At 44.7% G+C, this 120724-nt stretch overlaps 5 protein-coding genes, 1 long non-coding RNA gene, 1 other non-coding gene and 1 pseudogene across 12 annotated transcripts; 5 read left to right on the top strand and 3 right to left on the bottom strand.

Moving 5' to 3' along the window:
- Positions 1-5266: 5266 nt before the first annotated feature.
- Positions 5267-17173, top strand: ZSCAN2 (zinc finger and SCAN domain containing 2). Its single transcript, XM_055417874.2, has 2 exons — positions 5267-5669; positions 13385-17173. Exons 1-2 carry the CDS (start codon positions 5267-5269, stop codon positions 14824-14826), a joined length of 1845 nt encoding a protein of 614 aa, XP_055273849.2. The 3' UTR covers positions 14827-17173.
- A 3356-nt stretch (positions 17174-20529) lies between these two features.
- On the top strand, positions 20530-28872 carry LOC148774555 (uncharacterized). Its single transcript, XM_088829717.1, has 4 exons — positions 20530-20778; positions 22242-22343; positions 23555-23638; positions 28260-28872. The coding sequence occupies exons 1-3, from the start codon at positions 20530-20532 to the stop codon at positions 23594-23596; spliced, it is 393 nt and encodes a 130-aa protein (XP_088685843.1). The 3' UTR covers positions 23597-23638; positions 28260-28872.
- Positions 27065-39323, bottom strand: WDR73 (WD repeat domain 73). Its single transcript, XM_055417875.2, has 8 exons — positions 39203-39323; positions 38411-38478; positions 38016-38104; positions 36232-36320; positions 35555-35619; positions 29556-29720; positions 28867-29226; positions 27065-27740 (listed from the first exon to the last, which is right to left on the bottom strand). The coding sequence occupies exons 1-8, from the start codon at positions 39241-39243 to the stop codon at positions 27505-27507; spliced, it is 1113 nt and encodes a 370-aa protein (XP_055273850.1). The 5' UTR covers positions 39244-39323; the 3' UTR covers positions 27065-27504.
- Positions 39324-40272: 949 nt separating this feature from the next.
- On the bottom strand, positions 40273-43662 carry NMB (neuromedin B). Of its 6 annotated transcripts, none has more exons than XR_008684765.2 (4): positions 43426-43660; positions 42624-42796; positions 40668-40749; positions 40273-40539 (listed from the first exon to the last, which is right to left on the bottom strand). XR_008684765.2 is itself a non-coding variant. In XM_055417544.2 (4 exons), the coding sequence occupies exons 1-3, from the start codon at positions 43580-43582 to the stop codon at positions 40695-40697; spliced, it is 417 nt and encodes a 138-aa protein (XP_055273519.1). In that variant the 5' UTR covers positions 43583-43662; the 3' UTR covers positions 40273-40539; positions 40668-40694. The 6 variants fall into 6 exon arrangements, 4 of the variants coding, with proteins under 4 accessions (XP_055273519.1, XP_055273521.1, XP_055273522.1 ...); XR_008684766.2 differs by having other exon boundaries at positions 40273-40534; XM_055417544.2 differs by having other exon boundaries at positions 40668-40781; positions 43426-43662.
- Positions 43663-53528: 9866 nt separating this feature from the next.
- On the bottom strand, positions 53529-90318 carry SEC11A (SEC11 homolog A, signal peptidase complex subunit). The gene is made up of 6 exons (XM_055417876.2): positions 90152-90318; positions 72416-72525; positions 67136-67285; positions 60747-60866; positions 54227-54284; positions 53529-54048 (listed from the first exon to the last, which is right to left on the bottom strand). The coding sequence occupies exons 1-6, from the start codon at positions 90200-90202 to the stop codon at positions 53998-54000; spliced, it is 540 nt and encodes a 179-aa protein (XP_055273851.1). The 5' UTR covers positions 90203-90318; the 3' UTR covers positions 53529-53997.
- On the top strand, positions 62885-62991 carry LOC129550832 (U6 spliceosomal RNA). Its single transcript, XR_008684955.1, has one exon. It is a non-coding gene; the product is annotated as a U6 spliceosomal RNA (small nuclear RNA).
- Positions 70376-70847, top strand: LOC129550318 (NADH dehydrogenase [ubiquinone] 1 beta subcomplex subunit 2, mitochondrial pseudogene; annotated as a pseudogene).
- Positions 90319-90368: 50 nt separating the features above from the next.
- On the top strand, positions 90369-103684 carry LOC148774554 (uncharacterized). The gene is made up of 3 exons (XR_016035654.1): positions 90369-90701; positions 92147-92255; positions 101878-103684. It is a non-coding gene; the product is annotated as an uncharacterized LOC148774554 (long non-coding RNA).
- The last annotated feature ends 17040 nt before the right edge of the window (positions 103685-120724 follow it).

Here is a 120724-nt window from a genome sequence, read left to right as displayed (position 1 = left end):
GGGTTGTTTTTGCTAAGAGATGGTTGCTGTAGTCTGGGGGACTTGACTCCCTTTTCTTGGATCCTGACTATTTTCAAGCCTGATACTTCAGTTCCCATTTACTCTGTAAGTTCCCTTATATTCTTTCAATAAGTCCCTTTTAAGTTAGCCAGAGTCACCCTTTGAAGCTTCTAACCAAGAGTACTCACTAGTAGAACTGAGCCTCTGTCATCCCTGTGGTTTGGAGGATGGAGAAAAGGAGTCACTAGGAGAAGCAACCCTGCTCACTGTACTGGACTTGTTCTTGGTTTGCTTCTCTGTCCAGGCTGGTCTTAGGACACTGGCGTGGGTACCAGGACCATTATGCCCCAGATGCCCCAGATTGGACTTAAGTGTGACTTGCTCTCTATCTAAATGTGAGTTAAGTTGACACCGGCCAGGACCTGCTTCTCAGAGAATCAGGCATGGCACAGAGATGGCTAGGTCCTACATTCTCCTGTGACAAGACAGGGCCAGTTTCTTGACCTCATGGGTTGTCTTAGGAGAAAAGCAGAGGGAAATGAACCCTTAGTCTACTGGGAAGTTTCAGCTGTATCCCACCTCCCCAAACCCCTGCCCCAACCAAACAAATATCTTGCCTTTTGTGTAAATTTCCACTCCTCGTGGAGATGTGAAAGTGGAGATACAAGCTTTGTTAATACAATATCAAGTCCAGAATGATCATCTTCAGTCATTTTGAAGATCTTGCTTTTTAAGAATTCTGACCACTGCAGAGGTGGTGACTGGGGATTACGCCTGCAGGCACTTAGCGTAGATTTCTCAGGCCAGCCCGGAGTGGTGCTGTTCGCATGTGGTCACTGTGGACTAATAACTTAAGATGCTGCCCTACCAGGGACAGAGCATTCAATAACTGAACCTCTCTTTGCATCTTTCTACTTAAAGAGGTTAATTAGTGAAAAATGGGTGAAATTCAAATAATCTTTGGAGTGGTGCAGAGAACTTTCCAAGAGTGACATAAAACTCAGAAGCTATAAAAAGACAAAACTGACAAACTTGACAGCATAAACATGTCAAAGTTCTAAATAAAAAAACAAAACAGCAAAAATCGAACAGCATAATGAGAAAAACAGCAGAGACTTCTGTGATAAACAAAGGAATCATTTTCTTAATAAGCTAAGAGCTTTTTCCATCCAGGGATCAGAGTCTCTTATCTCTCCTGCATTGAAAGGCGGGTTCTTTAACACTAAATCCACTTGGGAAGCCCAAAGAGCTTTTACAAGTAAATTCAACTTTAAAAAATGGGAAGAAGATATGAAAAATCAGTTCATAGAAAATGAGATTAAAATCACTAATAATCAAGAAACATTTCTCAAACACTCATGAAATGAAAATTAAATTTTCATGAAAATGAAATTTAAATAAAAATTAAAACAAATGTGGTCATTTGATTGTGCATGCTCCCAGTAATTACCTTGTACAAAAATATACCATTGTTCTATCACAGACCATTAATTATTGACCAGATGTATTAATACCACTTTTGTTACCCAAACGTTATTGATCAGAGACGGTTCAATATTCACTAACATAACAAATCAGTGTTAGTTTCTGCAAAAATTACCTTCAGTTCAGTTCAGTTCAGTTCAGTCGCTCAGTCGTGTCCGACTCTTTGCGACCCCATGAATCACAGCACGCCAGGCCTCCCTGTCCATCACCAACTCCCAGAGTTCACTCAAACTCATGTCCATCGAGTCGGTGATGCCATCCAGCCATCTCATTCTCCGTCGTCCCCGTCTCCTCCTGCCCCCAATCCCTCCCAGCATCAGACTCTTTTCCAGTGAGTCGACTCGTCACATGAGGTGGCCAAAGTATTGGAGTTTCAGCTTCAGCCTCAGTCCTTCCAATGAACACCCAGGATTGATCTCCTTTAGAATGGACTGGTCGGATCTCCAGTCGATAAAATAATGTTAGGAGTGTCTTTCTCTCTGGCCTTGTATTTCCCCCTTGAATTTCCAGGCAGTTATCCACCTACTGTCATACACTGATACGACAAGCATTTCTTTAAGAGCACTGTGAAATGAAATATTTCTTGCCATATCGCTGGGCAAGAAGTGTCATAGCTATCTGCGATTTTCTCTCTCCAGATGTGAATTTCTGAGCTGTGCCAATAAGCAGCACCTCTCCCTACGTGAGGAACTTAAGGAAGTCACAGTCATCAGTGACTGCGCTGTGCTTAGTCGCTCTGTCGTGTCCAACTCTTGATCCCATGGACTGCAGCCAGCCCTCCAATGTCAGCTGGTGAGCCCTAAGGGACAATGCAGGATGCTGGCCCCAGATAGCTGAGATGTATATGAAAGACATGACTTCAATAATCCCAAACTCTTGCACCTTCCCATACACAGAAGAGCACTAAATTCCTTAACTCGATATCTGGTTTTTCTTACTGAACAATAATCTTTGATGTGCAGACTGCCTGCTCCCTTCCTTTCAAACTTGTATATAGCCTGACTCCCTCTCCCGCCTCCTGGGAGCTATTTCTTAGGGCTGAGATATTGTCTCCCGGACTTGGGGTCCTGAACATTCCCAACTGAACAAAACATTCTCTACTTTCAGGTTGCGATTAATTTTTTAGTGGACAGTGCCAGCCACTGAAACCCCACAAGAGAGGCCAATCTGTCACTCTCAGCCCCCCAGCGCCGAGACTGACAATAAGAAAGGCTGGGATAACTATTAATAACAAGGAGACGTGGAGCAGGTGTGCTGGGGGCGGTGACTCTGCCTAGGGCGGAACGATGAGGCAGGTTCCATGTAAGAGGAAACGGAGGAAAGAATGGGAGGTCCGCGGCAGAAGAGGCGGGACAAAGCTCTCCTCCTGACCTAGGAACAGCACGTGCGTAAACAAAGGGGTGTCCAGAAGCCAGGTGCGAGCCGGGGGGCAGGCTGTGGGAGGGGCGCCGGGCTGGGCGGGAAGGGACTTCTCCGTGAGGATTCTTTTCCTATTCAGGGGTCGCTTTCGGCTGTCGAAGGGCCTAACAAAATTATCTGCCACACAGTTTACAGATGAAAGGGAGCTTCCATCCAACTTTCCCTTTTTATAGACCACTATTTGGAGGACATAAAGAAGTGGAATGATCTGTCCCAGGTCACAGGTCTGGGGCCCTGACTGCCAGTTGGTGGATTTTCCCGCCTCGGTTCCTCCCGCACTGCGCAGGTTATCAAATCCCCAAACTCTCTCCCTGGCCCGAGGTCGCAGTCGGCTCGTGGGGACTACATCTCCCACAATGCCTTCGGCCCAGCCTCCCTCCCGCCGCCAGGCTGGGTCCGTATTCGCCAATGGGAAAGCAGAGTTTCCAGGGACCGTTCTTGGTGGCCAATGAGCGCGGCGGGGGGGCGGGCCTCTCCCGTCCATTGTTCTCGGTGCCCCTCGGGCTTGAGCCGCTGAGACTCCGGAGGGGCTGGACCGTGCCCGGGGGCGCTTTAGCGCGTGGAGCGACCGAGGAAGCGGCATCCGGTCTCTGGAGAGGTGAGCCCGGAGACACAAAGCTGGAGCCGCGCTGGCCGGGGGAGCAGCCCGAGGCCAGGAAATAACGGGCCTGGAGCCAGTGCGGGCAGCCCTGCTGGGGGAGGGGCGTCGGGGGCCGTGTCCGAGTCCTGCGGGCCCCCGGCTGTCCGAGAGTAGGCGCCCGGTCTGGCTCAGGGAGCCGACCTGAACTCTTCTCCCTAGCGGCGAGCTCCTTGTACATCCAGCCAGGGGCACAGGCTTTACACTGAAAGGCACAGTGGACCACATCCCGCGCAGCTCATTTTAAAGGTGGGGAAACTGAGCTTCAGAGGGGGCGTGTCTGGCCCCAATTGGGACAACGCTTAAATTATCTGGGAACGGTTTTCCTGCCCCCCACCCCCAAGTTAAGAATTGTGTTATAACTGTTTCTTCTAGCCATTTGGTGAATACAGTTTGAGAGCTTTAGTGTTTCCAATGGCTTTTCTTTTTTCTTCTTTTTAAAAAGTTTTCCCGGGAGTTTTTGAGTCTTTATGCTGTAGTGATGATTTTTAAAAATAACTTCATTGCCTTTTAGTCTTTGTTTTAAATAACTGCTGTCAACATTTTGTAGAATTTCTATCCAGTTTTTTTTTTCCTTGTGTATGTGTTCATTTTTAAAAGGAATTGGGGTCATACTGTGTCTGTGGTTTTTCTATCTTGCTGGTTTTGTTTTTATTCATTAGTTTTCATATTATGAGGATTATCTTAAATCATTAATGATTAATAATTATGTCAGCATAATTTTTTAAATATTTAAAAATACATACATCAGAACACACAAATCTTAAATTTCATATGTTGCTCTTATGCAACCATAGCCAAATCAAGACATAAAACATTTCCAGCTCCTTTGAGCCCCTTCTCAGTAACATCCCCCTACCCCACCCACACCCCCCCCCCAAACGTAGCCATTATTACATCATCAGAGTAGTTTTTAGTACATTTTACTGTATGGATGTGCCATAATTAACCATTCTCCTGCTGCTGGATTTTAAGGTGTCAGTTTTCTTTGCAGTTAGAAACGGTTTTGTGTCATTGCAAATATTTAGTAAATTTAGCAAAGAGGGTTATTTTAAAAAATAAATTCCTGAGGGGCCACGGCTGGATCTAAGAATATGAACATTTTAAAACGTCGTGTTTTAAAATATAATAATGCAGTTGAGATAGTTCCTTCCTTTCACTGAGGCTCAGAGTGCTTTGACATCTGATCCTTTGTAAATTCTTAAGACGTTCCTTTCAGGTTAGTAGGATGGGTGTTCTTATCTGTTTATTAGGTAGTCCATGAGGTTATGTGACTGAGTTGTATGTTAGGTCAAGGTCACTGACTCTGCAGCAAATCTGAACTGACTTAGAGCAGGATAGCTCTGTCCTGGATTCTTGCGAGGGCTTTGAATTTCTCACACTCATGGTTTGGTCTTTTGGGAAGAAAAACACTGTATTTTGTGCTTGTGATTCTTCTTCTCTTGCCGTAGAGATACTTTCAGAAATAAGCCATTTTTCCTTTAAGAGGGACAGGAAACTTCTCCTGATTTGTGGATGTAAGAATCACTTGGTGGCCTGACCTGGGCTGTTGTGAGTTAGATTGTTTTAGGACCTTTTACTTATTGATCCTAGTTCTCTCTCTCATCCTTAGCCAGACCACTTGTTGAAACTGGCGAAGGGTGCTGTCTTCTCAGGGAGCCTGCCTGGAGAAGACCGAAGGTCAAGATCAGAAGCCTGAGTGATTCCAACCTAAGGACGTGGATGATGGCTTCAGAGGGGCCGAGAGTAACCACTCCGCGGAGCCCTGTAGTCCACCTCCCTCGTGAGGAAGACGACCAGGAGGAGGAGGTGGCCACCGTGATCCTGGAGGACGACTCCTGGGTACAGGAAGCTGTGCTGCAGGAAGATGGCCCTGAGTCCGAGCCCTTTCCCCAGGGTGCTGGCAAGGGCAGCTCCCACGAGGACGTGGCTGGAGGGCCTCAGGGGGCACTCGGCCGCCTTCGAGAGCTCTGCCGGCGCTGGCTGAGGCCAGAGATGCACACCAAGGAGCAAATGCTGACTGTGCTGCCCCGAGAAATTCAGGCCTGGCTGCAGGAGCATCGGCCCGAGAGTGGCGAGGAGGCGGTGGCTCTGGTGGAGGACTTGACCCAGACCCTTCGGGACAGTGGTGAGATGGAGAGCCTCACAGGGAGAGGGTGGGAGCTCCCCCGCCACCCCAAGATGGAGGGGTGTGGTGTTTGCAGAGGAGGAAAAGGCAGCATCCAGGACTGAGTCCCAGTCAGCCCATCCCTCCAGCCTGTGTGCAGGTGATCAGCATGCTGTCACCCCAAAAGGCCTGGTTGTGTGCAGTGACAGTTCCAGAATTTCAGCATAAGAAATTACTCTTTTAAGTAATGAGTGATTTTTAGGGCTTAGAGGACTATTTTTTTTTTTTTTTCTATTTGGCTGTGCTGGGTCTTCGTTGTTGCTCAGGCTTTTCTGTAGTTGCGGTGAGTGGGGCTACTCTCTAGTTGTGGTGCATGGGCTTCTCATTGCGGTGGCTTCTCTTGTTGCAGAGCACCGGCTCTAGGGCACAAGAGCTTTGGTAGTTGTGGCACATGGGCTTAGTTGCTCCGTAGCATGTGGAATGTTCCCGATTGGGGATCAAATCCATATCCCCTGCATTGGCAGGTGGATTCTTTACCACTGAGCCACCGGGGAAGCACAGGACTACCGTTGGAGCTAGTTACATAGTTAGCACAGTTGTTGTTTGTGTTGTAGTTGGAATGGTTGGGAAGCTGATGGAAGTAATGAGGAGAGGGACTCAGTTCAGTTCAGTTCAGTTCAGTCGCTCAGTCGTGTCCGACTCTCCGCGACCCCTGAGACCCCATAAACCACCTCTTGGCACTTTCACCTGGTTGTGCAGTAAACATCCAGATGTTTTAATTTCTAGCAATTAAATAAACCAAATCCTATTTTTTTAAGTGATTATTTTTTGTGAAATCATGATAAATGATGAGTAAGCCAGCTAATAACTAGGAACTTAGTCTCTGGTATAAAGTCATCTTGGGCTCTTAAAAGAGTAATTCCAAACTGGAGCTTTTTGCAACTTAATATATTCGTCTCTAGTTTTATTATTACACTGTGGGACCCATGCATGCCATTCAGCTACCCTGCCTCCTTTCTGGTCTTCAGCTGTAAACTGGGCTGCCTTGATTACCAAATGTTTACTGCAGATCTGCCTGTGCCCCTGGGCTTCCTGGGTGCTCAGTGGTAAAAAATCTGCCTGCCAATGCAGGAGACGTGATCCCTGGGTCGGGAAGATCTCCTGAAGAAGGAAGTGGCAACCCACTCCAGTATTCTTGCCTAGGAAATCCCATGGTCAGAGGAGCCTGGTGGGCTACAGTCCATGGGGTTGCAAGAGTCAGACGTGACTTAGAAACTGAACAACAGCCACCACCTGTGCCCCTGGGACTGTTTCAGGACCCGTGGGAAACGGTGGCTACCTTTGTGCTGATGAGAACTGCAGAGGTTCAGAGAAAAGGATTGGAGGGGAAAGGAGAGGCAAGGTCAGTGAAGGCTTTGTGAATGACGTGACCCTTGAGCAGGGGTTGAGCTGGTGGGGGGTTTGGAAAGGTGTGGGAGGAGGGGGAGGGTGTGGCATCCCAGGAGCTGTGCTAAGCAGAGGCCTGGAAGAGTGGACCCCGTGGGATCGTTCAGGTGACCATTCGGGTGACCAACTGTAAGGAAGACTGTGGATTGGAGTGGAAAGTGTGTTTTTAGGAAGTGGTGGGAAGTAGTGTTAGGGGGAAGGGTGGGTGAAGCTTTGGCCTCAGCAGGTTGTAACCAGGGCCCTAGGGGCAGGGGAGGAAGCTGAGCTCAACGACAGGGTGCAGGTTTTATGCTGGAGGTGGGAGAGCAGTTGGGAAGCCGCCTGGATGCTAGGTGTGCAGTGATGGGGTGGGGACAGCAAGGGAAGGGGAGGAGATGGGACATGTGAGAAAGAACTCATGGTAACACCAGCCAGCACTGATGGATCCTTTTTGTGGGCCAAGCAGTGTGCCTAGCATCTTATATGCAGAACTCACATAGATGTCACCACCTTGAGAGATCGGTAGGATTATCATCACCGGGGAAGATAAGTGACTCCATTAAGATCATGCCCCCAGTGTGAGGCTGAACAAGAATGCCAGCTCAGGGGTCTGAGGACGTGGCTTATGTTCTTAATCATTTTATCACAAATGAGATGCAAAGTCCTAGTTCTTGGTAGGGTATTGGACAGAGGGGCTACAGATAAGGACTGTAAGTGACTCATCTGTAGGGTCACTAGGCGACTAGGGACTTGCCTGGTGGTCCGTTGGTTGAGTCTCTTCGCCTTAAATGCAGGGGCCACAGGTTCAATCCTTGGTCAGGGAACTAGATCTTACATGCCACGAATGAGTGAAAGTCGCTCAGTTGTGTCCGACTCTTTGCAACCCCATGGACTGGAGCCCACCAGGCTCTTCTGTCCATGGAATTCTCCAGGCAAGAATAATGGAGTGAGTTGCCATTTCCTTCTCCTACATGCTATGAGACATGACCAAAAAAATATTTTTTTAAGACAAAGGTGACTAATTCAGAGGCATCTAGTGTAGAGGATTCAGAAGACTGGGAAGGGAAGATGGTTTAGGGGCGGAGTTGTAACAATGCCCAGAGACTTGGGAGGTGTGAATAAAGCTGTACTTTGGAGAAGAGGGTGGTCATGGAGGTTCCACTGTGAGCCCAGTCCTGCACTGAGCACCTTACACCTCCATCTCACTGATAATTCCGTGAAGTGTGTGGGACCATCATTTAACAGATGAGGATGTGGACATTCAGCAGAGTCAAGCTCTTCTTTGAGAGCTGGTTCGTGGTGGAACCAGGATTCAAACTCCAATCTGTTTGCTTCCACATGTGTTTGGGGGGATCTTAGGGTTTTTTTTTTAATATTTATTTTTATTTATTCATTTATTTGGCTGCACTGGCTCTTAGATGTGGCTTGCAGACTCTTACTTGGGGTGTGCGAGATCTAGTTCCCTGACCAGGGACAGAACCTGAGCCCCTTTCATTGGGAAGCCATGGAGTCTTAGCCAGTGGACCACCAGGGAAGTCCCTACCCCAGGTTTTATTTGAAGCAAAGTCCCAGATGGTCTTTGACCCTGAAAAATAACTTTTAATTTTACTCTTACTGCTTAAAAAAATCAAAAGCCGCTCATCCTTTTTAAAAACCTTGTTTACTTTTCTGATGGATGTAACAAGTCTGTGATGAATGTGAGCCTCTTGAGTCAGACACTAAAGAGAGGCCAGAGGGCTGAAGGGCTGAGGAGAAACCTCTGGGTTATTGTGCAGTTGGAGTCATAGAGCCGGCGGTCACGTCTCACCATGCATCTCTGACTCAATGACTGGCCCCCACAGTGACCACCTTCCCCACCTGGCTTTGTTTCATCTTTCACGGGACGTTCTAGATGGAGAATGTCCAGACTGAGCAGCTTGTCAGTGCTCTGATTTCTGCCTCTGAGGTCATCTTGATTGGTTTTCATTTCTTCATCATGTGTTCCTGACCTGCCTGGTGATTGCTCAGAGGAACCTCTGCAGTGATCTCCATCTCTTGTCAAGCACGTCCTCAGGATAAGACCACTTGACCTCTAGTCTGTTTGTCCAGCCCGGGACCTTTGGTCACGTGTTTTACCCAGCACGTTTTTAAGACCTGGTTAGACCATGTTGTTTAATATTTGACTAGCAGGCACCTCTGGGTGTTCCCAGGTCAAATATCTTGTCGTTTCAGTTGAGATTGGACCTGTATTAATAGTATTGAAATTTATTTGCCACAGTTCTGGAGGCTCTTAAGTCCAAGATCCAAGTGCCATCAGATCTGGTGAGAACCTGCTACCTGGCTCACAAACAAATGTTTTCTTTTTTTTAACTGATTAATTTGGCTGCATTGGGTCTTAGTAGCACCACACGGGATCTTCCTTGCGGTGCACAGACTTTCTAGCTGTGGCACGCTCCAGAGCACTCGGGCTCAGTAGTCACGACTCTCTGGCTTGGTTGCCCCCCTGCATGTGGGATCCTAGGTCCCCAACCAGGGCTTGAATCTGAGTCCCTTGTGTTGCAAGGCAGATTCTTAACTACTGGGCCACCAGGGAAGTCCCTTATGTTAATAGTTTATGAGGTAAAGTTCATCTCTCTTTGTGTTTCCCAAGGACATTTTTGATCCCCATGCATGCATGTTCAGTTGCTCAGTTGTGTCCGACTCTGCGACCCCATGGACTGTAGCCCTCCAGACACCTATGTCCTTGGAATTCTCCAGGCAAGAATACTAGTGGGTTGCCGTGAACTCCATTCCACGCCCTCATTCAGGCTCTTGCTATTTCACCAGACTGGCAGGAGCCTCCAGAGGGAACATGCCTTCAGCCTCTTCCACCTGCATGGCAGCTGCTGCGTCCTACCTGAGCGATGGGACACTTCTGCTTACATGTCCTCTCTAGTCCCCAGTGTCTCCAGATCAAGCACGACCTCTTTGTTCTGCTCGCACTCGTGGCCCTGTGTGGCCTGGCCCAGGTGGCCCCTGGCTGGCCCTCCCCTGATCCCCTCACCACAGCCCTCGCTCTGTTCAGATCATGCTGTTCCTTGAAGATAGCCTGTGCTTGCTAGCTTTCACCTGTGCTGCTGAATCGTGACTTGGAATGGCCTTGTTCCATCCCTGTGTCATGGTCATCCTCTGAGTACAAACCTTTGGACACCTACCTGCTCCATAAAGCCGTCCTTAAAGTCTTTATGGAACTTGTTACAATATTATTTCTGTTGCATGTTTTGAATTTTTGGCCGCAAGGCACATGGGATCTTAGTTCCTTGACCAGGGATGGAACCCACACCCCCTGCATTGGAGGGTGAAGTCTTAACCACTGAACCATCAGGGAAGTTTCTTGTTTTCTGTTTGTATTGGTCCTTATCTTATTTCTTCTGGGAGCCTATAAAATCCCCAACGTCAAGGAACCTGTCTTCTTTTCCTTTTTTAAAAAACGGTATGCAGTACAGTACCCTACACATAGTGGAGACTCATTGTCGGAGTGAGAAAAATGAATCTTTCCTGTGTGGAGAAACAACTGCTGGGTCAATGAAGGAGGCAGATGGATAGCTTCATCATTCCAGGCTTATCTGCCTTTCCCTCGAGAAAGCCAAGCTAAACTTGTGTTTTAAAACATAATGGGGTCAAGGCCAAAGTTAGCAGAACATAGCCCAGGATATTCCAAAACCTCAAAGGGAGACTGGGTAAGACCTGGGAGAACTCTCAGGCCAGGAGGCAAGTTAGGCCAGGCAGCTTAGTACAGCAAGAGCGAACCTACGCCTTTTTTTTTTTTTTAATATTTAGGTAATTTATTTGACTGTACCTAGTTTTGGTTGCAGCACATGGGATCTTTAGTTGCATGAAAACTCTTAGTTGTGGCATGTGGGATCTAGTACCCTGACCAGGGATCGAACCCGGGCCCCCTGCATTGGGAGCGCGGAGTCTTAGCCACTGGGCCACCAGGGAAGCCCTGAGAGCATCTCCTCTTAGGTTTTCACTCTTGGAAGCTCTGTATTAATTCTTTGTTTATATTTAGCAAACTCAATGGGTATTATCATCTTTTACACTGTTAACAAATACATTTTTATAATTTTATTTATTTATTTAGGGCTGGCTGTGCTGGGTCCCTGATGCTGTGCGGGCTTCCTCTAGTTGCGGTTTGAGGGCTTCTCATTGCAGTGGCTTCTCTTGTTGCAGAGCCCAGGCTCTAGGCATGTGGGCTCAGTAGTTGTGGCTCCCGGGCTCTAGAGCATGGGCTCAGTAGTTGTGGTACACAAGCTTAGTTGCCCCGCAGCACATGGAATTTTCCCCGGCCAGGAATCAAACCCATGTCCCCTGCATTGGTTGGTGGACTTTTTACCACTGAGCCAGCAGGGAGCCCATACACTCTCTTGTCAATAAGAGGAGTAGAGAGCAGTGTAGGGTAATAAAGGTATATGTCTTCTTAAAGCCACGATTCTCAGGTTCAGAACAACATCACTTTTAATTCACTTAAATATTTGAAATGTATACCACACAGAACTCTTGAGATGTAACGTTATTACTAAACTATTTTGCGGTCATTCATTTAAACTGATAGCAGCTCCTTCCTGTTTTTACTAGCACTTCATCTTTCAAGCAGTCAGAGTTTAGGGGGAACAATGGTCCAAGCCACTTAGGTGCTATCGGGTTCCCACCAGGCTTGCCAAGGCAGCACCCTGATGGAGAGACTCCCTCTGGGCCATCAGCTGTATGAGAATTAGAGACCCACTTCTGCATTTCAGACCAGTGGCTCTGACCGTGGTATTGAGACCCAGCGGTATGTCACAGTCAGGTGGGAGGGACCTTACAAGAACTGTGAGCCTAACACACACTAAAGCACTGATGTCTGTGACCAGTGATGTCACTGTTCACTTGCACGCTTATCCCCATATTGACAGCAGATTGCTCCACACTTATTCTATTCTGATATGCTTTCTAGTATGGGAGAGAAAGCAGAGACCTCTGGCTGGGCAGGGGGACACATGTGGCCCTCTGAATTCTATGTGAGCCTAGAGCCTGGGTCAGGGTAGGAAAATGCAAGAACCATTGGTTTAGGATGCATTGTAATTGTCTACTAACCAATAAGGGTCCTTTGACAATTCAATAGTATTTGGACAGTGGTCCGACCCTTTTGAAAAAACTAAAAGTGGATCTCTGTTTTGTAACTTACACAGAAATAGAGCCCTGCTTCACAAATTACACAGAAATAAATTCAGATGAGTTACAGATCTATACAGTAAACCATCTGAAATCACCTATAGGAGAGTATTTTTGGAATCTTGTAGTGGGGTAGGACTTCTTAATCTTAAAACAAGTCATCAAAGCTAGATTGGACTCATGGAAACAAACAAAAGTCCTTTATATTAAAAAGATACTGCGAAGAAAGTTCAAAGCCAGTGCAGAGACTGGGAGGAAATATTTGCAACAAAGCCTGCAGTGTAGCAGATAAGAGTTGAAATCTTGCTCTGTAAGAGCATCTACAATTCATAAAAAAGTCAACCCAGTGGAATACAAGGTAAAAGATATGACCTGACAATTTAGAAATGAATAGAAACGAATTATATCCATAAGACAAGATGTTCAGCTTTACAGATTACCAGGGAAATACCCATTAAATCGAGATGCTATTCTGTAGCCTGTGAGACCATCAGACATTGAATAGTGGGACTTCCCTGGTGGCCCAGTGGTTAGGACTTCGCCTTCCAATGAGTGTAGTGTGGGTTTGCTCCCTGGTCTGGGAACTGAGGTATTCCACATGCCTCAAGGGCAAAAGGCCAAAATATACAACAGAAGCAATATTGTAACACATTCAATAAAGACTTAAAAAATAGTCCCATGTCAAAAAAAAAAACTTAAAAAATTGAATCGTGTTTAAGAAGAATTCTCTGCCTTTTTGAGCATTGACTTCCTTTAAAACTGATTCCAGAATTCTTCTAGTAAGTAATGTGTTTATTTTTGGCTGTGCTGGGTCTTCATTGCTGTGCAGGGTTTTTCTCTAGTTGCCGCGAGTGGGGGCTACTCTCTGGTTGTGGTACATGGGCTTCTCACTGAAGTGGCTTCTCGTTGCAGAGCACAGGCTCTAGAACTCGAGAGCTTCAGCAGTTGCAGCCCTCGGGGCTCTGGAGCACAGGCTCAATGGTTGTAGCATCTTCCTGGATCCGGGATTGAACCCGTGTCTCACATTGGCAGGAGATTTCTTCACCGCTGAGCCACTAGGGAAGCCTCCCCTTTGGTTTTCTTTTCTCATCATTACAGGAAATTGAGTACAAATTACACATTTTTCCTTATTGTTTCAGATTTTGAGATCCAGAGTGAAAATGGGGAGAGCTCTAACCAAGACATATTCGAGGATGTCGAGTCTCAGGAGATGTTCTCAGACGTGCCGGAAGGGGAAGGCATCCCGCAGTCCGACTGGGAAAGCGATGCGGAGAGAGACTGCAACCCCCAGGGGCCCCGGCGGAACACCCCCAGGAAGGACCGCAGGGCGGTGCCCGCCCCTGCCAGGGAAGCTGGCCAGCTCATCGGCCTCCAGGGCACCTACCTGGGCGAGAAGCCCTATGAGTGTCCCCAGTGCGGGAAAACCTTCAGCCGAAAGTCCCACCTCATCACGCACGAGCGGACCCACACGGGCGAGAAATACTACAAATGCGACGAGTGCGGCAAGAGCTTCAGCGACGGCTCCAACTTCAGCAGGCACCAGACCACGCACACCGGCGAGAAGCCCTACAAGTGCCGGGACTGCGGCAAGAGCTTCAGCCGGAGCGCCAACCTCGTCACCCACCAGCGCATCCATACGGGCGAGAAGCCCTTCCGGTGCGCCGAGTGCGGCAAGAGCTTCAGCCGGAGCCCCAACCTCATCGCGCACCAGCGGACCCACACGGGCGAGAAGCCCTACTCGTGCCCCGAGTGTGGCAAGAGCTTCGGCAACCGGTCCAGCCTGAACACGCACCAGGGAATCCACACAGGCGAGAAGCCCTACGAGTGCAAGGAGTGCGGCGAGAGCTTCAGCTACAACTCCAACCTCATCAGGCACCAGCGGATCCACACGGGCGAGAAGCCCTACAAGTGTCCCGACTGCGGCCAGAGGTTCAGCCAGAGCTCGGCCCTCATCACCCACCGGAGGACGCACACGGGCGAGAAGCCCTACCAGTGCGGCGAGTGCGGCAAGAGCTTCAGCCGCAGCTCCAACCTGGCCACGCACCGCCGGACCCACCTGGTGGAGAAGCCCTACAAGTGTGGGGAGTGCGGCAAAAGCTTCAGCCAGAGCTCCAGCCTCATCGCCCACCAGGGCACGCACACGGGCGAGAAGCCCTACGAGTGCCGGACGTGCGGGGAGAGCTTCAGCTGGAGCTCCAACCTCCTGAAGCACCAGCGGATCCACACGGGCGAGAAGCCCTACAAGTGCGGGGAGTGCGGGAAGGGCTTCAGCCAGCGCTCCCAGCTGGTGGTGCACCAGCGGACCCACACGGGCGAGAAGCCCTACAAGTGCCTCATGTGCGGCAAGAGCTTCAGCCGGGGCTCCATCCTGGTCATGCACCAGAGAGCCCACCTGGGGGACAAGCCCTACCGCTGTCCCGAGTGCGGCAAGGGCTTCAGCTGGAATTCGGTGCTTATCATCCACCAGCGGATCCACACGGGTGAGAAGCCCTACAAGTGCCCCGAGTGCGGCAAGGGCTTCAGCAACAGTTCCAATTTCATCACCCATCAGCGAACTCACCTGAAGGAGAAGCTGTACTGAAAGGGCAGAGAGGAGGGAGCCTGAGGGACAGGGGGCCCTGCAGAGGGACCAGCCCCCCTGCGCCCACGCAGGGATGTGTCTTTAGAGGAGCCGTTCCTCCTGAAGGCTTGTTGCCGGGATCTTAACCCCAGCTCACCCTCAGTCCTAGGATCCCATCACATTAGTGGTCAGAGTCAGACCCTGACAACCAAGCATAGGAATGGAAGCTTGGAAAGTTCGGTCCTTTTGTGACACTTCTCGACTCTGTTGGCTCTGTCTCTCCTGATCCTCTGTGCCTCAGTTTCCCCTTTGATAGAACAGGGGGGGATTGTTGTCCGTGTGCAACGGAAGCCAGCGCGGCCCTCATTTCAGAGAGAGACCCCAGACCTGGTCCTTCTGCTGCCACTGTTGGGCTGAGGTCCCTTCACCCGAGCTGTGAGCATCCCAGGCCCCCTGCCTTGGCAGAACCGGCTCTTCCTGCCTCTGGGTCCTGGGTTTGGATTTCGGGTCAAGGCAGGGGGTTTCTCCTGTTCTGAGTCATCCACACGAAGGTAGTCCTTTCCTAGTTCTAGAAAGTATCAGGAACACGAGGGAGTCTAGCCTGAAACCTTTCCATTGATAGGAGGTTGCCCAGGGCCTGCCAGGGAAGGCATAAATGGAGAAGTGATGTGTTTACTTTTGTCTTTGCTCACTGTCCTGGGGTAAGTCGGCTGTAGGGGTCGGGGACACACTTACTCTTGCAGGGTTTCAGTTTTTGAGTGTGAGGTGTCATCAGAGCCCCCAGCTGCCTCCCCCTGGTGGATGGTATTTCTGTCTCATTCAGGGTGATCGTCCTGCACTCTGCAGGGTGGCCTTGCATCTTTACCTACCAGATCTGTGGCCCCGTAATCGTCACCCTGTGCACTTGTTTCTGTGTTGCGTACGCAGATCTAGAATTCCATCTGGTAGAGTTTGTGTACAGAGAGCATTCTTTTTAAGGCGGTGTTGATTTTGAGGCCACACCATCTGTCGCCTGGAGAGATCTGAGCTTGAATCAAGATACGGTGTCTCCCTTAATCCTGAGACGCTCCCAGGGCTTTGTTTTCGGCCGTGAAACAGTCAAGACAGGATGATAGCAGGTGAAGGGGTTTGTTAGGAGGGAAGAGGATGGTAAAAACAAGTTTTTCTCTCCTACGCATGGGGTCTGCACTCAGAACGCACCTTGGTTTTTACAGGGTGGCTGCTCCAAATCGCTTAATAAAGTCGAGTCCCATTCTTCTCCCAAGTCTGTCTTTTCACATGTGTTAAAAACCCAAGCTTGAGTGTTAGAAAACCCATGTCTCACTTCCCACCCCACCCACCTGCTCACCTCCTGCCTCAGACCAGAAGGGGTCCAAGACCTTTAGAGGGAAAAAGGTCACTTGCTTCAGAGCACAGCTTTAAGGCAAACCTGGTCCCATGTGTTCGACCAGTTCACACACCTCTCCACTTGCCCTTTGCCAACGCTGCATCTAGCCTGTCAACCAATGCCTGGAGCCCCAGCTTTGGCTCCTGTGGCAGATGGCCTCCCCAGGAGGTATCATCTCCATCCAGAATCAACTAAGTTAGACACAGGAAGCTTTAGGCAGCAGCAGCTGTTACACCAAACCACGAGTCTGTGAGATCCCCATCACTGCCTCCATTCCTTCACTTACTGAGAAAACACGTACTGAGGGCGTGTGCACCATCGCCGTGGTGGGTGCTGGGGAGAGGCCGTGAACAAGAAGTTCTGCTGCGCACTGTCACGCCGCTTTCCTGGGGGAAAGATTCCCATCTGTCTGGGAAGAGACAAGATCTGCCCTGCTTGTAAGGGAACGGGACCAGGAGGGTTTCCTTGGTGATGCCCTGGAATTTGGTTTGTAGAAGATGGTGACTCTTTTTAAGTCTTACCTCGAGAAAACAATTGATACTCAGCTTTTTAAACTTTTCTAAGTAAATTTCCTTCTTTATGCCTCCCTACCTGGTAGAGACACAAGATATCCTGGGAATAAAAAGCAAACAAGATTAGCTAGAATTGTAGAATCAATCAGGCAGGAACCAGGTTGGGAAAATGACAGATGGTGGTTTTCTAGAAAGGTTGATAGCCCCCGACTTCCTGTCCTGCTTGCAGCTAGAGCGGGTCTGCAGAGGCAGAGAGGGGTCTTATGGCAGGTGTGTTGGATGGAAGGACACAGCTTGTTTCCCTAAAAAACATCGAGAAGCCCCCACCCTCTGGGCAGATCTACCTCTGCCAGACGTGTCTCTGTAACAGACCGTCTCCCCTTCAAGGTATGTATGTTTAGGGGCCAAGTTTTTGTTACCAGTTGTTTCTAAGTTCATGAGAACAGCCATGGGACAATTAAAAACCTACAATAAATGGTTTATTTGCTTTGCCCTCAGCGTGGCCCCACAACGACCACCCTGTACCCTCTGGCCCATGCCAGCCCCCAGGCCTCTGCTCACCTCTGAGAGCCTTGAGCCTGCCTGGTGTGGCCTCCCTCAGCGTCCCGCCCCCAAACCAGCAAACTTCTCTGAACTTCGCCACTTCCTCACCTCAGGGCCCAGCCTGGAGATGCACTTTCGGTTTAATAGTGCTCTCTGTCCACCTGCTGCTCGCCTCCGTTTCCCTGCAGAGCCCAGGACCTTGCTCTTCTGCAGTTTTCTCCCTCGATTTCTAGTTTGTCCCTCTCTACTGGCTTCTTCTTGCAACTTACCTCTAGTGTTCCTAGAGCCCCAGACTCACGAGTCCAGAACTCATGCCCCCACCTGCCTCCCTTGATCTGTGACCAGCGTGTTGGTGACAGGTGAATTTCCTTTTCATGAGTAGCACCACCATCCACTAGGTCTCGCCCAACCCAGAAACCTGGGAGTCACCCAAGACTTCCTCCTTCCAATCCCTTAGAGCCATTTGGGAACCAGGCCCTACAAAGTTCTTAGCCATTTGGGTTACAAGTGCCCATGGAGTGTGGAGAGCTGGACTGACCCGGCTCTGGGCACACTTGTGCCACTAACCACACCCTCACTCTTATTAGTAGAAATTTTACAATTTGAGGCAGGTAATCATGAGACTTCCTCTTGTTTTCCATGGACTTCTACTTCCCTCTGAGTTGCATTTCTGGTTTGCAGTAACCCGTAATAGCTGAGAGTTGCACAGTCTATGGCAAGGTTACTGTCACAGGCAGCATGCTAATCAGCTCTCCATGAAGGTCTGAATCCTGACAACCACCCTGTGAGGTAGTAAGTTATCCCCACTTTACAGATGAGGACCTGGAGACCCAGAGGAGAGGTTCAGTTTGTAACTTGCCCAGCTGCTACTGCTGCTAAGTCACTTCAGGCGTGTCCGACTCTGTGCAACCCCATAGACGGCAGCCCACCAGGCTCCCCCGTCCCCGGGATTCTCCAGGCAAGAACACTGAAGTGCGTTGCCATTTCCTTCTCCAGTGCGTGAAAGTGAAAAGTGAAAGTGAAGTCGCTCAGTCATGTCCAACTCTTGGTGACCCCATGGACTGCAGTCTAACGGGCTTCTCCGTCCATGGGATTTTCCAGGCAAGAGCACTGGAGTGGGGTGCCATTGCCTTCCTCGAACTTGCCCAGCACCTGTCGCTTAACCACTCTACTCCTGAAGTCAAGTAACCCCACAGCATTAAAAAAAAAAAAAGTTTTTTTTTGCCATGCCACATGGCAGGTGGGATCTTAGTTCCCCAACCAGGGATTGAACCAGAGCCCCTGCCATGTAAGCACAGAGTCTTAACCACTGGATCACCAGAGAAGTCCTCCCACTGCATTATTAAAGCCAAAAGAAATCCCAAAGGAACAAATGGAAAGAACAAGGAAACATTAAAATCGGCATATTGGCTACTCATTCCAGTCTTCTACTCTAGTGTCAAGGTGATCCACTGCTGTAACTGACCCTTTCTTGCCCATCCCTGGGGGTCACCCTCCTCAATCCCTGATGGGAGGTCTGTCTCATAACCAGAGAGTTGGGCAGGGGCCCCGTGTGCTGGGCTTGCCCCTCCCACAGTCTCTCAAAGACAGACTTGGAGCTTTTTTCAAATGTCGGGCCATTATAACCTCCCTGTTGCCTGACCCTGTGAAGCTGTTTCAAATCTCTGGATAGATATTAAAGTCTTTGCTTTCTCTCACCCTCTTGATAACACAGCACATGGCCATAGAGGAAGTGGAAGTAGAATGGCATGGATGATGCTCAGATTTTGAGACAGAAGATTTCAGAGCCTAGTGGGGAGCAGGGAGCCACAGCCTTTGGGCAATTAAGCCCACAAGCCACAGCTAGAGGCCTGCACATGCAGCTACCGAAACGAGAAGCCCTTGTGCAGCAACTAGAGAAATACCAAGTGCCACCACGAAGACCCAGCACAGCCAAAATTAAATTAATTTTTAAGGTTATTAAAAAAAAAAAGAACAGGTAAAAGCAGAGATGCTCTGAAGACTGGATGGTGGGAACCAAAGCTCTCTCCTGGGCTGGGTCTTTGCCCCTCTTTGCTGGTCCCTGAGGTAGCTCTGTGGAACTTCTAGGCTGGGCTGGTTGGACAGCTAGGTGTGTGTGCACCCTGAAAGCGCTGGGCTGAGTTTTCCACTAGCCCTCTTTGAACTCTTGTTCCTAAGATCCAAGAGGCTGGAAGAAATCTCCATGATCCATACTTGCTGCTGGATATAGGACTCTACAGATAGAGCCCCTCTTGGCCTATACCCCACCACCGGCTGCCCCTCCTGGGGGGCAATCATATCTTCACCCACCTTCCATTGAATTTAAGACCCTTTATGTGTTAAATAGGGAGTGAGACCTACTACACAAAATTTGTTGTCAGAACCAAATCAGATAAAATATGCTGAGAGGGACTTCCCTGGTGGCTCAGTGGTTAAGACTCTATGTTCGATTCCTGGTCAGGGAACTAAGATCCCACATGCCATGTGGAGCAGCCATAAACAGCAAAAGTATGTAGTTTCCCCACCCTCTTCCCTGAGGGTGCACCTTCTTTCCTCCTGGGCTCTCCCAGCTGCTCTCTAGTACTTCCTTCCAGTCATTTACTTTGAAAGCTCCTCCATTTAGCACTTAATCTTACTGCTTTGGCGTTCCCTGGGTTGTTCACCATTCCACTTTAGAAAGTGCACCCTCTGCCAGTTTGCACTCAAGAGAAGGAAGTGTTTTTCTTGGCCCAGTGTGTTCTACGGTGGGCTGTTAAATGAATAAGCGTCAATGATAGTCATCTTGAATCACCCAGGACTGCACTGGGGAAATGAGGACCGTGGGGAGAGGGGGGCAAAGGGGAGGATATGGTGAAGCATTACTACAGTGGGCAGCCAGAAAAGCACTTTGTTTAAATGGCAAAACATCTGAATTGGGGTCTCGGCGCCACCCTGAGACCAAGGTTTGAGTCCAAGCTGCCAGGGTTTATTCCCCTGTATAATAGGATTAAATAGGGATTAACAGGGATAAACACCCGCTTTCAGCTGTAAGGGAAATGCTTTGCCAAGGTCCCTCTGTTTCAGTGACCGCCCCCCCTCCCCAGGCGGAGTAAGGCGAGAAGCCGCCACCTCCCCCAATTCCCACGGGGGCGGGAGAAGCGAGGCAGGACTGCAACTTCCCGCCTTGCGTGGACTGCAGCTCTGGCTCAGCAACCCCGAATCTCCGCGTAGGAAAGTCCCACCCGTCATCGATGATTCGCGTCGATAAACGGCGCCCAAGCCACTCCGAAAGGTTATTGGTTAATGCTGCTGTCAGTCGGCCGACGCTGGCGGAGGCCTATAGGGACTCTAGTTCAGCCAGCCCGAGTCCTGCGGCCGCTTGCACTTCCGCTTCCGGCGTTTAGTCGCTGTGCGAGCGTGGTGTCTTGCGGTCCTTTCTCGGGGCGGGAGTGTCGCGTAGGGACTGTGTGCGGCCACAGGGAAGGTGCCGCGGAGTCAAGCCCCCGGTGGTGGTCGCAGGGCCTCGGCGGAAGGGAGCGTTTCTCACCTCAGGTCTGGGCCCTCCACACGGGCTGGGCGTGCCCGGGCGAAGACCCGGGGTCCGCCCGCTTCGGTCCGGACCCGGGGGGAGGATGCGCCCCTCACGCTGGCTGCGCCCTCCTCGCTGTCCCCCAGGCCCTGCGGCGACGACTCTAGTTCCGTCGCCGACGAGGCAGCTCCGTCCGCAGGGCCTGCGTTTACCCCACAGAGCTTCCAGAGAAGGTCGCCCGCGGAGCAAAGTAGCCGCGGAGAAAGTCACGTTCTTGCGGGTCGGACACCCCGTCCGCCGTCACCGGACTGCCCATCTCCGGCCAACTCTGTGTCCTCCGGCACGGTCTCGGGGGTCTCTGAGCCACGACTGCTTCAGCTTTGAGGGCGTGGAAGCCTCTCAACTTTCCTTCCAACTGTAACATCCTTTGAGCCTGTGATCACATTATCCTTGCTCTCACGTCTTGTAACCTTACTAACCAGGGTAATTCTCCTTGTTTGGGAGCGTTATGATGCCGGGACTGAGGGATCCCCAGAGGGCCCTCCCCCGCACCCCCAATCTGAGCACCCGGCCGGTGGGAAGGACAGCTGAGGGTTGGAACCATCGAACCTCCGAAACTTAGAGCCGGCTTCAGTCAAGCGCTGCTCTCCAAGGTGCTGCCACCTTGGGTGCCCGTCTGGCTCTCGGACCGCACGTACTTGGCAACACTTTGAAGACCAGTGGCTTGGGAGAGTGGGCAGTTTTTCGTTCCTATTTTCTCCATCCGCCCATCTCATTCTTCAGTGTGGATAACTGGCATTTTCTTGTTGTAAATTGCTATGCAAAAACAGCTTCACGCTCCCCTTCTTTCCAACCAGATCACCAGCCCTTGACCCCTCCTGTCAAACTTCTGGAGCTGCATCCCCAGAGGGGAAGTCAGTGACAGAGGGCCAGACTCTATGGGGCATCAGGACATGGCACAGGCAGGGGTGGGGATGTGGGGAGGAACAGGAAGACTATTTTCATCACCTCAGTCTTACTGGGCTAACCTTGTGGTTTTCACCAGAGTTCACTCTGTAATGTATGTCTCTGGCTCTAGAATTTCAAGCTCTACTTCAGTGCCTATCTGAAGGTGGCTTCTCAGGGAAGTGAAGGAAGAGGTTTGAAGTTCAGAGCACACCTTCAGGGTTTCTCTCTGATCTGAACAATGGCTGTAGCTGTGGACAAACAAATCCACATTCCTCAAGTACAGGAAGGGCTTCAAATAGTGAAGCTGGAGGAAGATTCCCACAGGGAGCAGGAAATTTTCCTTTGCAGGAATGTCCCTGGACCAGAGACCTCCTGCCAGTGCTTTTGGCATTTCTGCTATTGAGAAGCAGCAGGACTCCGGGAGTCCCTCATCCAACTCCGAAAGCTTGGTCATCAGTGATTAAAACCAGAGAGAGAGAGACGAAAGCAGTTCCTAGAGTCGCTAGTCCTGGAACCATTCCTGGCTGTCCTTCCCCAGGAGATCCAGATCTGGGTTAGACAGAAGCATCCACAGAGTGGACAGGAGGCAGTGGCCCTGGTGGAAGATTTGCAAAGAGAACTTGAAAGACACCAGCTGCAGGTGAGATATGGGAACTTAGTTCTGAGTAGTTAAAGTAGAGGAATATGAGAGAGCCACCTTGGGTTGCCAGCAGTATAGGGATGATGCGTAGACTTTTCTCTTGGTATCAGTGTGGAATTTGCTCGTTGCCTGGGACTGGTAGCTACAGCTTCCCTTCCATTTTCAGACTGACTCTTCTTTTCTTTTTCCTTAAACATTTTAAAATTAATTAACTTGGCTGTGCTGGGTTTTAGTTGCGGCATGTAGACTCTTAGTTGGGGCATGGAGGATCTAGTTCCCCAACCAAGGATCGAACCCCAGGCTTCCTGCACTGGGGGCATGGCATCTTAGCACTGGACCACCAGGGAAGTCCCTTCCATTTTTCAGGCTGACTCTTCAGAGAATGCACAATATTGGGTACTCTTGAGTGTCGTTCCCTGCTGTTAAATAAGAAAATTGCTTAAAATAGAGTGAGCACCTCTCTGATCCAGGAGGAGCATGCGTAAGCTATTTTCTCTTTGAAGAATAGCTCTCATTCAGCTGGAGCCAGCCTGAAGCAAGGGGCTTCACTGGGCTTTACTAACTTCATTGAACCTTTGGGTCCTGTTGCAAAATGGCTTTTTTGTTGCTGGCCATCTCTGTGTTGTCAGTTTTGCCTAGAACTGAGCAGAAGCAGCCCCAGGAGAGCTAGGTGGACAGACTGCAGTGGGCCTGGGTTCCAGATATTATCTCTCTGGTGTCTTCCACACTGCCTCTGCAGTGATCTGCATAAGACTGAGCTCCCCCTCTGCCTGTTTTTTTTTTTTTTTTAAGATTAAAAAAAATTCATTTATTTTTGTTTGCACTGGATCTTCGTTGCTGTGTGCAGGCTTCCTCTTTTTGCAGAGCATGGGCTCTGGGCACAGCGGCTCGGTAGTTGTGGCTCTTGGGCTCTAGAGTGCTAGCTCAGTAGTTTTGGCACATGTGCTTAGTTTCTATGTGGCGTATGGAATCCTCCCAGACCAGGGATCAAACCTGTGTCCCCTTCATTGACATGAATTCTTAACCACTAGACCATCAGGGAAGTCCTCCTGCCTCCTTGCTTCTTTGTCTTGGGATGATTTTTAGTACCTATAGAATTTTTACCTTCTCCAGTCCTTGAACAGGGATTCAGAGAAGGAATCCTCAGGATCAGTACTGGGCTCCCTAAACATCCATCTGAAGCAAGCACAGAATCCATGTATCTGTTCCAGGTTGTGGTGATGATGTCACAGCCAGACCAGAAGACCAAATGAATCGCAGCCCCCAAATAGAACTGGGAGCCTCCCACAGGAGCGGTAAGCAACAGCAGTGGAGGGAGGGAGGGAGAAGGGACTCTTCTGTGGGTGGGTGTGAAAGCCCCCGATTACAGGAAGTGGGATAAAAGGGTACAGCTCCTTTCCCTGGGAGGGTGTGGCAAATAAACTGAAGCTGAGCACAGGAATCTGTGGGATCCTCAACAGGCACGTCCAAAGGGAAGCAGCACCTTGGTTGGCAGGTTTTGTAAAACTCCACAGCAAAGCCTTGACACTGCTTCTTACATGAGTGAGACATCATTGGTCCCAGCAGGTAAGGTGTGGGACCAACCGATTTTAGGCCTGGTTGGTAGGAAAGGCACAAGGTAGGGTTAAACTATTGTGGACTAATTCGCAAAACATGTACATGTCCCCAGACCAATTCAGATGATTCCCATGTGCTGTCAAAACTGAAGAATAGGTACTTCCTGGTGGTCCAGTAGCTGAGTCTCTATATTCCCAATGCAGGGAGCCTGTGTTCAATCCCTGGTCAGAGAACTAGATCCCACCAGCCGCAACTAAGAGTTATCATGCTGCAACTATGATCTGGCATAGCCAAATAAATAAATAAAAATAAATATGTTTAAAATGTCATCAGCCTGCAAAATATTACCCGAACCTCCTTCCTTCTTTAAGGCAGGCCATAGCTGAGGTATTAAAGGCACTGTTTTCCTTGACACTAAGATTGATAGTTTGTCTTAAAAGTTAAGACACTTCTTTCTGTATCTAGATCTTGCCCTCATGATATTTCTTTAACATCTGGCACTAGTGGTAAAGAAACCGCCTGCCAGTGCAGGAGACTTAAGAGACACAGGTTCGGTCCCTGGCTCAGGAAGATCCCCTAGAGAAGGGCATGGCAACCAACTCCGGTATTCTTGCCTGGAGAATCCCATGGACAGAGGAGCGTGGCAGGCTATAAGGCTGAAAAAGAGTCAGACACAACTGAAGCAACTTAGCATGCACGGATACATATACATAGCATAGTATTTACCATTTTAACCATTTTAAAGTGTACAGTTCAGGAGCATGAAGTGCAACCATCACCGCTATCCAACCCCAAAACTTTATCATCCCAATCTGAAATTCTACCCATTAAACAGTAACTCCCCATTCCCGCCTCCCCCCACTCCCCCACCCCTGGCAGTCACCATTCTGTTTTCTGTGTCTATGAATTGGTCTGTTTTAGGTTCCCCATGTAAGTGGAATTTTGTATCTCTCCTTTTATGTCTGACTTAATTCATGGCATCCATTTTGCCCAAGTCTAAGAGCAACACTGGGCAGAGAAAATCTGATTCACTTATTGACTGGCTACACCAAAATGAACCCAAGGCAACAAATGAACTGTAAAGATGGGCTGCCCCGGGCGTGGGCATCGGATCACATGCCCCTGCTCTTCCTGCCTGGAGGAGGCCCTCACCCACTCTCCCACAGCCACCTGAACTCTGGGGGACTCCCGCTCAACTCAGCACAGCACATGGGGCCATGTGAATCAGCTGCAGCCCACGTTCTCAGTTGTATTTCCAACTTCCTTTGCTCCCCAGGCTGGGGCTGCACCTTCTCCCACTTCTGTCTTTTCTGTGCTGTTCCCTCTGCCTGGGATAGCCCACACTGCTGAGGCTCCTCTCCTGATGCCCGTGGTGGAACTGGATTGGGTCCTGTGCTGATGCGTGAATCGCTGATTTCCTTTGGGTCCTTTAAGAGCTTCTCTGGGGCACTTTCCTGTAATTACTGAGAGAACCCCAGGACTTCCTTCCCTTGGAATGTGTCAGTTCTCAAAGAAGCAATTTGGGAAACTGGAGGTGGGGATTTGCAGTTGTCATAAAAATCGGGGGCGCACCCAGTGTGTGGCAGGGATCGGGGGTCAGGTAGATGCGATGTGGTTGCTGAGGCCATCCTGTACCAAAGTACTGCTGGGCATGAGTGGAGGGCGGTGCTCCTCAGCCGGGTCCACAGATGTGCACCCTGGGCATCACCTGGGAGCTTAAATGAACTGAAAATTCTCAAGCCCACCCTCAAACTTGAGATTCCTTTTTCTTTTTGGCTATGCTGGGTCTTCATTGCTGGATGACGGCTACTTTTCATTAGCAGTGTGCAGGCTTCTCATTGCAGTGGCTTCTCTTGTTGCAGAGCACAAACTCATTGCCCTGCGGCATGTGGAATCTTCCTGGACCAGGGATCGAACCAGTGTCATTACAAGGATTCTTAACCACTGGACCATCAGGGAAGCCCAAGTTGACATTTTAATGTGGTGACTTGTCTGGGAGGAACCACATGCCCCAGAGTTCACCCCTCTGTGTTTCCAGGTAGAGTAGGCCATTGAAGATTTTTCTGAGCAAGATGTGGTGGGTAGAAGGGAAGCTGCAGCCATCCTGGCTCCACGCTCAGATGGGACAGGTGCAGCTGTGTGACTCATGCATGTGGCTGGTTAGCTGCCTGCAGTGACTCCCATCTTCCCAAGATCCTCCTTAAGCTTCTCCCAACCCTGGGCCAGGGGTGTGTTAGCTCAGTGCTAGAGTGTACCTGCTTCTCCAGAAGGTGACCCGCATCGAGAACTGACAGGTTCCAGCTGGTCCTTGCCCTCCCCTTCTTGTCTGCCCTGTGGGCCCCAGGCTCCAGCAGCGGATGAATGGAAAGACAGCAGCCTTACAGAGACCGTGGGCCCAGCTCCCACAAGTACTGTGGAAATAACTCCTACTGGTCTGCTTCTCTGACTACACCCTGGCTAACACTCCTGAGTGCGAGAGGACTAAGTCGCTCAGTTGTCTGATTCTTTGCGACCCCATGGACTGTAGCCCAACAGGCTCCTCTGTCCATGGGATTCTCCAGGCAAGAACACTGGAGTGGGTTGCCATGCTGTCCTCCAGGGGAGCTTCCTGACCCAGGGATCGAACCTGTGTCTCCTGCATTGCCAGGCAGGTTCTTTATAACTAGCACCACCTGGGAAGCCCGGCTAACACTCCTACCGATCAGAAACTCTGGGAACAGAGCTCAGCAGTCTGTGTCTTAACCAGGTCATTCTGATGCACGTTAAAATTTGAGAATCACTGATGCAGGGGAAAGCCTTTTTACAATTACATGTGCTGAGAACCTAACTTTGTATACACACACACAAGGAAAGTTTTGCATCAAGGAAAGGTTAGCATCAATATACCTGAATGTCCCAAAAATTCAACTACTATGTAAAACTTGAGAAAGCAGTACATTCTTTTGTGGAGAACTTTCTACAAGGTTTTTTTCATCAATTCAGAAAAACCAGGTCCTCGACTTTTGAGTGTGAGTCACAGGGGTGAGGGCAGCACCCCTGCCTGGGTCTGTAATCCTGGCTGCCCAGTTCTTGATTTTACCACATACATCCACAACTCGATGGACATGAGTATGAGTAGTTCCGGGAGTCGGTGATGGACAGAGGAGCCTGGAGGCTACAGTCCATGGGGTCACAAAGAGGCAGACAAAACTGAGCAACTAACACAACACAATACATTTTAGTTCTGTAAAAGAATTCACAAAACCTGTTTACAGTTATTAGCTTTTCAGATTCTCTATATTGTGACAGACAGGGTAAAACACTGCCATTCTGCACTCGGGAGAAATGGGGCTCCCAGAGCTAAGAGCAGTTACCAAATATTTATTGTGCCATGCATCCTAGCAGTTATTTTAAAATATGTTACTTCTAACTTTCCCAACAGCCCTGCCAGGTAGTTATTACCAGCCTCATTTTACAAATAAAGAAACCGGGGCGAGCTGACAGGCTGGTTAACTTGCTCTCAGCCACGCGGCTGGTAGCAGGGCCGTCTGCGGTCGCCTGAATCCTGAACCCGTCTCCTTGCTCCGCAGCAGCTTGCCAGGGCCTGGGCTGAAAGACACTGGTGTCAGCGAGAGGCACAGGGGTCCACCCAGTCCCACACGTGCAGAGAGGCATCACTGGCTGCCGACAACACAGTCCTTGGTTTGCAGGGGTGCCAGGTGTGGGTGGTGACCAGCGGGGCAGGGGCCATCCCACTGTCATCCAGGAAGATGTGACCTCTGTGAGTGAAGAGAGGTTCTACTTGGCGCCCCACTCCAGCCCAAGAGGTGACATCATAGACCTGGACCGTCCCATCGAACCCTGAGGAAGAGCAAGAGAAGAGAGTGTTGGCGCTCTATCTCTGAAACTGCTTTTCTCATTTGTTCTGTGGAACCCAACAGGCTGGAGGGTGAGGGGTCAGACAGTAATGAGGTACTTAAAGACCAACCGAAAGGCATGTGACACGTGACGTCAGCCATGTCAACAGCGGCTGATGGCGTCACAGAGCACATGCTCATGAGCATGTGTGGTCTGTCTGTCATGTGCCAGGCCCGAGGCTAATCCTGCCTTCTGTTACCCCTCATGACTATATGAAGTAGGTAGTATTTTGTTTTTTTTAAGTTTATGTATTTAGTTGTGGCATGTGGGATCCAGTTCCCTGACCAGGGATCGAACCCAGGCCCCCTATATTGGGAGCAAGGAATCTTAGCCACTGGACCACCAGGGAAGTTCCCATGAAATACATTACTTTCCCCAAGAAACTGAGGGTAAAGAGACTTTTCAAACCTTTTCTGCTAACCCCCAATTCTAATCCTTCCACATGTGGGTCCCTCCCAGCAGATGGCCTTACCTCCTACCTGATGGGGGAAATAGAGACGCCTACAGAGAAATACCCCAGAGACGCCTACAGAGAGAATTACTCCAGCCTGGCTCATGTCTCCTGCTCTTTCTGGATCCGGTTGTTATCAATGAGCCTCTCCTGCTCTCAACTATTGTCAGCCTCTCCCCACTCAGAGGATTCTTCCTTGGGCTTTAAGATCCCTCATTACACCCCTCATTCAGCTAGATGCTGCCAGCCCAGACCCAGCAGTCTGCTGGCCTCGCTGGCTTGCTGTAATTCTCAAAGTGATAGCCTGAGAGGCACTCGAGATCCTGTCACCTCTCCCTGGTTCAGCCCTTGGCTGTTCTGGTGCTGTACCACCTGCAGGCTTCTGGACCAACCTCAGAACCGAATTCCTGCTGGGACAGGAAAGGCCCGCTACCCACGTATGAAGTTTGGTAGCCAGGATGAGGAAGGGCCATCCCTCACGAACCTGGAGAACTAGGAGCTTTTCTGTGACAGCTGTACCTTCTGGGGCCAGATTTATTTTGGGGCTGTGGGCTCCCTCCCGAGCACCTGATAGTCCCCTGCGAGAGAGGTGAAGTGACAAAGTCCTCTCAGCAGTACCTGAAATGGCCAAGCAGTTGTCCAGGCCGGGGGCCCACGTCACTCGCAGCAGCTCTGGCTCAGGGCTGGGCATGGACACGGGGCACTGGACTGAGCTCACAGGCTGGCAGAGATCCCGGAGGTCGAGAAGACAGAGCTGCCCGTCTGAGCCAAGGCGGGCAATGCTGGGCCCAGGGCCCCGGCCCCCAGCTTCTGCACACCACCGCCTTCCAGCGGACCCAGGGCCGGGGCCAAGGTTCTCTAACGGGGCCCACTTCTGGCGGGTGTCCACCAGCCCCAGGCGGCCTGAGGAGCAGCAGAAGGCGAAGGTGTCCGTGTTCAGGACCTGCAGGCTACTTAGCACATCATCATCACTGACACCTGGAGAACGGGCGAGTGAGAAAAGCTGCTGCGATCAGATGGGGCTGGTGGGCCCGGCCGACGGGTGGCCAGCCCGTTCCTCGGGGAAGCTCCTTCCAGCCCCAGGCAGAGTGAACCATGGCCCTGGCGTCCCTCATCCCACAGGTGCGCCCAGCTGGCTGGTGCTGCTCTCAGGACCACCTCCCCACACCCAGAAAAGGAGCCCCTGAGGCCAGGCCTTGCCTCTCATTCAGCTCGCTTCCCCAGCAGCAGGCACACAGGGCTGAATTTGGATTCCAGTGTGGCTGAGCAGGGCTGGGGGACAGAGGAGCTGGAAAGGACTGCAGTACCTGAGGTGTAGGTGGTCTTCTGTGAGTCCAGATCCACCACCTTCAGGCTGCTGAGCCTCGTGCCGTGGAGGATGCCGGGTGCCACCGATGGGAAAACGGCCACCCTGGGCCAAAGACGCCCCTCGCTCTCATGCACGTCAATGGTGCTAACAGCTCTGATGACATCTGGCGGGAAGTGGGAGAGGCTCAAGTCCAGAATGTTAAGGCAGGTCTGAAACATTACATGGGAAGGGCCAGGCAGAAGGTCAGGGGAGAAAAGGAGCTCACTGTTGGTGAGGGAAGATGTGGAGACGTAATAATTCCGTGCTCTGTTTCCATTTCTGGAACTGTCAGGAGCATTGTCATTTCTCTATGATTTGTCTTATGAACTATTTGCAAACTGGAGATAACAAATGATAGCAGCCACATCCAAACCCACCAGGCAGTTCTGGCTTTTCATAGTTTCGTGGAGAACAAATAAAGGAAGAGAAAAGAACACACCAGCACTGTCGTTTATAACAGGAAGAGAGTTCATGAAGTAACATTATTTCTTCAAAAACATGTCCTGTGACCTCAAGCCTAACAGGTGAAGGTTACAACACAGATGTCTTCAAATATAAACATGACAAGAAAGTCCACGTCTTTTTTACACTGAACATCGACACACTTGACTTCAGGCTAAATCAGATTTTAGTTTTGTTCACCTCAGCCTGCTTGGACAGCAGGCAGGTTCCCATCCTCTGCCATCCCCATGTATAACAGTTCAGAACAAGTAGTTTCCTGTACATACTATTGTTACTTAAAGGGAGACACCCATTTTCCATTTTCTATTTTCCTGCTCCTAGAGAGGGCTCACTGTTTGGTTTCCAGGTTCTCTGAAGAAAATGGAGATCTGTATTTTTACACTCTAGATAAAGAAGGGGTGGATGAGAGAAAAAACACGAGCACAGCTGATCAAGCGAGCAGCTGACAGCCGCTGCCTTGTGATAGTTCAGACACACATGGGTCACAGAGGGCGCAGCCGGGCCGGGCTGCCTGCAGAGGCCCCCTGAGCCCTGCTCCCCAAGCCGCAGGCTCTCGCTGCCCTTGGTGCAGACTTGCTGAACATAACTGCGCTGCCCCAGGGACTGCGGGGGGTGGGCGGGGGTGGGGGAGTCGAAGCAGACAGAACAGCTGAGCCTCAGGCCCAGTGTGTCTCTGGGGGCACCAGTGAGGCCGAGATTCAAACAGCCCAGCCCGCCTGACTCTCCCAGGCCTCACTTAGATGGCTCTCTCTTCCCCTTCCACAGACTCCAGGGAGCCTGGCAGGGATCCCCCAGGACCTGCTCAGAGCTAGGGGTTCTCAGGTGGGATTGTCCCCTGATGGCAGGGAAGGAGGCAGCTGAAGGAAAGCCATCAAAGGACGATTTCAAAGATGCAGTGGAAGACAAAAAGCTTTGGAGCTCCTGACTGGACAGTCACTCCACAGTTAACAACAGGAAAAAAATGCTGGTTCTTCCTCCTTTTCCCCTCTCTCAGGGGAAAAATAGCCCCTCGAGGAAAGCACACCCCCCTCACCAAACCAGCTGAAAGGAAAAATTACTATGAAGTCAAAGCAAAAGATGCTGTGAGGCACCTCCAAGAACTGGGCAATAAAAGAAGGTGGGGAATTCCCTGGCAGTCCAGTGGTTAAGACTTTGCCTTCTAATGCAGGGGATGTGGGTTCGATCCCTGGGCAGGGAACTAAGATCTCACTTGCTGCAGGAAGCTAAACCCATGCACCGAAACTACTGGCCTGGGCACTGCAACACAGATCCCACATGCCACAGCTAAGACCCAATGCAGTCAAACATAAATAAATATTATTTGAAAAGAAGAGAGCAAGAAGGTTGTGTCTGAAGATTAAACCAGTAGAACAGGTCACAGCAGCTGTAAGCAACCTCCTTCAGGAGTAGGAATGGCTCCAGACCTGAGATACTGAGCAAATGTATTACCAGGTTGAAAGGAAAGTGGTGGCCATGAGAGGGCGCTGTTGAGCCACCAAGGCACAGAAATCGGGGTGGCCTGTGGGGGGTGGGGTGGGAAGAGCCACTCAAGACGGAAGGTTTTAACATCAGTGGAGGCCTCAGGAGACAGGTGGCTGACACTGTTAGACATGTCTTCATCTAAAGACATCCTCAGCAGATTCCTCAGCCCCAGAGCTGAGAGGAGAAGCCCCAAACCCTACCTCCAGGGGCCTGGACAGCACCTAGGCCTGGGGAGCCACGATTTCACAAAGTCTGTACTCTGCCTCGGAGAACTTGGGCTTCCCTGGTAGTTCAGACGGTAACGCATCTACCTACAATGTGGGAGACCTGGGTTTGATTCCTGGGTCAGGAAGATCCCCTGGAGAAGGAAATGGCAACCCACTCCAGTATTCTTGCCTGGAAAATCCCATGAATGGGGGGAGTGCCAAGTCAGACATGACTGAGAGACTTTAACAGACAGCTTATAGCCACGCCATTTGGAAGCCTCTGAGCTGGTTCTTCTTGCTATGCTTATGTTTACCACACAGCCTGAGATTAGATTAGGTCTTCTATAGGGAAAGAATAAGGATCTGGAATACTTCATCTTTGGGGATCCTTATTTTTTCATTATAAACTAATAAAAGGGCATTCTGGTTTATACAGCAGTTCTCTGAGTCTGGTCACTACATCCAGCCCTACCAACAGATTAGATTTGCTCTGGCTGTGCTCACAAAATCAGGTTTCTGAGACACCAAAGCTGTGGGTCAAAACCTGGACCTTGGAAAATACACTTTTAGGTATCTACAAAAACAGCTGGCCAGACTTGCCCAGATTATGGAATATTCTGCACTAATATCCAGGGAAAGGTAATTATCTGATTTCCGACTGGCATATGAGAGTGTCAGGGCACGTCTCCTTGGGCCAAGCTCCCTGGGGCCTGGGGTTGCAGGTCCTCTGTGGCACCTGGTACCCCCAGGCAGTGTCAGGACAGGAGGCAGCTCCAAAGGTGCCCCCCACCTCAGTTTTAAACCACCACCACCGCTGCCCCACACTGCCTAGTTTTAGAGAAACATAAAAAACAACTATAAGTTACTGGCCTAAGGACAGACACAGTGATCACGGGAACAGAATGGAGGGTCTGGAAGTAAATCCTTACATTCACAGTCGACCGATTTTCAACAAACGCACCAAAGCACATCAGTGGAGAAAGGTCAGGCTTCTTGACCCATGCTGCTGGGAAAACCTGACATTCACAGGCAAAGGGATAAGCTTAGGCTCTTCAGTCATACCACACACCAAAGGTAACTCTAAGAGATTTAAATGTTGGAGCTAAAGCGATAAAATTTTGGGGGAAAAAAAAACATGGGGGAAATCTATGGGTAAGATAGTTATGGCACCAAAAGCACCATTCTTAAGAGAAATAATAAAATGGACCTCATTAAAATTCAAAATTTTATGCTTCAGAGGACCCTATTAAGAAAATGAAAGACAAGGAGAAAATGTTAGCAAAACATACATCTGTCAGAATATACAAAGAACTCTCACAACTCAAAAAAGACAAAATAGTCAACCAAAAAAAATGGGCAGGTTTTCCTGGTGGCTCAGTGGTAAAGAATCCGCCTGCCATTGTGGGAAACATGGGTTTGATCCCTGGGTCAGAGAGATCCCCTGGAGAAGGAAATGGCAACCTACTCCAGTATTCTTGCCTGGAGAATTCCATGGACAGAGGAGCCTGATGGGCTACAGTCTGTTGGGTCACAAAGGGTCAGACACGACTGAGCCACTGAACAACAACAATTAATAGTTACCACCAGGCATGACTATAAGCAGACTCTGAAATCAGACTAGAATTAAGTCTTGGTTCTGTTACCATCTTTGTGACAGTAGCTCACTTTGAACAAGTGAGCCTCTCTGGACAGTTTGTTCTCAGACTCATGAGAATTTAATGAGCTCACACATGAAAGTGATCAGTACAGTGAGTGCAATATAATATATACTCAATATTACTGTTACATCTTACAGATTGTTGATTAATATAAGCAAGTATCTATTAAAATGTACAATGGAGTTAGAATATCAAAGGGCCTATGACAGCATATTATCTCAGCCTGTTGGGGGGGAGTGGATAACAAAACACCCTCATTAAGATTTGAATAGGTATTTTACCATAGAAGATACATGAATGGCTAGTAAGCACATTAAAAAGACGCTCAACACTGCTGCTACTGCTAAGTCACTTCAGTCGTGTCCGACTCTGTGTGACCCCATAGACGGAAGCCCACAAGGCTCTCCCGTCCCTGAGATTCTCCAGGCAAGAACACTGGAGTGGGTTGCCATTTCCTTCTCCAATGTGTGAAAGTGAAAAGTGAAAGTGAAGTCGCTCAGTCGCATCCGACTGCAGACAAAGCCACGTGATATACAATTTCACATTCATTACGATGGCTTTATAAAAAAAGACAAATAATAGCAAATGTTGGTGCAGGACATGGAGAAACAGGAACCCTCATACACTGCTGGTGGGAATGTAAATGATGAAGCCATTCTGGAAGAGTTTGGGAGTTCCCTAAAAAACCCAACATAAAGTCACCACATGATCCAGCAATTTCATTCCTAATATCTATCCAAGACATATCAAAACGTGGTCCACACACTTGTACATGAATGATCTTAGCAGCATTATTCCTAATAGCCAGAAATCAGATCCAGCAACTGGTGAACGGATAGACGTGGTACATCCATACGAAGGAACACTGTTCAGCCTTAAAAAGAAACAAACTGCAGATACATGTTATGACACTGTATGACATGGTAGACCACAAAAGCATTATGATTATGCTCAGTGAAAGAAGCCAGCCACAAGAGACCACATGTTGTATGAGTCCACTGATATGAAACATCCCGAAAAGGCAAATCTGTCATAGAGACAGAAAGCAGGGTGTGGGCAAGGGGATTAGTAGTAATTGGCATGACAGATCTTACTGAGGACATAAAAGTGTTCTAAAACTGACTTATAACAAGTAGTTGCACAACTTGTTAAATTTACTAAAAAAAAAAAATTCACTGAATTATATACTTAAAATGGGTGAATTTCAATAACATTATGAAAAAATAATCATAATTATAAATAAGTATATTCAGATACCTGGAAGCTACAGCATCAGACAACTGACAAGGAAGAAACGACAAAGGAAAGCCCACAGGGTCAGTGATCTCAAAACCCAAATGAGGACCAGAACTGCCTTCCTGCAGCAGTGGAGCTGGGGAGGAGCAAACAGCCAGTTTCTGGGACGCACCCAAGAGAGGCAGTGTGGGAACTGCAGGCAGAGACCACAGGAGCCAAGGGGCAGTTCCCAGGGAGGCTGCCTGTGCCTCTGGGCCCAAGTCCATGCTGGCCCACAATGCTCCCACCCAAGGAGGGATGGAAGGGGCTGTGCCTGCCAGACGGGAACCGCAAACCCGCCGCTGGAGGGGATGCACCAAGGGAACCCCCTCCATCCCAGAGAACAGTAAAAATGCTTCCTGCACCTTTCCGTCTCCTGTAGGTCAGCCCAGCCTCTTCCTCGCTCTGTCTTCCTTCCCTGAGAGCAGCATGGCTGGAAAGAGAGGTGACCTTCCTGCTGCCCCCGTGCTGCCCCTGCCTGTGGGAGAGGCCCGCCGCCCACCAGGTGCCCTGCCTCTGACAGGGTTGGCGCGCCCCATTCCTGAAGCAAGCTACAGGAAGCTCCATGAGGGACTTGTGTGCACTGCTCTGGCTGCTAATTCATCTCTGCTGTGTTAAAGTAGATACTGCATTTTAAAAATAAATTTGGGGGGCCACAAGGCATGCTGGATCTTAGCTCCTCGACCAGGGATCGAACCTGTGTCCCCTGTGGTGGAAGCATGGAGTCTTAGATCACCAGGGAAGTGTCTATAGATTCTCCATTTAATTCCCAGTCGGCTCTGAGTCTACTTCTTAACCGGCTCAGATTAGGGCTTGGGGGTGTGGGAGAAACAGGCTTTCCTACAACCCCATCCCCCACCAATCCAGTCACTCACCACTGTCCTCTGCAAGCTGCCATACCTGCAGGTAACACCCAGGAGGGCCACTGGTCACCAGCAACCTATTTAGGATGGACAGGGAACCTCAGAGCAGACAGTGGGGAGCTCACCCACATACCCCCAGCCTCTCCCTCTCCAGCGCACTCAGCGTGGGATCCCATACTCCCCAGACTGGGAAAGCTTACAGCAAGGAGGGTCATCAAGACCAGTCACCCTCATTTAACAGATGAGGAGCAGGCTTGATCCCCTCCAGGGACAGCCGTGGGACTGAGCCCTGGCTGGCATTTGGCATGGTGTGTCCAAGAGGACCCAGCAGGGAGCCTGAACACAGAACCCTCACCCACAGGCTTTCAGCCTCTGCCGACCGAGCTGTTAGCCCCAACCACCCACCATCGGCTCTCTGAGAAATGAACAGCATCCCTTCTGCTTTATGCTCTGGAGCAACACCACTGATCTGTGGGTTAGTCAGATGGTCTGGAGGGACCAAGACACCACTGAACACTGGTGTCTCTGTAGTCCAGATATGTGTGTGCGCACAGCCCATCCATGTGGCCCTGAGCTGAGGGCGGAGGGCGGTGGGGGAGAGATGATGATAAAGAGGCAGGATCACCCTGCCGTTTGCAGCCACTCCATCTGGAACCGAGGATCTAGGTCACAGACAGAGCCGACCTTACCTGGTGTCTGGCACGTGCTTCAGATCAAAGACAGACCTGTCTGAAAATCCTCCATGCTGTACCTTGAAATCTCTTTCGGGGAATAAGCCCTAAAATACAAAGAGGTAGCCGATCAGACAGGGCTGATCTCCAAAGGAGTGTTTCAGAGGAGCTCCAGGTGAGGAGCTACCCAGCCTGGTAGGAAACCCTGGAAGCCGCTCAGGTGGTAACGATGCTTCTTGAGCAGGGCCTCTGGGCACCGTTACTTGTATAATAAATGTTGGTCTCAGCTGCCTACAGAGATGGCTTTCTTTCCTGCACATCCAAAGCCTTTCTTTTCTAACCTTTCTCCATAGCGAAAACATATTCCAAGCCTGCTTGGGGGAGTCACAGAGGTTTAACAGCGTATCAGAGAAATAACTGGACTGTATCAGTGGACCAATACAGCCCTGTTATTCCTGGCACCTCCCACCAGAAGTTAGGTGGGTTCCTCCAGCAGTAAAAATACAACCATCAATCATCCAGTATTCACTGTGCCAGCCACCTTATTTAGTGCTTTATCACGCTGAGTTCTTAGAACCACCCTGTGACGTGGACACTATAATTATTCCTATTCTAAAATGACAGAGCTAGGGTACAGGGAGCTTAAGCAACTTTTCTAAGGTCACACGAGGGTTATGTTACACATTTGAACCCAAGTCTGTCTAAGCAAAGTCCATGCTCTTGTTGCTGGACTACTATCTCCATGTGAGGAACCAGAGGCAGGGGACAAGGAGGGGCCACAAGAGAAAAGAGGAGGGACTTGCCTGGTGGTCCAGTGGTTAAGAATCTGACTTGAAATGCAGGGGGTGTGGGTTCGATCCCTGGTCGGGGAACTAAGATCCCACATGCCTGAGAGCCCACATGATACAAGATTTCCAAGTAACGCAACAAAGATCCCAAGTGCCACAACTAAGACCCAACGTGGCCAAATAAACAAATATTTTCTAAAAAAAGAGAGAAAAGAGGAAAAGCCAGGGGTGAGGTGGGAGGTAAATCAGGTCTCTTATCAAGGCTTCATTTTGGTGTGGTCCTGGCTCCTGAGGGGAGGAGATGAGGGAGAACAAGAGCACTAGGAAGAAATTTACTCGAGGGCAGCAAAGGCTGAACTGATCTAGTCGATGAGTCTGAGTAATTTCATAGTGACATTAAGCAACCATCAACTTTTTTCATCACACATTCTTTTCTCCTGGCTTCTGGATCGCTGGCCGTTTCGGAGATGCCTTCTACTTTGAACACTGTTCGTTCTCAGTACTCCTTGTGGGTCCATCTTCCTCTACCCATTCTTCAAAAGTCCTCCCTGAGGGTCTGTCTTTAGCCATCATCTCTTCTTACTCTTTATACACTACACATTCATCATTCTAAGGTTTTCACCACCCTCCATACTCTAATGGCTCCCTAAATCTGTTTCTTTTTTTTCCACACCTACAGGATCTTAGTTACCCCCACCAGGGTTTGAGTCCAGGCCCCCTGCAGTGGAAGCAGAGTTGTAACTGGACCACCAGGGAATTCCCCCTAAATCTATTTTTGATAAAGTATAATTGACTTCTTTCTCTAGGAGCCCTCTGTAAATCACAGGACTTTCTGTAGCACTTACCTCTCTGCATATCTGTCTGTCTTTATTGAACTATAAGGGCAGGCCCAATACTTACAGTTTCTCTCTCTGTAGTACCCAGGAAAATATTTAGTAGACAATAGGAGCTCCATAAAGGTTTAATAAATGGTTGAAGCAGACACATACATTGAGAACATATATTTCAAGTTACCTGGTTTTCTTTTACAGAAAGTCTGAGAGGCAGTATGAGATGAAGAATCTCATTTTTTTTCAGGCTTTCATAGCCAGCAACCAAGATTCCTGGAAAAAGAAGCAGAATATGCTGGGACAAACTGCTAGAAAGATTGTGAACCATGGCTGGGTCTAGACACTGCCATACACCCCAAAGCAAAAATAAACTCTTTTGCCACTGGTATGCAGCCTCGTATTGGAGGACTGGAAGAGAGCCAGATAGAAACATAATGCTGATAGAACAAGAAATTGCTGCAAGTGACCAAGAGGTCCTCAAGCTCTCAGAAATGGTTGGGTCCCTCTAGGCTGAGCTCCTTGAGTCCCAGCTTCAGGAGTGGGACTCCATCTCCTTGAGGGTCACGAAGGGTATCTCACCTTTGTCACCAATCCATTCAAGCACTCGAGTGGCTCCTGAGAGGTCGAATGCATGGAAATCTTGGTACCTGAATGACAGAGACACGATGTCACATATTGATGCATGGCAGTTTTATAACTGTTCAAGATGAGATGTTAGCATGGTTCAGTGGTTGGGGGCCCAAGTTGTGGAATCAAGCAGAACTGGGATCAAATCTTGTTACATATTTTACCCTCTGTGTGACTGAGACCAGGCTAATCACAATTTCCCTGACCCTCGTCCTCATGCATAAAATGGAACTCCCAGAGTACCCTGACTTCACAAGGTTGGTGTGCGGAATCGAGACAATCTTTGTTTAAGGTTTAACTCAGAGGCTGGTGCAAAATTAATGGTCACTTGCTTCCCTGGTGGCTCAGATGGTAAAGAATCTGACTACAATGCGGGAGAACTGGGTTGGATCCCTGGGTTGGGAAGATCCCCTGGAGAAGGAAACGGCAACCCACTCCAGTATTGTTGCCTGGATAAGCCCATGGACAGAGGAGGCTGGCCGGTTACAGTCCATGGGGTCGTACAGAGTTGGACACAACTGAGCAACTAACACTGTAAAACAAAAACTATGCTATTATTATCCCCCACAAGCTCGCACACACAGAAGGGTGCCATTTCCCAGAAGCAAGAGCCGAGGCCCAGACGGAGCCCTTCATATAGGTCCCGCCCCACACCAGGATTCCCCGCATGCTCCACCCCGCGCCCGTCGGCCCCCAGGCCAGTTCCCTGGCCCAGATTCCACGTCCCAGTCCCACACGATTTACAAGCGCAAGGACTCCACCAGCCAGTCCTCCGCGGACTCCATGGCAACAGCCGCTTCCGGTACCCTATTTCCGCCCCTGAATATTCCTGGGCAGGCGCGGCCTTCTCGCGAGGAGTGGGCGCGGCCTGCTTTGACCTGGGGGCGGGGCCCAGAGATGCCCTAGCGCAGGCGCAGACTTGCCGTTCCTTGGCCGGGTTCGGTTTGGGGTTCTCCCGATAAACTCTCCTGGAAAAATGACGTCAAGTCAGGGATTCCCAGGATGTCAGTTCCAGACGGGGAACTGGATTGATCCTGAGGGATCAAATACACGCTGGTTTTATGAGATCAGAGGAAAAGGCCGGATAAAATACACCCTGTTAAATTCGAATATTATGTAAAACAGCGAGTAGTTTTTTCATTCAAGTATGTCCATGCAAGGACTTCTTGGCAGTGCAGTGGTTGACTTCGTGCCCCCAATGCAGGGGCAAGGGTTTGATCCCTGGTCTGAGATCTAAGATCCCGCGTGCCATAGTGCAGCCAAAAAAAAAAAAAAGAGTTATGTCCACGCAATATTTAGGATATCTTTTTATATGAAAATATTATTCATTGTTTATCTGAAATTCGACTATAACAGAGTGTCCTGTATGTTTATTTGCTAACAGTCAGTCCCACAAGGCCAGAGAAGAGAGTAAGGGGACACTGAGGTCTGGATCCTAGCACAGCTCTCTCCTTTGTAAGCACTGGGCACTCGGCTCAAACCTTGGCGAGTAGATAAAACCAGGTAAGCAAAGCCCTCCCGTGTAGTGTAGGCAGTTCCCTTTTATAGGTGGGAAACAGGAGAGACTTGCCTCTGCCAGTAGGTGGCAGCGGCGAGAGTAGAAGAGTGGCTGGCAGAGGACCTGGCATCCCAGCAGGCACTGAGTACCTGCTTGCGAATGCGTAGATGAGCAGAAGCCCAGAATCAGTTCCAGGCTGATGCCACGGAGTGTTCTGGGCTCTTTGGGGCCAGCCCCCTCTCAGTGAACACCGGGTCTTCCAGTCTCCTTTCCCTCCCATCCCCTCCAGCACAGGTAGAAGGAGAGGACCAGACAGTCTACGTAAACAGCAGGGTTTTATTCACAACTTCAACAAGGAAGCAAGAAATACGGCAGGGACATCATTTGCATCTGCACTGGCAATATTCCTGACAGCCCAACCAGAAATCACGGTAATGGAGTGACAGAGATGTGAGCCCATGATTTACATTCAGATAGGTCCCATACAGCACCTTCCCTGGGTGGGCACAATCTCAGCCATGTCGTCATGTCTTCCTGATTAATAGCATCACTTCTGCAGCGTTTGCACCAGCAGCCTCCTGTGCTGAAGGGGAATACACAGAGGAATTGGCCCGGGCGGGGGTGGGACAAATGATAGGGGCATCCTGCCATTCCTAAGTGCAGGGCACCCACAGAGGTCGGCAGGGGCAGCCTCCCCACCCCACCCAGTACCTTTCTCTTTGAAGGGCCTGGGAGGGGTCAGGGCAGTGGTTTTCTCAACCTCACAGAGTGGTCATGACAGTCAATGGAGATCCTAGAAATAAAGTCCAAGCACCAGGCCTGACCCTGGGCCAGACAGTGTTTTGACTCCCCACCCTCCAGCTCTGCCCTAGACCTCACTTCTGAAGTCCCACCCCCCAGGGCTAGGTACTGCTTCCTCTGAGATTCTCCAGTTGGTCTTCATGTTTCAGGCCTTCGAGACCTGTGGACCCAGAGGGGCCATCGTCTTCCTTCAGACCTAGCCAGCTGAAGTACCTAGCCCTTACACCTGAGGTCTTTAGGGGCCGTGCGGCATGTGAGGTCTTAGCTTCCCCGCCAGGGATCAAACTCGAGTCTCATGCAGGGGAAGCAAAGAGTCTCAACCACTAGACTGCCAGAGGAGTACCATGCTGGTGGTTCTGTGCATCAGGAGGGTCAAGGTTGACTGGGGCTGGGGATGAACTTTCTCTAGGGAATGTCCCTCCCTTCTTTCAAAATGTACACACTATATGCTAGGCACAGTGGGAGACACACAGTTAAGTCAGCCACCGGTGCTGCCAGGGAGCTCACAGATGTAACAGCTTCTGTTTACTAAGTGTTTTCTATGCATTAGGCATCACGCTCAGCATGTGACATAAATGGTCTCATTTGAGGGAAGAGGGACACTATTATCCCTATCTTAGGGTTGAGGAAGATGAAGCTTAGAAAGGCTAAATGACATTTCCAAGGTCCCACAGCTACCGAGTAGCTGGATTATGAGCCCAGCATGCTGTCACCAGAGTGCACATTCTACTATACCTTCCTGCCTTCTTCACAGAGCAACAAAGTACCAGGGAAGGCGTGTGGGATGGGGAGGTGCCAGGAGCAGAGAATGGATGAGCTGCCCCTCCGCCAGGCTGGAGACGAACGCTGGCTTGGCTCCAGCTCTGGGGCCTTGAACCCTATGTGTGTGCGTGCTCAATCATGTCCGTTGTATCTGACTCTCTGGGACCCCATGGACCCTGCCAGGCTCCTCTGTCCATGGGATTCTCCAGGCAAGAACACTGGAGTGGGCTGCCATACCCTCATCCAGGGGACCTTCCTCATCCAGGTCCCCTGCCCTCCTCCAGGGGACCTTCGAACCTGCGTCTCTTACATCTCCAGCATTGGCAGGCAGGTTCTTTACCACTAGCGCCACCTGGAAGCCCCCCCGCCCAAACCCCATAGGTCAATGGTTTACAACCAAGGGTGATTTTGGCTCCCTCCCATGACCCCTCAGCAGGGGACCTCTGGCACTGTCTGGGAGCATTGTTGGTTGTTATAACTGTGGGCGGAGAGGGAGGCTACTCCAGTGGATAAAGACAAGGGAGGCTGCTAAACTTCCTACAATGCACAGAACAGCCCCCACAACGTAGGACTGTCCTGCCCAGAAGAGCAGGAGTGCTGGGGTTGAGAAACCCTGCCAGTGGTCACTGAGGCGGACGAGAAACTGGGAAGAGCACTGGTCAAAGTGAACAAGGCCCAGACTTGGTGCCTGTCTCACTGCTACTGACTCACTCTTTCCACCCTTTCTGTGGGCCCCAGGGTCCAATAAGCACACACAGGGCACAACAAAGGTGGACAGCAGGGGTGGGGCAAGTCTGCATAGACCAGGGGATGAGGGGGGTGGGGGGCGGGAAGGTCCTGCAGGAAGAAGCTAGATAAGCCCAGGCTGCGCCTTTAGACTGGGCAGTGGGTGAGAAGGAATATCTTCCCCTACTTTTTTGTCTCTCGGGGTTTGCTGAGAAGGTCAGCTCCCTTTCTTTGGAATCCTCCCACTTTGAGCTCTAGATCACATAGAGAGCTTAGAATCCTTGGCTTTCCTGGGCCTTTCCTGCCCTGGCTGGGCACTCACACCCTAAGCCCAATGCGGGATCCAGGGGGAGCCCTGGCTGAGTTTTCCTGGCTCACCTGGGTGTGAGGTGCTGGGCCACTGAAGCTCATGCCCAGAGCTTTCCTTTGCAGGAGGACCCTGAGCAGATGATGACTCAGCTGTGGTGTCTGGTCCCTCAGGGAGATGTGGGGAGCTGTCCCCAGTAGGGATTGGCTGGGGGGCTCCAGGCTCTTCTTGCCCATGAAATGACCTAGAAAGGAGGTGCCAAAGCACAAGGAAGTCAGGGAGCAAGGATGCTATCCCAGTGGGCAAGTCCCCATCTCTCCCACTTCTCAGTTCTCCTGGCAGGAAGATACACACAGCCTTTCTCCTCCTGGTCACTGGAAACCACAAAGAACCCCCAGTGGTGGCAAAGCCTGCACCTCAGCTTTTCCGGAGCAGGTAGAGGTGGGTGGAGGGGATGGCACAGCTGGAAGGGGCGGTGGGAGGCCCCAAGGGCCAGGAAGAAACTCTGCCAGTTGTGCTGTCTGCTTAGAAGAGGGACGGGAAACAGCAGAGAAAGAAGTGAGGACAAGAGGTGTCTGGAAGGTGGAGGTGCAGAAAGAAGACACACGAGAGGTCGGAAGAGTCAGTGCAGTCTTGTCTAAGGGAAAAGGAACAGGCAGGCAGGTAGATCTAGGATCCAGCCTCAGCTCTGCTTTAAACCGGCTGAGTGAATGATTTAAACCAAGTCACTGGGTCTGGGTCTCAAGTTCCCCCATCTTACTAGATGAGTTCCAGGGTCCCCACTAGCCTGGACACTAGTGTCCATGTTAAGGAGAGGCCAGAGAAAGAAGGTGGGAGGGGCGGGGAGCGCTTGCCGGAACCCCGAAGACTCACCGGTGGCCCAGAGGTTGCCCCGCGGGTGCACTCGGATCTTGCTGGCCCGGCTGCGGTTTTCCGGGAGATCCCAGCCGAGCGGGGCGGCGCCGGCCGCGAGCAGAGCGAAGAGCAGGAGGCCGCCAAGCAGCCGAGCACCCCCTGCCCGCAGGGTCATGGCTGGGCACGGGCGACGCCTCGGTTCAGGCGCACTTTGCGGTAGCTCCAGTCCCGGCGCGTGCCTTCCCTCCTTTTAAACCCGCGCCGCTGGGGGCGGAGCCCGCCCCTAGGAGCCCGCCCCTGCGCGCTCGTTGCCGCCCCGGCCCCGCCCTCTCGGACTCTCAAGTCGGCTGGGGCCAGGGTCGGGGACCCCCTCCACCGCCCCCACACCCGCACTCCTGCCCCGACGTGGGCATGGTTTCCTCAGGATGTCCGGGCCCAAGCCCACCAGCTTCAAGCTGAGGATGGGAGCAAAGCCGGCTCCCCTGGCCCTCCTCGCCACTCCCAACGGCTTTCGGCCGAAGGGCGGCTTCAAGGTAGAAAAGGCAGCGAGGACGCCTCCTTCCTGGGTAACACAGGCGTTACTGTGCCCAGCAAGGTGCCGAGCACAAGAGGAGCTTGCCAGTCGGCCCCTCCCTCTTGGAGCATCAGACCTGCTCTCCCAGCTATCTTTATGCCCTCTCTCCCAGCCAGCACTCACAGCACATGCTCCGGATGGGAGTGCAGAAGCACGGAAGGGGAGCCCTCCTCAGCCCGCCTCAAATGGGGAGAGCCTGGCTTCTCAGCCGGCCAGGAGGCAGATCTTTGGGTCAGGGGAGTGAAAGGAGCACTGGACCCGGAGTCCATATACAAGCTGTGTGATCTCTTTGACCCTCACCTTCTTCAACTGTCAAATGGAAATAACCCCGCTGCCCTATTTTGAATAATTTTACATCTTTTTAGCCCAATTATTTTGTGGCAGGAAGCAGCAGTCCTACAGGACTCTCAGTCAGCACTCTCAAGGAGCCGTCCAGGCTTGTCTTGGAAAGAACTTTTAGGTCAGTGGCAACATTTAATGAACAGGAGAAGACGCTGTGCTCCAGAATAATACATTTATTTTTGCTTAAATGTTTACCAAACACCAACATTCAGAGCACCATGGTAAGGACAGGAGGGGAGACAAAAGAACAATCTGCTCCTACTGTAGCTGACCATCTCATTGGAGAGAGAGTACAAAAGCAGTCAATGACGGAGGCGCAGGATACCAACCAACCCCCGGGCTCTGGACTCTTCTCAGAAACGCTGCACAGTGTGGCTGGAGAGAACCTACTCCCCAGACTCAATAATGGTACCTACTATTATTACTCTTGCAGTATCTAGCTCAGCAAGGCTCTGTGGATCACCATCTTAAAAGGGAAAACGTGTACAAGAAGCTGACTGTCATGCTGAGCTCCCAGAAAGCATGATAGGCAGGACAAGGACATTCCGTTTCCGGCCCAGGCTTTCTTCCCACTCTCCCTGCTTCTCATCTCCCACCCTGGCATTTACACCTCTCTGTATTCTTGTCACTGCTTAAGCCATAGTGTACAGATATAGCTCTCATCACCTTCCCATTATAATCGTTCCCTTTTCGACCCCCCTCCCTCTGCTTGCATCACACACCCATCCTGTCTTCTCTGGTCCTCCATCATAGAAGTTAAGAGGTGGTACTGAGTGCTGCCTCACTTAGATGCTTGAAGGAATCTTATTTGGCAGGTTTATCTCTCCTCATTTTATGGGTGCAAGCAGGCTCGGACTGGAAACTTGCCCAGACGTCACACTGGAATCAGACTGCAGGTCTGTTCAGAGCACTCCTTCAGACCCCCAGAGTCATCAGGAACCAATGCTGCTTTCTCTGAGCCACACCCACTCCCGCTGTACCATCCTGTTAAAGAGCAGGTTGGTGTGGATTTCTCTAGGGGGCGAGGGAGCAGGCACTGACTGACTGAGAGTCTCACCTCTCTTCTGCAGGTGACCCTGGCACCTTGGTTCTGCTCTGACAGGTTCACTTATAGTTAGGCAAACCTCCTCTGACATAGCCTGTGTTCACAGCTCCAACCACACCTGCGAGAATGATCCCAGATGCCCCTGGGGATTATTTCATCTGTCAGGTGAGCACAGGAAAAGAGGGGCCTCCAAGGACCCTGGAGAAAAAAGCAGGGCAGCAGCTCCACAGCCAGCTATAAACCACTGTCCCAGGAATGTGCAGTGTTAGGCACAGCAGAGAGGGGACTTGCCCAAGACAGTGCTTCCACGTCAGATCCCTCAGGAAGTAGTGCTGGGCTGAGTTTAAGTGAGGACCTCAACTGCACACTGCCTGTTCCTAAGTCATCTCTCCCTGGGGGAAGACAGACAGTAAATCACATGTACAGTGAATCATAGGGAACTGCCAGGGGAAGCTCTTCAGAGCTCACTCTGACCCTCTGAGATTTCAGACAATGCAGAGAAGATTCAAAGGACACCCAAAAGATGAATAAGGGGTGAAAGATATATGGCAAATCCTCTGATAACCAACACCTACCAAATATTTAAACTGCATCATGCTTTTAATAAATATTGCTTAAAATAAACATATATATTATTGATTGCTACGTTTCATTAAATTAGAATTAATTACAAATAACATCTTTTCACAGCCAAATCTTTGTTATTGTTTTCCAAAGCACTTACATGCACACTCCTTTGATCACCAACACTACTTTGATGCAGTAAAGGCTAGTACTATGTCCATTTTATAGATGAGTTAACTCAAGTAAACACAAGTTAGTTGCAAAGAAGCTAAACAAATGGAGAAAACCTGAGTGTGGACTTCAAACACATGAAAGGTACAGAGGACAAAAGAGAAAATAAAAAGCAGAAATTTAAATGAGACATAAATGAGCCTAGAGAAAAAGGAAGGGTGACAGAGATGCTCAGAATAAGATGGTGTAAAATAATTCTCCTGGCAAATCTCTGTGCATATGGCACAGGTCCCATATGCATGGGTTGTGGAGAGAAAGAGAAACACATCTTGGGACATCTCAGGTCCTGCTCTTTAGGTTCAGAATGGGCAAGGGGCTATAGAACCAGGAGAAATGCATAATCTTTAAGAGAGGAAGAAAAAGTGTCAGGGATATTTGATGCAATTTCACAAAGTCAGAGGAAACACACAGGAACTAGCTGCTGCTGCTGCTAAGTCACTTCAGGAGTGTCCGACTCTGTGTGACCCCATAGACGGAAGCCCACCAGGGTCCCCTGTCCCTGGGATTCTCCAGGCAAGAACACTGGAGTGGGTTGCCATTTCCTTCTCCAATGTGTGAAAGTGAAAAGTGAAAGTGAAGTTGCTCAGTTGTGTCCGACCCTTAGCGACCCCATGGACTGCAGCCTACCAGGCTCCTCCATCCATGGGATTTTCTAGGAGTGGCTTGCCATTGCCTTCTCCAAGGAACTAGCTAGAATATCAAAATATTAACCATTAATAAGGAACTATTTCAGGAACTGAAATTGCCAAAATACAAAAATTTTTCAAGACCATATTCAAAAACAAAATAGAGAAGATACACCTAATGAGAAAGTGGTGAGGATGCCAAGAATGGCTAAGAAAGCTAAGCAGCTGCTGCTCAGCTAAATGGCACAGATGCTCAGGAAAGTCACAACAACCCTAACCAAGTGAGAAGCCCCAGGCCCCGCGTTCATAAGACGATTTGGGTGTAACAGGTACTTCAGGGGGCATTTCAGTAACTGAAATAAGTACTCTCTTAACTCCAGAGGTTTAAATGCTTGGAGTTTACCTGAGAATCTCGCTATTTCTAGATTTACTGAGGAAATCCATGCAAGAACGACCTAGGGCTTCTATGAAAGAACAGCCAAGGGCCTTGTGACTGTGGGGTTTATTCCAGATAAATGAATCTCGGGAGAGTTTATGAAGGTAGAGTAACTGGGTTATGACATTGTGGCCTGGTAAACATAACCAGAATTCAAGCTCTGGCTCTGCCACCCACAGGTCTAGAGATCCTGGGCAAATCTCTTCACCTCGTTTCTCTCGTTTGTAAAATGGAGTTATTTTGAGGACTAAAGGAGGGGAAAAAAATGTTATAAATTCAAAAGCACTTGGCCAAGCACTGGAGAATTCGGAGTACTATTATTAGCTGGATCCTAGGAAAAGCAAAGCCTGCCTTATATCTGAAGCCCTTTACAGGGGAAAAAGCCTCTCTGGGTAGCAGGTGAGGCCGTGGTATTGACACAACCGTCCGCAAAATGCCTATTACATTGTGACTTGTTTGATAAACAAATGCTAGCGTATCTACCTACCTCAACTTTTGACCAATTCCAAGAAACATGTTCTAGATGGCATTCTCTCTTCTTGCTTAAATAAGTTGTCAAGTTGACAACTCTCATCAAAGCATCATGTGAGCAGATTTCCTTACTTCCCTGCCCAAAGTCCTGAGTACAAGTTATTTTAACTAGATTCCTGGAATTAAAGCTGGAAACCAGATTGAAAGGGTTCCAAATTTGGCTCAAATGGTAAAGAATCTGCCTGCAGTACAGAGACCTGGGTTAGAACCAGCTTAGCAACCTAAATAAACCAGCCAGTTAAAATAAGGGTTTTACAGAAATGATTCTTGATGGAGAGTAGGTGGCATTCCAGAAACTCCTAAAATTAACAGAACAAGGATCTATAATTTGAAAGTTGCATTGAATATAACTGTATATGAGAGATGAGTAACTACTGTTTTTATAATACAAACTTAAGAAGAGGCAAGATAACATGTTCTTGGCTGGTAAGGATAAGAGGCTGGATATAACAGACCTGAAAAGAGGTTTATTAGAATGGAGAAGAGGTATGAAATTTTTATTTCTTAAAAAAGACCATGAGTTTATAAGGACTTTCCTGGCGGTCTAAGTGTTTAAAACTATGCACTTCCAGTGCAGGGGGTACGGGTTCAATCCCTGTGATCAGGAAGATCCTGCATGCCACATGATGTGATCAAAAAAAAAAGACCATGAGTTTTTAAAGATTAAGGAAAACTGCTTTACAGGAAAACTAACTGAATGAAGATTCCTGGCTGATTAGATGGGTAGTTGATTTTTTGCGAGGTGGCTTTCTGCAGAAGGGGCCAAACTATATCTGAACATTCTCAGGAACAGCTCTATGAAAATCATTAGGCTAATTAATATTGAGATTATTGCATAATGCCACACAGCGTCCTTGCAGTGAGGTCTCAGAAGAGAAGTTTCGAGATCTCTGAGTGTCATTACAAGTTTTTTAAAAATTCCCACTTTATATCAATTCCATGAACCATAGAAATGATTCTTTCCCTCTTCACATTAGCCCCTAAGGAGCTGATAACCAAAGCGATGGATCTCCTCCAGCATACAGCAGGATCTTCTGACATGTCTTGTAGGTACTAACCTCACCTCCCATTTTATCCTTTTCTCCTCCCATGCTTATTTCAATCCCAAATTCTTCAACTGTTTTAGATCATATCACATAGTACTGGAAGTATCTTTATAAGCCACTTTGTTCCAAATCCTTTCTGGAACAAAAGAGGGTAGAAATAAATCTAAAATGAGAAAAACACTGTGACAGCGACTAGGGGATATACAAGAATGGATTACAGGCTGGCCTTGTTTTCATGCCTTCAAGGAGCTAGTTGGAGAGCTGGACATACATGAGACAAACCACTCAGGACAGTGCACAAAGTACCGAGGAGACAGCACCAAGAAGGAAGCACTGTATACCTGAGAGCTCGGCGAATTAAAAACACCCCTCTTTGAGCGCCCTGTGCATCTCTTAAGGTTGCACTTACGATCCTATGTGGAAAGATGTTTACACATTGCCCCAATTAAGGCACTGAGTTCCTGGCAGGGGAGGGACCTTGCCTCACTCATCTTTGTCTCCCCAGGGCCTGCCCCCAAACCTGGCACAGAGTAGATGCTCAATAAATGTCTCCTGAATGAGAGCTTTTAGTAAGTAGAGAAGTGAGTAGGCACTCCAGGCAGGGCGACCCAGCATAAACAAAGACTGGATGTCTATACAGTGAGACCAATGTCAAGCCTATGAGAACCTGGGATCTGCTAAGAGCTGAGGTCAGAGATGCTACAGAACCTAGAAGCCAATGTCCTCACTGTTTCTGATAACCTCTGCATATTCTTAGTTCCTAACACTTTTTGGTTACACAGAATTCTTTCTATATCCAGATTCACCATAATGATGTGTGAAGGGTTAAATTTGTTGTTTTATTTCTGAAACTTCTCTGGTATTACCTGAGGTTATAATAAGGGAGAATAGGGACAGAGACATGCCTGGCCAGGAAACAGACTGAGGGGCTGACAAAGGTCCATCAGTCACCATAGTCAAAGCTATGGTTTTTCCAGCAGTCACGTATGGATGTGAGAGCTGGACCATCAGGAAGGCTAAGCGCCAAAGAATTGATGCTTTCTAACTGTGGTGCTAGAGAAGACTCCTGAGAGTCCCTTGGACTGCAAGGGGATCAAACCAGTCAATTCTAAAGGCAATCAGTCCTGAATATTCATTGGAAGGACTGATGCTGAAGCTGAACCCCCAATACTCTGGCCAACTGATGTGAAGGGCCAACTCACTTGAAAAGATCCTGATGCTGGGAAAGACTAAAGGCAGGAGGAGAAGGGGATAAGAGATAATGAGATGGTTGGATGGCATTACTGACTCAATGGACTTGAGTTTGAACAAACTCTGGGAGATTGTGAAGGACAGGGAAGCCTGGCATGCTGCAGTCCATGGGGTTGTAAAGAGTAGGACACAACTTAGCAACTGAACAACAAACTGAGGAGCATCCTGAGGAAGGTGGACGATCCATTCAGCCAGCTAGAATTTCTGAAGCTCAATAGAGTGATAAATGTCATAAGAAAGGTACCTTCAGAACCAGGGGGAGCTCCCACACCTGAGGGGTTATTAGCATTTGGTAACATCCTTATGCAAATGACCAAGAAATACAGTCAGGGATAACAGAGCCTTTATTCCAAGCCTAGGTTCTTTGAGAAGCCTGTGAATCCCTAAGAAAACTGACAAAAGCCAATACTTCTCCAGCTGAGAAAGAGAACACAGGAAGAGACCAAGAACACACAAACAAAATGAAGAAAACAGGATTAACATAAAATATTCTAGAAAGGGAACATGTCGTTTTAAACAGAACTGTTGGGAGATAAAGTCTTTAGATTTAAATTTGGCAAGACCAAGATAATGTACTCACTAAATATCAGGCAAATACAAATCACTTTAATGATTCATATGCTCCGATCCAGAATAACAGCACAACAGTGAGGCTGCCCTTAGTTACTGCTTCTGATTCCAATGCATGATTATACTGAACACTTGGTACATGCTGCCGGATGCTACTGGGAAAACAGAACACAGTGTCTATAAAACGGGGCTCCTGCACTGGAAGAACTTACAATCTGACAGGGGAACTTGAGTCCACAGCCACCAAGATACACAAATAGTATAAGGTTGTAAACATTGAATGACAGGGAAGGAATAATTACGTTGTGAAAAAAGTGAGACTCGGATAAGCAGAAATGAGAGTATAAAATAAGTGAAAACATGGTGGTACAGCACAAGGTTGCTTCACGTCAGCACAATTCAAAGTCTGAACTTCACACGTGGGGAATACGAGGGTAAATACAAGATCTGTGGCCTAAAAAGAGACACTTCTAAAGGTAAAAGGGTACGAAAATGAACTAACAGGTGGAAATTATCTAAAATAGGCACAGACCAGCATGTTATAGGAAAACTGGACGTAAAGTCATGCAAGCAACAGTCATGAGTTATGTTTCTGGATTCAAGGGATGGCAGTGAGAATGGGATGACATGGGTAAATGCTGACTTTTAAATGACTAAATAGGATGAGAAAATGACAAATCCAGGCAAATACGCCTTCAAAGAGAAGTTGAAATGTGAAGGGGAAGTTTGCACGAACTGCCATGAGCTTCGGTTTAAAGACAGGACGATCGACTGGAAGAGTCCTGTGGGAACAGACAGAAACAGGGCTGGAACTGAGGCCAGGCACTTGGAGACAACTCATGGAGACTAACGAGAGTGGATGAATCGCAGCCAGCAGATAATCCCATTATCATGTTCTCATCTGAAGTCTTCTCAAGTCCTCTTTCTCCTCACTCACAAAGGTTAAATCCACCTAACTTCCCACTGTTCTGTTCTGTTCAGTCGCTCAGTCGTGTCCGACTCTTTGCGACCCCGTGAACTGTAGCCTACCAGGCTTCTCCGTCCATGGGATTCTCCAGGCAAGAATACTGGAGTGGGTTACCGTTTCCTTCTCCAGGGGATCTTCCCGACCCAGGGATAGAACCTGGGTCTCCCGCATTGGAGGCAGAAGCTTTAACCTCTGAGCCGGCCTGTAAAATCTCAAAGAGCTTATATATACTTCCCTTAAAATAACGAATCAAGCACCTCTGGCATTTCTTACATTTCCAAAAAGCTTTTAAAAATACAACTACTGAGATTTCCCTGGTGGACCAGTGGTTAAGACTCCACACTTCCAATGCACGGGGCACGGGTGTGATCCCTGTTCAAGGAACTAGGATCCCACATTCCTTATGGTGTGACCAAAAAAAACCACATTATATTTACTGATAAAATCTCCCAGTTTTAAATGTGAGATTATACTATATTTTAGCACTTATATTTTAGCACTAAAATATACAACCTGGGAACACGGTACCTCATTCCACAAATAATGTTTTTTTTTTATTTTTGGCTACTAGAGTGAGTCAAATATTTTTAAAGGATCTGATTACTTTTCAGAGAAATTTAGCTGTTGTTTCAAACTATGGCATCCAGTAAAGGAGGAAAAACAGTAATTTTATAAGACTGTACGAAAATAAGCAAGTGAGGAAAATATAAACACTTCCCTCGCAGTAAGTGTAAAAGGAGGAGGAACCTGGATCACGGAGGTACAAGTACAAGCATGTTTACACTCGGTGAGCTAGGATCACAAAGAACTTTGAGATCCCAACCTTTGCCAGCAGAACACACGACTTCCCTCAGAGAAGTCTCAGAAAGGCTGGTACAAAAACAGCCAGTTAATACTGGCTCAACAGTTAACCCCACCATCTTTAGGTTATCAGGAAGGAAAAAATGGAGTAAGCAGCAATTTTCCACCACACGTGGAGGTGGGGGGACATTTCAGCACTCTCCTTGGCTCATGAGAAAATAGAAATACTATGTAAGCCTCAAAGACAGGTTCAAAGAAGCTCTGTTAGCAGTAATTTGCCAAGTTTCATACTCTGTTAATATGTTTAAGAGCCTGTATGCAAAGTTTGAAGGCTAAAGCCTAGAAAATGGATTTAGGATGGCTGATCTCTACAGGGGAGGGTTTCAGAAGATTAATGTCCCTTCTCATTCCACTAGAAGTAAAGTATGGGCTGATTTCCACCTCAACTGAACGAATCATAAAAACCATTCATTTAGCCCACTATTTTGCAAAGTATTGAGATTTCACACTAATACAGAGAGAACAGAAAGGATTAAGAGTCTTTTGTGCTTAAAACACACCAGTTACCACATATTCCCTATTTCCTTTACTGTCTCAGTATTAAAAAAAAGAAAACATAACTGGGCTTTGCCTTTATCACTTTAAACCTTGCCTTCTGTTAAGTCTGCATTAGAGAAAAGCAAAGCCAGGCACTTAGGAGAACAGATTCAGGCAAATTAAGAGTCTAAAGAAAACAAGTAGCACACTTGCCCTCCAGCACCTTCCTCATGCCTCCCCCAGATGCTAAAACTCACTGCCGCCCTGTAGAAAGGGCTGAGAATGTCTCAAGTGCAGAAAAGGTTACAAGTCTACAGGAAAGTGAGAGTTACTGAACCTCCCTCTCTCAGCAACCAGATGGGCTAATACACATCTGAGCCACACCCTCGTGAAGAGTCAATTTTATGACTAAGAGATCCTACTTCTGCTTCACAAAAACAAAAACAAGCAGACAAAAACCAATTGTCAGCATTAGGACAACCTTCTTGGCTGAAGAACTGTTCCCATCAAAGCCTTTACCTCCCCAAGGGGCGCTAAGAACCAGCACAGGAAAGCAAATTTCAAATGCTTTCCCGACAAACACAAGTCAGGGATAAGGGGTTTCGATATGCAAAGTCTTTTATTTAAAATTTTTAAAAGTTAAGACGACCACCTCAGTATATGCCATTCCCATCAGAAGGAGGAATGGCAGTTTCAAACTCGGGCAGAGCTGTATTTTCATTTACAGAATTCTGTAGGCACTTTAGAAGTGAAGCTTGGCTTCAAAATACAAACACTGGGGGCTTTGGCTCAACCTTTTAATATAAAAAATTCACTGATGTACAAAAATGCGAAGTGTGACAGTGACAACATATGAAACTCTGTGACTGAAAGTCCCCTCGAGTGCATGTGGTGGTGCACACACACCCGCCCACACGCACTCCGGCGTGGAAACATAAACTAATGCAAACCAGTGTGACCAAGAAGTGCCAACACATGTTCTCCATTCCACCAACCACAGATCAGCATCTACTCCAAACATTCAGTAACAAAAAGTACAGCATCTTCCAGGAACAGCAAGGCAGACTTCTTACTCACGATGGACCAGCACAAATAAACCCAGCAAAAAGAGCACGGCGTACTAGAAAATAAACACAGAAGTACAAGTCAGAGAAGCCTGGAAAAGTTCACAAAGCCTCAATTAACTGGCCTTTGGGACCATGATAAATCACTAAATCATCCAACTGGCCTTGCATCTTTTAACTGTAATCCATTTAATAGTTTCCAAAACTCATGAAACGCAAAGTATCAGATCTTACCTTAAATTTAGGATAGTCATTCATGAGGATCGTCACAATCCCAATATAAGGAACAAATCTAAACAAACAAACACACAAAAGATTGAGCATCACAGAACTTTCTAAGTAGCTATTATAATTTACGGAACATTCTTGGTTCTATCTTCCACTGAATACTGATTTTCGGCTGACAAAGTCCACTTGTATATAACGTTCTATTAGACTCTTTCAACAGCCCATGTGATAGGGAAGTTAGCGATAACACCATTTTATAGATGAGGAAACAGTTGCTCATGCCCAAAGTACATGGTAGAACCAGTACCAGATCTGAGGTTTCTGACCTCTAGTTAGTGACCCTAATGCCACATGCTTATTCAGTGTCAGGGCTTGTTGTTATAACCTTGGGAAAGCTGTCAGTCTAGCTGGGGAAACCAGGCAAACACAGCCAGAACTTTACAAGGTACTTCATGTTAAGTGTCCCAAAAGTGACTGTAACAGCTCTATTATAGTACTTAAGATTTCACCACTCTCTCCTTTTATAAGCACGTGTAATCTGGCTTGGGCTCTCTAATCCTGAAACTTCTCTTGGAATAGTCTAAACCCCCAGTAGCTCAGTTGGTAAAGAATCTGTCTGCAATGCGGGAGACCTGGGTTCGATCCCTGGGTTGGCAAGATCCCCTGGAGAAGGGAAAGAATATGACTACTCACTCCAGTATTCTGGCCTGGAGAATTCCATGGACTGTATAGTTCATGGGGTCATAAAGAGTAGGACGTGACTGAAGCAACTTTCACTTTCACTGTCTACAGAAGACCCGTCTCAGCTCCTGTCTTCCCTTTCATCTCTACAGCATTTGACTTCTGATGACCAGAAACCTGCCCATGAAACCTTTCTCCTTGGGTTCTGTTATCACACCACTCTCTTCCTCCACCTCCACTTACCTCTTGGCTGCAACACCTGTTTTTTTATTTTTCACTAGTTCTTGCTTTCCTGTTATCCCTAAAGTTTATGCCCTCAAACTAGGTAAAAACCACACATTAAATAATCTCATAGCACCTCATATATTTTCTCAGAAATCTTCATCATGAGTTTAATTACAGAATTAGTTGCCTAACTAGCTGGACAGTATCTGTCTTCCCTACTAGATGCTAAGCTCTCCAGGGGCAAAAACAGTGCCAATCTGCTCCCCACTGTATCTTCAAGGCCAAACATGATATACACGGCACACAGTAGGCTTCCAGCAAAGACTGCCAGACTGAAGGTTGGTATGTCCTGGCCTCATCTTTTCTCTTTCCCTGGGGAATCTCATCTCCTTTCAGGACTTCAATTCTCCCCTCAAAACAAAAGACTCTTCAACATAAAAATTCAGGGGAGAGAGAGATGTGGGAGGAAACAGCTGTTAGAAAAGTACAACTTTCTTTTTCTTCCTTTGCTCCTGTTGGATTCCAGAGTTGACTGGGTGATACCATCCTAGAGCTTGTCCTAGAGAAGGGAGGCTGATCTTTGCCTACTTCAAAGTATCTCAGATATTTTTATTCAGGGCACTCACAACTGTTGCACACACCAAAGGTGCACAAACAGAAATGACCTCCTATATAACACCTCCACCATCAAAGGCTCAGGCAGTCTTAAAAAACAGAAGTTTTGTCTGGGGTGCATTTTACTTCCTTTTGAGAACTTCTCTTACTTCCTGTTTCCTGTCCCCACCCCGGTCCTACCCTTCTCCCTTCTGGCAGTACTATCCAGACCCATCTCTCCTCCTCCCCAAACTTCCATTCCTGTAAGATGATGTTTCTTAAAACCTACACCTCTGTTGTGAGAATCACTTGGACAGCTGTTATGATGCTCAATCTTCCCAGCTTTACTGTGTCAGTGAACCTCCGGAAGGTCAGGCCCAAATGACACTTCTGGACATTTAAGTACAAGAAACACAGGTTTAGCCAGTGAGATGTATGGAACAGATGTGTAGTGACAATAACTTCCTCTTTTAGGGCCCATGCTTTAGTTTCGACCCCTGGGACCTCTAAGAACTGAACAGTCACTACAGAATGGCCTTGCTAAAGCTCTGTTGCTGCTGCTGCTAAGTCGCTTCAGTCATGTCCGACTGTGTGCGACTCCATAGATGGCAGCCCACCAGGCTCCCCCGTTCCTGGGATTCTCCAGGCAAGAACTTTGGAGCGGGTTGCCATTTCTGTCTCCAATGCATGAAAGTGAAAATTGAAAGTGAAGTCACTCAGCCGTGTACAACTCTTAGCGACCCCATAGACTCAGCCCAACAGGCTCCTCCATCCATGGGATTTTCCAGGCAAGAGTACTGGAGTGGGGTGCCATTGCCTTCTCCAAGGGAAGATGTTTTCTATATTTTTAATACACATTTTTTCTTTTTAATGCAACAACTATTTCTTTTGTCTCATTTATAACATCTCATATAAGCAACAGTTTCCAGTCTTTCAGAAGAAAAATCATCTAATTTAAGACTATAAAGGCAAATGCCTTTCAGTAAAATGAAGATTAAAAGTTATCTGTGACTTCCATGAAAACAATTATCAGGCTGCTAATTCTGGCCTGATGAGGAATCAGCAGCCATTCTCGTGGGCAGAGACTTTCACTGTCACCTCCATGCAATGATATGCTCAAAGAACCAATGATTACACCGTCTGCTTATAGGTTATCGGTGGAAATATTTTTTTCCCCTAAAGGTGGTTTTACCTTGCTTATCATAAGTGAAATAGAAGCAACCTCATCTTTAAGAGTAACAGAAGCAAAATATAAGGTTGCCAGAATATGACAGGCAGTCCAAAGTCAAATGAAAATTTCATTATCTGTACCACTGATTCCCTCCATGGACAGACAAGAGCTGCTATCATCAGTCATCTTAAATTCAAATCATTTGCACTTTTTTCCTACTGAACTCAGATAAACTCTGCTGAAGCAGAGTTGATAATAAGTGGACGTTTAAAATAAGTTTAAAAAAAAAATGCCACTCACAAAGCCAACTTCAACACCAGCCAGTGTGGCAAGTTAACATCTAGAAGGCAGAGTATGGGTAAATATGTATCCCCAGGAGTTCTCGGTACAAAAGGTGCTGCTATGAAAGGAGCTTCAGAAGGGAAAAGAAGAACCATCTGCTGATATTTTGGGTGAAAATAATCTGTCAGATGTCAAGAGAGGTCTATGCCTGGGAAGTCTGGACCCTAGTAGTTGACTTAAGAAGGATCACTGTTTCTATCCTGGAATGATCTGTTTCAAGTTAAGTAAAAAGTACGTTTTGAAAGCCTCCTCTATAACCCTGATTTCAGTCAACAGAGAACTCACTTACTGTGTTCCTTCCTTTATTTTTATTCTCTTTATCACTGTCAATATTTTTCTATTTCCTGATCTTCTGCTGGGCTTTCTCCTTTTCTGTTGCTTTCTACCCTTCTGAAACTAACAGCTTCTCTTGTGTGTTTTTCAACTACCTGAAGTTAGAATCACCCCTATTCTTAGTAGGTTCAGTATTAGTTTCACTTTCTAAAATTGTTTTATTATATGCTACAACATGAATGAACCTTGAAAACGTTATGCTAGGTGAAAGAAGCCAGACAAAAGACCACATATTTAAAAACAAACAAACATATATTGTAAGATTCTGTTTATACACACGTCCAGAACAGGCAATCCATAGAGACAGAAAGTAGATGAGTGGTTGCCAAGGGCTGCAAGGAAAAGGGACAAGTAGTGACTGCAAATGAATACCCAGTTTTCTTTCTGGGGCATGGAAATGTTCTGGAATTAAATAGTGGTGATGGTTTTACAACTTTCTGAACATAATAAGACCCACTGTACTGTATACTTTAAAATGATAAATTTTATATCCCAATATATGTGAATTATAGCTCAATAAAAAATGTTTTAAACTTGTTTTTATTTAGTGCCTTAGGCTTCAGTGTGCAGCTGTTTGAGAAAAAAATATATATAGTTCCTAGGTTGGGTACAGTCTGACTCTGAAATGTAGTTTAGCGTTTTATAAACACAATTTCCACAGAAGGAGGCGATGGGCCCCATTACGTGTCAGGGTTAAGTGGTGACAGGATCAACAGAAAGTGAATTTGTACACTTAAGGTTGTGCTCCTGCTGCTCACGTACGTCCCAGGTGCTTACACTTCAGGGAAGGTTACTTAATTCAGAGAGTTCCAAACTGTAACATTTTTTAATTAAAAGCAAGAAAAAGGTCTATAACTATCAATGTCAGGATTTTAGATATGACACTGTACACAGTTAGGGATTAAAAAAAAAATTCTTCAGAGTGATAAGCTACTTGAGAAAAAGAAAGCCTGGTTTCTCCACCTTTTCATGGGATGATTCATTTTTTAACCCCAAATGGGGCCAGAGTGAGCAGACAGAGCAGCATGAAGCACCTGAGAATCAAGATCTGGATAAAGGGACACTCTGTCATACCAGTAGGAGTATAAATAAAACTGTAGAGCAAAACAGTCAAAAGCCTTAAAATATGTTCATGTTTCACCAGGTTACTCCACTTCTAAAAATGTACTGTGAAAAAAGCATTGGGCAGAGTCACTGAGCGGAGAAGGCAATGGCAAGCCACTCCAGTACTCTTGCCTAGAAAATCCCATGGATGGAGGAGCCTGGTGGGCTGCAGTCCGTGGGGTCGCTGGGGGTCGGACGTGACTGAGCGACTTCGCTTTCACTTTTCACTTTCACACATTGGAGAAGGAAATGGCAACCCACTCCAGTGTTCTTGCCTGGAGAGTCCCAGGGACGGGGGAGCCTGGTGGGCTTCCGTCTGTGGGGTCACACAGAGTCGGACACGACTGAAGTGACTTAGCAGCAGCAGCAGCAGCAGCAGAGTCACTGAGACATGTAAGAGGGATATTCCTCATTAACATTGTTCACAATTTTAAAAAAAGAAATCAAAGTCATTCAACAAATAGGAGGTTGGCTAAATAAAAATGTGGTCTATCCACATAGTGGAGCACACGACTTTGATGATATGGAAATAAGTCTTATGATCTGTAGATACTAATAATATTGGGGGATAAAAAAGAGGTTATAAGCAGCGTGACCATTCTTTCCCCATACACAAAATGTGTTTATGTCTGTATACACACTTACATATTAAGATCTGCATCTTTATACATAAAGATTAAAAGAACATGAACCAAAAAATTAAATATTTATGGAGGGAGTGAAAAGGAGAGAAGGGACTTTGCTTTTTGATGTCTGTTATTTCCTTGTGTTTCTATAAGAATCTGTATATTTGCAATTAAAGGAAAAGCAAAAAGACTCAAAGAAGTTGATACTATCAGCACCTTGGGAACAGAGGGAAATGGGGACCATGCCTTCTCTGAAGGCCTGATGTATCTAATTTGAATTACAAAAGTATGTTTGGCTCCATCCTAGGAAATCAAGTTCCCTTGAACTTGAGGCATACACAAAATCCAGCTCTGCTGAAGACAAAACACATTGGTACTTTTTCTGACCCATTGTCTTTAGCCCCAAAGTGAACATCTCTTACACTGTAACTTTTACTTAACAACTTGAACTTATTTCTTTAAGGGAACATGGTTCATCAGTTCCACTGTTGGCTCATGGGACCACTGTATCCACCGCGTCTGTTCTAGGTTAGAAGGAGCAGATGTCCTGACAGTGGAGGAGAGTACCACAGGCATCTAAATAGTGAGAACAACCGCTGCCCATCCCAAGTGTTATACCAGTAATTTGGAGGTGATGGTTAAAACAGTGGGTTCTGGAGTCAGCCAGCCACTTTTAGTATCAGTGTGATCTTAGATAAGCAACCTCACATGTCCGTGTTTCCTCATCTGTAGAATGGAAATATTAGGGTTTTTCTGAGGTTAAAATGAGGTAATTTGTGTCAAGAAAGCACTTAGGATGAGTCTCTGGCACATAGTAAGCCCTAGTAAATGTGAGTTATTGTTAATACTATTAATAACATGAAGGTAGTAATAATCCCATACTTCCTCATACCAATAACTTCCAATTCCTGTCCTCCACTCATCTGTTCTCCTGATAAAATCTGAAATAAACAGGCTTAATATAACTTTAAAATTTCATTTGACCTCAGTAATTTCACAACTAGAAATAAAACAGTATGGAATACATTATCGTGATGAAATTAATCTAGATGAACACTTTGAGTTGCTGACTCAGTAAATACTTACGAAACGTGAGTTTTAAGTAGGAGGATTAATATCACTCTGGATACCCAGAGCCTAGCATAGAATAGACATTAGAGTACATGGGAAGTGCACAAAAACATTTCATAAATGAATTAAACAAATGAATTTTTAAAATTGTCACTCTAATTTATCCTCACCACTAATATTCTGTTCTTTTTCAGCAGTCCACATTCTCCCCTCTGGAGCAGTAAACCTGAAGTTACAGACGTGTTTTAAGAAGCATACATTTTCAAAAGACACAAGATGCTTTGACCAAAACAGGACCAAACCATTATATTCAATTGTGTATGATCAGCCAATACAAATGAGATAGCCAATGTGTCATGAATCTCCCCTCTATACTTACCCCCTTGCTCTTCCCACGACATCTTTTTTCTCTAACCAATGTTGTCCTTGTTTATAGAGGCCTCGGTCATCAACCGCATTATTATCTCCTTTGGTTAAAAACTTGATATGTCCATTTTGCCTTAAAAGAGTAAGGGAAACCCAAGTCATCAAATACCTTCATGCCATCTGAAAGTACAAAATTTGCTCATGATAACTGAAAATTCCTATGGAACTGTGCTATTTTATCATCATTTCCAATATCAAAATAATTATTTAGCCAAAAGATGTTCACAGCTGTGTTGTTTATAACAGGAAAAAACTGAAAACAAGCTAAAAGGCTAACAGGAGTTGAAATCCATACAAGCATTAAGGATAATGATATAGAAGAACATTTAATGACATTAGAAGAGCATACAAATTTTATTAACTGAAAAATATTACAAAATAGCATGTATAGAATAACTTTTTATATTTTTATAATAAACAAAAAACCACCAACTTTCTGGAAATACCAACAGCAAAGGAAAACATTAAACTATCCTACAGGATATAATCTGCAAAATGAAGACAATGGGAAACTGCAGAATGACCCAGTTTCTTTAACCAATAAATCACAAGAAACAAAGAAAGTTGGAGAAGGAATTTACAGATTAAATAAAAGACATAATGCTATATTAACCAAATGCAACTGAGGATGTCCTTTAAATCTGGATTCAAACAAATTACTGAAAAAAGCTAAGACACAATTGGAATTGTGAACAAAGATCGGAAACTTCATAATACAAAGAAACGTTTGTTCATTTTTTTAGGTGTAAGCATGCTAATTATCTGGAATCAAGCTTGCTGGGAGAAATATCAATAACCTCAGATATGCAGATGACACCACCCTTATAGCAGAAAGCAAAGAAGAACTAAAGACCCTCTTGAGGGAAGTGAAAGAGGAGAGTGAAAAAGTTGGCTTAAAACTCAACATTCAGAAAGCTAAGATCATGGCACCTGGTCTCATACTTCATGGCAAATAGATGGGAAAACCATGGAAACAGTGAGAGACTTTATTTCTTTGGGTCCAAAATCACTGTAGATGGTGACTGCAGCCATGAAATTAAAAGACACTTGCTCCTTGGATGAAAAGCTATGACCAACCTACACAGCATATTAAAAAGCAGAGACATTACTTTGCCAACAAAGGTCCGTCTAGTCAAGGCTATGGTTTTTCCAGTAGTCATGCATGGATGTGAGAGTTGGACTACAAAGAAAGCTGAGCACCGAAGAATTGATGCTTTTGAACTGTAGTGTTGAAGAAGACTCTTGAGAGTCCCCTGGACTGCAAGGAGATCCAACCAGCCAAAGCTAAAGGAAATCAGTCCTGAATATTCATTGGAAGGACTGATGCTAAAGCTCAAACTCCAATACTTTGGCTACCTGATGCAGAGAACCAACTCACTGGAAAAGACCCCGATGCTGGGAAAGACTGAAGGCAGGAGGAGAAGCGGATAACAGAGGATGAGATGTTTGGATGGCATCACCGACACGATGCACATGAGTTTGAGTAGGCTCCGGGAGTTGGTGATGGACAGGGAAGCCTGGCATGCTGCAGTTCACGGGGTCACAAAGAGTTGGACATGACTGAGCAACAAAACTGACTGAACTGCTGCTAATTATAGCTTAGGTGATTGGTACATGGAAGTTCATTACACTGTTTTGTCTACTTTTATGAATGCTAGAAATCCTCATATTAAAAGAAAAATACGAAGCAAGGTCTAAAATGATAGACCAAGGTGTGAACAGCAGCTATCTATGGGGTTTTAAGTTTTTTCTCCAACAAATATATACTACTTTTACAAGCCAGGGTCTATATAAACATCATCTTACTTGATTAGACAATTATTAGTTTAATAATACTAAAGAACCAGGCTTCCCTGGTGGCTCAGATGGTAAAGAATCCGCCTGCAATGCAGGAGACCTGGGTTCAGTTACTTGGTTGGGAAGATCCCCTGGAGGAGGCATGGCAATCCACTCCAGTATCCTTGCCTGGAGGAGCCCCAAGGACAGAGGAGCTTGGCAGGCTGCAGTCCATGGGGTCGCAAAGAGTTGGACATGACTGAGCAACCAAGCACATACACATACAAATGAAATAAATTAAAAAATAATAATAATGTGCTCGCTTCGGCAGCACATATACTAAAATTGGAACGATACAGAGAAGATTAGCATGGCCCCTGCGCAAGGATGACACGCAAATTCGTGAAGCGTTCCATATTTTTAAAAAAGAAACTCAAAAAATAAATAAATAAAATTAAAAAATAATAATGATACTAAAGAACCATGTAGCTTCTAGTAATCTTAAAATTAATTGAGATTTACAGTTGACAAAGACTATCTTAAAACTAACTCAAATGAGTTTAACAGTTTGACTAGAAAGAAGAAAAATAGCTTCAGCTCCTACAGACTAATACCTACTTAGATTCTAAGGCAGAAACTGGCTCACTAGACACTAAATCATCAGCAGACAGAACTAAATTGGAAGTGTTGCAGACACTAAAAACATTCAAGTGCAAACAGTGTCATTAAAAATGAGACTCCAGTTAGAAAAAGTGCAAATAGATACAGAGAAAAATAACCTGTAACTGACAACTCAGTAAGTGAAAGAATTCTTGAAAAATTCTGGATGGTAAAAGAAAACAGGTGTGTATAGGGGTGGGGATAGTGAATTTCAAGGACCATCACGAAAATGCAGAGTAAGGACTAAGTCACCCCCCTGGCAAATTCTTCTAAACTCTTTATCATGTGACAGTATTCAATATCATCAAATTATAATACTACCTACAGGCTGAACTTACTAAATACATATTAGAGTAGGCTATAAAATAAGATAAAGAATTTATAAGTGGGGAAAATGTATTAAGAATTGTTCACAGGCTAATACAAAGAGCTATCCAAGAGAGTTCAGTCAACTGATAACATTTAATAGCTACCTTTCACCTTTTAAATTAAAAAAACAACTACACTCTCTCCTCTTTCCTAATGCATCCATTTTGGAAGAAAATGGAAGACAAGAAACAGGTGAGGAAAAGAGAAGGATTTAAGGAAGATGTTTTTTGCTGTTTTCCACAGTACATATTGCCATAGCTTTCATTCCAATCCCAAAAAAAGGCAAGGCCAAAGAATGTTCAAACTACCGCACAACTGCACTCATCTCACACGCTAGCAAAGTAATGTTCAAAATTCTCCAAGCCAGGCTTCAACAGTACGTGAACCACAAACTTCCAAATGCTCAAGATGGATTTAGAAAAGGCAGAGGAAGCAAAGATCAAATTGCCAACATCCATCCGATCATCGAAAAGGCAAGAGAGTTCAGAAAAACATCTGCTTTATCAACTACACCAAAGCCTTCTTGACTGTGTAGGTCACAACAAACTGTGGAAAATTTTTAAAGAGATGGGAATACCAGACCACCTGACCTGCCTTCTGAGAAATCTGTATGCAGGTCAAGAAGCAACAGTTAGAACTGGACATGGAACAACAGACTTGTTCCAAATTGGGAAAGAAGTATGTTAAGACTGTATATTGTCACCCTGCTTATTTAACTTATATGCAGAGTTCCGTTCGTTCCGTTCCATCACTCAGTCGTGTCCGACTCTTTGCGACCCCATGGACTGTAGCCCACCAGGCTTCTCCGTCCATCGGATTTTCCAGGCAAGAATACTGGAGTGGGTTACCATTTCCTTCTCCAGGGGATCTTCCCGACCCAGGGATCGAACCCGGGTCTCCCGCCTGCATTGGAGGCAGACGCTTTAACCTCTGAGCCACCAGGGAAGCCCCAGTACATCATGTGAAATGCCGGGCTGGATGAAGCACAAGCTAGAATCATGACTGCTAGGAGAAATAGCAATAATACACAGATGATACCACCCTTATGGCAGAAAGTGAAGAAGAACTAAAGAGCCTCTTGATGAAACTGAAAGAGGAGAGTGAAAAAGTTGCCTTAAAACTCAACATTCAGAAAACTAAGATCATGGCATCCCATCCCATCACTTCATGGCAAACAGATGAGAAACAGTGGAAACAATGACAGACTTTATTTTCTTGGGCTCCAAAATCACTGCAGATGGTGAAATTAAAAGACACATGCTCCTTGGAAGAAAAGCTATGACCAACCTACACAGCATATTAAAAAGCAGAGACATTACTTTGCCAACAAAGGTCTGACTAGTCAAAGAAATGGTTTTCCGAGTAGTCATGTATGGATGTGAGACTTGGACTACAAAGAAAGCTGAGTGCCGAAGAATGATGCTTTTGAACTACAGTGTTGGAGAAGACTATTGAAAGTCCCTTGGACTGCAAGGAGATCTAACCAGCCAGTCCTAAAGGAAGTCAGTCCTGAATTCACTGGAAGGACTAGTGCTGAAAATGAAGCTCCAATACTTTGGCCACCTGATGCAAAGAACTGACTCATTGGAAAAGACCCTGATGCTGGGAAAGACTGAAGGCAGGAGAAGGGGTCAACAAAGGATGAGATGGTTGGATGGCAACGCCGACTCGGTGGACATGAGTTTGAGTAAACTCCAGGAGTTGGTGATAGACAGGGAAGCCTGGCGTACTGCAGTCCATCGGGTCGCAAAGAGTCAGACACAACTGAGCGACTGAATTGAACTGAAATGACAATACATATAACCTTACGTGCATGCACATCTCTGGTGTTTTTTTTTTAATTCTCAACTTTAATTCTGAAACATAATTTCCACAATGTTTAACACAGCCTTTATAGATTCCACGATAATCCCTAATCTTCATATGATTTTTGCATTTCTAAACTCTTTGTTTCCTCAGGATTTTGTCTTCAGTTGCTTAATCAAGAAGGGTTTCCACATGCTTTATGCCCTTAGTTCTTTTTTAAAAATTTTATTTATGTTTAATTGGAGGATAACTGCTTTATATCATTGTGTTGGTTTCTGCCATATATCAACATGAATCAGCCATAGGTATATGTATGCCCCCTCCCTCTTGAACCTCCCACCCAAGATAACTTTTTTAAAATAAAGAACTCTGTTTCAAAGGATCACATATAAAAATGTACAACTTCTGCTCTACCCAAAGCAGGGTCTGATTTTCTGATAAATCTGGTGGAAAGTTGGTCCTGATCTGTTCACAAAAGGCGGTGCTGAGAACAAAAAACACAAACTCACTTTGAGAATTTGGAAAACACTACCTGTACTGAATAAACCTTCATGATTCTTGAAAAACAAAACTAAGTTATTCCTTCCAAGTCACTAATAGAATGCATTTAAAAATTATAATCTTGGGACTTCCCTGATGGTACAGGGGCTAGGACTCCGTGTTCCCAATGCAGGGGGTCTGGGTTCCATCCCTGGTCAGGGAACTAGATCCCACGTGCTGCAACTAAGGCTCAGTGTAGCCAAATAAATAGAAATATTTTCAAAAATTATAATCTCTCAATATACTGAGGTATAGAAAAAGAAGAACAGTCAGATCTTTATTGCATCAATGAAGAGAGAACTCTTCTAAGATAGAATATTTACAATGATCTTCAAAAAGCAACAGGGGACGGTTTCCTCTATTGTAAGTGGAGAATATAAACTACTTGAGAGGGTTTAAGGATGAGGCAGGATTTATTTAGGGCTTCCTCATACTCAAGAACCTACATCACTCCCACTGCTTTACCTCCCTCTAATATGTTCTCCAGGACACTCCCTTTTCCTCCATTTCTTTTCTTCCTTCCCTTCTAACTAGGAATGTTATAGATTTGGAAGGGACGGGGTGACGATATGAGTTGCACAGGGAGCACAGGCTAAGAACCCAGAGGTCATCTTCCTGAACTTCTTTCTATCACAGACCGGGAAACTGAGACGTGACAGCTTTTGCTCATTGCTACACCCCTCCTCCACCCGCAGTGAATTCTAAAGGTCTTACATATGTTCTTTTCAATTCTAAAATCCAAGTCTATATTTACAAGAATAATTTCAGATTTCGAAAGTTTTCTTTGGAATTTTGAAAAAGTTGAGAAATTTATTCTTAAAATGTCTGTGAGATTGCCTTAAAGGTTTACTTTTAAAAGATTAGGGCTACCTCATGCATTATATAAGAAGATCCTTGCTCGGGATCAATCTTTATGTGATGTTTTTTTCTGGGATGATAATAGGGTCACTGATCTGCTTGGGAAGTAGAAGAGATCCAAGAAAAACCTCCAGAAAAGCCCTCAGGGAAATACATGAATTATTAAGTATTTAGTTTTCCAAACGTCACCAAAAGAGGTTCATAAAAATGGACTGGAAGAAGGACCTAGGAGTTCCCCACCCTTTCTTAAATCTTTGGGCTATCAAAATGAAATACTGAAAAAACTAAAACATAAACATATTTTAAAATAGAGAAGATATAGTTTGCACATACTTTTCATGAATCTTCAAGACTCGGTGAACTATAGGAATCTCTCTTCCTTCTATCCTAAAAACAACAATTTCTCCCACTCGTATGGGATCTTCAACTCGATTTGTTAGAAAGAGAAGATCTCCTCTATGAAATGCAGGTTCCATGCTGCCACTGGGAGGGAAAAAAGAATATAACAACAAAAGAGTGTCTGAGATTAAATTTATTTTCAAAGTTAGATATTCAACAAAAGTTATCACCTTTGTAATATACTTAATACCTTAACAAATATATCAACATACATGTGCACTATCCTCCAAAAAAGGTTTCTTTACACTAATTAGTCATTCTAAAGGTTTCCTTTAGTTAACTAGTTCCATTTCAACCATTACTATTCAAAGGAGCTTAAATTTTGAAAAGGGCAATGTTACTAATTCCTTAACCTTTCAAAATTTCAAAACAGAATATAAAAGAATGAACTTTATAACCCTGCCCTTATTCTCCATCTGAAAACGCTAAAGATATTCAAATATTCAAATGAGAACCAGATCATCTTCTTCTGCCATTTATAAAGATACAGAGCAACATGACCTTATGGTTTCAATCCAACAAGAAGGAAAAACAGCTCATCAAGTGAAGGACAGTCAGCCACAGAGATAATGCTTGTGCTATCAACTGATTTATTTAAAAAAGAGAAACAAGAAAGAAAACCAAGGACAAAAGCTGAGATTTTTGCCTAAGAATTTAAAAAACGAGCAAAGAATTCAATTTCATGGTACTTGGTTGTTACAAACTTCTAGAGTGTCTTCTTACCTTTCACCTGTTCTACCTTATACCAAGTCCTTCAACGGTCCTAAGATATTTGCACTACTTGATGAAACTTTTCTTTCTATAATGAAATAGTGCATCAGTATTTCAGAAACTCAAGCTCTAATTTTCAATAACTATAAATTTAATAAGGAAAAAATGGATAGACAAGGAATAAAATTCAACACAAGAACAATGACAAGGTTCAAACACTTCTGTTTGAAGACTCTGGTCCTCTATATATATAAGGGAGTATAGCAGTGGCTCCCAAACTCTGTTGCACAAAAGAATCATCTGAGAAACTTAAAAATCCCCATGCCCAGGTCATGTCTCAAACCACTTAAATCAGAATGTCTGAGGATGAGAAATAGGCATCAAACCAATATTCTGTAAAGATCCCAGGTGATTCAGACATGAGCAAATTTGGGGGCTCACTAGAAACATGGATTTTTCAGCACAATGTTTATTCTTAAAACTTCTGTTAGGCTTCCTCATGAGGCAATCAATTCCCTTTCTTGGAAGGTGTTCAGACAAAAAAAGATGAAACACGTGTTCAGTGAAAACATTATAGAAGGTATTCTAGACATGAAATTTTCAAGTTTTTATTTTGGTTGATTTTTTTAAAAATCAGTGACATACTTGGTTCAAATAAAGCCTTGCTTGAAAACTATATAAATAAAACAGATGAAAGCTGAGTTGCTCTGGTTCAGTGACTCAGCTTTAGCGAGCACTTATATGCAAAGCGCTAATTCTAAGTGGTGTTTCTTTACTTCAAACAATCTTCAGAACAATTTTATGATGTAGGTACTATAATTATCCTAACTTTACAGATAAGGAGACTGAGGCTTAAACTGGCCTAGAGGTATTAGTTAAAAAAAAAATTATAAAAGAGGGAATTAAACCAACGGAGTCTACTCTCACTGTGCTAAATTGCCTCTGAGATACTCTAGAACTTTAAGTGGGGAGTTATCATGATCACATTTGCACTTAAAAAAAAAAATCACTTCAGAAGCTACAGAGTTTACAGAAGACATCCAAATATTCATCAATAGATGGAAAAGATGAGAAGGTAAATTGGGAGACCACTTGTCCAGGGTATTATCTACAACTGAATACTTGGCAATTATTAAGTGTTATTAAAACACGCACACTGGAAAATAAGGGGAAAAGACTGAAAAAAGAATACATGCAGTGTTACCTCAATTATGTAAGAAATAATACACATGAAAAAGAGACTAAAATGTTAATAGTGATTATATCCCATAGGTGACTTAGTTTCATCTAGATTTTTTTGTGTTTTCAAAATTTCATTTAATGAAAATATATTAAATATTTTTAAATTTTTATTATAAAAGCATTTTTTTTTTAAAGTCACAATAGCCCAAGCAGGAAATGATGAGGGCCTGAAATAGAACAGCAGCAGGGAGTACAGCTATAAAAGGGCAGAATAGAGGGAGGGAAAACAACAAATTCGATGGTCAATTGGATTATGACAGAAGGGGGAACAAGAATGACTCTTAGGTTTTTAACACTGGCAACTGAGCAGATGGTTGGTCATGACAGTCACAGAACTAGGAGGAAGAAGAACAGGTTTTTGGGAAAAGGATATGAATTTCACTTTTATTGGTGGAGCTTCAAGTGCCTGGTCAACATCTAGGTAGAGATGTTAGTGTAGGATGAAAACAAGAGTGCAGATTCAGGGGATAAAGTTAGATGAGGAAAAAAAAAAAGAGTTAAGAATCCAGATACAGATGGCAACTCAAAACAGATAAAAAGCATGTGGTGAAAAGGATTATTAAAAAAATAATTATTAAAGAAACTTTCAAAAAATTAAATAATTAGTAGACTTCTATTTATTATCTGATTAAACTATACTTTTAAATATAATACATCATCAATCAATTTTGTAAGAGGTCATATATAATTTATATAAATTAAACTGGGGAATTCCCTGGAGGTCTATGGTTAGGACTCTTCCACTGTAGGAGGCCTAGGTTCAATCCTCCATCAGGGAACTAAGATCCCGAAGGCCATTCAGCCTAAATATATTTATATAAAAATAAAACTGACCTCAGTGTCACAAAGGTGGAAAAATCAGTTTTGAATGTTTCCTGAAACTTAAGTAAAATAAATAATAAGTATTTGTCTTTATTCCCAATAGTTTCACAAAAGTCCTAAAAGTGGATTTTCAGGTGGTCTGAGTCCTTGGAGGTACATTCGGATCTAGGTAAAAATTATATTCCTTGAAGTTTCATGAAATCACGTAATGACTACTCCCACCAGTCTTGACCAGATGCTCTCTTGACCTGGTCTCTTTTCATTTTTTTTATTCCAAGTTGACAATCAGAAAAGTTTAATATATGAATAACCTAGCTACCAAAAAACTTATCCAAACATCCCTTTTAAATCCCAGCTGAGTGCGGCGGCGGTGCGGCCTGGGCAACAGCCGGGCTAACGATGGCTGGCATGTCGGCTCTGAAAGCACTGGCGCCTTTCGCTCACGTTGGAGGCCACCTCTTCAGAGGCCGCTGCGCGCGGGTGGCTGGCGGGCGGCTGGAGCCGGTGGCGTCCGTCGGGCTGGCGGAGGTGCGCACATCGAGCCCCAGTACAGACAGTTCCCGCAGCTGACCAGATCCCAGGTGATCCAGGCCGAGTTCTTCAGTGCGACCATGTGGTTCTGGATTCTCTGGCGCTTCTGGCACGACTCAGATGCTCTGCTGGGTCACTTTCCTTATCCCGACCCTTCCCAGTGGACAGATGAGGAATCGGGTATCCCTCCGGATGATGAAGACTGAAAATGGAGACTCAGCTCTTGCCCAATGGGTGCACCCCATGTTTCTTGTTATGTTTAACATTTGTCTGTAAACATGTTTTGACTTTGCACCTATGATGGTTCCGAAGAAACAGTGCATTTTATAACAGCATAAAGAATAATTAATAAAATAAATAAATAAAAATAAATCCCAGCTGATATGTTCAGGACCACCAAAGTGTGGAGCAGGTGTTTAGTACAATCCCCTATTCACTCCATCATTTCCAGTTTAAAGGTAATTAGACTGTCCTTAAGCATCTCCACTGAATGGAACTCAATCTGAAATAATCCCAGAAGAATCTCCAAAAGAAGCCTCCCTGGGCCTTCTCTTGACAGCTTTCCCCCACAGCGACAATTAGTGTGGCTTCTCCTTCCATTAGTGTTTGAACACTTACTGAATTCAAAACTGTCCAGGAACTCAGGGCCACACAATTTTAGACATGGAACATCTAGGTCTAGCCTTCATTTCATAGATGAGGAAGCTATGATTCACTCTGTAAGAGACTTGCCCAAGGTTGTAGGTTAGACAATGAAAGAGCTAAAGACCCAAGTCTCCATACTTCTAGAACAATCAATACATTAAGTGCTTTCCCAGAATAAAATCCAGATGTTTCACTGGATCTTTAAAATCACAACTGCATTTGATTAGTAATAATGACAGACCCAGGGTGTGTGTTTAAGTATTAGTAAGGGAGGAGGAAGACACTGGACACCCAGTGCTTCCAACCACTTACTGCTGGAAGTATAGCCTAGTAAGACAGTCAGAGTCAAATTCTTCTTGTTAAGACTAATGTACTATAATCTAGACTCTAGGTAATGTTAATGATTCAATTTTATATTTATATTCTATCATCCCCAGAAAATACCTGAGGTAGTTTACATAATTAAGCTTCAAACAAGACCAAATTATAATGATTCAATTAAATAACCAAGTGTTAATTCTCCAAAAATGAGTTACTAAATTAAGTTTTTAAAATCATTAAGAATATGAGTACAAGGATAGGGAAGGAAAAATCAGTACTATTTGTCACTTTAAGAGATGGCATTAATATATTCAAAATTCCTGAAGTCTATTTAGAAGTGATATTTAAAGGTCAGCATGAAACATGGAAATAATTAGTGAGGCTTCTGTACTGACACTGAGAACATGCTGCAGAAGAATTCCTCGTTTATGAGGATGATATATGATCTTGTAAATTAACAATTAAGTATCAGCCTGATTGGAGAAGAAAATGGCAACTCACTCCAGTATTCTTGCCTGGAAAATCCCATGGACAGAAGAGCCTGGCAGGCTACAGTCCATGGGGTCACAAAGAGTCAGACACGACTGAGCAACTAAACCACCATCAGCCCTGATAGACTAAAGTAAAAAAACATAAGAAGACAGAAGGATTTCTGGAAAATAAACTATACTGAAACACTTTCTTAACAGATGTGCCAAAAATAAAGGTCATATGGTAAACATTTCATGGAAAAGTCATGAGCCCTTTGGGATCTGAATGGAAAGCGCCTGACAAAGTTGAGAATTTCTCACAACTGAGAAAGAAAAACAAATTTCCTTCCAGGCCCTCTTCTGGGAAACAGTAATGTTTAAAGGAATGATATATCTGTTATTCAACATCTCAGTTTCTCTCCCAAGTAATGCCATGCAATTCCATGCCTTGAAAAGAAAAATTAATTGTTACCTGAGCACCACTACAATCGGACTTTCACTTCCAGTTATGACCATTAACCCCTTCCAGATCATTAGTGCCGAGGAGACAATCATTCCAAAATTTAGGACTTGATAATACAGCTGTAAGAACAAGAGAAGAGATCAGGTCCAGTTAGCCCAACCGAGGAAAGCAACCAAGAGTAGTATCAATTTTAAAGACTCAAGTAGCACTATTAGGGCACCTGACATTCAGAGACTTCTTTTAAATTTTTATTTATTTTTTTGGCTGCACTGGGTCTTAGTTGTGGCATGTGTGATCTAGTTCCCTGACCAGGGATCGAACCCAGGTCCCCTACACTGGGAGCACAGAGTCTTAACTGAACCCCAGGGAAGTCCCAGAGATTGCCTTTCAAACTGAGTAATAATTACCCCATCAGCACATCCCAGTATACCCCCTCAACCCACCCAAAGAATCCTGCTCCACTTTGTTTGCTAAAACACGTTACAGTCATATGATAACATTATTTTCAGAACTTTTCACATAAATTATTTCATTTGGGCTTTACAACCATTCAGCTTAAATTCCATCACATTCACGGCACATACCAGCCAACAGCAATGTACCTGTGCTTTGAAACTCCTCTAAGACTTACTTTTCTACAATACATAGCCCTTGATAATTACAGGCTATTCAATGACATTTAACCTGAACCCTCATTTTATAGGTGAGGAAACTTAGTCTCAGAGAGAGGAAATGACTTTGTCAAAGCCAAACCACTTGTTTTATATTATTTTTTGAAAAGACAAAAAATAATCTTTTTATTCCAAAGACAGATTTAAGGAAGTAGAGTCAGAGAGGCTAAGGATAGAAAAACTAGCTTTTTAAGAAGTGATTGTGGTCAGCTTGTGGATCGGCAGTCAGGAATTCAGCTAAAGGCTCTATTTTCCAAACCTCCCATGCTAAGAAAGTTACCTATATATACTACTGGTTAGGGCAAAAGATTATTAAGGGCCCCAATCCAGAGTCACTGAAGGAAGGGCTGTGGGATTCTATAAAAACTACAAAACATAGTTTCATGATTCCTTATTTAAAACCCTTGGGGGTCAGAAAGGCTTCATAATTCAGAATTGGCCAGATTTTGAAATGGTAATACCTGAACATACCATATAGTACATAACACCCCGAGCAGGCAATATCCTATAATCAAGCCTATTAATATTTCTGCAGTAAAACATAAAAAACATACTGAAATAAATAAAGCTAAAAATAGCTACATGTCAGTCAGTTCAAATCTGTTTTGCTGAGGAAAAGCTTTCTGTTTTCAGAAAGGCACAGATGTAGCATTGTCAGAACAGGTGTGAGATAGCTAATAAAATAACTGGTTGGATTTTTTAATTTTTTGGCTGCACCCTGTAGCATGTGGAATCTTAGTTCCCCATCCAGGGATGGACCCTGTGCCCCCTGCCATTGAGGGCAGATTCTTAACCACTAGGGACAGAAGTCCCTAAAGTAGCTGTTCTTTAAAAGAAAAATGAAAGATTGAAAAAATCTTGATTTTCTCTGACCCTGCAAGGAGGTCACTAAAATTACTCTTCTCTTTTTCCTCAGACACATAATCCTATTTTCACTACACAATCATCGTTGTGACATGTATCCAATCATCAAGAGCAACCTGAACAACAGAGAAAGAGGTTGAGTCTCTATGTATAACTATAATTGTTCCTTAAAAGATGCCTACTTGTACACTTCTGAGTCAGTGTATGACTGACTGTCAAAACCTAGACAGAAGCACACTATCTGTGAAAACAAATATTCTGCCTGAGCAAAAGTTTGAAAGTACCATATTTTTCACTCTCTTCTTCCCTTTTTCATGACAAAAATCTTTACTCAAAAGCCCCTGCTTTCTTCACCACTGTATCTGAATGCTAATGAATGTACAGAATGAACGTAGAGAAGTATTTTGGGTACTGACAGAGGTAAGGTGGCAGCTACCTAACCTTCTCATACCAGTTGGCCACAGCAAGCTATTAATAGGACATTGTAACATATGTAGAGTAACAATCACAGAACTGAAGAGCTCCATTATTTTTTCTAAGAAATGGCTGGAACATTATGTTCTTCAGTGTTCAAAGTTAAAGAATGTTATTAAAAACCAGTCAAAGCTCTATGTAATATCTCTTGGTAGCTATGGCATAAGGATTTATGTGTGCTATTTTTCTTTTGCACTTTTAGGAAGTAGTGTGTGGAGACTTCCCCAAAAAGTTTCATGACTAGAATAATCTACATAATTTCAAATACACAGTAAGTAATAAATAACAAGAATTTGAGAAAAACCTACAACAGAAAATTCAGCAAAATAAAGTTGATAGTAACTTTAAATTTTATAATTTAACAAGTTCTAATATGGATGGACAGGGAGGCCTGGCGTGCTGTGATTCATGGGGTCAGAAAGAGTCGGACACGACTGAGTGACTGAACTGAATATGGAAGTTGGGGCTTCCATGGTGGCTCAGTGGTAAAGAATTCACCTGCCAATGGAGGATATGCAGGTTCAAGACCTGGCTCAGGAAGATCCCTTGGAGAAAGAAATGGCAACCCACTCCAGTATTCTTGCCTGGGAAATCTCATGGACAAAGGAAGGAGCCTAGTGGGTACAGTCCATGGGGTTGCAAAAGACTCAGAAACGACTTAGTGACTAAAGAACAACAAATTTGGAAGTTATATACTTGCACTTATTAGTTATCAAACACACCATTATAAGAGATACTTCAAGTTCAACAAATAGAGTATTTTCATAGGAGTCAGACTTCTAGTAATCTCAAGTGAAGACAAACATGACCATGGAAGCAAAAATGTATCCAAGAGCTACAAAATAGCAGTTGGCTTAAGTCTTAAATTCCACTTATTTTGAGACCTCAAACTTGACTTGTTAATTAATAATCACAATTCCCCTGGTTTCTAATTCACAAAAGAAGTAGCAGTTAGAAACTAGGGTGTTAGAAGCAGATACACTAAGAGCCAGAGAAGGCAATGGGACCCCACTCCAGTACTCTTGCCTGGAAAATCCCATGGGCAGAGGAGCCTGGTGGGCTGCAGTCCATGGGGTTGCGACTTTCACTTTTCACTTTCATGCACTGGAGAAGGAAATGGCAACCCACTTCTGTGTTCTTGCCTGGAGAATCCCAGGGACAGGGGGGCCTGGTGGACTGTCGTCTATGGCGTCGCACAGAGTCGGACACGACTGAAGCGACTTAGCAGCAGCAGCAGCACACTGAGAGCAGCTACAAGTAAAACTTATGGCACTGAAAACCTGAAGCATATTCAGAATAGACACTTATTATAATATATAATATTATATATATATATATATAAAGTCACTGATAGTCCCAGTGAGGCTCTTAAATGATAACAACAATAACAAAAATTCCTGATTTGTCTAAACAAGCATAAGATGACTTTCATTTTAAAAAATCCATTAAATTTCTTTAAAATCTGACAAATGAAAACATATCCACACAACACTTGTATAGTAGTTTCATTTATAATAGCTCAAATTGGAAAAAAAAAACAAACCCAAATGTCCATCAACAGGTGAATAAATAAATTACAACATTATTTCCAAATGATGGAAAACTACTCAGGAATAGAAATGAATGAACTATTGAAACACACAACATAGATGAATCTCAAAAATATGCTATTTACTCTACTTAATGTTATGGGGCAGCCTGGATAGGAGGGGAGCTTAGGGGAGAATGGATACATGTGTAGGCATGGCTGAGTCCCTTTGCCGTCCACTTTATCATGACATTGTTTGTTAATCAGCTATACCCCAACACAAAATAAAAAAGTTAAAAAAAAACCACAAACATGTTATTCAGGCCAAGTTGGAGAAAAAAGGATCAAATTCACCTTCCTGCCTAAAATAATTAAAACAATAGATAAAACATATAAACAAAGGTTTTCGGACACTAGACATGTGCCTGTGTCCAGGTAGCACAGGACTATGAAAGGAGAAACAAGGTCAGCCCTATAATTAGGGCAAGTTGTAAGCCCAACTTACAGACTGGATGGTTTCCAGGCCACAGGGCAAAATGGAAATATAGCCAGAGCCTACAAGTCTCCTCGACTTGATGACAAAGAACTGAGAGTCTGGGGAGACGAAGGCAGCTTTGATTGTAAGGCATTACAGAAATGATAACTATACATAGATCTATGCAGCCTCTCTTCTCAAGTCTTCAGCTGAGTGATGATCAGCAAAGATCAGCATATGCATTGAAGGGAAAGAAACATCTACAGAATCATCTAAAAGGAGCAACAGAACAATTCTAAAAGCTCATATGGGGCAGGAATAATTTGTTTCCACTGGCCAGAGTGGAAATGTTCATAACACATGGGCTTTGGATAGCATACTCAAAAGTTAGTGTTTAGTTGTAGTGAAAAATTAACCTTGGACTAAAGGTTGCAACGGACTGCAGTACCAGGCCTTCTTGTCTATCACCAACTCCCAGAGTTCACTCAAACTCATGTCCATCGAGTCGGTGATGCCATCCAGCCATCACAAAAGAAAAGTTTAGTGAAACTAAAGTCATAGTAATAAAAAACTATTTCAAGATGCAACTAGAGATTATCATACCAAGTGAAGTAAGTCAGAAAGAGAAAGACAAATATCAAATGATATCACTTACATGTGGAATCTAAAATATGGCACAAATGAACCTATTTAAAACACAAACTGACTCACAGACATAAAGAACAGACTCCCTCAAGAAGCAGAGGGAGAGGGAGGGATGGACTGGAAGTTTGAGGTTTGGTAGATGCAAACCATTACATTCAGAATGGATGAACAACCAGGTCCCAATGTATAGCACAGGGAACTATAGTCAATATCTTGTGATAAAACATAATGGAAAAGAATAGAAGAAATAGACAAACTCACAGTTATAGTCCAAAATGTCAATATCCCCTCTCAATAACTGATACAGCAAGAAGATTTAAAAAAAAAATCAATAAGCATAGAAAAGATTTGAACAACACTACCAACCAATTTGACCTAACTGATATTTATAGAACATTCTGTCCAACAAGAGCAGATACACATTCCTTTTAAGTACACACAGACTGTTCAGAAAGACAGACCATATTCAAGACCACAAAACAAGTCTCAATAAATAGAAAGGAATTTGAATTATGCAGAGTATTCTCCAATCACAATGGCATGAAACCAGAAATCAGTAACAGAAAGATACCTGAAAAACTGTCCCAAATGTTTAGAAATCAAATAAGACACTTCTAAAATCACCCATGGTAGAATAAATCAAGAGAATAAAAATACAACATTTCAAAACCTGTGGGACGCACGGGAAGTAGTATGTAAAGGGAATTTGATAGCAGTAAATCCTATGTTAAGAAAAACAGAAAGGTCTCAAATTATAAGCTGTGTTTTGGTTTATATTCAGGTCAAAATATTTTGCAATTTCCCTGTGATTCTCCTTTGACCCATGAGTTATTTAGAAATGCACTGTTTAATTTTCAAATATTTGTAGATTTCCCAAATTAAGCTTCCAACTTAAAACATTAGGAAAATGCAAAAGAAATCCAAAGTAACTCACAGAAAAGAAATACTAAAATTAGGAGTAGAAATAAGTGAAATAGAAGACAGAAAAACAGTAAAGAAAAACAAACTAATTTGACTCTGAAAAAGAAGACATATATATATGTGTAACTGAATCTCTTTGCTATACACCTGCAACTAATACAACATTGTTAATCAACCACATTTCAATTTTAAAAAATAATAACAAAGTAAAAATGGTTAGGATAGAAAATTTTAAGTGTATTTCACCATAATTTTACAAAATTATGTGAAATGAAAGCAACCAGCTACAAAATGATTTTGTAGAATTTTATAGGATTCCATTTATATAAAATGTCTGCTTTGATTTACTAAAAGCCAATTGTTGACAAAAAATTAAATAAAATAATAAAATACCTAGAAAAGGTAAATCATAGAGAGTCAAAGCAGATTAGTGGATGTCTGGGACTGGGAGTGGAAATAGGTATTGTGGTGATGAACAGGGAGGCCTGGCGTGCTGTGATTGATGGGGTCGCAAAGAGTCGGACACGACTGAGCAACTGAACTGAACTGAAAAGCTGGAATCAAGATTGCTGGGAGAAATATCAATAACTTCAGATATGCAGATAACACCACCCTTATGGCAGAAAGTGAGGAGGAACTAAAAAGCCTCTTGATGAAAGTGAAAGAGGAGAGTGAAAAAGTTGGCTTAAAGCTCAACATTTAGAAAACTAAGATCATGGCATCTGGTCCCATCACTTCATGGGAAATAGATGGAGAAACAGTGGAAACAGTGTCAGACTTTATTTTTGGGGGCTCCAAAATCACTGCAGATGGTGACTGCAGCCATGAAATTAAAAGACGCTTACTCCTTGGAAGCAAAGTTATGACCAACCTAGACAGCATATTAAAAAGCAGAGACATTACTTTGCCAACAAAGGTCTGTCTAGTCAAGGCTATGGTTTCCAGTGGTCATGAATGGATGTGAAAGTTGGACTGTGAAGAAAGCTGACCACCAAAGAATTGATGCTTTTGAACTGTGGTGTTGGAGAAGACTCTTGAGAGTCCCTTGGACTGCAAGGAGATCCAACCAGTCCATCCTAAAGGAGATCAGTCCTGGGTGTTCATTGGAAGGACCAATGCTGAGGCTGAAACTCCAATACTTAGGCTACCTCATAAGAGCTGACTCACTGGAAAAGACCCTGATGCTCGGAGGGACTGGGGGAAGGACGAGAAGGGCACGACAGAGGATGAGATGGCTAGATGGCATCACCGACTAGATGCACATGAGTTTGGGTGAATTCCGGGAGTTAGTGATAGACACGGAGGCCTGGCATGCTGCAATTCATGGGGTTGCAAAGAGTCGGACACGACTAAGCGACTGAACTGAACTGAAAAGGACACAAAGGATCTTTTGGGATGATGAAAATATCCTAAAAATGGATTGTGGTGATAGGTGCATGACCCTATAAATTTACTAAAACCTATGAACTACACACTTAAAATGGGTGAATTTTATACATTATACGCCAATAAAGTGGTTTTTTTTTTAAAGGCACATATTCACAAAAGTGACAGAAGAAAACAAAGTAGGAAAGGCCAGGACTTCCCTGGAGGTCCAGTGGTTAATACAAGGGGTTAACACAGTGGTTAACCACCTTTCAACACAGGGGGTGCAGGTTTGATCCCTGTTTGGGGAGCTAAGAGCCCACATGCCTTGTGCCCAAAAAATAAAACAGACGCAATATTGCAAAAAATTCAATAAAGATTTTAAAAATGGTCCACACCAAAAAAAAAAAAAACACAAAAGCACGAAAGCCTTGGAGTAAGGAAAGTTTTTTAAATTGACCTGAAATCCAGGAGCTATGAAGAAAAAATGGTAAATTTGACTACCCAAAACAATATAAAAGAGCATATAACCAAAAAAAAAAAAATCCAACAACTATGTATGGCAAATTATATTATAAGCTAAATCAAAAGACAAATGACAAACTGGGAGAAAATATTTACTATATATATATAACAAAAGACTAACTGTCCTATAAAGAGATCCTAGAAATCAATAACAATGATCCAAAAGGAAAATAGGCAAAGTGTTATGAACTGCTAGCTCACGAAAATGAAATATAAACTCCAAAATCATATGAAAATATGCTCAACCAAACTCAAAATGAACAAAATAAAAGTAAGCTGTCCTGATATACCACTTTACATTTATTAGAATGGAAAAAATCTAAAAGTCTGAAAACACAATGCTGGCAAGACTATAGGAAAAAGTGACTTTCACTTTTGTGGGGGTGGGGGAGAACAATGTAAATATATTAACTATTTAAACTATTCATTAAAAACCAGGAGGAGGGAGTCCATGATCTTATTTTAACTACCTTGTTTTTCTGAGACACTTGGCACTTGATTAACTTTTTCTCACTCCCTGATCTCTTGGTTTCTGTGTCACCAACCTCAGAATCTGACTTCTTCTCTGATATCCCATTAAACACAAGTGTTCTAGGAGTCCAGCCTTTGCCCTTTTCTCTTTCCACTCTGCAGTCTTGTCTATTCATAGATTCAATCATCACATATCAGCATATATCACCCAAATCTCTTCTCCAGACGAGACCAATTCTATCCAATTGGTAAGTATATCCAGTTATTTACTGAAAATCACCTAGGTGTTACATAGACACTTTAAATTCAACACGTACAGAGCTGAACTCAATCCTTTTCCTCTACCTCCCTCCATATACTCTAGCTTAGTGATTAGTCCCACCATCCATGTAAGTCCTCTAAACTTTACCTTCCCAACATCTCTCAATCCAACCCACTGGCTTTATTTCTATGACTACTGCCTTACTCCACATCTCATCTCCACCTATCCAGACTATTGAAGCAATCCGACAGTTCTATCTCTAGTACATCTTTCTAATTCATCCACCAATATATAATTATTGTTAGTAAAATGAAAATAAAATTATTGAGCTGTCTGCTCAAAATCTTCTCTTACCACCTCTCAAAATCTTCTCTTACCACCTATAGGATAAATTCCGAACCCCTAAGCACAGAGGGCCTTCCATGATCTGGCTTGGCTCTTGCTGTCCTCTCCTTTCTTCTTACTGAAGTGATTCTCTAGATTCAAACCATAATTTAACTTGTAATGCAGTAAATCACAGTGTCAGTCAGTCTCTTTCCCTAGCCACCCATGTCTCTTAACCAATGGACTCATCGTCAAGTGGTTATAGCAGCCAAGATGAAGGTTAGCAACGTGGCTTTCACTCACCAAGACCAACTTGGTGCTAGCCAATGATGAGTGCCTAGACTGCCAACTGCAAAGACCAACAATGCCACCATTCCTGACACCAGATCACTTCCATCATGGAAGGGGCAGTACTTTCTTCTTTCTATAATAGACTCTGGATACAGAGGGCATCCCTAGTGGCTCAGCAGTAAAGAATCTCCCTGCAGTGCAGGAGACCTGGGTTTGATCTCTGGGTCAGGAAGATCCACTGAGGAAGGAAATGGCAACCCGTTCCAGTATTCTTGCTTGGGAAATCCCATGGACAGAGGAGCTTCATGGGCTACAGTTCATGGGGTCACAAAGAACTGGACACAACTTAGCAATTAAACCACCACAGCCACAGATCTGTCTTCCTTATCTTCAGTATTTCCATCAAAACCACCACCCATGAACTTACAGAATGCCTTACGACTCATCATGATATTCCATACGACACTGCTTCTGATCAGGAAACTTATTTTACAGGTAATTAAAGCACAACGGTCACATGGGCACACAGTCATGAATTTCACTGGTCTTATGTGTCCTCCATCATCTTAAGTGGCTGGCCTGAGAGAACAGTGGAAGAGTAGGCATTATCAATTTATTGCCTTTCGGTGCCAAATCCATCCTTCTGTGTTACTAGGCTGAGCCCTGTAAACTAGCGCACCTTTTTCCACTGCCTCAAGGATGTACGTTTTTTTCTTAACAAAGGCACTGCAGGGCAGCTGCAAGATGACAGAAAGTGGGAGGGGTTTCTCTTCCCAAGGAGTGTTTGTATTTCACCAGGTATTATAGGGGACTGGAATGCAAAAGTAGGAAGTCAAGAAACACCTGGAGTAACTGGCAAATTTGGCCTTGGAGCATGGAATGAAGCAGGGCAAAGGCTAATAGAGTTTTGTCAAGAGAATGTACTGGTCATAGCAAACACCCTCTTCCAACAACACAAGAGAAGACTCTACACATGGACATCACCAGATGGTCAACACCGAAATCAGATTGATTATATTCTTTGCAACCAAAGATGGAGAAGCTGTATACAGTTAGCAAAAACAAGACCAGGAGCTGACTGTGGCTCAGATCATGAACTCCTTATTGCGAAGTTCAGACTCAAATTGAAGAAAGTAGGGAAAACCACTAGACCATTCAGATATGACCTCAATCAAATCCCTTATGATTATACAGTGGAAGTGAGAAATAGATTTAAGGGACTAGATCTGATTGATAGAGTGCCTGATGATCTCTGGACGGAGGTTCGTGACATTGTACAGGAGACAGGGACCAAGACCATCCCCATGGAAAAGAAATGCAAAAGAGCGAAATGGCTGTCTGAGGAGGCCTTACAAATAGCTGTGAAAAGAAGAGAAGCGAAAAGCAAAGGAGAAAAGGAAAGATATAAGCATCTGAATGCAGAGTTCCAAAGAATAGCAAGGAGAGATAAGAAAGCCTTCCTCAGTGATCAATGCAAAGAAATAGAGGAAAACAACAGAATAGGAAAAACAAGAGAGCTCTTCAAGAAAATTAGAGATTCCAAGGGAACATTTCATGCAAAGATAGGCTCGATAAAGGACAGAAATGGTATGGACCTAACAGAAGCAGAAGATATTAAGAAGAGGTGGCAGGAATACACAGAAGAACTGTACAAAAAAGATCTTCACGAGCAAGATAGTCACGATAACGTGATCACTGACCTAGAGCCAGACATCTTGGAATGTGAAGTCAAGTGGGCCTTAGAAAGCATCACTACTAACAAAGCTAGTGGAGGTGATGGAATTCCAGTTGAGCTATTTCAAGTCTTGAAAGATGATGCTGTGAAAGTGCTGCACTCAATATGCCAGCAGATTTGGAAAACTCAGCAGTGGCCACAGGACTGGAAAAGGTCAGTCTTCATTCCAATCCCAAAGAAAGGCAATGCCAAAGAATGCTCAAACTACCGGACAATTGCCCTCATCTCACACGCTAGCAAAGTCATGCTCAAAATTCTCCAAGCCAGGCTTCAGCAATATGTGAACCGTGAACTCCCAGATGTTCAAGCAGGTTTTAGAAAAGGCAGAGGCACCAGAGATCAAATTGCCAACATCCGCTGGATCATGGAGAAAGCAAGAGAGTTTCAGAAAAACATCTATTTCTGCTTCATTGACTATGCCAAAGCCTTTGACTGTGTGGATCACAATAAACTGTGGAACATTCTGAAAGAGATGGGAATCCCAGACCACCTGACCTGCCTCTTGAGAAACCTGTATGCAGGTCAGGAAGCAACAGTTAGAACTGGACATGGAACAACAGACTGGTTCCAAATAGGAAAAGGTGTATGTCAAGGTTGTATATTGTCACCTTGCTTATTTAACTTATATGCAGAGTACATCATGAGGAACGCTGGGCTGGAAGAAGCACAAGCTGGAATCAAGATTGCTGGGAGAAATATCAATAACCTCAGATATGCAGATGACACCACCCTTATGGCAGAAAGTGAAGAGGAACTCAAAAGCCTCTTGATGAAAGTGAAAGAGGAGAGTGAAAAGGTTGGCTTGAAGCTCAACATTCAGAAAACAAAGATCATGGCATCTGGTCCCATCACTTCATGGGAAATAGATGGGGAAACAGTGTCAGACTTTATTTTTTTGGGCTCCAAAATCACTGCAGATGCTGATTGCAGCCATGAAATTAAAAGACGCTTGCTCCTTGGAAGGAAAGTTATGACCAACCTTGATAGTATATTAAAAAGCAGAGACATTACTTTGCCAACCAAGGTCCGTCTAGTCAAGGCAATGGTTTTTCCAGTGGTCATGTATGGATGTGAGAGTTGGACTGTGAAGAAAGCTGATCGCCGAAGAATTGATGCTTTTGAACTGTGGTGTTGGAGAAGACTCTTGAGAGTCCCTTATACTGCAAGGAGATCCAACCAGTCCATTCTAGAGGAGATCAATCCTGGATGTTCATTGGAGGGACTGATGCTAAAGCTGAAGCTGCAATACTTTGGCCACCTCATGCGACGAGTTGACTCACTGGAAAAGACTCTGATGCTGGGAAAGGTTGGGGGTGGGAGGAGAAGGGGATGACGGAGAATGAGATGGCTGGATGGCATCACCGACTCTGTGGACATGAGTTTGAGTGAACTCCGGGAGTTGGTGATGGACAGGGAGGCCTGGCGTGCTGTGATTCATGGGGTCGTGGAGAGTCGGACACGACTGAGCGACTGAACTGAACTGAACTGAACTGAACTGGAGGGAGGTATTCTGCTAGTTCTTTGTTGACTCCCTTATCCTAGAAGGCATAATTACTGGTTTCCGCACACACTATTTCTGAACCCCTTAAGAGTCTTCTTTTACCCATTTTAGTGGTTGAGCATCTTTTACCAGTTGACAACTCTCTGTATTTAATACCCTGCTAGTGATAAAGATTTTCCTGATCCTCAACAAGACCAGATTAGCTTTCAATAATCAAAAAAAGTAATGGATCCATCCTCGGTGTTGTATATACGTCCTATTCGCAGTACACTTGCTCATATTCGGTCCAAGTCTAAGAAAAATCTAGGCTTCTGTGTGCTTCACTAGAGGGCCAATTTATTAAAAAGAAAAAGTTACCAAAAATATCTGGAATTCAATCAGAAATCACTACAGTAGCCATTAAGAGTTAAGTGATCCTAAGAGACAGATATAAAAAGAGGGACTTCCCTGGTGGTCCTGTGGTTAAGACTCTGCCCTTCCACTGCAGGGTGCAGGGGTTCAATTCCTGGTCAAAGATCCCACATGCTTCACGGGCACAGCCAAAATATTTTTTTTTTAAAAGGAAAGACAACAAAAGAAAGGATTGTGCCAAGTCTTAAAGTCTTCAGATTTTGGTAGGAAAACATACAGATAATTAAAATCCAAAGAAATGCAAAGTTCAATCAAGTAAAGGAAAAGACCTAAGGAGACACTAAGAGGAAATTCTATGACAGTCAGACTAGTCCATCAGGGCTCAAACACGGATCCAATCAGGCTGGCCAAAGTCCTCTGGTCATTAAGAATTCTCAGCAAAAAACAAAACCAAAAAATTCTCAGCAAATAGAGAATTACACATAAAAGTAATATAAAAATTATTTGGCTTAATACTTATTTAGCAAATAAGCATCTTTTCACTCCAGGAAAATTTACAATTAAGAACAGAAATGCTTAAAGGAAATTATGTAGTGTTAATACTCTTATGTTAAGGACTCTGTGTATTTGGAATCTTAAGTTTTTGTAACATTTAAAGAGAATCTGACCTACTAAAGTAGGTCCGGTTTGCAATTCTAATTCAAAATGTACAATCAGTTGTTATAGATTTATTATTTTAATCAGAAAGCTTACTATTTATACATTATATTCAAATGCTGAAACATGTGAGAGAACTTAAGCTTCATATTTGTAAAAATTACCTAAGTATGCACTGCTGCTTGTTGAATAATCAACCTTCTTAAAAAGGAAATTCTTTAAATTTATAAATCAAATTTAATGTTTTTAAGATGTCCATTTACAAATTAGCCTAAATATTCAAAGGCCCTTAAAAGTGATTCTTAAAATTTGCTAGATCTGGTAAGTCCCTGGAAGCCCAGTGGTCAGGGCCCTGTGATTTCCCTGCCAAGTCCCCAGGTTCAATACCTGGTCGGGAAACTAAGATACCACAGGCCTTGTGATGTGCCAAAAAAAAAGTTGCTAGACTTTCAATAGGATAAGATTTGAAAACTGATTCTAAAAGATTTAAGAACTAGTTTTTAAATTTTAGCCGTTATAAACTGAGGTGTTTTTCTTTAAATACAAGAATTCTAAATAGGCTTTTCTGCACACAAAGGCTATATCAATGGGCATCAAGAAATTAACCTACAACCAGAGGAGTGATGGAACCAACTTGCTAAATTCTAAGAAATCTTGCAAGCTGATTGTTAAACAGTGTTATAAAAATTAGTACAATTACTTTAAAAACAAAGTTAACAAATAATCTAAATTCATCAGTTTCTAATTATTTTATTACATTTTACCATTATCTATGTTCCTGAGATTATTTTTTAAATTTTATTTGTAAGGTGGAAATTATAGCTACATCCTACTACATTTCTTCCTAATTCAACATTCAGTGATGTCATGTCAGTAGCTTGAAATTGGCCATGTTGCAAGTATTTATACCACAGAAATGGGCAAACTACAAATCAGGGCTTTGTGGATTAAGGAAAGCCTCAGAAAAGCTGTGCTCTGATATTACAGTAAAAGAGCCACAATGTAAAGGGGAGAAGACAAGTAAATAGTATGCTGCTGCTGCTGCTAAGTCACTTCAGTCATGTCCAACTCTGTGCGACCCCACAGATGGCAGCCCACCAGGCTCCCCCGTCCCTGGGATTCTCCAGGCAAGAACACTGGAGTGGGTTGCCATTTCCTTCTCCAATGTGTGAAAGTGAAAAGTGAAAGTAAAGTTGCTCAGTAGTGACCCCATGGACTGTAGCCTACCAGGCTCCTCCGTCCATGGGATTTTCTAGGCAAGAGTACTGGAGTGGCTTGCCATTGCTTTCTCCAATAAATAATATATAACAGCTAAAAGGGCTTTAGAGATCATCTAATAGTCTATGTGATCCTTACTCCTTGGAAGGGAAAGCTATGACCAACCTGGACAGCATATTTAAAAGCAGAGACATTACTTTGCCAACAAAGGTCCGTCTACCAAAGGTCCGTCTAGTCGAGGCTATGGTTTTTCCAGTGGTCATGCATGGATGTGAGAGTTGGACGATGAAGAAAGCTGAGCGCTGAAGACTTGATGCTTTTGAACTGCAGTGCTGGAGAAGACTCCTGAGAGTCCCTTGGACTGCAAGGAGATCCAACCAGACCATCCTAAAGGAGGCCAGTCCTGGATGTTCATTGGAAGGACTGATATTGAAGCTGAAACTCCAATACTTTGGCCACTTCATGCGAAGAGTTGACTCACTGGAAAAGACCCTAATGCTGGGAAGGATTTGGGGCAGGACGAGAAGGGGACGACAGAGGATGAGATGGCTGGATTCCATCACCGACTCGATGGACATGAGTTTGGGCAGACTCCGGGAGTTGGTGATGGACAGGGAGGCCTGGCGTGCTGCAATTCATGGGGTCGCAAAGAATCGGACACGACTGAGTGACTGAACTGAACTGAACTGAATAGTCCAGGGAGGTACACAAAGACTCAGAAATAATACAAGGGGAGTTCTCAAGACAGTTAAGTACACAAAGTTTGAAAAGAACCATGTTCATACATACAGTGAAATGAAATAGGTAGGAAAATTAAACCCCAGTTTATGAGAGAGAGAAAGAGCAGACTGTAAAATGACTAGGTAGGACTTATTGCAAATGCCATTCTAAGGGGCTTGGGACTTTAACTTACAATAGGATCTACTGAAGTTTGAGGCCAGGAAAGAAGACATTAATCTGGCAACAGCTTATTGGATGCCATGAAGGTAGTGAAACACTTTAATTCTGAAAATTATGAAGCAGACAGAAAAAAAATTACATACAGTAAACAAACAGGGGGGCCTGGAGGGCTACAGTTTATAGGGTTGAAGAGTTGGACATGACTGAAGCGATTTAGCACACACAAGTTAAAAATCAATTAAAACTCAAAGCTCAAAAGAATACATACTCTGGTTCCACTTCTATAAAACACAAACCCATTGATACTGACGACAAAAAGCAAATTAGTGGTTTCCAAGTGTTAGACAGGTGAACTACAAGGGATTTCCTGGGTGATAGAAATGTTCTGTATCTAGACTGTACTGTACATATATAACTGTAGAAACTTATCAACTGATACATTTTTTTTTTTCTGGCATTGCCGGGCAGCTTCTGAAATCTTAGTTCCTGACCAGGGATGGATTCTGGGCCATCAGCAATGAAAATGCCGAGTCCTAACCACTGGACTGTCAGGGGATTCCCTCAACTGATACACTTTAAATGCATGGAGTTTACTATATTAAAGTATTCCTCTATTAAAAAATAATTACAACTCAAATTAATCAAACATTTGATGAAACTTCTAGTTTCCCTCTTTTCATCTAGTAAGCTCTCGGTACGTATGCATGCATGCATACTTAGTCACTTGAGTGGAGTTCAACTCTTTGCGACCCTATGGACTGTGCAGCGCATCAGGCTTCTCTGCCCATGGGATTCTCCAAGCAAGAATACTGGAGTGGGTAGGCATGCCCTCCTCCAGGGGATCTTCCCAACCCAGGGACTGAATGAACCCTAGTCTCCTACATTGCAGGCAGATTCTTTACCGCTGAGCCACCAGGGAAACCCCTTAGTACCTACAGTCACCATCATTTTCCTCAGATACTATGTGCAGGTAAAACCTCATTTCTAACTTTTCCTCACCCCATCCCCATGCAATCCAATCCTTCCCATCCCCTCCTAACAGTCTGGTAGGCTGCTCATTTTCTTCACCTGTATAATGGGCATAAAATGACTTACCTCACAGGTATATAATGCACTCCACATATAGCAAGAGCTCAAAATAGTTACTGTTCTGCCTTAGTCATTTTCTACATATTGATGCTCCTTGAAGGCAGAGTCTGTCTTATTTATCTTTGCATTTTTCTCACTGAACCTAGCACAGGGAACAATAAATAGAGCCCCCAAATAAGAATTTCTCCAGAGAAATGTCTGCGGCACCTAGAAATTCAAATATGGATGAAAAAACACTATACAAGTGACGATTTTAAAAGTTATAAAGACATAAACATCAAGCAAATTGAAAAGGAAAGATCAATTATGACTGAAGGAAGTAGGAAACATGTCTAAGAGGAGGTAACACTGAGCTAGCTGAGGTCTGAAGGGAAGTAAGGGGAGGGTGCATATTTTCTTCCCTAAATGGTAATTACAAACTGCAAAATAGAAGTCCAAGAGAAAAACCTTTAATAGTGATATCAGGATCCTTCTTAACAGCAAAATACTGTAAAAAGAAAAAAAAGTCCGAGGCAAGCAAAACTAGGCTCTTCAGACACTTCTGACCTCGAAGACAAAAAGAAGTAACTTTTTCCAATGACTAAATAATTACAGGGCTTCCCAGGTGTCTCAATGGTAAAGGTGTCCCAGGAGACACGAGTTCCATCTCTGATCCGGGAAGATATCCTGGAGAAGGAAATGGCAACCTACTCCAGTATTCTTGCCTGGGAAACCCCATGGACAGAGGTGACTGGCAGGCTACTGTCCATGGGATCGCAAAAGAGTCGGACACGACAGAAACGACTAAACAACAACGACAAATAATTGCAACAGTACTATCCGGAATATGATCTCTAAGTTCAGGATGGAGTAAGATTTAAGGACAAAAATCAGGAAATGTAAGTTTCAAGATCCCTGTACCACTAATATTCTGGGGTACACCTTAACGCTAAAGTGGACTCGAGGGCAAGCAGAGTAACTGTTTCAACTCTGAACTCGAAGGTGGTTCCAGGAAGTCAGTACAGACCGCTGGGGCCCAGCAGTACTAGAAGGGGTGCAACAGGCTCAAAGTAGAATGGCTTTTGTGGGGCCTATAACCGTCTCCCTGAGCATCCCAGAAGCCAGAGAAGCAGTGCACTGCTAAACCCAGTTGCCGGAATCCATCGGAAGTCACTGCGATTGAAGTTTGCCGCCTTACCCAGTCTAACACAATAAGCAACCCCAACTCCCACTTACAAAGAGCCCTACGGTTTCCACTTGCTTCCCTGCCTCATTATAGGCAATGGAACGTGACGATCAGCCTTCCCGCTCCGCCTGGAGAAGGCCCAGTCTCAGCCAAGGCTAAAACAGCGAGTGGATAAAGCTATCTCTGGCCACAGAATCCACAAAGAGATGGAAGAGTCCAGGAGTCAGACCCGCTCAGGCCCTCACACTGGGGCCCAGAGGTCCGCGGGGCAACAGTGTAAGGTACAAGGGGAACGGTGGGCGGCCAAGCTCACCTGCCGCTTGTTCATCCGCCGCACATCGTCCAAAAAATCTAGAGACAGCATGGCGGGGCCGGCGAGGGGACACGGAAAGACGAGAGGGCGCGATGTGACCGGCGGGAGGAACGGCAGGCGCACGGGCCAAGCGCACACTGGACAGGACCCCGCGGTGCCCGCGCTTCCGCTTCCGGGGCGGAACCGGCGCGGCCCCGCCCCCTCGCCGCGACGAGCGGACAAAGGGACTCCCGGCCATTCTAGTCCAGACTCCTGGCCTGGCCTCTCGGAAAGAGGCTCTCGTAGCTCCTGGAGCTCGTCTTCTGAGAGCCGACTGAAGCCCACTTCCCGCGCTCATCCTCGCGGCCCCACACTGAGGCGGCCGCTCAGGGTTAGATAGGAGACCGCCCTGCAACCTCCGGAAGGCGGGACCTAGCGCACGCCTGGCCAATAGGGAACCGTGTCTCTGCGGGCAGAAACAGCCCGAGTGGCCCGCCTCCGTGCAAGCCCGGGCCGCGAGTCTGGGTGTGGCGCCGGACTTGTCCTGAGCCCCGGGAAACTGACGACTGAGGTACTTCCATAAGTGCTGTCGGGTTAGGGCGGAGGCTGTGACTTTCAGAGCACTGCCTAAAGCTTTCAGGAATTTAAGAAGCTCTTCAGTTCAGTTCAGTCGCTCAGTCGTGTCTGACTCTGCGACCCCATGAATCGCAGCACGCCAGGCCTCCCTGTCCATCACCAACTCCCGGAGTTCACTCAAACTCATGTCCATCGAGTCGGTGATGCCATCCAGCCATCTCATCCTCTGTCGTCCCCTTCTCGTCCTGCCCCCAATCCCTCCCAGCATCCGGGTCTTTTCCAGTGAGTCAACTCTTCGCATGAGGTGGCCAAAGTATTGGAGTTTCAGCCTCAGCATCAGTCCTTTCAATGAACATCCAGAACTGATCTCCTTTAGGATGAACTGGTTGGACCTCCTTGCATTCCAAGGGTTAGGAAGTTGCAGAGAAAATCTGGTAAGATTAGAAAACTACCAAACCTAGAGGTGAGACGGAGACGAGGAGAAAACTGCCAAACCATGGGGCTTCCCTGGAAGCTCAGATGGTAAAGAATCTGCCTACAATTCAGGAGACCTGGGTTTGATGCCTGGGTCAGGAAGATACCCTGGAAAAAGGAATGGCTATCCACTGCAGTGTTGCTTAGAGAATCCCATGGATAGAGGACCCTGGTGGGCTACAGTCTACGGGATCCCAAAGAGTCAGACACGACTGGGCACCTGATGCATGACGGATGGATTCATCAACTGATGAAGGGATGAACAAAATGTGGTATATCCATACAATTGAATATTATTTAGAAACAAAAAGAAATATTGTGACACAGATGAACCTTTAAAAACATTAGATTCTTAAAACATTGCTTCTTAATGAGAGAAGCCAAGCACAAAAGACCATGAATTTTATGTAAAATGTCCAGAATAGCCAAATCCATAAAGACAGAAAGCTGTGGCTGCCGAGGGCTGGGAGGGTTAGGTAAAGTGGGAGGTGATGCTAGTGGGTATGGGGTTTCTTTTTGGGGGGAGGTGTTGAAAATGTTCTAAAATTGATTGTGGTGATAGTTATACAACTCTATGAATATACTAAAAAACCCACTGAATTGCATACTTCAAATTGGTGAGCTGTATGGTATTTATATATATATATATATGGTATTTATATAATGTAATTATATTACAATAAAGCTGTTACAAAAAAGAAAAAAGAACCATTGACTTCTTGTTCGTTGTTAAATTTCCAGAGGCAAATGCACAACCTGACAAACATTGGGTACCCAACAAATATTTGTTGAATTTAAAATATGTGTGTGTGTTGGGAATCTCCAACTATTGTGCATAGGTAAGCCACACTTATTGAGTCAAAATATGAATCCCTGATTTCTCAAAATTAGGAAGGCCTGTGGAGGAAAATAGACAAAAGCTCCTTGAAGGCAAGGGCCTTTTCTTGTTCATTCATCTCTCCCCAGCTTTCTTGCTGCTGCTGCTGCTGCTGCTAAGTCACTTCAGTCGTGTCCGACTCTGTGCGACCCCATAGACGGCAGCCCACCAGGCTCCCCCATCCCTGGGATTCTCCAGGTAAGAACACTGGAGTGGGTTGCCATTTCCTTCTCCAATGCATGAAGGTGAAAAGTGAAATTGAAGTCGCTCAGTCGTGTCCGACTCCCAGCGACCCCATGGACCGCAGCCCACCAGGCTCCTCCATCCATGGGATTTTCCAGGCAAGAGTTCTGGAGTGGGTTGCCATTGCCTTCTCTGCATGTACACACTACTATATATAAAATAGATAACTAATAAGGATACTGTATAGCACAGGGAACTCTGCTTAATACTCTAATGACTTATATGGGAAAATAATATAAAAAAGTAGATATAGGTATATTGTGTATGTATAACGGGTTCACTTTGCTGTACACCTAAAACAAACACGATATTGTAAATTAACTATACCCTAATTTTTACATTTTTTTTCCTAATGAAAATGTTTGAAAAATAAATAACTGGTTGTCTATTTGCCCCTGGTTCCCAGTGCATTACGTGTATTTCATTCCATAGCTTATGAAATTTGGTCAAAACAGTATCAATTAAGTCTGTGAGATTTTAGTCCCTTTTTTTTTAATGGCCACTCTGATAATCAAAAAAATGTTTTCTAGAGGAAGAAAACCCCACAAAATAATACTATGTAATATAACTTTGATAAAATCTCTCGCTAAAGATCAAAACTATAAAGCTATACTTTGAAGCTGTGCTTTTTATAGCCAAAACAGTGACAGGTCACATTTTTGCCAAAAAGCTTTTGAAGTCAATCACAGAATTAATGATTAATAGCTCAGTAAGAAAACTAAATAAGATTTTGGCAAAATTCCTTTATCAAAAGATATTGTTTAAAGAAACAGATACTGTTGGACATTGCATAATATCCATGGCATATAAAGTAGACAAACACATTGTCTGGAGTTGCCTAGGGCTGCTAGAGAAAGTCATCCTACTGTGGTAGGTCCTGGAAACGTATCACATCCTTTTCCTCTCATTTTCATTGATCTGATGAATTAGTTATCTATTTCTGTATAACAAATCACCCCCAAACCTAGCAACTTAAAACAAGAAACATTATCTCTGTTTCTATGGCTAAGAAATTTGGGACCGCCCTCATCTACCAGTGGTTTAGGTTCAAAGTCCCTCCAAAAATTATAGTCAAACTATCCAGAGGGGCTGCCATCTCATCTGAAGGCTTAACTGAGGGAGGGTCTGCTCCATGCTCACTCATGTAATTGTTGGTAGGTCTTGGTTATTCCTGGGCCGTTGGATTGAAGCCTCGGTTCCTACTTGGCTGTTTCCCGTAGGTCTCCTTCAGTTTCTTGCCATTTGGACCTCAGGCAGCTTATAACATGGCAGCTAACTTCTATCAGAGTGAATGATCCAAGAGAGAAAAGAATGGATCTAGACTAGGATAACCAACTTAAACTGATTTTCCTGGATTTTGCACTGAAATTCATTTATTTGGCTGCACTGGGTCTTAGTTGTGGCATGTGAGATCTAGTTCCCTGACTGAGGATAGAACCAGGGCCCCCTACAATGGAAGCTTGGAGTCTAAGCCCCTGGACCACCAGGGAAGTCCCCTACATTCTTAATATCTCTCTTTGACCGCTTTCTTCATCCCCACTGTCACTACCTTGGTTCATGCTACTTTCACTTATCCTGATTATTGCAGTGAAGCCCTAATCTGTCTTCCGACCTGCAGTCTTGCTCCAGGTCTTGCCTCACTCCAATCTTCCCTCCACACTGCAGCCAGAGTGATTTATCCAAGCCATTAATTTGGTGATGTTACTTTCTTACATAAAATCTTTCAGTAGATCCTCCTGACACGTGGGATATGTCAAATTCCTTAGCATGCTACAAAAGACACTTTGTGATCTGGCCCCTGCCTCCCTCTTCCTCCCCTTGCATTTGAGACCGTGTAGTTCCCTGAATGCCACATGCTCTCACTTTTGTGTAAGTTGCCTCCTCTGCCTGAAAAGAGATGCCTCCTCCATCTCACCCCAGCACTTTTTTTTTTAAGTTTTTTAAAATTTATTTTTGACTGTGCTGGGTCTTCTCTAGTTGCGTTGATTCGTGGTTACTCTCTAGTTGCCATAAGAGGGCTTCTCATTGCGGCGGTACCTTCTCTCGTTGAGGATCATGGGCTCCAGAGCCGGGGCTCAATGGTTGTGGCGCATGGTTTTAGTTACTCTCGTGTGTAAACTTCCCAGACCAGGGATCTGGGAAGATCTCGTGTGTAATCTTCCCAGACCAGGGATCAAACCTGTGTCCCCTGCATTAGGCAAGCAGATTCTTTAACCACTAGACCACCAGGGAAGCCCACCCCAGCACTTTTTATTCCTCCTTGCCTTTCAGATTCAGCTCATTCACCACCTTCTCTGGGAAGCCTTCACTGCACTTCTCCTATTTACATTCTTACCATCATTTGTGTATTGTGCAGTTGCACATTGTGTATCTGTTGCTCTCACCAGACTCTGAGTTTCCTGATGGCAAGAGCTTTAAAACTTCTTTTTACTCCCAACTTCTTATGTGAAACAAACACGTAAGAAAGGTTGTCAAATGAATGAATGGAGGCCCCGCCCTTCCAGAGACCAAGGTCAAGGATGACTTTAAGGATAGGATTACCCTCCCTCAGATTCACAGTGTGTGCTCCAGGCTGAAAGTGGATTTATTGAAATAAAAAGCAGAAGATTATAGGGAACTTCCCTGGTGGTCCAGTGGTTAAGACTCCATGCTTCCGTATATGTATGGCTGAATCCCTTCACTGTGTACCTGAAACCATCACAACATTGTTTGTTAATCAGCTATATCCCAATACAAAATAAAAAGTTAAAAAAATTAAAAAGCTAAAAAAAATGCCAAATACTCTTGCACTTCCACTTCAGGGGGCACAGATTCCATCCCTGATCAGGGAGCTAGATCCCACATGTCACATGACATGGCCAAAAAAAAACCAGAAGATATAGCCCTCATTCTTGAAAGATTTTCAGTATCATTTGCAGCAGAAAAAGAAACAGGTATCTATTATGAAAGGAGACAAGTTAGATATAACTACTAGCCTGTACATGCTATTGAAACTCATAGAAGAAAGACTCCTTCAGGCACGGCCTCAGTCAAAGGAAATTCTTGAGGGAAGCTGGACCACAGCTAGGTCAGCTTTGTATTGTAATAAAGGAAGCATAATGTCCAGCACAGGTTAGAAACAGGGTTAGGTGTGGGGAGAGGGCTAATTCCCAGTTTTCATTCCTTGGGAGCTTACAGTTTTGAATAAAAGGAAGGCTCAGTAAGGAAGAATTGGGATGAAAAGAATCCGTTAGGAAGGAAGAGGACCTGGAGAAATTAATATAAACTGGGTGGATCTGGAAAGGCTTAATGAGGCTTCCCTCCAGTGTTGGGATAGAAACAGTAACTCTTATGAAAATAATTCAGATATTTAGGACAGGTGATACCACACTACATAAAGATGTAAAGCCTCAGGAATAAACTTTTCCAAATGCGGGTCTCTGACTTGCTGTTTTCTCTGCTCACCTGGCTGCCAATCTTTCCAAACACATAAGTCTTCTGGACCCCATCAATCACAATGGCACGTCTGGTATTTTTCTTTACCTATATCCTGCTGGCCTGCCTGAAGGAAACATCTTACAGAGTATACGTCAGGCCCGTTTAACTTTTTGTTTGTTTGGTTTTGGGGGGTTTTGTTTATTTGGCTGCACTGGATCTTAATTGCGGCACGCGGGATCATTCAAACTCTTAGTTTCAGCAAGTGGTATTTAGTTCCCTGACCAGAGATCCAACCCAGGCCCCCTGCATTGGGAGCACAGAGTCTTAGCCACTGGGCCACCAGGAAAGTCCAAGATCCACTAGACTTTGAATCACAAATTAATCCACTCACTGGCTGTGTGATTTTCGGCCAGTCAATTAACTATTTTTATCCTCACTTTTCTGGCATGTAAAATGGGGAATAAAAATCGTTTCATCATTCGAAGATAACACAAGATTGTATGTGTTGCTAATGCTATTTGCACAATGGATGACAAATGGTAAGTGGGCAACAAATGCTAATAATTATTAAAAACAGGAAGTGGATTCAGCTGATATCCAAATGCTCAGGCCTAAGAAAGCCTGTCATTATATAATTGAACCTCGGTAAGTCACTTCTATACAAATCAAGGGTGTTTACCAGGAGAAGCAAAGGTGATGCCATTTTGGAAAATTCTATTCAAGAAAAAAAAAGCTATGATCTCACCCAGTTTTCCTTGACCATACCCCAATGAAGGAAGTGGAGGGGAGAAGGAGAAGGTCTCCCTGTGACCCTGACAGGAAAGGAAGTGGCCCCGGGCATATTGGGTAGGCTAGTGCCCAGGTCACACTGGATGTCTAGCTCTTCCCCAGTGTCACCTCCCCAAAGGATCTATATGGGTTTGCTGAGGGGGGACCTATCCACCCCACCTCCCCAAGATCAGGTCAGAGGCTAAAGAAATGGGACTTTCTGCCTACCAACCCAGTGGCTACAGACATGAGAATCTATAGTTTCAAAGTGTCTGCTGGGTCTCCCCTGGTGGTCCAGTGGCTAAGACTCCCCACTTTCAATGCAGGAGCCCAGGGGTTTGATCCCTGGTCAGGGAGCTAAATCTCACATGCTGCATTTAAGACCCAATGCAGCCAAAGAAATAAACAATTAATAATAATAAAGTAAATGTAACTATTTAAAAAAATAGTAATGAAGTAGCTCTGTATAACATGAGGGATCAGGAAAAAGTATCACTCCCCCAAATCAAAGGTGTCTTCTGTTTAGAGAGTATTACTAAGGTCACTCAAGTCTCCCTGGGTGAGTTTCAGAGAGCTCTTTAAAAAGCCCTGGACAGCTGCAGGGGCAGCTGGGAGAAGGAAGCTCCGCTTTCCGGATTGGTATGTGTGTGCAAGTGGTGAGGGGTGGGGGGGCATCAGTTTCCTGTTTGGTCATTGTGCTTTGGCTAAAAGGAAAAAGGGGCCTTGCTGTTTGCTTTTTAGTTCTTAGAGAGGATAAAGCCATGGGTTTTTTGTTGTTTATTTGTTTTTAATTTTTTATTATATATATAATGTGCTTCCCAGGTGGTGCTAGTGGTAAAGAACCCATGTGCCAATGAAGTAGACATAAAAGATTTGGGTTCGATCCCTGAGTTGGGAAGATCCTCTGGAGGAGGGCATGGCAACCCGCCCCAGTATCTTGCCTGAGAAATCCCACAGACAGAGGAGCTTGGCGGGCTGCAGTTCATAGAGTCACAGAGTCAGACATGACTGAAGTAACTTAGCATACATATATATATATATACACACACACATATAAATATATATACATATATATACACACACATTTAAAATATTTATTCATTTGGCTGCACCTGGTCTTAGCTGTGGCACGCAGGACCTTCAATCTTTAGTTGCGACATGTGAACTCTTAGTTGCAGCATGTGGGATCCAGTTCCCTGACCAGGGATCAAAGCCAGGCCCCCTGCGTTGGCAGCATGGAGTCTCAGCCACTGGACCACCAAGGAAGTCCTGCCATGTTGTGAACGTGGAGGTCCTGTGTATGAAGCTAGGAGAGTAGGTGGGGGGAGCCAACTGTAGCCTCTCCCCCTAACTGGGGCTCCCACCCCCTCTGTCACTGATGAATTATCTCTACAGCTTTTGCATCTTGTAGCTAATGACAGGGGTTAGCTCCTCTTGGTAGCTTAGGGATCCTGTGGGAATCTGTTGAGGCAATAAATCACCACTGGAAATGTGGGTTTTGTACATTTGGATTTGAATATAATGTTCACTTAATGTAACCACATGCAAAGAAATGATCATTAGCAATCATTTCTACATGCATTCAAGCATTAAAAAACATTCACCTAAAGGCTACTGTGAGTGCTGAAACTCAGTATGCTTTGGCCACTGCTTCCCTGATCTCTGATTCCTTGCCAATCCTTCACCCTACAATCCAGGCCTATGTGAACACTTGCTGCCCCAGATGTCACAGAGTGGTTAATGAAGTGAGTTCTGGACCAAATTGCGTTACCTTTTACAAACTACGTGACTATAGGCAAGTTATTTTATCTTCTTTGTGCCTCAGTTTCCTTATCTGTAAACAGGGATTGTGATAGCAAGGTGTTTTTTTTTTTTTCTTTTATGGACATAAAGACTTCACATACATTGGGGCAACTAAGCCTATGAGGTTGCAGCGATGAGCCTGTGCACCTAGAGCCCGTGCTCTGCAACAGGGGAAGCTGCTGCAGCGAGAAGATTGCTCGACACAACCAGAGAGTCCAAGCACAACAGCAAAGACCCAGCACAACCCAAAAACAAGGTCAAGTGAGCCAAGAATGTAAACCACTAGAACAGTGAAAGTGTTGGTCTCTCAAAGTGTCTGATTCTTTGCAATCTGATGGACTGTAGCCCACCAGGCTCCTCTGTCCAGGCAAGAATACTGGAATGTGTTGCCATGCCCCTCTCCAGGGGATCTTCCCAACCCAGGAATCAAACTCAGGTCTCTGGCATTGCAGACAGATTCTTTACCATCTGAGCCACCAGGGAAGTCCCAGAATAGTACCTGACACTTAGTAAATAATATTTATTGGGGCTTCCCTGGTGGTTCAGTAGTTGGTAGTCCACCTTGCAATGCAGGGGATACCAGTTCAATCTCTGGCCTGAGAGTATTTCCCCAGGTGCCTGTGTGGTGCATCTACTGAGCCTGCACTCTCTGCAACAGGAAAAAGTCACTGCAATGAGAAGCCTGTTTGTAGAAACTAGGAAAAGCCCACATGCAGCAACAAAGACCCAGTACAGCCAATAAATAAATAAATTGTTGCTGTTCAGTCATTCAGTCGTGTCTACCTCTTTTTGACCCCATGGATGGCAACATGCCAGGCTTCCCTGTTCTTCACTATCTCCTGGAGTTTGCTCAAACCCATGTCCACTGAGTCGATGATGCCATCCAACCATCTTATCCTCTGCTGCCCCCTTCTCCTCCTGCTTTCACTCTTTCCCAGCATCAGGGTCTTTTCCAATGAGTCTGCTCTTCATTGGAAGGACTGATGCTGAAGGTGAAGCTCCAATACTTTGGCCACCTAATGTGAAGAACTGACTCATTTGAAAAGACCCTGATGCTGGGAAAGATTGAAGGCAGGAGGAGAAGGGGACGACAGAGAATGAGATGGTTGGATGGCATCACCAACTTGATGGACATGAGTTTGAGTAAGCTCCAGGAGTTGGTGATGGACAGGGAGGCCTGGTGTGCTGTAGTCCATGGGGTCGCAAAAAGTCGGACATGACTGAGTGACTGAACTGAAATGAACTAAAGTCAGCTTCAGCATCAGTCCTTCCAATGAATATTCAGGGATGATTTACTTTAGGATTGACTGGTTTGATAATAAATAATTATCATTGTTAGGATGTACTTCCATGCGGAGGCCTGAAAAGCTCCTACTTCTTCCAAACCTTGTTTAAGTGTCATCTGCTCTGTGAAGCCTGCTTAGACCTCCCCAGGGCAGAATTAACATACCTTCATTAGTTCCACTGCCGTATTTTATATGTCCTTTTATCTGTCCTTTGGTACATTGAACTTCAATCATGCCCAATTATCTGAATCAAATGTACGGTTTCAAGTCCTGATATAATCCAGAAAAAGAATAGTCACTGCAGGAGAAATTCTTGCTTTTTTAAAGAAGAGATTGTTAACCCACGTGAGTCTGTAACTAAGAAAGTTGAACTGAACGGGTGGAGGAATACTTTTGGGGTAGAGTACTTCCTGGACTGGGCCTGCCCTATTCCAGATTTGTCAACATCCTGGCTTCCAACTCCTTCCAGCTGCTAACTAGACCGCCCAGAGAAAAATACACTGTACCAGCCTTACCTCTCACCCTGGGGGCCCCAGCTGTGCCCAACTTCTTTCAGTTCCACAAAAGGATGCCAGGCCTTCCCTACCTCTGCTCTTTCCGCCTTGAGCGTTTTCCAGCCCTCTCTTCTCCCTTTTCCTAGCCGTTCTTTAGGCAATCTGTATCCCCACATCCACCCCAAAGGCTTTCTCTTATCTCTCCAAGATGGCTCAAATTATTCTACTGTGTAAAGATCCCTTGGGGTCAGAAATGGCAACCCACTCCAGCATTCTTGCCTGCAGAATCCCATGGACAGAGGAGCCTGGCGGGCTACAGTCCATAGGATTGCAAAAGAGACACAACTGAGCCATTGAGAGAGAGGAAAGCAGCCACTCAGCCCTTCATATTTCCCCTATTGCAACATTTACTACATTTTATTAATATTTTAATTGTTTGCCTGGATTTTCTGCACAATTGTAGGTTTCACAAGCTAGGGAATATGCCTGTAAATGTAGCCCTTGGCACAACCGACCCATAGTTGATGTTTAGTAAGTCAAGGCAATGGTTTTTCCCGTGGTCATGTATGGATGTGAGAGTTGGACTGTGAAGAAAGCTGATCGCCGAAGAATCGGTGCTTTTGAACTGTGGTGTTGGAGAAGACTCTTGAGAGTCCCTTATACTGCAAGGAGATCCAACCAGTCCATTCTAAAGGAGATCAATCCTGGATATTCATTGGAGGGACTGATGCTAAAGCTGAAACTGCAATACTTTGGCCACCTCATGCGACGAGTTGACTCACTGGAAAAGACTCTGATGCTGGGAAAGGTTGTGGGTGGGAGGAGAAGGGGACGACAGAGAATGAGATGGCTGGATGGCATCACCGACTCTGTGGACATGAGTTTGAGTGTACTCCGGGAGTTGGTGATGGACAGGGAGGCCTGGCGTGCTGTGATTCATGGGGTCGCGCAGAGTTGGACATGGCTGAGCGACTGAACTGAACTGAACTGAACTGTTGTTAAGAGCAAAAAGAAAGAAACGAACAAGTGAACAGAAGAAATGAACATCTGGCAGCTGGCGCCTGCATGCATTCCCTGCCTCATTAGCTTCCCAAGGGATTCTGTGCACCTTGGGGCTAAGCAAACAACAAACAAACACTAAAGCCATCCCTCGGCGATAGAAAATCGACTTGGAGAGCAGTATATGTAAGTCACTCTGTCATGTCCAACTCTTGACAACCCCATGGACTGTAGCCTGCCAGGCTCCCCTGTCCACGGAATTCTTCAGGCCAGAATACTGGAGTTGGGCAGCCATTCCCTTCTCCGGGGATCTTTCCAACTCAAGGATGGAACCCAGGTCTCCTGCATTGCAGGCGGATTCTTTACTGTCTGAGCCACCAGGGAAGCCACCAGGAGAGCTGTACCTGAAACATATAAAATTTCAAACTGGAGAGTCTCAGAATATGAATTTTCACACACTTCCTTCATAATTCGGCCCTACCTAATTTAACATGTTTTCAAGGAAAGAAAGAAAAAAAAGGAAGAAAAGTATATAGACAAAATGCTTCAATGTCATAATGCTGAGTATGATTTTCTCTAAGCCAGGGCTAATGATACAAGGTCCACGGAACACTTGAAACGGGGTCAGTCTAAACTGAGATATACTGCAAGTAAAAAATATGTGCTAGATCTGGAAGACTCAGGATGAAAAAAAAGAAATGTAAGCTATTGGTTCTCTTGGTTATAATTTGAAATGATAAAACTTTTAATATATTGAATTAAATAAAATGCATTAATTTTAATTTCACTTATTTCTTTTCACTGTTTAAGATGGCTCAGTCATGCCCAACTCTTCGAAACCCTTTGGACTGCAGTCCACCAGGCTCCTTTGTCCAATGGATTTTTCAAGCAAGAACACTGGAGTGGGTTGCCATGCTCTTCTCCAGGGGATCTTCCAGACCCAGGGATCGAACTCACATCGCCTGTATCTCCTGCATTGCAGGCGGATTCTTTACCAACTGAACCATCAGGGAAGACCCAAGATGGCTACCAGATAATTTAAAATTGCATTTGTGTGCATGGAGAGGTTAATTCTCAAGTTAGGTCAGGTGGCTACTTCTTTTCTGCTCAGATTTACTTTTCCAGCCCTTTCCTGGTCTATGAAATGCCCTTGAACCCTGGCATTTTCTCTCCACTGCCTTTGGTGTGACCTCTGGGGCTATGACTTTGGTGTAGCAACAGGTTCTGTGCCCTGTGTCCTGACCTTGGGGCCTGTGTGCCCAGTTTGCTCACCAAAGCCCTCACCCTGGCTGGAGCCTGTGACCTGACCATGCAACTACATAGTTATCTCTGGCGTAAGGCTTGGTTTTAGTTTACTTTGTTTTTGTTGCATGTGGGAGTTTGGCAAAAAGAAATGAAATCTGTTTTTTCTTTTACTTTTTGTTTATTTATATGGCTCTGCTGGGTCTTAGTTGTGGCACCCAGGATCTTTCAGTTGTGGCATGCAGGATCACTGTTTTTTTGTTTTTGTTTAGTTGTACCATTTGAGATCTAGTTCCCAGGCCAGGAATCAAACCCTCATCCCCTGCATTGGAAGGGAGAATCTCAGCCACTGGGCCACCGGGAAAGTACTGAGATCTATTCTTTCTTTAGGCAGATATTTTGAAGTCACCTCTCAGAAAACACCGATAGATGAGAAAATACACCATAAAATGCCTCAAGTTGATCATTGTCAGAAACAACTTGTCAATATGTGCAAACTGTTTTCCCCTCTACTCCTTTAAATTAAGAGAAGGTTAATTCTTCCATGCCATGAAGCAACCATTTGGGTAGAGGGATCGATGGATCAATTGGCTGCTCAATTGTCCCAAGTCTTCAGTGTAACTTTTTTGACCACGCCAAGAAGTTTTCTTACTACAGAGCAGTCAGCTCAGTTCTCTGACCTGAATTTTCTTCTACGTAAAGTGAGACTATTTCAATCATGCCAACTTTATTTCTTTGTATTATTTTGTTTCTTCAGACTTTTTATTTTATATTGGGGTATGGCCAATTAACAATGTTGTGATAGTTTCAGGCGAACCATGAAGGGACTCAGCCACACATATACATGTATCCGTTCTCCCCCAAACTCCTCTCCCATACAGGCTGCTGCATAACACTGAGCAGAGTTCCCTGTGCTATACAATAGGAACTTGTTGGTTATCCATTTTAAATATAGCAGTGTATACCTGTCGATCCCCAACTCCCTAACTATGCCTCCCTCAGCAACCATAAGTTCATTTTCTAAGTCTGTCTTTTTCTGTTTTGTAAGTTCATTTTTATCATTTCTTTTTGATTCCACATATAAGGGATGTCACAGGATATTTCTTCTTCTCTGTAGGACTTACTTCATTCCGTATGACAGTCTCTAGGTCCATCCATGTTCCTGCAAATTCAGTCATGCCAACTTTAAAAGTCCATAGGCTTACATATGTGAGTTGGAAGGAGAGTTATTCTAAAGAAACACAAACCATTCTCCTCCCCAGGAGTGCTAACTTTTCTGCTTGTCTGTAGTATGCTGTGCTGTGCTTAGTTCCTCAGTTGTGTCTGACTCTTTTCAACCCCATGAACTACAGCCTCCCAGGCTCCTCTGTCCATGGGATTCTCCAGGCAAGAATACTGGAGTGGGTTGCCATGCCTTCCTCCAGGGAATCTTCCCAACCCAGGGATTGAACCCAGGTCTCCCACATTGCAGGCAGATTCTTTACCGTCTGAGCTATCAGGGAAGCCCTGTCTGTGGTATAGGGGTAGACAAGCATTGGTGTTTTATTATTATTATTGTTGTTGTTTTAAATGCTTATTTGGCTGCATCAGGTCTTCACTGTGGCATGTGGGATTTTTGTTGCAGCCTGTGGGATCTCTCTATTCTTTTTTTGGTGGTTGCAGCATATGGGATCTAGTTCCTTGACCAGGGATTGAACTCGGGTCCCCTGCATTGGGAGTGTGGAGTCTTAGCAATTGGACCACCAGGGAAGTCCCTATCATTGGTGCTTTAGAGCCATGTGACCCTGACTCTGCCCCTTATTAGCAGTGATTTGCAGCGAGAGACTTCACTTCTCTAAACCTCAGTTTCCTCCTCGATAAATTGGGGATAACATAGTCTAATGGAAAACACCTGGCTCAGAGGAGTTGTTTTTGACCATATTATGCTTGGTGGCTCAGACGATCAAGAATCTGCCTGCAATGCGGAGACCAGGGTTTGATCCTTCAGTCGGGAGAAGGGGATGACAACCCATTCCAGTATTCTTGCATGGAGAATCCCATGGATAGAAGAGCCTAGTGGGCTGCAGTCCTTGGAGTTGCAAAGAATTGGACATGACTGAGCAATTAACATTTTCACATTATCCTTTATCATAACCCTGCTGACCTTGTGGAGCCTTATTCCTGCCAGCATGTATGACTGTTGCCTTTGCCTTACTAAGAAATAATAATAATTAGAGACTCCCCTGTGGTCCAGTGGTTAGAACCCCACGCTTCCACTGCAGGGGGCCAGAGTTCAATCCCTTGTCGGGGAACTAAGTTTCTCATAAGCCAAGTGCTGCGGCCAGTAAATCATAAATAAATTAATTAAATAATTATATATAAATAGCTTTCCCAATCTTGAGAAAGAAAAATACACCTCACTGATTTAGTTACTTTCTTATTAAGTTAAGACTTAGACTGGTTAATGTCTTACTTTGCCCTTTCATTTCACACAGTTCTCAGCTTGCATGTGTTTTACTGCATTGTAGTTCTTTCTCTCCTTTCTTTCATTTTCTTTTAAGTCTTTATTAAATGTGTTATGACATTGCTTCTGTTTTATGTTTTGATTTTGTGGCCACAAGACATATGGGATGTTAGTTCCCCGACCAGGGATTCAACCCTCTGCATTGGAAAGCAAAGTCTTAAGCTCTGAACCACCAGGGAAGTCCCTCTCCTCTCTGCTCTGACACTATAGTGACCCTCAAGACACTTCTTCAGTCATGACTAGTCAATTGGCAAATCCCCCATCCGCCCCCATTCTGCCCAACTTCACCACCATGACACTTGGCACTTACCACTGCTTCTTTGTGGCTCAGATGGTAAAGAATCTGCCTGCAAAACAGGAGACTGGGGTTCGATCCCTGGGCCAGGAAGAGCCTCTGGAGAAGGGAATAAGCACCCACTCCAGTATTCTTGCCTGGAGAATCCCATCGGCTATCGTCCACGGGGTTGCAAAGAGTTGGACACGATTGAGCGACTAACCGTCGCCACCGCCACCACTTCTTTGAGTGCTTCCCTCCTCCTGTGGTTCCCAGCACCACAAGAAGTTACCCACCCAGACAGGTCAGGATCCTGACACATTTCTCAGCACCTGGCGGTCTTGTCTCTTTCCTCTAGTTTCTGACCATCCCATCTTTAAATGGTGTGTCACAATTTTTTCTCTCTCCTCAGACCTCTCGCCTCTCCCCCATGGGTGACATTCCTTCTCGCTTGCCTGTGGTTACTTCAAAACCAGCACCTGCAGCCACACCACACTCCCCCAGGTCACAAGTGGAAGCGGCTTCCTATGGAAAGCAGGGCCCTTTATCCCTCCTGCCATCTGGGTCCCCTTAGGGGGAAAGAACAAGGTCATCAGTGATAGGCCCTCAGCCTCTCCCACTCCATTAAACTCCCTGTCAGCATTTAGGAACTCTTTCATAAAAAAAAAGAAAGAAAGAAATCTTCCTTGCCCTCACTTCCCCCTCTAACCTTCTCTCTCCTCCTTTATTTTAACCAAAGTTCTTGAAATCAAGCCCGTGCTCTCTGCTTCCTCTTCTTGCTCTCCACTCTGGTTTCGACCCTAGCGCTCTGCTGAAGACTTCCTGCATGCCGTGAATTCTAAGCACTTTATACAGCTGTGGGATTCCCATCTTAATTATGAGGCTGGCAGCAGCCCTGCCTCTATAAAATACCTGTAAGGTGTGGATGACTTCAGTAAATTAGCCAAGGTTCCAAACACCTGGCAGGGGTTTGCAATCAGACCGCTGGGCTCAGAGTCTGTGCTCTTGACGGCCGTGCTGTATCGTAGCCCCAATGCCCAAACTGGACAGTGTCTGTGCTCAGTACTCAGCCTGGTGCCTTGCATGTAGCAGGAGATGGATAAACATGTCTGAATGATTGAACCCATCCTATCCCCATGGTTCAGGTTCTTACTCTCTCACTCTTAGAATAACCAACCCACAAACAAAGGATACTTAAAAAGTGAATGGGTTTGGGTTTATGTCTATTTTTCTGAGAGACACAGTTCTCATGTTTTACATAAGCATCTAGGTTTCGCCACAAGTTAATAACCTCTTGATTCATTCATTTTTCTTTTTTAAAAATGATTTTATTTATCTATTTATTTGGGGGCTGTGCTGGGTCTTTGTTGCTGCACAGGTTCTTCTCTAGGCTGCTGCTGCTGCTAAGTCACTTCAGTCGTGTTCGACTCTGTGTGACCCCATAGACGGAAGCCCACCAGGCTCCCCTGTCCCTGGGATTCTCCAGGCAAGAACACTGGAGTGGGTTGCCATTTCCTTCTCCAATGTGTGAAAGTAAAAAGTGAAAGTGAAGTCGCTCAGTCATGTCTGACCCTTAGCGACCCCACGGACTGCAGCCTACCAGGCTCCTCCATCCATGGGATTTTCTAGGCAAGAGTACTAGAGTGGCTTGCCAGTGCCTTCTCCGTTCTCTAGGCTACCGGGGCTATTCTCTAGTTGTGGTGCATGGTCTTCTCATTGCAGTGGCTTCTCTTGGGGAGCACGGGCTCTACGGCTTGTGGGCTTCAGCACTTGCGGCTCCCGGGCTCCAGAGCACAGGTTCAGTAGTTGTGGCGCATGGGTTTAGTTGTTCTGAGACGTGTGGGATCTTTCCAGATCAGGGATTGGACCCATGTCTCCTGCATTGGCAAATGGATTGTTTACCACTGAGCCACCAGGGAAGCCCAATTCATTCATTTTTCTGTCTTCAGTTTCATTTTCTCCAACCTCCTCCCCCTAATATCCTGTACATTGTCATTAGAAGACTGGGTCGTCAGTGTTATATCCTCTGTTACTGGCTTAAAAATAAAAGAACAAATAACCTCCCTCCACCTGAAAATTCTTGAATGCCTCTGCCTCCAAGATAATCAAACACTCTGGCCCAACGGCCAAGACTTCGGGTAATCAAACCCCAACACATTTTAGCAGTGCTATCTCCCACTTTTACACAAATCCTCTGTTCCAAACTGAAGTCTTCTTGTAACTTCAAAATTTCTGTTCTAACCCAGCTTTCAGCAATTCATTCAACAGTAATATATTGTGTTCCTGGTCTAAACCAGGCACTATGCCTGGAAAGAGGATATAAAGATGAATACAACACAGTCCTTGGACTTTCCTGGCAGGCCAGTGGTTAAGAATCTGCCTTCCACTGCAGGGGACATGGGTTTGATCCCTGGTCAGGTCCTGCATTCTGCAGGGCAACAAGAGAAGACCACTGGCCACAATGAAGACCTGGCATAGCCAAAATTAAAAAATAATAATAATAAAAATAAAGAATATTTTTAAAAACATACACAACTTTACCCTTAAGAAATTATCAATCTAATCTGGGTGAGAGATGTGACAACAAAATTCCCCCAAACATTCATGGGAATTATTCCTTCTTGGAGGTGGTGTGGAGCTGATAGTAAGGAAGAATTTCTAAGTTAAACACATCTGTACAATATGTTTCTTTAAAAATAAGCATGCATTAATTTTGTAACCAAGAAAAAGGTAATATTCAGTGAAGATTATAGTTAATTTGGTTTTGAGCATCTAAGTTTCAAAGGAGAATAACCACAACTGCAAAAGAATTAGTAAAATTAATGAGGAAAGAACAGTCAACCAGATAGAAAAAGGGGCAAAATATTTGAAAAGAATTTCTCAGAAGACGAAACGTTTATGGTCCAAAAAATGTGAATATATGAATATACAAATACATGTTCAACCTTATTGATCAGCAAGAAGTACAAGTTGAGACCACAATGAGATTCTATTTGATATCTATCTGAGAGATGAAAATTAAGAAATCTGACAAAACCAAGTGTTGAAGAGGATTTGGAACAATAAGATCACCTATACAATGCTGTTGAAACTGTAAATTGGTAAAAACCACTTTGATTAGCAGTTCGGGATTATCTTGTAAAGCTGAAAGCTCACTTAGCTTTTGACCCAACAATTTCACTCCTGTATAAATTTGTGCGACTTCTCTGGTGGTCCAGTGGTTAAGAATCTGCCTCAATGCAGGTGACGTGGGTTCGATTCCTGGTTAGGGAGCTAAGATTCCACACGCCGTGGAGCATCTAAGCCCTCACCACAACTGCTGAGCCTGCGCACCACAACTAGAGAGTCCATGCACCAAAGGCAAAGCTCCCACGTGACTCAGTGAAGACCCTGCATGCCGCAACTAAGACCCAACACAGCCAAGTAAGTAAATACGTGAGAGAAATTCTTGCCCTTGTGCACCAGTGGGTTTTATATGAATATTCTTAGTAGCACATTGGCAATAGCAAAATCTTGCAACGATCTGAATGCTCCTTATCAGTAAAGTGGCTGCGTTAGTTGGAGGTCCCCCAAAGCAGAGACTGGGACGAGGACTTGGGTGCAGGTTATTTATCTGGGAAGTGATCTCCAGCAGAGGAGTGAAAAAGAGGGAGAGAGTTAAGGCAAAGCAGCAGGAAAAGTCAGTGTGAGGAGTGTGATTCCATAGAGACCGCTGAGAAATGTGCAAAATGCCTCCCAGAATTGTCCATCTGAAGGAAAGGAGCCTGGGCATTTATCCCTTGGCTCACATCCCCCATTAGTTGAGGGCTAAGGCTCTTTACTTTCAGTCTCTGCCTGGGAGAGGACTGAGAAGGCTCTTACGGCTTTTGAGAAGGTGGTGAAGCAGAAATTGGAGAGGCCCCAGGCCTCGCACTTGCGGTGGGCATTGTCAGTAGTGGGGAGGTCCCATGAAACTGGCTACCACATATTTAGCTAAAACCAGATGTGGGCCAAAGGGAAGAACACAGAGCACCAAGAGTGTTTGCTGCCAGCAACAAAGCAATATTAGCATATTCACACATTGAAATAGTCTACAGCAGCCACAATAAACTCAGCTATATGCAACAGAGTGAGATGGATCTTAGCAATAAAACAGGAAGAGTAAAAAAGGAGTCCCAAGACACGCTGCTATATCTACAATAGATAAATGAGAAGGATTTACTGTATAGCACAGGGAACTATATTCAATATCTTGTAATAACCTATAATGGAATGAGTCTGAAGTTGTATACCTGAAACTAACACAATGTTGTTAATCAACTATAGTTGAATTAAAAAAAAAGAAATCCCAGGATATTAAGTAAGGAATTATGTCATTTTAATAAGCAACTATAATTAATAATACATGTTTTGGGAATATGTGCACATGTTCACACACACAAATATATACTTATGTCTGTATGTAAATACATTTTTGTTATTGTTCAGTTGCTAAGTCATGTCTGACTCTTTGTTTCTCCATGCATTGCAGCACACCAGGCTCCCCTGTCCTTCACTATCTCCTGGAGTTTACTCAAATTCATGTCCATTGAGTTGGTGATGCTATCTAACCATCTTATCCTCTGCTGTCCCCTTCCCCTTTTGTCTTCAACCTTTCCCAGCATCAGGGTCTTTTATACAAATTTTTGAAAATTAAAAAAAATTTTTTCTTCTGTTTGTTTGAATTCCAACAAAAGAAAAAATGCAAAAGATTACTAAAAGAACATATAAAGAAATCCTGAAAATTAATGAGAAAAGGACAATTTACATTCCCACCAACAGTAGAGGAGGGTTTCCTTAAAAAGCAAGACTTCTACCTTTAAATTTTTATAAAGCTGGGACAATTTTTAAAGATAATTTTTTGGAAATTCTCTAGTGGTCCAGTAGTTAGGCCTCCACAGTTTTCACTGCTGAGGGTATGGGTTCAGTCCCTGCTCAGGGAACTAAGGTCCTGCAAGTTGTGTGGTACAGTTAAAAAAAAAATGTATATATAGATATATATAGGACTTCTCAGGTGACACTTGTGGTAAAGAACCCACCTGCCAATGCAGGAGAAATAAGACAGTTGGGTTTGATAACTGGGTCAGAAATATCCCCTAGAGGAGGGCATGGCAACCCACTCCAGTCCTCTTGCCTGGAGAATCCGACGGACAGAGGAGCCTGGCAGGTTATGGTCCATGTGGTCTCAAAAGAGTTGGACATGAAGTGACTTAGTACACGTGCAAGCATTGATGTATATACATATATATATATATAATGAAATATTTATTTTTTATATTAATTATTTTTAAGAACAAGAATATGATAAATACAAGATTAAGCAATGGGCTGGAGAGCATTCTATAATGTATGGAAATATCATATCACCATACCAGACATCAGGAAACTATCATAATGTTGTAGGTCAATTATACTTCAAAAAGTCTACCAAAAAACAAGCAAACAAACTCCAAGCAAAAGAGATCAGATTTGTGGTTGCCAGAGGAAGCGGTACTTGGAAGGAGATGGGGAGGGGGAATGGGGTGAAGGTGGTCAAAAGTTACCAGCTTTCAACATCCAGTAGCAGGGATGCAATGTACAACATGAGTCATAGAATTTAACATATAACATACTGAGGTATGTTATACGTGAAAGTTAAAGGAGAAATCTTAAGAATTTTCAGCACAAGGAAAATGATTTTTTTCCTTTTTCTTTTATAAGGTATCTATAAGAGATTGTGGGTGTTTACAAATCTTATTGTGGTTATCATTTCATAATATATGGAATTCAAATCATTATGCTGTCCACCTAAACTTACAGAAACTTACAGGGATTTGATTACAGAAATTTCCAGAGGACTGGGGGAAACAGACTCTTGGAGGGCACAAACAAAACCTTGTGTGTACAAGAACCCAGGAGAAAGGAGCAGTAACCCCCACAGGGGACTCAGCCAGACCTGCCTGTGAGTGTTTGAGGGTCTCCTGCAGAGGGATGGTTCGGCAGTGACCTGCTGACGGGGACAGGGGCACTGGCGGCAGCAGTCCTGGGAGGTGTGCGTTGGAAGTCCTTTTGGAGGTCACCATTAGCCCTACCACAGAGCTTGTAGACTCCAGGACTGGGTTGCTTCAGGCCAAACAACTAACAAGGAGGGAGTACATTCCCACCCATCAGCAGAAAACTGGTTTAAAGATTTACTGAGCATGGCTCTGCCTACCAGAGCAAGACCCAGTTTTCTCCACAGTCAGTCCCTCCCATCAGGAAGCTTGCTCAAGCCTATTATCCTCATCCATCAGAGGGCAGACAGAAGAAGCAAGAACTACAAATCCGCAGACTCCAAATGAAAACCACAATCACAGAAAGCTAACCAAAATGATCACATGGATCATAGCCTTGTGTAACTCAATGAAGCTATAACCCATGCTGTGAAGGGCCACCCAAGATGGATGGGTTATGGTGGAGAATTCTGACAAAATGTGGTTCACTGGAGAAGGAACTGGTAAACCACTCTGGTATTCTTGCCTCGAGAATCCCATGAACAGTATGAGAAAGCAAAAAGACATGACATTGGAAGGTGAGACCTCCAAGTCAGTAGATGTTCAATATGCTACTTGGGAAGAGCAGAGAAATAGCTACAGAAAGAATGAAAAGACTGGGTCAAAGCAAAAATGATGTTCAATTGTGGATGTGTCTGGTGGTGAAAGTAAAGTCTGATGCTATAAAGAACAATATTGCACAGGAACCTGGAATGTTAGGTCCATGAATCAAGGTAAATTGGATGTGTCAAGCAGGAGATGGCAAGAGTTAGCATCAACATTTTAGGAATCAGTGAACTAAAATGGACGGGAATGGGTGAATTTAATTCAGATGACCATTGTATCTATTACTGTGGGCAAGAATACCTTAGAGAAACGGAGTAGCCCTCATAGTCAACAAGAGTCCAAAATGCAGTATGTGGGTGCAATCTCAAAATTGACAAAATGATCTGTTTGTAAACCATTCAACATCACAGTAATCCAAGTCTATAACCCAACCACTGTTGCTGAAGAATTTGAAGCTGAACAGTTCTATGAAGACCTACAAGACCTTCTAGAACAAACACCAGAAAAACATACTCTTTTCATCACAGGGGAGTGGAATGCAAAAGTAGGAAGTCAAGAGATACCTGGAATAGCAGGCAAGTTTGGCCTTCGAGTACAAAATGAAGCAGGGCAAAGGCTAGCAGAGTTTTGCCAAGAGAACACGTTGGTCATAACAAACACCCTCTTCCAACAACCTGAGAGACAACTCTGCACCTAAACTTACACAGTGCTGCATATCAGTTATAGCTCAATAAAACTGAAAGAAAAAGAAAGGTTAAGCACTGGATTTGGGGGGAGGGTATATGTAAGTTGTCAATTGCAGTGTTTAAGTGGGATAAATAACAAAAGATGGTCACAAATGAAAAAAAGAATACAGAGTCCCTGACCCATGGATCATATTTAACCTCATCATGGACACCTGAGATCCAAGAACTAGGATTATACGGTATGAGGTGCCTCATGTACTAACAACACAAAGGTGGGACCTAGAAGACACTCCCTCACACCAGGGAAGGTCAGGGAAGCTTGACCAAAAGGTGGAAATTAATGGGCTTAGAAGAATAAGTAGGAGAAGATTGCCAACCTTAGGAGGAGGAAGGGAGTTTGGGTGAATGTTCCAAATGGAAAGAGCAGCAGGGACAATGGTACAGAAATGAGAGAAAGTACTTGGAAGGAAAGTTATGACCAACCTTGATAGTATATTAAAAAGCAGAGACATTACTTTGCCAACAAAGGTCTGTCTAGTCAAGGCTATGGTTTTTCCCGTGGTCATGTATGGATGTGAGAGTTGGACTGTGAAGAAAGCTGATCGCCGAAGAATTGATGCTTTTGAACTGTGGTGCTGGAGAAGACTCTTGGGAGTCCCTTGGACTGCAGGGAAATCCAACCAGTCCATTCTAAAGGAGATCAATCCTGGGTGTTCATTGGAAGGACTGATGCTAAAGCTGAAACTCCAATACTTTGGCTACCTCATGCGACGAGTTGACTCATTGGAAAAGACTCTGATGCTAGGAAAGGTTGGGGGTGGGAGGAGAAGGGGATGACCGAGAATGAGATGGCTGGATGGCATCACCGACTCTGTGGACATGAGTTTGAGTGAACTCCGGAAGTTGGTGATGGACAGGGAGGCCTGGCGTGCTGTGATTCATGGGGTCGCGGAGAGTCAGACACGACTGAGCGACTGAACTGAACTGAACAGCTTGGTCAATAGACTACAGACAATTAGGGCAAAAGAGAATGATAGAGGTATATGCAAGTGATAGATCCAGAAGATAAGGTCCACATGATAAGCAAATAAGAGCATTGAAGGGTACTTTTTTTAAGGCAAGGTACTGACAAAATCGGGGCTTCCCAGGTGACTCAGTGGTAAAAAAATCTGCCTGCCAACGCAGGAGATGAGGGTTCGATCTCTGGGTAGAGAAAGTTCCTTGGAGAAGGAAATAGCAACCGGCTCCCGTATTCTTGCCTGAAAAAAACCTATGGGGTTGCAAAGATCGGACACGAATGACAGAGCAGAGCACACTGATAAGATCAGAAAGATCCTCACAGCAGAGTACAGAACTGGATGGAGTTTGCTGGAGGCTGGAAGGTCAATTAGGATAGTCTCATTGTAGTGCAGATCAAAGTCCTGATTTACTCTGGGGCTCTGGAGATTGTGGGCATGTATGGACTTGTTTTGTGTGTATGTGTGGGGAGGCTTCCTTGGTGGTTCAGAAAGTAAAGAATCTGCCTGCAATGAGGAAGACCTGGGTTCGATTCCTGGGCTCAGAAGATCCCCTGGAGGAGGGCATGGCAACCCATTCCAGTATTCTTGACTGGAGAATCCCATGGATAGAAGAGCCTGATGCTATGGTCCATAATGTCGCAAACAGACAGGACTGAATTGACTTGGTATGCGTGCACACATAGGCTTTTTTAAAGAGGTGAAATGGACATGATTTTATTTCCCTGCTCTCCTGCATTTTTTTTTATGGCACCTATCACCCCTGACTTATATTTACTTATCTGTCGTCTCTTTCCCTGCCACCAGGATGTAAACTCCAGGAGAGCAAGGATGTTAGGTTAATTTTGTTTATTCCCAATCCTCAGGGTCTAACAGTTCCTGGCACATACTAAGTACTAAACAATTATTTGTTGAAGGCATGAAGTTTCACTGGGAAGGAGAAACACAGGGTAGTAGTCAATAGGTAGAGAATTTCTGATGCGCCACTCTGATTCAGTTCTGTATCTCCTATTAATGGGGTCAGGAAGAGCTCCTGGAGGACGGCATGGCAATCCACTCCAGTATTCTTGCCTGGAGAATCCCATGGACAGAGGAGCAAGGTGGGTTATGGTCCATGGGGTCACAAAGAGTTGGACACCACTGAAGCTACTAAGCGTGCACACACTCCTATGAATAAGAGTCCAGAGCTCAGGCGCTAGCTCAGTATTTGACCAAACAATAAACCATTCCTGCCTCTGGCTCTCATCCTTGTCTCAGGCTGAGGTAACAATTTTTCCTGCACCCTCTACCAATCCTGCTGTTCTCTAACTACCTCTACAATCCCTGATTTTCCAGGTTTCCCTTAAGGTCCTTGGCCATATGTTTAACCAGTCCTCACCTTGTTACGTGATCACCTATCTGCTAGATAAGCTGCCTCCAGATCTACCCCTCTCGGTCCTTCTCCAGAGGCTGACCTTGAAGGACAGTGTCATCTGGGCTCACTTGCCCTTAGACTTCCTCTTGGGTTCAGCCAGTGCGAGGTTCCACAGGAAGTGAGAGAGAGACAGACGGAGAGAAAGAACCATGTTCCTAGAAGTTCCCGTTGGCCCTCCCTCTCAGCTCTGGTTCTCAATGGGCACTGGTTCCATCTCTTTGCCCGTTCAGGCCTATGGTTGATAATGGCTTCTCTGCAGATAACTGCCCTGGGGTACTTTATTAGCCTTGGTTGGTTTCCCTCAACCCTGCCTGCATCTTTGTACACCGTACCTTCATTAACTGTCTTCAGTTACACTCACTGAGCAGGCCATCTGTTTCCTGCTGATCTTGGCTGATACAAAAGTAAAACTGGAGAGTTATTATCTTTTTAAAAGAAACGAATATGATTCACAAAGTTCACCCTTTCGTTATTTTTATACTTTCTTGGCTACACCAGGATCCAACCGGAGATTGAACCAGGGCTCCAGTAGTGAAAGGCTAGAGTCTTAACCACTGAACCACTGGGGAATTTCCAGAAGTTCACCCTTTTAAAGTATCTAATTGGTGGTTCTCAGTGTAGTTGAACAAACTATATCTTTTTTTTTTTTCATTTAATATTTTTCTGTTACCCCACTGGGTGCTTACTCAGTGGTAAGTTATACAGTGTTGCAAGCCATAAGTTACTTATTCATATGTTTCACACTTTCACTATCACAAATAAGGTTACAGTAAATATTGTGCACGTGGCTGTTCACTTTTGGAGAGGATTCTTATTTTTTTATTTTTTAATGTGGACCACTTTTAAAGTCTTTATTGAATTTGTTACAATATTGTTTGTTTTATGTTTTGTTTTTTTGGCTGCCAGGCAGATATGTGGGATCTTAACTCCCTGACAAGGGATTGAACCCATACCCCCTGCACTGGAAGGCGAAGTCTTACCCTCTGGCCTGCCAGGGAAGTCCCTGGGGAGGATTCTTTCTTTTAGTGAAAACTTTTAAATTTAGAATTAGCCAGCTGGACTCAGTTTAGATGATCCCAAACTGTTGGCAACATCCAAAGTATCATAGTCAGGAGCCAGGCAAACATATGCCTTCTCTTCATCAGACCTGATCAAGGTGTTGACCTTGGCTACATCAATATCATAGCGCTTCTTCACAGCCTGTTCAATTAAATGCTTGACATCCACAATAAACACAAATGTGTTGTCTTCTATCTTCTTCATGGCTAACTTGGTGGTGAGGGGAAACTCGATAATGGCACAGTGGTCAAGCTTGTTTTCCCTAGGGGCACTCTTCCGAGGATATCTGTCTGCACTGCCCCCTGAGCTGCAGTGTCAAGGTGGGTGACATCTGAATTTTTTTTTTTTGTGATCATGGATGCCTTTCAACACTGCTTTCTTGGTCTTGCCTTTGGCTTTGGGAGGGGGGAAGATTTCCTTCTTTGCCTTCAGTGCCATCTTAGTGAAAAAGAGGGAGGACTTTTTCTTAAGGAAAAGTTTCTAGGAGTGCTACTGATGGGTCAAAAGAGTCACATCTCTATTCAGGCTCTTCAGAAGTACTGTCAAATTGTTTTTCAAGAGAATTATACAAATTCCCATTGCTACAGCTTTCTCTAAATGGGGCAATTGCATCATCTTATTAGCAATGGAAAATACATAAGGTGGGGTGTGTGTGTGTGTGTGTATATACACGCGTGCGTGCTAAGTCATTTCAGCCGTGTCTGACTCTTTGGGACCCCCTGGACTGTAACCCGCTGGGCTCCTCTGTCCATGAGATGCTCCAGGCAAGAACACTGGAGTGGGTTGCCATGCCCTTCTCCAGGGGATCTTCCTGACCTAGGGATGGAACCTGTCTCCTGCATTTCAGGAAGATTCTTTACATCTGAGCCAGTGGGGAAGACCTATATATATATACTAGTGTAGTAGGTATATTACTATGTGGATTTCTGTAATAGCCATACCAATCCTAAGATAGTTAAAGCTATTTTTTAGTTAAATGGGAATTGAGGGACAGTGATTTTGAGGGGACTGAGAGAGAGAAGGTAAAGGGATTTGCTCCTTAATATTCTTCCATCTCTACCCTGCCTCTTCATCCTGTTTATGTACCAGTTTCTTCTTCAGTGAGCTGTACTTCTTCAGGGCCTAGTATAGTGCCTGGGACTGTCCTGAATATCAATAAACATTTATAAAATGTATACATAATGGAAGGAGACGGTTAAGATATACGCACCCAGAGTTGGTTATACTAGTAAAATGAGCATTCAGTAGTTTTAATGAACTCACTGGAATCAACACTTTCCATTCCCTCCAAATAAATATAGTGACTACTTTCCATCCCTGCTGAATGCTTTGGACTAGTGAGTCTACATCTGGAATATATATATATGTATATATATATATATATATATATATATATATGCATCTTCCTACCAGTTTTGTTAGATACCTAACAAGAGCCTGTTGTGGTTAGTCCCAAAACTGCCTATGACAGCTGTTTGCCAGAGTATAACGGATTTAATTAAAATTACATAAACTGATAAGACATAGCCTGAAAGAGAAGGAGCTGTTTCTATGAAATGTCATTTGAATGCTTTGGAAATATTAGCTAAAGACCATATGAAAATTACTGGCAAACCATACGTGGGAGGCAGAAATATAAAGGTTTTATGTTTTTTTTTTTTAAAGAAGGAGCCTCTATTTATATTGTTTTGGAATAAATTTTAAGTTCTCAGTCAATTTTATTTTTTAAATTATTCTATTTTATTTCAGTTGTGCTGAACAGCATTCTGGATCTTAGTTCCCCAACCAGGGAATGAACCTGTGCTCCCTGCAGTGGTAGCATGGAGTCCTAACTACTGGACTGCCAGGGAAGTCCCTCTCAGTCATCTTTAAAAAAAAACAAATTGGAAAGCATAGAAAACACATCATGGATATGAATTACATAGGAAAGACAACTGAAGAATTCTAATTGCCACTGTTGCTCAAATACAAGTTTTGCCCTCACACCAAGAGATTGGCAAGTGGGTGTTCCTTACAGGTTTGAAGTGAAAATGAAATGTTAAGGTTTGTATTTGTCACTTTAATATACTTTTCCTATTAACTGACCAACTATTGGGCCAGCTTGATTTGTTTGGGCAGGGACAAATACATATACCCTATTCCTTTCAATTTTTTTTCCCCCCATAGGAGGTCAGACAGGGGAGAATTTGTGCTGGTTATTCCAGAAGGAGTGATCTACCTAACTGGTGAATTTGGATCTACCTGCCCTTGGAGACGGGTAGGAAATGGCAACCAGCTCCAATATTCTTGCCTGAGAAATCCCATGGACAGCACCGGGTGGGCTACAGTCCATGGGGTTGCAAAGAGTTGGACGTGACCGAGCGCAGGCGCACACGGGCACACACAAGGACGTAGAGGGCAGTCTTTCCTAATCTTACGCGGCTAAAGCTGATAGGCCTCTGCGAAGTCGAGGTTGGAATTTGGAGGAGACTATTTTAATTCAAAGAATAGTAAAAAGCTTTTGGTCATTAACCAGGTCATTGACCAGGACATTTTTCAGCTCAGCTTTATTGGTAATAAAGTTGATATTTTCATCTTTTCTCGGGTTCCGGTCTTCTCAGGGCCGATACTTCCTGTCCCTGTAGCATTCCAACAGTGTCGGGTAAGATGGCTTCTACGTTTTGTCACAACCGAGATATATCATTTTCCCTTTTAGTTTGTGATTGTTTTCATTCAAATTAACAGTTGTCTCCAGTCATCTGCTGTCAGTAGCCTAGTCTTGTTGAAAGTTCAGTCTGTATCTGAAGCTAGACAATGAGAAAGCATTTATGGTTTCTGAGAAATACTGGTATCAGGAAATATTTACTGAGAAGGGAAAAGAAACACAAACATGGCTCCTGCCAATCCTTCTAGCCCCTCCCCCACCACATCCTGCGAGAGTGTTGCCTGTCCTGCTGATTTCTGGACTGGTAAACATGGCAAACTTAAGGTCGCTGCCTGTATGGATATTTAAGTGAAAACTGCAAACATAGCAGGGAATAATAGTCTAGCCTTTTCTTAATATCCTTTAAGGCATTTTGGAGCCCTAAAATGGGTCTGAAGATCAATGATCTGTATTTAAAAAAAAATGAAAATATAAAATTGAAAATATCAGAAAGAATTGCATAAAATAATGGTAATATGTCATGAAATGTTTTGTTTCAGAGGTGTGTGTGTGTGTGTGTGTCTGTGTGCATGGGCATATATATTCTGGGTTGAGATGTGGAATATATTTCTTATGGAGGGCCACAGTCAAAAAAGAGTGCAAAGGATATTATTCAGCCATAAAAAAGAAGAAAATCACACCATTTTTGAAAACACGGATGCATCTTGAGGACATTATGCTAAGTGAAATAAATCAGAGAAACATAAACACTGTGTGATTTCACTTTTATATGGAATCTTAAAAAAAGAGCCAATCATAGAAGGCTATAAAAAAATAAAGTTTTTCTAAGCATTGGTTTTAAAGTGCACATTTCTTCTTTCTTTCATTTTTACTCTTTGCTAATTTGCTCTCTGAAACCGCTGCCTTCTGAATAAATTGCAGTAATGAATAACCAGAGAAGCAAGGGCCTCAGTCAGAGAAGCAAGTTCTCACTCTGTGAACAGCTGGAATGCAAAAACTGTTGTCCCTACCTCTTCACTCTGAATCAGTCAGATACCCAAACAGGATTAGGGTATAAGGGCTTTTCAGTGGAAAAGACCCTGATGCTGGGAAAGATTTAAAGCAAAAGAAGCCGGTGGGACAGGATGAGAAGTTTCAGATAGCACCACTGACTCAATGAACATGAATTTGAGCAAACTCTGGGAGACAGTAGAGGACACAGGAGCCTGGCATGCTGCAGGCAATGGGGCAAAGAGTCAGACATGACTTAGCAACTGAACTAGAAGAAGGGCTAAGATCTAGAATCTCATTAAGGAAGAGGATACAGGAACATTTACTTTAAAATTTATCACCTGCACAGTTCAAGCCTCAGGATTCTTCTTCCAGCCATCAAATCACAGAGGATTCAGCTTGGTATGCACGATCAAAGCCCTACCTTTCCAGACTGACTCACCTATATTTCTCCCATGTGAATCTGTGCTCCAAGCAAACTGACCTCTTGGTGTTTGCTGAACTTCTTACTTTGTATCACTGATTGTACTGTTCCTTCTGCATAGGTCAGCCTCCTCAACTAGCCCCTCTTTGTTGCCAAAGTCCCATCTATCCTTCAAAGATCATTTCCAACTTCCTTTCCTGATTCCTAATACCTTTCTTTTTAATTCCATAAATACCGTTTTATAAAAATGCACTTGAAAATATAATTTTTCCTGATTTCAGGTAAATATTAATGTACTAGTGTAAAAAGAAAATACAGAAGTCACAGAAGAAAACTCCCATTAAAAAATCTACATATGATACACATTTATGTATATTTATATATTACAAGCTGGTATCATATCATTTTATCACGTGCTTTTTAATTATATGTATATGTCATGACATTAATCTTTTTCTTCAACACACTTTTTTTTCTGGCTCTACCACCAGGAATGTGGGATCAGGGATGGAATCCCATTGAATGGTAGAGTTTTAACCACTGGTCAGCAGGGGAAGTCTGTTCAACCTGATTTAAAAAAAATTTTTTTTGTATTAGAGTATAGTTGATTTACAATATTGCATTCAACATGATTTTAATGGTTATTACAAATGAACTATAATTTAACAATCATGTAACACTGGGCATTTTACTTGTTTTCATGGTGCTGTATTTTGGGGGAATATAAATAGAATGGTATCCAGGGTATAGAGGTTTCCTTGGTTGCTCAGTTGTAAAGAATCCACCTGACAATGCAGGAGACACAGGTT

The sequence above is a fragment of the Moschus berezovskii genome, chromosome 21 (genome assembly GCF_049115385.1).
Source record: "Moschus berezovskii isolate FMDL1 chromosome 21, NW_MosBer_1.0, whole genome shotgun sequence".
Classification (NCBI taxonomy): domain Eukaryota; kingdom Metazoa; phylum Chordata; class Mammalia; order Artiodactyla; family Moschidae; genus Moschus; species Moschus berezovskii.
This window is presented reverse-complemented; position numbering and strand designations above follow the sequence as displayed.

What these genes read in the sequence shown, in the direction of transcription:
- WDR73 (XM_055417875.2), bottom strand. Translation starts at nt 39,243, where the DNA reads ATGGAGTCCGCGGAGGACTGGCTGGTGGAGTCCTTGCGCTT. An exon ending in CTGGTGGAGTCCTTGCGCTT is followed by an intron (nt 38,479 to 39,202) that starts GTAAATCGTGTG and finishes TCTGTCATTCAG; the next exon opens with GTACCAAGATTTCCATGCAT. An exon ending in GAAGACCACCTACACCTCAG is followed by an intron (nt 29,227 to 29,555) that starts GTACTGCAGTCC and finishes CCCGTTCTCCAG; the next exon opens with GTGTCAGTGATGATGATGTG.
- NMB (XM_055417544.2), bottom strand. Translation starts at nt 43,582, where the DNA reads ATGACCCTGCGGGCAGGGGGTGCTCGGCTGCTTGGCGGCCTCCTGCTC. An exon ending in GGGCAACCTCTGGGCCACCG is followed by an intron (nt 42,797 to 43,425) that starts GTGAGTCTTCGG and finishes CCTCCTTTCTAG; the next exon opens with GTCATTTCATGGGCAAGAAG. An exon ending in GCCCAGCACCTCACACCCAG is followed by an intron (nt 40,782 to 42,623) that starts GTGAGCCAGGAA and finishes TGTCTGGCCCAG; the next exon opens with GGTCAGGCCTGGTGCTTGGA.
- ZSCAN2 (XM_055417874.2), top strand. Translation starts at nt 5,267, where the DNA reads ATGGCTTCAGAGGGGCCGAGAGTAACCACTCCGCGGAGCCCTGTAGTC. An exon ending in CCAGACCCTTCGGGACAGTG is followed by an intron (nt 5,670 to 13,384) that starts GTGAGATGGAGA and finishes TTATTGTTTCAG; the next exon opens with ATTTTGAGATCCAGAGTGAA.
- SEC11A (XM_055417876.2), bottom strand. Translation starts at nt 90,202, where the DNA reads ATGCTGTCTCTAGATTTTTTGGACGATGTGCGGCGGATGAACAAGCGG. An exon ending in GGCGGATGAACAAGCGGCAG is followed by an intron (nt 72,526 to 90,151) that starts GTGAGCTTGGCC and finishes TTGTTCTTACAG; the next exon opens with CTGTATTATCAAGTCCTAAA. An exon ending in ATGACTATCCTAAATTTAAG is followed by an intron (nt 54,049 to 54,226) that starts GTAAGATCTGAT and finishes TTTATTTTCTAG; the next exon opens with TACGCCGTGCTCTTTTTGCT.
- LOC148774555 (XM_088829717.1), top strand. Translation starts at nt 20,530, where the DNA reads ATGCTGCTGTCAGTCGGCCGACGCTGGCGGAGGCCTATAGGGACTCTA. An exon ending in GGGAGCGTTTCTCACCTCAG is followed by an intron (nt 20,779 to 22,241) that starts GTCTGGGCCCTC and finishes GTCCTTCCCCAG; the next exon opens with GAGATCCAGATCTGGGTTAG. An exon ending in TTGAAAGACACCAGCTGCAG is followed by an intron (nt 22,344 to 23,554) that starts GTGAGATATGGG and finishes TATCTGTTCCAG; the next exon opens with GTTGTGGTGATGATGTCACA.